Source organism: Sylvia atricapilla, chromosome 13 (genome assembly GCF_009819655.1).
Source record: "Sylvia atricapilla isolate bSylAtr1 chromosome 13, bSylAtr1.pri, whole genome shotgun sequence".
NCBI classification, from domain to species: Eukaryota; Metazoa; Chordata; class Aves; order Passeriformes; family Sylviidae; genus Sylvia; species Sylvia atricapilla.
The window spans coordinates 15,420,252-15,564,430 of NC_089152.1; the positions used below are offsets into that span (position 1 = coordinate 15,420,252).

A 144,179-nucleotide genomic window follows, 5' to 3' on the forward strand; every position below is an offset into this window, starting at 1 on the left:
TATGTGTGACCTAAGTTCAGAGAGTCAGCTGCCCTTTCTTTCAAAGCTCAGTTCTTTGCAAATGTCTGATATCTCTGCAAGTGGGAATACCATGTCAAAACAGTAGCAATGTAATCTCACAGTATCCTGAAATGTTCTTTCCTAATTTTAAAAATAAGAAAATTGAAGCACAGATTTGAGCCACTTTCTCAAAAGCATAAGGCATTAGCAGATGTGAAGGAATGAATCTGAAGTTTTTTGAGAATACAGGTTGCACTGTTTGTTACAAAAGGCATTCCCAAAGTCTTCCTATAATGAAAGATCCACCTCGTGTTTGATAACAGAAGGGCAGTCAGAGATTGTTTCCTAAACTTGCTTGAAGGATGAAAAGGGAAACGATTCCCTCCAAAGGACTATGCCTTTTCAATTGAAGTCTAGAGTTGCTTGAAACTGTAATGTGCCTCCCGCCCAGGCACTCACACTCTGAAATGGGTATGTTAACACGTCCTGTCCTGCTTCTCCTCTCCAGTTCCTAAATGCAAGGAGTGTGCATCTCTCCTGCCTGCTTTTTCTGTCTTGCCTGTGACTCAGCATTTGCCATAAAATGTTCATAGACTTGGCAGTAGTCCAGCATTTCAGAAGAGAAGCAAGAATAATGCTAGAATTAGGGTGGTATTTTCTTATTTCCATTTACCTGTGAATAATTTCTGGCTTCAAAGTAATCCACCTTAAGATTTATTGTGCTGGCTTTTCAAGGAACAACACTCATGGCATGCTTTGCTAGTTGACTGCAAGAGATTAAAGTGACATAAATATAAATATGCAGTCAATAGAAAGAGATAGAAAAGTGAGAGAAGATGAAGACTGAAATAAAAATGAGGTGAGGACAACGAGACAAGTGTTTGTAGCAGCTGACTAGAAAGGCTTGTACAGCACCAAAATACATGTGGGGCTTCCAACAGAATTTCAGAGCAAGCAAGCAAGGCAGCACCTCCCGAGATGAGCAGAAAGTGCAGTGTGTTTTCCAAGAGCAGCAGAGAAGGGAGCTAAGTGAAGCAATAGTTGAAGCAGGGAAGCACTTGTATTTAGCCAGCTACACTGCATTGCTGGCACAGCCAAGAGGATAAAGAGAAAGGGAGGAAGTATCTGAATAGATTTCTCAATGCATGCAGCAGAAGGATGGAGTCTGCATGCCTAGATATGTGAGCAGCAAGGGGGGAAGAGAGAAGCATGACTGACCACAGGCTTTGGGGCAGATTTGTGCTTTGAGCAACTCAGAGAACAAGATTATGTTAAACAAGTCATAAAAAAACCCCAAAACCCAAAAAACCCCAACAAGATAAGAAAAGAGACACGAGAAAACCTGAGGGGTGTTATAGGCAAGAGCAGGCCCTGAATGTCTACTAACAAAACCAAACCACTGAGTTTAGTAATAGCTCTACCTCACCAGAGAGGAGAACACAGCCCAAAAGTGTAATTGCTACCTCATCATAATTGTAAATAAAGGATCGACCTGTTCTACCTGGTTGGCACTGGCAGGAGTTAGATTTAATCTTTGGTTCCTGCTGGCTGAAACAAATATTCAATCAAAAAGGAGGGGTTGGCACCAGGGGCTGGACTAAGGGAGGCTCCAGGATGCTGTTGCTGCCAGGTTTCTGCTGAGCTGATGTTTCTTCTCTGCATCACTGGATTGTGCCTGGCTGAGCACAGCACAGCAGGTCTGGGCCTGCAGCACCAGGTCCTACAGGGAATACTCCAAAGGGTCCCAAACGTTCCTAGAGCCCAGGCTGGCTTGTTCAGAGCCAGCCTCCTCAAGGCATAGCAGAGGAAAGGAGTGGTATTGCCAGGTTGGTGGGTATGAGGACACCATTGAGAAACAAGGCCCAGCTGAGGAACATGAGAGCTGGTGTCATGTGTGTGGCAGCACAGAAAGAGGGATGAGATGAGCCAATGTGAGGAACAGATAAGAGGTGCAAAAAATGGGGAAGGTAAGTTAGAGAGGGGAAAGATAAGTATAGAAAAATAAGGAAGGAGTTGAGAAGTTTGATGTCATTTCCTAGAGATGGAATGCCTAAGGTGCAAAATCCTAAGAGGGTTCTAAAGAAAGGAGTAAAGTAGCTCATGTGGTAGTAATTCCAGCAGACAGAAGGTGAGGCATGTCAGTGTGGTAAACAAGGCCGTGTGTCTTTAAGAGACTAATGTTTGTGTTTTCCCATGCTCTCCTATTGTGGAATTAACTTTCTGAGTCACTTCTCTGATCCTGGAGACAAACTGAACAGACACAAAACATAACAAAACACAATAGCAACGGGAAGAGAGAAATTCCTCCCTCCCCCTTCCACCACACACGCATTTTTATGTCAGTGATCTGAATGCACTCAAAGCCTCAGAGTGGAAGAGAAGGAAGGTGGAGACTGACAGTGGGTTTTGCCACACACTCTTTGAATCAAGCTCCCCTTCTCCACCACTGCATAACCAGTTAAAACACGAAAGCCACACTTCCCCAGTCTGTTACTTTTAAATGTTATCCAGCCTCTTTGGTCGAAGTCTTAGCTTCCAGATTTTGCACAGACAGTGAACTGCAACAGGAATTTGCTAGCTTTTTTTAAACTTCAAAGCTTTGCACTTCAAAGACCCTGCATTTTTTCTCAAGCATCATGCCCCACCCTTCGCAAAAAAGATGTCAGTTTGGGACTCTCAAAATGCCACACTTGGAAGCTCAGATACGTCTAAGAATCAACATTACAACTACCATCTGCACAGAGGGGAGTAATGAGATGGGCACAGCCACAAGCGGCTGGCCCCAAACCCAGGCTGTATCACGACTTCCTGCACCAAAACACAGAATCACCACTCCTCAGAGCCGAGTTTGGGAACCAGCTCAAACCCTTTGAAATTATCCATGGACTTGCAAGGTCTTGCAGGTTCGGTTTAACTTCCAAGCCTTTTGTTGACTTTGGAAGTAGTAAAACAAATCCCAAGATTTCCCTCTCTGGGGTTGCTGTACAGACTGTGTTTGCAGCCCGCTGGGAGGAACAGGATGACTTGTCAGGAAGAAGAAAGAAGAAAGTTTTGTTCAGGAATGCCGTCCCTCCTCTGCTGCCAGCTCACAGGGCCAGCCAAGGGAGACACCCGTGCTCCAGGCACAGCAGCTTGGCAGATCCCTCAAAAGAAATGACCTACACGCACCTTCCTCCCTGCATGAGAGGAGCCGCTCTCAGGGCAGAGGGTTTGAAGGCAGCCACACACTCCCCAGCTTTTGTGACCTCCCCAGAAGCCTGGGTAGGGGATGGCTTCCCCTTAACCTGCCCTTGCAGGCAGCTGTACTGATTAACTGAGTGAGCAAATAAGAGCCAAGCCTGGAAACAGGAACCTGGTGCAGGGTGGGTCTGCACAAACAACAAGACTGAGTGAATAAATCAGGCCTGGCTGTTGGCTTCCCTGCAAGAAACCTTTCATTAAGGCTCCACTGGATATTTTTGGACCCCAGCTGTCTATTTTTAGGAGGGATAATTAATGCTGAAGGAAATAAGGGAAAAAAGAATCAAGTTTTAAGTCCAGGAAGGCAAAATTTGTTATTCTCCACAAAATCACTATGATTAAGGAGATCTAAAACGGAAGGGTTGTATTTCAGGAGTAAAAATATGCTACAAGTTGCTGTAAAAATTGCATGTTATGTTGTGTTTGCTAAGAGATGGGAAGGTTTTCAAGGAGACAGCATTTCACCACTTAACTGCTATTAAATAGGAGTAAAGGCACAGCTGAATGGCCAGCTTCAAATCACAGCTGTGCTGTGGCTGTGTTTTTGGCTGGCTCCGTGCTGTGCTTAGGCTCCCTCTTCTCTGGGTGTTGTGATCTGGCTTTGGGAGGCCCAGCCAGGACCTGAGAACATGCCCAGGCCTGTACATGAAGTAACACAGCGAAAGAAAAATCACAGCCAAGCTATGCAGCACCCTCACCAGGTCCTTCAAATAATCTGCCTGAAGTACAGGCTGACTGTTAGGCCAGAAAAGTGGCTTTATGAACTGAGATAGGAGATTCTTGGGGAAAAAAACCCCACCCTATTGGTTACAGGAGCTGAAATATGATGGACAGTGTGTGCAATTCTTTCAAAATTCTGTTTTACTAAAGTCAGTGGTTTTTATGTTCACATCCCTCAGCCAACATAGGCTTCTACCAGTGTTCTTGTTACCATAGAAGTTAAAAAGCTTTTCCTGGGTCATCTTCTGGCAGTGTGCTCACATCCCACTGCACTCCAAACAGCAGCTACTTCCCAGCAGGACATGGCTGCCTGCCTGCTCAGCCTCTTCTGCACAGCACCTTGCAACCAACACACCCAGGGATGGCATCCTTGCCCTCCTCCAAGGGAAAAATCTGGCCCTCTACTATCCAATTGCAATCTACATGCACTGTTACATACTCTGATCTTTATACTGTAGGGGTCACCTCAGTCTGGGCTGAGCCCAGCTTGTAAATTCCTGACAGAACAGGGAACGTTTGTGGGAGACACCTGACACAAGTGCAACATGTCATGCAGCAGCAGTCAGGATCTAAAGCTGTACCTTCCTTTCAGGTGCCTCTAAAGATTTGGGGAGTATCAGGCAAAAAATATCTTTTTAACTTAGAACTGCCATTTCCTTTGAGCATGACTGAGATCTAGGAAGGGTTGTTGCCAGGAAAATCCCTGGGAATTATTCAGTACTATTCCTAATTATACTTTTCCTGCCTAATAAACACTTGCCCTCATGTCTCCAGTTATACAAAACCTCTTTGCAAACATGCTGGATGAGGATCTGTTTATTTTTGAGCTCAGGGAGGTAAATGTCATTTCCCACGAATAGACAGAACAATTGAAAGAATAAGGGCATACTACAGAGTATCTTTTCTACTGAACAATATTTCTAATTTTAAAAAGGTTTGCACATATGACAGGGTAATGAGCCTTTCAGCTACTTGGTGTTACCCACATTTTAATAAGAAGCACTATACATAAATGTGATGCTGCTGCATTTATATTTTGTATTTGCTTTCAATTATTTTTGATAATAAAATATGACAGCAATATCGTCCACAAAGCTTGGAAGCCCAGATTTGTGAGATGTTTAGGCTATGAGCTAATGAGCTCCTGGCTTCTCTGATAGTTTCCTCAAAAAACAAGAGTCACTGTGAAGAACAGAAGCCAAAGGCAAAGCAGACTGGCTGCAGTACATGTTTTATCAGTTATGGAGATACACAGCCTGCCATGACTGTGCAGATCTAAGGCAGAGGCACTTCAAACCCCTCACAGGCCATCAGACAGCAATGGATTGAATTGGGAAATGAGCTTGGTGTGTTCATCCAGCACTTGGGTGACAATGACCAAACAGCAACCACTACCATCCACATCTGTGGACACCACACAGGGACACTGACAGAGCTGACATAAACATGGCTGTTTTCCTCCATGGCTACAACTCTGCTCCACAGAAAAGACCTGGATGCTGTAGCAGAAACAGTGCTGCCTATGAGCACAGCCAGGCCTAAAAACCATCTTCCTTCTTGGATGTGTCCTGCTCTCTCAATCCCACAAATTCTTTAGTTCTAATGGAAGATTTATAACACACTTGGTAACACATTTAGCCAGCCTTCTGGAAAGTGTTTGTTACTGTATTCAAACCCAGAAATTCTGGAAAATTATCAGAACAAGTAAAATGGGTCAGCTTAGATTTTTACTTACTAATTAAAATATATTAATAGCTGGGTCCTTCACTAGCCATTCCCACTTACTCCATCACCTTCCTGCTCAAAAAATCCAAGGTTTTTGCCATAATTGCAGGTGAAGTCTAGGGTCTAATGTCACATTCCAAAGAAACTTGACTATACCATGACTTACAGGCTGTTGAATGTTGTGGAAGAGGAGTGGATGCTTGCATCTGCCATCCTTTCATTCCAGTCTGTCCAACAGTTTTCAGCCTTTGCAGGCATCCTGAAGAGTTCCTGTAGAATGAAGAAAGTCAATTCAGTGTCATTCTGCACAGCACTGAGACATCTGGCATTTCTGCTCAGATGGTTCTGTGACCTTCTTGAGTGAACACAGCGAGATAACATTTTTCTGTGCAGAAAGACAGTATTTTGCAAGCACAAAATGGGGCACAACAGAGGGAGAGCAGGAATCCTTTAGGAATTTCTCCAGTTCAAGGAGCTCAGGTAACCGCCTTGGGCCTTTGCTTCATCAAACAGATTTCTCTTATGCTGCAAATAGCTAAACATTTATGCAAATACTATGGTTACAGAAATAATATTACTTTTTTTTTTTAATTTCCTTAGATTCACAGAACTTTGTGAGTTTTAACTAGCTGTTTAGTATTATCAGGTGCCAGTGTAGCCCTCTAAGTCCTCCTTGGAGAGGCATTCATCATCACTCCTAGGGGGCACATGGCTGGCCTGCCAGCCACAGCTCCTACTTTCATTTCAGGATCCTTTTGCTCCTTTAAGTTCTTCACTCAAGCTACCCTTGGCCTTTTTCCTTCCATGATTGCCCTCAAGGGGCAGCCCCTGCAATGCCCTCTCCATTTCCAGTGTATCCTTGACCTGGGTAACTGTGACACAGACACTTTTCATTGGGGCAATTCCATTGTCACCAGCTCTGATGTGCACTGGAATTAGGTAAGAGAGAATCAGCCCCTACAACGGGCAAGAGAAACAAAATCTTTCCCACAGGACTTGTACTTGCTCTTGATCTGAGGTTTATAGCAATGTCAGGCTGCTTGAACTCCTTTGGCTTTGCTTCCTCTGAGGTAACAGTATTAACAGCTTGATTTCAGCAAGGTATCCAAACTAGGTGTTTTGGGAAAGGGACTCGATTTGTTATTTAAATGCACTTTATGGCAGCAGCACACAAGGTTGTGCCGAGCCAGCTCTCCCTCCAGGTTTGCAGCAGCCACTTGTCCTTTTCCCTGCTTCTTCTCTGGGCTTCAGGGTCTGCCCAGCATCACCCTGAGAGAGCACACAGAAAGCACAAACAAGAATTCAAACAAACAGGTACTTTAGAAATAAGTTAATTTTATTGAATAGGCATTGTAGCTTCTCTCAGATTCAAATAATGGAGAAGCCAATTCACACAGATTACAGAGCTATCAGTTACTTTGAGTAATCTTTCATAAAAGAAAGAAATTAAATACAGTTCTGCTATAAAAAGTGCGACAGTTATAACTGGAAGTTTTTCAAAACAAAAGCAAGTTTTACTACCTATTGCAAAAATTGGTTTAGTGCTTTAATACTTTACAAAGTAACAATCCAACTGCTAAAAACAGCTCTTACACATCATCTTTGTCAAAGTATGGATCAGATTAAAAATGACATTAAATTCGAATGAAAACTGCATGTAGAAAAGGTTCTCAAGAACTCACATTTTTCACAACAAGAAATATTCCTTATTCTTTAATGTTAATTAATGTTCCTGTTTCTTTTGAACACTGGATTTAAACAATATGGCAGTAAGCTTAAAAATGATAAACTGTTATCTTTTGCAGACAAAGGTGACTGCAACCAATTGTGTTTTGAAATTATAAATAGGGACGGGAAATGGGAAAAGATAAATTCATTCCTTTTTGCATAAAAACGATCAAACAAGGAACCTGAAAAGTAATTTCAGCTTTAAATAAATTTCTGTAGTTTCTATTACACAGTTTATTGAAAGCCTAAATCAATATTTGCTAACAGAATATAAACTTATAGAAGGCAACAAGAAACTCAGACTCTGAAAAAGGAGAAGAGTGGTAAGACTGTGAAGAAGTTGAATTCTCAGCCAACCAAAATCAATGAGACTTATTTTATTCCTTATTAACATTTTCTTAAGCCCCAGCAAAAGCCAGCTACTTTCTTTGAAATAGACTTCAAGTACAAATACATTTATTGTACATTTCTATGGGTTAAAAATGCTGAGTTTGCCAGGTTATTAGATAGAGTCACATTACCAGTCCTCACATTTGAAACTTTATATAATTAGCTTTGGTTATAATTGAACAGAGACTCTCAGTTAATGAGTAAAAAAGCTTCTCTAAGCCAAGGGTGTGACATCTGTTACTTTAATTCTTGTTTGGGAGACAAGCCACTCTATATGCAACCTGAACTGACAAAGTCAAATCTTCTGTATTGGAAAATCTATCGCAGGCTTTAAGGACAAAGAACTTTAGAATTTGTCTAAGAAAGTCAAAGATAAAAAAGTCCAGTTAGCAATAGGAAAAAAGATGTACAAACAATTAGGGGGGGCATATTATACAATAGCAACAGTAGAGTTATGAGGAATTAACTACATACACCTTTTGTATCTAATTCTTCAGACTGTCCTTTCAAGCTTTGCCCATGTCTGAGAGGCATTGGGTTTTAACAACACAAAGTGTACCAAATGGCAGAAGTGCATGTAAACAGCAGTGATACTTTCAATGGTTCATTCAACTTTTTCCATACAAAAATGTCAGTCACAAGAACCAATGAGGAAGAACAAGGCCTCCCAAGGAGAACAAAGTCTTTCAGCCCCACAAGAGACAACTTCAAGACATTATGAAAAGTTCATAACAACATTTTTTGTCTTAAAATTCAATGCAAAGTAAAACTCGGGGTGGATTCCAAAAACAAAACAAGAGCTCTATGGAGATTTTAAAACTGCTTCCTAACTGAATCATGCTAAGCCTGCCACATTACAAATACAGGAGTTAGAGATCAAGAGCAATGGGCTTGGAAAAGACACAGAAGTGATCACTCCTCCCCAGGAAAGAGCACAAACCTAATCTCAGTCATTGGGATGGAGTTTTGTACAAAGCTGGCCTAGAACACCATGGTTGGGAACTCGCAGCTGTGTAGGTCTATGTGGCTAATTTCATCCATTATTTAGTCTAGGCCTAAATCCTGTTTGTTCTCCTTGGTTATGGGGAGTGGGCAGGGTTGGGCACCATGTGCATGCAAACTCTCTGATGGCTCAGAGAGAAAAGCATTTCTGTACTGCACACACACTGGGCATTATACAAAGACTGTATTTACAGTACTTGGAATCTTGAGCAAATAAACAATAAAACCATTGCTTCGTTTCTGTTAGTATTAAAAGTGCACACAATTTGCAAAGTTGAGAGATGAGAGCGCTTCTGTCACGCCCACATGGCTGTGTTTCAATTCATACCTGATTGCAAAGCCCATGGAAGGAGATGAGGGGCATTCTCTGAGCCTGAGATGCCACATTCTGCTGCTGCATCTCCTGCATATTTTAACCAAAAGCATGGGAAGGGGCTTTTTGTTACTCAAACCTGGAAGCAAATGGCAGCAAGGCAGTGTTCCACTTCATCTTCACTACAAAGACACTGTTCAGACACCATGGGCCAGAACAAACTGCATCTGTATTAAAGGCAAGAACCATCAACACTCTTTTGGCTACAGCAGCCATGGCTCTCAGGCTCCTGACATACTGTCTGGCTTCATCACGCAAAGGTTCTGTCCCAAGGGGTTCTAATTTTCCTCTGTGGCAAAGCAATTACATGGAATTTACCTACAAAGGTGGCCTTTACCTCTCAGCAGGGGAAGAGTAACTCTTTTCATGTTTCTATAGATTCCACATGTGAAAGAAGGAAGAACTGGATCATTAACATACAAGTTTAGTCTGTAAACTTCCCCCTCCTTCTTTCTCTAAAGAAATGATGTTTGAAAGGGGCAAAATGGAAACGAAATACACAACGCACATGGGAGTTAGGCACTGTCTAGTTCCAATATTGGATCATATTTTTGCAATCTCAGATGATTCTGCCACTAGAATTTGCCTTAAAAAGGGAAGAGAACTTCCTTTCCTCACTCCTCCCCCAATAGCAAACCTCTGCAACAAAGTAAGAGACTCCATTAGAGGCAGAGATGAATGGCAAAAACATTTCTCCGTTTTCCCAGAATACTGGAAGATCTATAAAACATACAGTCCTGACAGGAAATAGGTTTCGATACATCATAACTATTTCCCCCCCATTTTAGTATTTTGGTGCCCTGGTTACTTCACTAGCTATGACAATTTCTCTGTTTTTACTCCATCTCCTCTTTTGACTAAGGTTTCCTGACACACTAACACTCATCAACCAATCACAATCTTTTAAAGAAAATTTTCTGTTAACATGACAGGGTATTCAGGTGATATAGAGACACACAGACTACAGCAGGCTTGAGTGTTTTACAGTCATGGTTAAATGAGGAAGTAGGACAGAGGCTGCATCCAGTTAAGTGACTCTCAGTCCCCAGAGAGTCGTAATTTTAAGGCTGTTTGGAACACGGTGGCTTTTACCCACATGGCCTGTTCCACAGTGCAAATGTGCATCAGCCATTTCAATTCTCTTGGTACAGTACAGGCATTCAGGTAACGGGAGATAAACCACCAGAAAACAGCAATCGGAACAGAGGATTCACTTGAGAAGAATAACCCAGACACATAACAGGATCACAATACCCAAGGAAAAAATAAGGTCGTATTTCCCCACCCCAACAGTGGAATACAAGAGCCCCATTAAGAATGCAACAGTTAAACAATTCTATGGTGTTTTGGTACAAGGCAAGTCTCTCTACAGTCAAACAATCACTTAATGAATAAGCCCCATCTATTGCTCACACATGGAAGATCACTAAAGCTAAAATGTAAATCCCATTGACTGAAAATACGTGTAGAGTGTTAATAAGGAAAAGACCTGAATATGTGTTGGAGAAACACTCAGTTGATTTTCTGGAACCATGAGGGAGCTTTTCTTCCCACACAAACTGATGCTCAGTACACCTTAAAACCAGTCAATTGATCGGGAGAAACCCAGATGCATGATCATCAGGCATCCAGATTTGAAAATTTTGGTTGCAGTAAATACCTTAACAGTAATTCTTAAACAAACAAACTAAACCACAAAAGTTAGGGAATTTTAAAAACTACACAGACTTCTAATTTAACATATGCATTAGTTTGTGATTTTTGTTTTTGCACAGTTCATCAGTAATTGATATGTACAATACAAAGAACTATGAAGAAATAAAGTCTGAAAAATTCAATCTGCAAGAAGTTAATGCATATTTGATACATATTAAGAGGATGTATTTGCCAATTAGGGATGACATTTCTATGATCTAGAGTGATTTTTTTTCCTCCAGATGCTAAATGATTGCATGGGTTATTCAGTCTTGATTTTCATTCTGAAGGAATAATAAATAGCTGATTCTCTTAAAAAAAAAAAAAAAAAAAAAAAAGCAAAGGAATCCTGCTCCAATGGGTTCAGGGTGTATTATGAAAGTCCCAAGTCAATCAATATCTGTGCAGAAATGTTTCATTTGGTAAGGAAATTTTCCAGATGAATGTTTATTCAGAAGCTGCTTATAAAAGTGGCTATTGGTAAGGACTGGAAGAGAAGAATTAAATAGAGAGGAACAGTGTTGTACCAAAATATATAAAGAAAAATTTAAAGCTTTTCAATTTAAAAAAAAAAAATCTGTATATTCAACTCACATTAGATACAGATGTGCACAACAGACAGAGCAGTTAGAAACAAGAACATTTACAAAGCTTTCTTTTCATGGTTAATTTCTACCAGCATTTCAGAAAGTAACCTACTAAAATGATGACCCTGTTTATAATAAAGGCGCAAAATATTGCTCTGTAGCGTATTTTGAAAATAATATAAAAATAATTTCTATATTACAATTTAAACTTGGCTTGTAAAATTCCAACATAATACAGCCTTAAGTCTACAAATAGAACATACTTACAAACACCTTTGTGTTGTTTTCCTCTCATTTTTAACAATATAATATTTTAGTCATATACATTGGAAATCCATGTGCAAATTAAAATAGATATTAGTGTCTGTTATTGAAATAATTTCATTTCTATGCTATAGTTTGGTGATCCTCCACATAAGCTGCCATTCCCTAAAACAAATACTTTTCAAATACACTGACAGAGACTTAAAATACACTAAGCTGAAAAGCCATCTACAATCAGCATCAGTTATTTTGCTTCTCTGGACTTACATTTATCTGAAATCATTGTGATTTCTATCACCACATGGGTTTTCACCTGTGCAAAACACTCACAGTGTTATGAAGACCTTACTCCCTCACTAGCTTGTACTTGACTTTTGTGCCCAGTTTGCAATATTTGACATGCCAATGAAGCACTTGATTTAAGGCCCCCACTACGAATGGGATTCTGTCCACACACTGCAGGAGAGGCAAATGTAGCCCAAAGAGGCCTAAGGTTTCTCTTTACTCCTCAGGCAAACCTCTGATCCACTGTCTCCTTGGCAGAGTAACAGTAACAGCCTGTGGGGAACAGACACTGCCAAAGGCTCCATCAAAACCATTTGCTCTTTAACACTCGCTGAAGTTTCAGCAGATAAGCAGCCTCCTTGCTGTCACATTGGTGAGGGTGAGCACCAGTGCAGCTGTCTGAGATCCGGGGAGGTGGAGGGCAGTGCTGTGCCAGCTGTGTGCTGTGCAGGGTTTGAGATCCACACGCTCCTCGCCCCAGCAGACGGCCCTGCGGGAGGGGCCGGGCAGGTCCTGTGCAGCGTCCTCAGAGCTCCCCGGGCCGCTGCTCACACCTCAGCCTCACTCCACAAACACCACGGGAGGCTCCGCTTGGCCTCCTCGGACTTCCCAGGATACAAGCGACACTAAACTTTGCAAGCACAGCATCTTTCTTTTACTGATGCTCCTCATGGTACCTCTGATTTAGGAAGAAGTGACTAATTGCTAAAGAAAGCTGGGACAATATTGCCATTGCATTTATAGAACAAAAGGTTCACAAATGGTTTTAAAATCTAAAATCTGAAGTTAATTTTGAGAATCTACAAAACTTTCTTTTGAATGAGCTGCTTGTTAGCCATATGCTACAACTGACATCCATCTCTGAAAATATATTTGTAAACTCTACCAGTGGTTTATTAACTCTGTATAAACAATTTAAAATAAAACTTTAATATAAAGCATGACTGAAACCCATTATGTATCACAGGTATCCTCTGTTACAAAAAGACTTCTGCATCAGAGTTTAGAACAAAGTAAAAACAAATTGCATAATAGGTTTAAGCCTTTTTTAAATTAGAAAAGTTGCACATTCACACTTTAAAAGAATTCCAGCTTCCTCCAGCCTAAATATCTCCTGGTGATTTTGGACCCATTCTGGGAAGGTGTAGCCTACCCAGTCTTTACTCTGTACTTCTGAAATCTGGACTACAGTGACCAATGTTGAATCACTATCAAGAAGAGAGGGGGGAAAAGCACATACAAAGTCATAAATACGTGTGTGCAGTGCAGCCACTCGGGCTGACAGAAGGAATGAGCAGGGTCCCTCCAAAGCAAAGCTGATTCCTCCACATCTGGGACTCTGTGGGAACTCTACAGTGGCACAGGGCTGTGGGCTGCAAACACCTCCAATTGTCAGGAAAAATAACCCAAAAGAGCACTCAGAGGTTAGCACACAGTCCAACAGAAAAATACATAGCAAGATAATCACCTGTAGCATGTAGCTAAGGAATGACACAATGTCTTCCAGAGCTGCTGAATGCAATTCATGAGCAGTTGCGAAGTCTCCCTAAAAAAATAGGTAGAAAATTTTCTTCTATAGCTACAGTCTTCTTTAAATGGAACAACACTTCTTCAGGAGGGGGCACAGTTTCTACATGTTTGGTCTGTTTAATGACAGCTGTGGCACAGCTGCCACAAATAGCCCAGAAATAGAACATTTGAAGAGAATTCTAAAAGAAAACAGCAATTAGAAAATTATTGAAAGATATCCCAATGAAAAGATTCTAAGGAAATGGGCACAACTAAAAAGGGTTCTCTCAGTATTTCATACAACAGATATTTTAAAGTGAGACATTCTGTAGAGGTAAATATTTATGGAAACATAAGAGCGTCCTGAGGACAATAATGAACACTTGGGTTTGGTATCCCAGGCAGACAAGACTGACTAATTTTTAAAAATAATCTAATGCACAAGTACAATGTATTCAATAGTTCAGAACAGAGTAATTTACCTAAATGTTGACCAGCTGAAAATCTCTTTCTTTTATGAGAAGATCTTAAAACATACTATAGAAACAAAGCCTGTGAAAATGGGGAGCAGTAAAATCTCATGGTAATTGCTTATTTTAACATATGTACTGCTTTTTTCCTCATTCAGAAAGGATGTAACACTTAAATACATGGGCTGGTCTGGTTTGCTGCTAATGTAATATTTCTGAAATACAACTTTATACAGAAACAGAGTATCACACACTACTGCTACCCTAATGCCCTAAGAATTCTTAAATATTTCTGTTTTATCCTGCCAGTTTTCTCAGTCTCAGCAGTAAATACAATCAAGTATAATATTTAATTTCTTTTAACATGGTCTGGCTTGTATTAGCATAATTTGCAATCCCAGTTTTCTTTGACAATTAGAACTTAAATGTAATAATCACAAGAGCAAAGCAAAATAAGACACTGCTTTCCAGTGTATGCAACAGGAGACGTGGGATTGGGAAGGTGCTTACCTGAAGGACAGAAGTCACACAGATCTTTGACAAATATCAACATTTCCCTTTCATGAAGGAATGCAAGTTCAGTAAGGTTCAGTGTATGCTCAGTATACAGCAAGGAATATGAAGTACAGGTCTGGATTCATGGAACAGCTAACATGGCAAAGACCCTAACTTTTTATACAAGTGATCAAGGAACTTATTTTGAAACTTCTCATTCAGCAGAAAAACCTAAAAATATGGTCAATTTAAAATATGTGCTCAGTTCTACCAATTTGGGACACTGGAAAAAGCTCACGTGCTTCTTCTGAAAGCCAGGACACAGCAGCAGAAGTTTGTGCATCTTGTTTCACAGGGGACTTCAGGCTTGGTTTCAGGGTTAATTAGAATTCACCGTATGCAATGATGCCACCCATGTCAAGAATTAAAATTGGGCTGCAGCAGGAAAATAATCAGAAGCAAAGATTCTTTGGCAAAGAACCTTTCCTGTGTGGGCCTGTTATTCCCTAATGAGGAAGGCAGAACTCCTGTTGTGCACCTTGAGGTGGCAGAGTCAGCAGCCCTGAAGGCAGTACTTCACCTGTTATGCAAAATCAGCTCTCAAAAGGAGCCACTGTTGACAAGGGTAACAACACCAAAGAGCTCCTGGTACTGCATTCTGCCAGCTGATGGTGGAGGGGAGCAAACCCAGTCCTGTATCCCAGAAAACTTCCTCATGTCATCCATCTCCTTCAACACTATCTGCAGTGTCTGCTTTGCAGAAGGGTTTCTGTGAGCAAAGTTTTATTTTCCAAAGTATTGCAAACACTTACGTAAATATTTGGATCTCAGACTTGTGCAAATCTGTGCCGGGAGCTGCCATTCCTGCTGGAGGCATTTTACAGCCATCTGGGAGCCTCCTGGGGAGGAGATGACTCACTCCAGGAGAGGACTTGAAAAGAGGTGGAGCCAACAGCCTTCAAGAAAGGCTCAAGTAGTTACATTTGCAATAATTATCACTCAATAATGTCCAGAAGGCATAAGTAAATAATTATTAGGTTTGTGCACTAGCTAAGGGAATACATTGATACAGTACATTGCTTTTGGCAAGCAGTTTGAGTCTAAAATGATCCTTAATTTCCTAGCTGATCATAAAATTTTCCATATCTAGTAATTTTTTTATATTTTAATTTTATTGTAATATGCCTTTGCATTTTAACATCAACGAAAATACTTCTGAAATTCAGGTGTGGAAAACTATACTGTGTGGGGGGCTTGGGGACATGTCATATTGAATTTTCTTATAAAACCTGTTTAAAAACTCAGTGCAAGTAAAGGTGGCTCAAATCTACTTTTTCTTTTTAAATGAAAATTTAGAAATAATTGGTAAGAACTTAAAATCAGGACAAGCTACAGCCCTCATGAATTCAGACCTTTCACTCCCATTTTTCCAGAATCATTCAATTCCAGACTGAAATATACAAACGTTAGTAGCAATGTAATATGCTGCCATGTCAAAAATGTGCAGTATGCAAAATCACTACCCTCCTGAAAAAAAAAAAGGCTATGAAAAATTTAGGTTTTACTGAGGAAAAAATACTCTCAATAATAGCCATATCATTTCAAATGTCTGCAAGGCAGATACTACCCTACTACAACACCACATCTTCACTAGTATGACTTTCCCCTATCATCCTACTACCTGAGTGATGTCAGTGTAAATTCAGGCACCATTAGTAAATTTTTGACCAAACATATACACAGCACTGACAAAGGAGTAAACAACCCTTCAGCTTACCAGTATATGTAAAAAAGACACTGACAAAATGGAAAATAATACTTCTTTTTATGATAACTTATTCCTATTATTTCCTCATTGCCCTGGAAAAGCGAAGAGCTAGACACTATTTACTCATCAATCCTTTATTCTTTTTTTAAGGATTCCTTTTACCGCAATCCAACACTGTTTACTTTGTAAGTAAGAAAATGGTAAAACTAAGTAGTCATGGAAGAATCCTCAATGCCTGTGTCCCTTGCTGTCCCTCTCCCTGCGCTTTAACTCCTCTTTGTAGCAGTAGGAACAGTAATTTTCAGTCTCAGGACGACCATAAAAGGAACAGTTCTCCTTCTTACAGCGGTTCTGCTGGATGGAGTATATTGGGCAAACTGTGCTTCTGCCTTGGTTTTTGTCATTGTTGAGCCAGCTCTGAGGAGCGTCCTCGTCAGCGAACTCCAAGCAGTCTCTGATGTCGCCGGTGTTGAAGCCGTTCGTGTAGGTCTGGGACTTGTGTTCGGCCGGCCGAGCAAAGCTCAGCGACTCCACCGTGTTCACCGTGCGCATCCCGGGCAGGCGCGCGGGGCTGTAGCTCTGCGAGGACAGCGACCTGTTCTGCTGCGGGTACGTGGCACACGTCTTCAGGGTGCCAACCACTGGCTTGTAGGTATCGTCCTGGAAGCTCGATGGCTTGGAGTTGACGTCATGCAAATGGATGACACTCTGCCTTTGGACGGGGGGGGTATGGCTATAGTGGGCGGACACCGGGATGGGGCCGCTTTTCTTGGCACCGTTGCTGGGTGAAGAAAAGGACCCGGGAGTGGGACTAGTGCGGTCTTTAAACTTTAAAACCAGTTGAGTTGTATGGCTTTGAGGCAAGACGGGTGATGCCCTGTCCTGAGGAGATGGTTCTAATTTTTCCTTTGAAAATGCTTCTGGCTCCAGTTTCCTACCAGAGGAGCCGTTCAGCGCAGCCTTTTTCTCAGCTTCCTTCCTTTTCTGTTCCTGCTCTGCATTGAAGCGCTCCTGGGCACTGGTCAGGTAATAGCCGATCATCTCCTCGTGGAACTGATGCCTGTGACTGGTCAAGAGAAGGCCAGCAAAAATAAACTTTCTTTCACCCTGCATGGCAGCTCTCAAAATATTTAGGCTGAGTTTCACGTCTGTGCTGTACTTCCATGGGTCAGACTGCTTGTCAGAGAAAGGTTTAGTGTTCACCTTTTCAGTGGGGGAGCCGCTGGCTCTGTCAGTCGGAGATGGAGTGGTCTTTTCAGAGGGAGACGTGCTCGCAGACTGTCCAGATTCCTCTTTGCTCCCTTTGCGAGACTTGGACTTCTTCTCTTTGACTTTCTCTACAGTATCACCGTTTTTTCCATTCCCTGAATTGGCTTTGCTCATCTTCCCGTGCACCAGACCTCCAAGACCACCCATGTTCTTTTTCAGTTTAATTCCCAGGGTTTTACTGAGGCTTCCTATTTTATTGGCAACTGAATCCGTCCTGGTTTTGTCTTTATCTTTCCTTTGTTTGTCCTTTTCTTTTTCCTTCCCGTTTTTGCCATTATTGCCATTGGAATTACTACAGATGGAATCTCGGTCTGAGTCCATTGAGTCAGCCAGAGACTGCACGTCTTCTCCAGCAGAAGCTGTAGGGGATTCTGGTTGAGCCAAAGGGGCCTGCTATGGAAAAGGAATTATAATTAGATACAGCAAAATCCATTTCATACAGGAACTGGTGCAAAAATACCCACCCAAAATTCAATACACATTTTGACACTGATTTAAAATATTTATTAATTTATGCACTGACATTTTTAACTGGTTTCATCATTAAATAAGGCTTTTCTGGCTGTGCTTACTATGTATTTTGCTTGTTCCTACAGTAGCTTCTGGCTCATTTCAGGCACAGCTGTAGAATAGAGGTCAGTCACTCAGAGGCTCTGTGAAAGTCAGTGCCTGAGTCATGGAGGGAAACGAGTCCCCTCCTGCCCCAGTGAGCAAGGACAGGGAGGACCAGCAGTGCAGGCTGTCCCTCAGCCCACGGGAAAGGAGCTGGAGAGGATGTGATGGAATGGGAATCAGCTGCTGCTGAAAGCTGAGGGGGATACAACACACAAACCTGTGTGCACCAGCATTTCAAAATTGATTATGCTCAAAATCCAGCTTATTTAAATTGACTTTCTATTTATTTAGGTCTCTGGTGCATGAAAATCAAAGGTACAATGCACCAGACCTAAACATCTCATCTGAAATATCAGACATTAAACTCAAGCAAGTAGGCTGAGGAACAGAGGAACACAACTGGTCACAAGTCTGAGGTCCACTTTATATTTTAGATAACATGATAAAACACCTTCCTTAAAAATACAAAAACATGGATCCTAGGGTTCTTAAAACAGGACTCTGTTCGTGTTCTCCTGCAGAACAGCCTTGATTTCAGGCACCATGAAGCTAAAATCTGCTAGAGATAAATCTGAACCACTCCACTGACTAAAAGGACATGGGGAGGGGTAAGCTCTGTACATCTGTATACTTCTGGTAGAGAAATACCTGCCTGCCTCTGTCCCTGGCTACTTACCTGTCCTCTCTCCCAGGAAGCCCTGAGCACCCTAACACCCAGTTGGGAGCAGAGGTGTTATTCCCACGGAGCAGAGGGGAAAGTGCCACAGTGACCTTACTGTGCTCATGCAGCAAATGTGAGCAGGGGGAGGTAACCCAGCTTCCACAAGGGCTCAGCACTTAGAACTACAGGACCATTTTGACTCTCCTTTTTCTGATGTGGTAGCTACTACATTAGAAACCGTAGAAAAACGGATTTTTCCCCTCTTGCAGCTTGTTAAAATACCTTCTCCTTTTGCATTCTATTTCTCTGTTCAAACCCCATCTGTGTAGGCTGTCTAAATCACCTCCATCCTCTCCTAGCAACCTTTTGCCTCCAGCCCAAACCCTCCATCTATTCAATGCAATTTGCAGAGAAATTTGTAGCTGACTCAATGCCAGCTGGGCAGGGCTCTAAAACAGCTCTCTGGAAGAGGCAGGCTCCAGTTCAGTGCCAGTCTGTGGCCTTTTATCAGCCACTCTAAACTGGGAGCTGTTCACAGGTGCAAATGCATTCTCAGAACTGGTGACATAACAGTAGCATCACGATAGCAAGACAAAGTTCTAAGAAAACAATAGTGAGAAAAGATCTCTTTAAATTACACAAACGTCTGAAATATATGACATAAAAATTAAGCTAGAAGACACATTCCAGCAAAAAATATAAAAGCAACAGTGTTACTAGAACACATAGCGAGAAAAATCTGTAAGCCTGATTGGCATCAGTGAGCTGTGAGTGACTATCCCTGCTGCCAGGACACTGAGGTGTCTGCAGGCAGCCTATCCTGCTGTGCCTTGTGTCTCCCAGGCTGTGGGGCCAAGGGGGAGGTTTACCTTACCCGTGTCTCAGATGGGATGCGGATCCAGGTTACATTCATGTAGCTGTGCAGAAGATTAAGCTTTGCCTCAAGAGACAGAATCAAACTAAAGATAAAAGAGAAAGGGAAAAACCAGTCAAAAAGCCTGAAAGAAAAAGCAATACCTCCTAAGAGGGAGAGATGTAACAGCAGCCTGATTGTGACTGTCAGTTAAGACCCCCCCATGCCTTCTGCCATGTAAGCAGAGCACATGAACCAAGGCCTCGCTGTTAGCAGCTCTCCCAGTACTCCAACCAGGTACAGCTCAGACATTTTACTGCTTAACACCAAAGTTACAGAAAGGTCTTACTTGGCCAGCCTGGTGTTATCATTGTCATCTTTTCCCCACTCCCAGTCTTTCCCAGGATCGACCGCAAAGTGCAAAGGCAGTAACTTGTGTTCAGAGTCAGTCAGGGGGATCACCGCTGAAGCAGAGAAGAAACAAGGATTGGGGTGGGGGGAACAAAAATGACAAAAAGAAGAAAAGACTCAGCTGTGAAAAGCAGAATCACTGCTTCAAGAAGGGCAAAATTTGTGCTGCAGAATTGCCTCATCCAGAGCACCACAAATGATTTATATTGGGCTCCATTTGCCTGTTTTCATGTTTGTGCAATAAAAGAGAAGAGGAAGAGGTTAATACACTCATTGCTCCTGGAGTGAACCATAGTCACCTGTGGAGGAGGGGAGACCTCTGGAGAGAGCCACATGGCCATTTGTATTGTACAATCAACATTTCCTGGAGACAGAGCCATTAGAATAGCAGAAAGCAATAGAATGTTGCAATATTCCTGCTTATCTCTCAGATTCAGAGATTCACGTTTGTTAATTATTTTATCTTTTCAGTTTAGTACGTTTTTACTGTCAAAGAAATAAAAATATATTGATATTAGCATTAAGAAACAAAACAGGAGGCAGCTACAGTGATTTTGGATTCAAACTGAATTAACATAATTGAAGAGCAGAGATCAACATACATATGGGTTAAGAGGTCAGTTTGAGGCCTCTGAGTGAGTGCAGAGCAAAGGCCATTATTGTTCTTACAGCCCAGCACCGCTGCCCAGCAGTTTTTGCTCTTCTGCTCTTTCCCCTCTCTGCTCAGGCTCTGCCCTAATGACTCTGCCTCTTAATGACTGCTTTATACTCAGCATGCAGGGACCACACTCAGATGTCACAGAGTGTCTATCATTCATCACCAGCAGGAGACTAAGAAATATAGCAATGTCAGTTTTAATTAAAGCCACTGATTCGCTTCCATTTGATTAGGAAAACAGTAAAAGCTGCTGAGGGCCCGGGTAGGATCGTCAACATGGGGCAGGTCCCTGCTGCTCCTCGGACAGCCAATCAAGGCATTTTTTACCTTTCTGCCCTAGAACCCTTCAGGACTCGCCCTGGGTATCCATTCCGGACAATCCAAGGGCAAAGAAACCTGGCGCAGCCACCCAAACATCGCGGCACTCAGTTCCCGACACCTGACCGCACTAGGGGTTCTGTGCTGTCTGTAACCCTTTCTGAGGCCCAGCAAACGCGCTGTCAGAGCGGAGGCGCAGCATTTCGGTCACACACACTGTCCGCTCGCCCCGCCTGCCGCAGCGGCTCGGTGGCCCCGTGCCTGCGGCCGGGGCGCTCCCGGGACCGATCCCGGCTCAGATCCCGGTCCAGCCGGGGCCGATCCCGGGGCCGCTCCCGGCTCAGATCCCGGCTCAGATCCCGGTCCAGCCGGGGCCGATCCCGGCTCAGATCCCGGTCCAGCCGGGGCCGCTCCCGGCTCAGATCCCGGCTCAGATCCCGGTCCAGCCGGGGCCGATCCCGGTCCAGCCGGGGCCGATCCCGGTCCAGCCGGGGCCGATCCCGATTCAGATCCCGGTCCAGCCGGGAAAGGCCCCGAGGCCGCAGTCCCGCGGGCACCGCCCCCTGGCGGCCGCGCCGGGAAGCGCCGCGCTCTGCCCGAGCCGCAGCTCCGCGAAGGCACGGCGCCGGCTCCGCGCGGGACTGCAGCTCCTCGGGAAACACAGCGAGGGAATAACGGGGTCCGTGTCTGCAGCCCGGGATACACTGCACCGCAACGCCCTGCGGCACCGCAACATCGCAGATGTACGGCAGATGTGACAGATGAACGCACTTCTAACGCTCCCTGGTGTCATACGAGGGCCTACCCTAATGCAGTCAATGAAATTATTACAACAAAGAGGCTGGAGTAACTGAGAAAACAACTGAACGTGTTTCACAAGGAAAACCCGTATGCTGCCAATTAACTGAGTTACCGGCAGGCACTGACTGGGCTGACATCTGACCTGGCTGTGCAACACCTCAACCATTTAAAGGAAGAAGGCAACTTAGGAAAAGTAATGTTGTAAGTTTACAACACAGCAGTTCCCTTCTGGCAGCACCTGGTTTTACAGGTGCAGCCTGGTAAAGAACTGTGAATGTAGTCCTAGGACAGGTGATGATGGAAAGCTGGGAGCAAAGAACTGCCAGAGAGTTGAAGCAGTCTCTTTTTGGGATAGAGACTTAAAAAAATAAATGTGACTTTCTTCTCCATGGGCAGCTTTAAACTGACAAATTTTCACATAGTTAACATTTTTTAATAAAAATATTTAAAAGGATACTTTTAAAAGCTTGCTATTTCTACTGATACTGAAAATACCTATTAAAATTGCTTAATGATACTCAATTTTATTAAAAAACAAAGTTAAGTACAAAACAAAGTTTAGAGTTGATTGCCTATAGCATGTGACTTGTCTTAACTCCTGTACACATTCTGAGAGTCAGAAATGTGTTCACTGAGTTGAGTGCTGACTGTATCCCCATTCTAAGGTATAGTTTGAGGCTGATGTGAAGCACTGCTGCTTTCATGGAAAACAAATATGCTAAAGTGAGGGACTTGGAAAATTCTGTCTTCAGGGCAAGACATTTCCTCTATCAGGCAACTTTATTTGATAGCTGGGATTTAATGTAAGATCCCCCCAAATTCCTGACAGAAAAGTATTTTTATGTCACAACTGCAAGCAGGGTCCACCCCATTCATTTCTAAAGCAAGCCCCACAGGCTGCAGCCCCTCCCTGACACCCAGCAGGGTCTGCAGCTTTGGTCAGTGCTGGTCCCACTGGGCTGTGGCTCTCTAGCTGGAACTACACTACCCCAAGTGCAGTCTACCAGCCCTAATTCCAACAGATGGGACAAGTGACAAGCAACAGCTGCTGGTTGGCCCATGGCAGTCTGAGACACACAGTGAGGACATTCCCTAGCTGGGTGTGCTGCCTTCTGTGCTGTGAAGGAAGTCACAGCACTTCCCAGCTCTCATCCTCATGCCTCAAGTGCCACTATTCCTCTAAAAAGAACAACACTTTAACTCTTTCTGAGCATGCCAGGACAATGAAATGCTGACTCAGAGACTGACATGGTGCTGTTTAAGACCACTGCAACACCTCTCACAGTGTTACTCGGACTGAGCACGGCAGCATGGAAAGCTCCAAGGCCAAGAAGCAACCTCAGGGACAGACTAGACTCTGTTTTCCATGAAAAAGACATAAAATATCTGCATCAGCAGAGCCTGCATTAATATAAATGTATTTACCCATTTTTAATCAGACAGTGGATTTCAAAACAAGAGGGTCCCTGGTGACGATCGGAGTGCCAGGGGCTGTGTGCTGTGTGTAAAAAGAAGTGTCAAAATGTGTTTTAAATCCTCTCCAGACAAGGGGATATTAGCATGTTTTCTCTTTATATCTATTTATAGTAGTGTTTTTAATGATCTGATACAGGACTCTATGCCAAAGCAGAACTTCAGGCATTCACATCAGTATTTATTTGACCACACGTATTTCTCAAATAGAGACATACTCTGTCCTCCACTAGAGAGCTCAGCAGCTCCTTAAACGTGTGTGTATGTACCTGCAGTAGTTCAGACACCTTCAGATGCTGCTCCTCACACTTGCCTAGAGCATAAATACTACAAGTTATGAATGGTCTGGCTGTTCAGGATGCTGCTTCTAAGAAGGTGCAGCTGTAAGCTGCGTTCTGATACCTCAAAATCTGCCCATGTGAGGCTCCTGTGCCATCATTGCTAACACTTGACAACTGTGGCTCTCCCTTGCCATGTGCCAAAGCTGCTCTGCTGACAAGGTGCAAACCCCAGGCACTGCTGGAGCATCCCTGAGCCCATTCCCCTCCTGTCACAGCATGGAGGACAACAACAGAGCTGTGGTTGCTGCTGGACTGCTGCAGTCTCCAACAGCAGCTGGCTTGGCAGCTACAGCTACAGCATTCCCTCCATCCCAGAATAAATGCCAAATGTTCTCTGCTGCTCTACACAACTGAACTGTGCATTCAAGGCCTTGAAGTAAGAGAGGTACAATCAAGTCACACAAAACAAACACCACTTTGATTCACCGACCCTTGTCATTAACCTGGACGAACCTGCACATGAAAGTCAGTGTTTAAGGTTTCTGATGCTGTGCTGGATATCTGATGGGGGTTTCTCTCCCAGCACCTTTCCTGTCAGAATACAGGTGTAGAAGATCCTACAGAAAGGCAGTTGCTAACATCAAGGAGGATATTTAACATGACTGTAACATTATTGCTCTTGTAAGACCTGGGGTATTGAAGGCAGATAGATATGCCGGAGATAAATGAAGCTCCTGTCAGTCTGTTGCTATCATTCCAATAGTTAGAAAGGAAGAAATGGACTGTGCCATTGTCTTGTGGCCACTCAGACTCCTGAACATGCAGCAGTAACATTGACTGAGTATTGTTTCCTTTCTGACAGATAAATACACCTACAGGTAAAAGAAAGTACTCTGTGCACTGTATTCAATATATATGCCAGCACTGCTGTGTTTAAAGCATACCTTGCTCTCTCTGTTGGTCTTTTTGTTCCATGGAGACAAGAGCAGAGAAATGGGCCTGATCATAGGCCAGCACAAGAGGTGAGCAATGGCATCTGTTTGGGAGAACTTCAAGTGGCAAATAAATTCCTCCAAACGGGATCGGTGCAAATGCTGGAGAGAAAAAGGAGATTTTTGCAACATTGTGAAAGAACAGACAGGAGCTGTATAAACAATTGTGCTGCAATATCTTCAGAGCTCCAGGAGAGCAGCTGAAAGTAATCAATGCAGAAAACAGCCACAACAACAGGTAAAATTTCATTATAAAAAAGTCAGGAAATATATGAAGAATCATAAGGGAAACCTTCTGCTCTTACATAATTTTCCTTGCCCTAATTGTTTCTTAGTAAAACTATTATTGTCTTATAACAAAATCTTCATGACTCTCACATGTAAGCAGAGTTGTACCTTCCTGTAATGCTTCTAGGCAGAATTATTTTCTAACAATCATCAGTAAATACACTGTCAGGCCTTTGGGTAACATGCTCTGTGCCCTCCATTAACAGATTTTTATAAGAAACATTACAAACATGTTTATAGCTCACACATTTCATCCCACACATTGTATACATCTGAATGTACATACACATGTATATATGATAAAGTTAAGGAAAGACTCAAAAAAACCCTACAAGTAGGATTTAAATGGGATGCTCCATCTGGAGGGGCAAAATTTTCCTTTGCAAGATTCTACACTTGTTTATGTATACAACTATGGGAAACAGCAAGTTCAGGCAGAAAAACTCTCACGATGTTTTTGTTTCCAACCAATGATTTTTCCTTTTGCTACAAAAATATGAGGCTTTATTGCTGAAATATTTACAAGATGAGTTCCCCTCATGAACCCCTCGTTCTGGCCGTGACCAATGACTGCACTGTCTTTCAGGTGTGTTTTTCAATAACCTACAGAATAATCTACAACCATTACTTGTAGTTCATAATTTGCAATGGAAACTGAAATTATGCAGTATTTTCCTGTGGAAGTAAATTTCTGTTAACTCCATCACCTGCTTAACATCCTCCTTTAATCAGCCAAACATCCCCCTTCAATTAACACCCAATCATGAATTAGGATTCTGTTAGCTCACAGCAGAAAGTGAGATGAATTTAATGCTCTGAGTCCTGCTCAGACACTGTCCAGCTGGCTCCACATAGATCTAACATTTCTGTGCTCACAAGTGCAAAGTGAATAAAACATTCTGGAAACTTTTGAATGAAAAGCTGCAAAGGAATAATTAAAAACAAAATCCAAGATACACACATTTACAATTTAATGTTTCAAAGTCAGATTAGATTGATTTCTGTGGAGTTTAAAGGGGCACCTAAATAAAATGACAAAATTAGAGCTTTGTCCATTTAGGCCAGTCAGAAATGTACTGTGTTCTGTAATGTGGTGGTTACTTAAGTTAATAGTGAATATCTGAGATAAAGAGGTTTTCAGCAAGGCTTACATAATTATCCTGTATTTTTTTTATCTAATAGAAATGGATTGAGCATCATTCTGTGTTTTCCTTTTTTTTTCTTTCAGAAAAAGGCAGCAGCTCTACCATAAACACTGATATATTACAGCTGGGTCTTTTGCTGGTGTCAGTTTACAACTGATTCAATTTACAGAGGTGCACGGATCTCTAATAAAAGCTCTTACCTTCTCCCCCTGAGTCTCGTAACATCGTGTCTGCTACTACAACAATGGGCCTTCTCAAGATATGGGCTAAGACAAAAACATGGAATTCTTCCAAGCTCTCATACACTGGATCTTCTGCATTGTCCACTCTGGAAGACAAAGCATTAAGACACTGTGAAGCAGCTTGAACCAACCACGAGACTTTGGTGGACCAACACACCCCTGCAGCCATTTCTTCTTCACTGTCCCTTATATCCCCACTCTTCTGAAACCCGTATTTCAATCCCACAAGTAGGTAAAAAGAAATGGAAAGGAAAATGCAGTTTTGTAAATAAAATAACAGCAGTATTTAAAAAAAAAAAAAGTTGTCCAACTAGTATCACTATGCTTTAGATGAGCCCCACAACCTTCCAGGAGATGGAAGTGCCTAGCACCTTTAGAAGCCAACTTAGAAAGTCTGTTTTCTACCAAATAGGTGATTCTTTTATCTGGATTGAAAGAATAAACCTGTCCAAGTCCCCACTTCTCTAGCTGACCACTTCCAAGCCATTCTATAACTGCATAAACAGTTTAATGAACTTTTGGTCTCAGTTATCTCCTTTGTTTTCCCAGCTTAATGTCAATAATGTCAGCACCACATCTCAAAGCTTCACCTCTGCCTGGAAAACAAACTACATAGAAGAAGACTGAAGAATGGCAGGGTTGTGGGAAGCAGACAGAAGTAATGATGATAATTCACTGCTGAGTGCCACTTAAGAATATAATAAACCCAGGACCAAATAAACGTGAGACAGGCACACTCTTAAATGGAGGCAGCACCTGTCCTCTTCCTGCCAGCTGTGCAGGAACCTCCAGAACTGACTGTGGTTAATTTTCTGTGTATGTGAAGAACAATAACAGAGCAGAAGTGCCTGGACACTGCTCCAGAGTGTGTGGGACAAACACAGCAGCCTCTCAGGGGTCTGACAGCATCCAGCCCATCCCTGGAACTTCTCTTCAATATCTTTCATTCCAGCCTAGGAGCACAGCAGGGTGGGAATGATCAGCAGCAGGCTGGGGCAGGACATTCACCGGTCTAGCAGTGCATCACCTCTCCTTCCCTGGATCTCTCCCCTGCTACCCAGACTCACAGGAAATCTTTCCTGATGTTCAAACCAAATTCCTCATTTTGCAATTTCTTCCCTATTCCTTACTGAACTTTTCTCCACAGCTGGCTGTGACAGCTTTTTCAGCATCTGCAGTCCATTCTGTCACCTCAGAGTAATCTGTCAGCCAAAAGCCACTCAGGGGAATCATGTTATTGGCAAGACAATATGTCAGAAAGGTTTCCAGCTATCTTCTCACATTAATATTTCCAGCCTATCAGTCCTAATTTTTTTCTTCAAATCCTCTAATTATTCCTCATCTCCTAGTTAATGAGGTTTCTAGAACTGAAAGGCATATTCCAGATACAGCTGTATCAGAGGGATCTCTATCCCTTTCATCAGCTGATGCCATGCCTGACTGCACTAACTCCAAAATTCCACGGGGCTTTTTTCCTCTTCAATACCACATCCCTGTGTTGCTTGATTCACTATCTCTGATCATATTCACACATTTCAAACCCTTCTCTGCTATTACACATTGCACTGCTCGCTGCCACAGGATCAGAGTGGCTGAGGCCATAGGGGAGCTCTAGGGAACCCCTTATTCAGCCCCTGCTCCATCAGGGCCACCCAAAACCCTGAATTGTGTCCAGAGAGCCTTTGGGTACCTCCAAGAAGGGAGAGTTCACAGCCTCTCTGGGAAACCTTTTCAATGCTCAATTTTCTACCATTGCTGCCAGAAATTCATGTGGCCTGTTTTATATTATTTCAGTGCCACTTGCTGAGGATTCAGTGTGAATTTTCTTAAAGATTATTAAGAATGAAAAATCATCATTAGCAAGTATCCATAGCAACCTGCCATATCCTTTGATTCACTGATCATTCCCCTTTTATTCAGGGATCTTTTAAACAGGCTGGCTGCATGACCAGGAAAACTGTGGACAAAATACTTTTGTCAATAAAACACGGAAGCAAAGAAAATTTAAGAAACTGCAATTAATTCCTCTCTTCATGTAAAGCTAACTTCAAATAATGAAATCCACTTATATAAGAGCATGTAGATCTGCATTGCAGAATCTTGCTCAACCAGAGTATTCTGACTAAATAAATTATCTCAATTCTAAGAGCAAATTACTAATAAAAAGAACAACAAATTTAAAAAAATCTTATTCTGACCTACAGGACCACTGGTACCTCCAATCCAAACAAAGCAGACATCGTCTCATCACTCCAAAGAGACTCCCTCTCTTATGGAAAATCCAATTTGTACTGCAGCCAGGAATGAAAGAAATACTCTTTCAAAAAGCTGGAAGGGAAAAGTCACCTACCCTGCTGTTCCACCTGGCTGGCTGCTGCTCTCTTGCCTGTAAACTGAGCAAGATCTGTTCTTATGTCCTTGGGCTTCCTTCTAACAGCTCCCTATGGTAACCTGCCTTTCCTTCCCCACACACAGCTCCAGATTTTCAGTCCAACAGACTCTAACAGCTATTCTGAGCTTAGGGCTTGTTTTGGGATTCACACAGAGCAAGAGACCAATGCCCTCAGACAGCTGAGATGCACTGAAATGACATCACAGGGATAAAGTTCTTCAACCTGGTGATTTGGGAGAAGCAGGAGATCAGAATGATATCCGAGTTCAGGGCTCAGTTTGCCTCCATTCCATTTCTGACACCTTTCTTTTCCTGCTTAACAACCCCCAAATGAAAACCAGCACAAACCACAGCTGCAGCTGTAGGTGTAGGAACCTCTCCTTTGATTTCCTTACAGTGTTTGTCAGCAATTCAAACACAGGAAATTGCACAGGAGTGGAACATTTTCTTTCATTCTTCAAGGAAAGAAAGGTATATTGAATTGACTAAAGGAAAGGAAACGCAGTGTGAATGCATTGGGTTCCATATTTGAATCACCACAGCCATTTGGCTGTGCTTGGCTTCAGTACTTTATGTGAACTGAAAATAGGCCAGATAAAAAGAGGTATTAGCCTTTAGAAACTACAGCTAATAATCAATAAATATGTTATAATGAACCATTTCTATCTGCACCCTATAACTGCTGCATACACTGAACAGTTTAAAAGAAACTGCACTCCTGTAACAGACACTAGATCAAATAAAAATCTTTTTAAGGCAATGCCTTACTAAATGGTCTGAACTAAATTCTGTACAAGGTGAAGGTTTTGCATGGCTGCAGGAGTTGTGTATGAAGAGCTGTTTGCTGAAGCACTCTGAACACCAAACCAAGCCCAAAGCCTCACAGACCCTTGCATTTGAGAGGCACTTCCTGTTTAAATGTTCTGGGTTTCTGCCTCAAACTCAATTCCAATGACACACAGGAAGATTACAGCAGTATTCCATCCCTTCTTCCCCATTTTAAGTCCCTTGAATTTATTAATAAGATAACGCCAAGAGCACAGACACAGCTAGGAGGTGACAATAAGCACAAATACCATCCACTGCCAGGGTCTCTCTTGTATGAACTCAAACCATGACAGCACCTGGGTGTTCAACAGTGAATTACAACAGTGATATTCACTCTCCATGAGAACAGGCTCTGACTGACAATTGCACAGTGAAGGAAAGGGTTGGAATTTTGTTTTGAGCAGGATGGCAGTAGTTAGGTTCTTAACAAAAAACAAGGTACCAGACATCTTCCTTTTTCAATGCAGTTCCTTCAATTCAGTGCCCCTGCTTTTGCTTGTAAATGGAGATAAACGAAGCAATTATGTTAATCTAGAATTCACTTTTACATTTACAGGAAGATGTGCAAATCTGTTTCAAAACAAGAAATCTGTTTCATAAGTTTGCTCTGCTTTACATGCTGGAAACAAGAACTCAAGAACCAGGTTTTTCTGTGTTTCCTTTTTCTCTTTTTCCAACTTCCCAGCCTCAGCATGAGAGTGCTCACAAAGGAGAAAACTTGGGAAATTTAGTGACAATTGCTGATCTGCCTTCGGACGTAGATCACTCTGAAAAATAACTAAAAGAAGTTTGCAGATGAATGAGGCAGCAGAATTCCAGCCTTAGGTTTGTCACTGAATTCTTTTGAAGCAGACACAACTTCTGATGCTTTAGCTAATTCTGACAGCAAAGGAATACATCTCATCTACAGTTCAAAGACTGATGTGCAAGCTTGCTTAATACAGCACCTAACCAGAGGACATAATATATCCCAACTGAAAAATACTATTTTGATATTCCCTTTCCTTGTCGAGGGCCCTACTTTGAACATGGGCTCATTAAACTGAAAAAATAATTCATTCTGCCACATTCATTCTGTCTTTGGAATGAATGTAAAGAGAAATATACACTCACATCTTGAATAGGGTAAGTTTCTTGCCTGATTCATCTTCCACTATTTCAAAGGAAAAAAATAATTGTTGGCTATTTGCATTTACTTTATTTTGATTGGAAAAAGAGATAAATGCAAACCATGATGAGAAGGTTATTTATGTACTAGGACCACCCCCTGTGTAGGTACCTGGCAGCTGAAGGTTGACTGCCTGGCAAAGATAACATTTGAGGGCACCTCTGACTAGAAGGTACTGAAAATACGTGGTGCATGGAACATACAGAATGAAACAGAACAAGCTGGAGAAAATTGGGGCTGAATGACCAGATTTCATAGAAATATGTGCTGAACTGCATTAGAAAACTGAAACACATCAACAGAAAAATGTCTACAAACACAGGAAACAAACTAGAGATTAAATGGAAATAATTTTAGAGATTAAAATGGAAATATTTTTTTTTTTCACTTCAGGATAGAAGAAAATGAGACACACTGTGGCTGACAATTTTCTAAGCAAAGTCCTCCAGAATTCCTAGAATTATCTATCCTTAAAATCACCAGGTTAAAGGGAAAATAAAATACTCTTTCAGAGCCCAAAGAATATTTTCTACAAACTTTGTTACTCTCATTGTGCTGTATGCCTTATTTTGTCAGTTTGCTTATCACCACACATTTCTCCAGGGAAACTGTAGGTACAGAAAATCATGCATTAAGCAAACACTAAATATTTTTAGTGGTAAACCCTAGACACAAAAACTAAACCTTCTGCATTCTGAAGGCTGGTCAATAATCCTGTCCTTTAGGGATAATTGCACTGAAAGCAAGGGGTTTATCACAGTGGCTATTTAAAACAGATTCTATATGTGGGTCAGGGGTATTTAAATGTTGTAGATACCGTTTCATCCCAAACCTTTCCCCAAATACATTCCCAGAAAAAAGTTAAGTGATACTGCCAACATGCTTATCCCAGGAGCAAAACAATTAGGATTTATTTAACCCAGACTCTTTTGGATACAAAGTAACCTCAAGTTAGCGTGGTACCTGTACCAGAAAACATCACCCAAATGCTTAATATTAGAATGGGACATTTAGATAATTCTGCCATGCCAAAAGAGTGCAACAGTTGCAGAGGCAGTTTGGTGGTGCTATGAACACTTTCACTCAGTTGTGTTGTGTTGTTTTCCTGCTGAGAACAAAGCCTGAGAGATTTTGCCACACTCTGAACTGTAGTAATGTATCTGAATAACTTGGAATACAAAGTGCTCCAGCCGAACTACCACCTGTAGGCATTCATTATTATCAGTTCTTCTGGAATTCATCAAGGTTACTGAGACAACAACAGGGCTACAGAAATAAGAGCAGCCTGAAAACAAGAACACCAAGACAAGAATGAGATAAAGGAGGCCATGAAGGCTCAGAACTGTCAAATTCCCTAAGGGACGTGTGCCAGCCTCGTGAACAAAGCGGCACAACCAACCCAAAAATGCGTGAACACGTCAACAGCAGTCCTAGAACCCGTAACTGTGGTGTAACATACACAACAAATGGCTTCTGCTGGAATGTAAACAACAAATGGCTTCTGCTGAAGTGGTTCTGGGTGCGTGGTTCCGAGGCCCTGAGCTCTGCTCTGGACTTACCCCCCGCCGGTGCCGCCGTTCTTGCTGAAGTGCGTGCGCGGCTCGCTGGACGCCAGCTTGAGCAGCTCGTTCCACTCGCGCTCCCACTCCTCCTCCGTGTATACCAAACCTGACTATGGGGCACAAGGAGAGGCTGTCACTGCTCTGCTCACGCACCGTGCAAGCAGAGCTCTCTAGCAGGGTTTGCAACTAACTTGAGTTTCACACGCGACTCAGTTCAGTATCTTGGACCATAAATAGTTCAATATTTCTACTCAGGTGAAAGAATATTAACTTACTAAAAAGACCTAAAATACTAGCTGTAGAGTTAGCACGTTCACTTGTCTGCCTGTAGGCTTACTCCTGAAACTGACTTTTCTAGCCACTGCTTAGGCACAGACATCTTCAGGAAATAGTAACATGCTGAAGGTACAGCTTTTAATCAAAAGTCAAACCAAATTTACAGATGATTTTAGTTAGAACACTTTCACCCAATATTTGGCCACAGCTTTAAAAATCCTAATTTGAAATTCTGGGAAATCTTTCCTAAATGGGGTTCTCTCTCTTTTGTGGATTTCATTTCCACTCATCTTTAAATGCTTTTGATAGCTAAATTACACATTTAATGTTCTACGGGTTCCAAATGCATCTTAGACCTTTTGGGCACAAACCTCTGCATAGTTATACCCATAAAGCTACAAACAGATTTGCATTCTGGTATGAAAATTTCAAATACAAGTATCTCTTTCCCCGTACAAAATGGCAGCACGAGGAATTTGATAGCAATTAAAACTTTCACAGCAAACTTCAGAAGAATGCTTTTAAACCCTAATTGATATTAACAATGTCTTTGGGCCATACAGACCTCCTTATTCTGCTGAGTCTGTTGCCATCTCCATCTTCTTTTCAGTGCTTCCCTTTCAGCTCCACTTCTCATCATGGTATAGAGGGCTTTCCGTAACACAAGGTCCCGGTCGTGAAATCCCCACATCCCTGAGGCAGCACAAGATGACACCCAGTTTTAAAGAAGCTACAGTGAAATAGAAAGAGCTAATACATAATTGAAGAGTCTCCCTGGCAAATAATTCACTCACTATTTTTAAGGTTTCCAAAAGGAAGAGTCATTGTAAATAAGCCAATGAACAAGACGGAGTTCCAATACACTTTAAACTCTGATTAAGGACCAACCAAGGATTTGAGCTGGTTCAGTGTTTGCTTGCAGGCAGCTCCAGCTCTGCTGCAAGCCATGGAATATTCAGAGCACAGGTTGGTTTTAGCTGCAGTTGCCAGCAGGCACAAGGATGTTAATGAGCACTGCAGGCACCTCTCGGAATCATGGACAGTCCTGGCCCCCAAAGGCTCTGGCTCTTACACAGCAGGAAATTTCCTTTGGTTTCAATACAGGATGAAAAGACAAGTGCTCAAGATGATAAAAAGTCCAGAAATACAACCAGCCACAGCCTTTCAAGTTCATTTTAAGATAATGAAACATCTTTATATGGTTGGGAATAGTAACCTTCACCAAAAAACAGCAGAGCTGTCCCAGTCCTGTGCCTACAGACAGCCACATTTCAGTCACCACATTATCAGCTGCTGGGCTCAGGTCACAATACTCCAAATATTTGCAGTAATTAACATACAAAATAAAGTAGACAAAGATAAAAGGATCCTTGGAAACAGCAAAACCTCTTTTCTTATTACTTCTTTCAACAAGAGGATTTTCTTCAAAATACTAAAAATCCCAGTGTCTTTAAAAAGCCACTCTTTGGAGTACTTCTGGTAGAATTTTTAAGCAACTATAAAAAAAAAATCTAACTTTCCTCACAATAGGTTAGGATGTGGAAAGCAAATTAAAGGCCTTCAGCTTCACAGGCTTCTACTGATTTGCAGAAAGGCTTAAATAATCTTGATTTAATTTATCAATTGGAAATTATTTTTATTCACTCCAAATGCTGTTTCACATATGCTTAAACTCTACAAGGAACTAACAGAGAAAATAGCTTGACACTGCATTCTTGAAACAGCAGAGAACTGTCTGTAGAAAATCAAGGGAATGAATGAAATTCCTTGCACATAATGAGGACAATCCTGCAGAAGCACCTGGGATTTGCCTGTTCCAGTATTTGCCTGTTCCAGTATTTGCCTGTTCCAGTATTTGCCTGTTCCACACCTGTTAGGCCAGGAACACAAAAAATCTAAGGAAAATACAGATCACTGGTGTCTGTGATACATGGGTTTGGATACTGTTTTGGTTATACTTTTATACCCTGAGAAGCCTTTTACTTTCCTGCTTTAGGCATGCTTCAGGGAAACAACACTACAGCGAGATGTGAAGGACATACTGCTCCAGAATCAGACTTTTAATGCAAATCTTTGGATCTCGTGTGTTTCTGAGCTTAGTCTGGGGCTAGAGCAGAGCAGTAAATATTTCTGGCAGAAGGTGTCCTGCCCAGACTGTCCCTTACCCAGAGAGGCAGCATGCAGGAGGCAGTTTCCATCACCCGTTGTGGCCAGCGGCAGCAGGCGCTTGCAGCTTGTGCACACTGTGGACCACCAATTGAGGCGTCCTGCAAAGGAAACAAACACCTGTTACAGGGGAGAGGAACCTGCAACAGCAGCAGTGCCCTGTGCAGGTAAACACAGAGCAGGAGGGGTAACCATGAGCACCCTCTTGAGCAAATAACCTTGAATGGAATGGCAGAAGTCAAAACGGAAAAGATTAGAAATGAGGCAGATAAACTATTCTCTACATGGATCCAGAAAAGAAAAGAGCACCATTAATTGATTTGCATCTTCCAGTCTCATATGCTGCATCCAGGGATGGATTTCCAAGGAGTTTATCGCCTTAATACTATTATGAGCCTTGCTGTCAGTTCCTAAACATAATCGACATTTGCCTCCCACACATGCATGACAGGTTATATTAAGGTAATAAAGGAATTTTTCTTATGTCAACAGATGAAAGTAATATGTATGTGGTAATCAAGATATGTTACTATAAAGGTAAGTTTATTAAGTGAATTATTTCAGTCAGATGGATTGTTTCAACAGCTGATTCTCCTCTCATTTCCTATCGTGTAAATCATCATCAGATGTACTAAAACCAACAGCTACACTATCAGAGAATTAAAATGACACCAAAGCATAGCCTGAGGTGTTGTACAGAATGTGGCCTTTTTCTTTTGGGAATACTTAGAGAATCACTTATCCGTCATTGCTACGTGAAGCATGTTTTACAGATTATAAACCAGAGATGGGTTCTGGAAAAGCCTGGCAAAAGAACAGATATTCAACGAAGAAACAAGTCATGGAGATTATCATTGTCCAAGCCCACACTACAAGTAGGTAATTCCTGGCACACAGGTTGTCATGTGGTAGCACACTGAAGTGTTAAGTCCTGGTCAAAAGGTCATGTGAGCACTCTAATAGAAAGAAGGCAAATGGGGGTAATTGTGTAATGTCTCTGGGGATGAGGAAGAGCAGATGATTAACAGGGATGAGTAGAGCTGGTACATTTCCCAAGACTCGGCAGAGCTGGGGTAATGCACAAGTGAGTAATTGAATGAATAATGCAATAGGCAGACTTCTTCTCTCCCAGTTTCTTGACTGGGAAGCTGGGAGGAAATAGCATCTCTATATTTGTATAGACAGTCTTGCACTTAAGGTTAAACCCCAAAACAGAAGGAAGTTCAAACAAAAAATAAATGTCTCTCCATTAATAAGTTTTCATTACAAAATTATATTGACGTTTATTTGTAACTACACATTGGGGAAAAAATAGTGTAACAATGTACCCCAGATATTTTTTCTGGGTACTTAGAACTATGGAAGTAAATTGCAATTAGTCAGAATGGATTAAGAGTACCACACGGTAAAGAAGCACAGCAGATCAATAAGCACATCTGGTAATCCTCAAATGATTTTAGCAGCTGGTTTGTAAATGCACAAAGGCTTCTTGAGTTCTAAATTAAATATGCAATAAAGAAACCGAATTTAAAGCACTATTAGACAGCCTTTGGAATTAACAAGATAATTTTTAGAAACTCCTGCATCTGTGAAATAACAACTTGCCACCTGTTTTTAGCAGAATGTTTTGGTGGAACCATATTCAGCAATAAGTTACACCAAGGTGCTGCATAAAGCATAGTTAGAAGACCTAAAACCAGACAGACCTTAGGTAGGACTTAAGGAAACAATGAGTGGCATTGCTTTGCAGATTAACTAACATCTATTGGTAAGAAATGCCAAAGTCTGGTGTTTATGAATCTTCAGAGTAACAGGAGGTTTCTATAAAAGTGATCTTCCATCAAGTGAATTCCACAAAAAGCATTTGGGGGCTTGGTTAACATCACAAAGCTTATGGCAGATGGAAAAAATAGCAGATATGGGTTTATTATTGGATTATAACAAAAAAGTGGTGCATTTCAGTTTTTCAAATCTAGTGGTTATAGGGGGTCCCTTAAAGGAAAAAAACAGGAAAATGGAGCTTCAATAAAAACTGAGATTAAACATTTCCACAATTTTGGTGGATTGGTTTGGGGGACATAAAGCCCAGGCTTAACAGCGTATTACTGTTTACTTTGGCTGTAGCTGTACAAAATGCTCCTTAGGAAACAGAAACATGAGCACAGAAAGAAAAGCGTAGGAAAACAGTTCTTGGACTTTCACACAATCTACTTGTGTTATTTGTATTGAATTATATTTCAGCACTGCAATAAAACTGGGTTTTCTTTCAGTTAAAAACACTGTGTTAGGCCAGCCTTTCCTCTGCCTGTACTATTTTTTAAAACACAACACTTCAGTACAGCAGAAGTTTTCATTATGTCTCTCTTTGTGTCAACCCACACATTAACAACACACAGAGGAGCATGTGTCTATAATGAAAACCAACTTGCTGCAGCAAAATATTTAGAATTATAAAACTGCTTTCACACAGACTTCATTTAACATTATGAGTACCTTGAGCCATCCTGTGTTGAAGAACCACAGCGATTCCTGCCAGAGCTCACAGAGATCAGTCTGCCCGTTACTCACAAGCTGACCTCATTCCAATTCTGGCAACAATCAACAGCTGAGTTTACAAGATGGACAAAACCTCAAAATGTTTTTATGGATGTGATGCATTCTGTCCTTTCAGAGGAATATTTGGAAAGCAATCCAAATGCATATGGAGTAAATAATACACTGCAGCAGGGGGGAGTAAGTAAATCACCCTGCCTTTCTCTGGGCCTTTCCTTTATCACCTCACACAGCGCTTTGCAGCAAATTGGGAATTTTGTTCTGAGTTTCCATACAGATAGGATGTAACCAGGACATGCTGTCACATACAGATGTCAAGGTAGCAAGAGTTTAACATACAAAAAAAGAATATAAAAACCTTACAGGCTTTTACGGACACCCAGCTCATTAGACCACTTCAGAACCCAGTGTGACACTGCTAGTGGCAGTTCTGCTCTCCCAGTCCAGCCTTTGGGAGTAGTAAGCCATTAGTTCCTAGCAAATTTCCTCCTCCTTTTGCCTAATTAGCCTCTTTCCTATTTCCTTTCTCTTGAAATTCAGGGCACAATACCTACGCTCACTCCCCTCTTCCTTTAACAACATCCCCAACCTCAGCTACAAAAGCTACCATTCTTCATGGGATCAGGTTTGAAAAAGATTTTAGGCTCTTTGCAGGGAATGCACCTCATCTTTTAGTTATCTTTATGTCATTGACCAAACCATAGCCAAACTGTTGGTAGGAGACAATAAAATGTCTAATACTATGTGGCTTTTCTATTAATTCCCTCTCATCATTTTGTACAACAAATAAAATAAAATAAATAAAATAGGCAGGAAACTGAATATCTTTACATCTAAAACCATGACAAAAGGTTTGTTTCTATGAAGCCTTATATGATTTTCTTAAGCACACTATTTGATCTGTTTAACTTACTTAAAACACAGAAGTGTTTCCCAGGAAGTTCCAGGTTATTTGAATGAAATGCTCGCAAAGTAAACTAAGCCTATGTAGGCTACAAGGAAACCTGTGATCAAAACCCTGAGTACTTCAAATGGTAAAACCTTCTCCTTTCCAGGATGTAAGAGGCTCTGGGGATGAAGGCACTTTTCCAGTGTGTGTCAAGTTACTGCCCTAATTAATGTGCAAAAAGAATAAATGATTTATTCTAATTTTCAGAGAGATTTGAGAGAGGAATGCTAAGAGGCAGCAAATTCTGTAGTTTCTGCAGCCATTTCAAGTTCAAAGCCAGCTGGCTCTGTATGGATTAGAGGGTGTCAGCTCTAAATTCACATATTCTCTGATTTTAAGGTCAGAAAGCCTCTGTGACCCTCTAGTTCATACTAGACTCTAAAGGCTGTAATTGCACTGAAGCAGGTAGGTCAACAACGGTACTGTACCAAGGCATCTTCTGATATCCCTATGGAATTTGGAGGGTTTGGCAGAGCTGCCAGAGGGAGAATCATCCTGCTTTTTCCATGTCCTCCTTGGGTTAGCTGGTTCTTAGAGAAACTGGGTAGATTTTCTTGATAGGTGACTTGCAGTTTTCATGCTTCCTAGTTGCCTGGTAGCATTCTTACCTTATTTTACACTGCTATTTCTCCCCCAAAAAAAGGCCTTCTGAACACTGCTTGGGGTTCTTTTAGTTGTTTTAGGTTTTGTTTCTTTTTCCTTTTGTACTGTTTGAGGCTATTATCTAAGTATGTCTGCCTTTTCAATTACCAAAACCAAAAAAGAGCACATGACAACATCTCCTAAGTACTCAGTGGGACACCAGATTAGCAGAGCTCCTGCCTCAAACCCGAGCTGCACTTTATCAGTTTGGACTCACACAGGGCACCAGGGCTGGAGAATGAATCTCACATCAATCCAGAGTGTCACAAAAGCCAGCAGAGCAATCCACACACAAAAAAGCAACTGGTCTATTCTATATCTCACAAGCAACCATGAAATCTGATTTTACAACTCTATTATATCACCAGGGTTGGGGATTTCACTATACAGATGTGTTCATTTCATGGTTCATTAGCACTCCTGCTGTTTCATAAGGCATCAATACTAATTTTAAATAGATTTCTCCATATCTTTCAAAATTGGCTTAAAACTTTAAACTACTAATAGATGTGAATTAACATCAATTTTAAATATCTACACTTTTTTCCCCATGGCAATACTGGAGTATTACTTTCAAATTCTGTAGTTTCTCATTTTAAAAAAGTAATAAATACATAAAATATATATCTAAAAATTGGTTTCTCAAGCTGCAACAGAACCTGAAGATGTTTCCTTTCACAGTCACTGCAATGTAATTTCCTCATGAGGACTGGAAATACCAACCCCCTCTGACCATCCAGACTTATGTCCTTGTCTATTACATGACTTCCCCAATAGTCCTTTCCTTCCTTTCCCAATTTCTTTTTTTTGTCAACTAAATTGGACCATTTTTCTATAATGTTTTAAAAAGAACCATTTTTTGGCAAAGAACACAGCAGTTGCTTTTACTCTCTGGCTTTTATTTCCCAGGCAGGATGTGCAAGCTCCAGACATAAGCAGGATTAGAAATGCCAGCCCAAATGTTGGATTGGCCACCACTGGCACCTCTGGCGTCACGCAGCTGCTGGCAGACACCTGAGGTGTCACCCACCTGCTTGCTCCAATGCAACCATGGTGGCCTGCTCGATTAAATCGCGCTCGATGAAGCTCCTGAAGTCCTCGCTGTACACGCTCAGGTCTGGCAGCTGGAATGTGTAGATGGGCATCTCCAAAGGGAACTGCTCATTGCTGCAGTCGTTTGCTACATGTGAGCGAGCAAGGGAGACTATGGCTGAGCTGGCATGGGAAATGCCTCTGGAAAGACGCTTTTCTGTGGAGAAACCAAAGAGAAGTTACATCTGTACCACGGCATAAAAGGCTGGCTATGCCAAGGCTGGTGAATGCACATTTATTTCACTAGGAATTTATTCCACGTCTTGTTTGCTGCCTTTTTCAGGTTATTTCCCTACTGTAAAAGATTGCTTGCTCTTACTACAGATCCCTCTGGCCAGTCAAAGGAACTTGACTTTCCTTCTGGCAAAACAGACCAGCAGTAGGAGTAACAAAATACGAAAGACAAATATTCCTATAAAATTTTTTCTTGATGTATCTATCTTAGGTTTTCAAAGATTCATTGAAAGAAAAATTTATTGATAGATGATAATCAGTGGATGTTTTGAACTCCTAATTAAAGCTTACTTTAACATAACTTATCACTAATAGTGTTTTAAAGACATCTCAAACTGACCAATGGTTATTTAAAATTAACTTTCTTGCAATTTGTGAAACTTTTGTTTCTCTAATGGATCAAAGTCTTTCTAATTTTGAGGGTTAAACTGCAATCTCTAAATTATCCTAAACTGAGGTAGAGAGTAGAAGGTTTGATTTTGCATTTGTTCTCCCTGTACATCTCAGCTAGGTCCCTTAAGGAGGGGCACTGAAGTGCAGGGCTGCAGCCCCCTGTGACATCCCCTCACTCCACTCCATCACCTCTCCCAGCACAGCCCAGCCTCCCCTGCTGGCTGCAGCCTGCACTCCTTGGTACAAACCAAGGCGCTCCTTTCCCTTCTCTGCTCCTCCCTGAACACTCCTAGGTCCACTTGGCAGTCAGAGGTGCCTCTGACCAGGAGATCCTCAGCTACACACTGAGCTGGCAGCCAAACTCCTGTCAGTGCAGCTGGTCAAAGCCAGGCGTACCCCACACCACCCACTGCATCCACTAAACATCAGATGGACATCTCAGTGCAAACTGTGTCCCAAAGGACTGAAGGGACATGGTTTTATCAACTGTGCTGCTCTTCCTCCCTTTATTTGTATTCAGAGCTTTAAGGAGTCAAAAGAAGCACCACAGATCCTTTTCTTCTGATAGAAGTCAGCAATTTTAAAAAAGCTTTACTGAAACTTCTAAGTACTGATGCTATTTCCTGTGTAATGGGTGGGAAGAGCGAGCAGGAGAAGGGAAGCCCTTGTGTTCCTTTTAAAGGCTGCACAGAAAACCATCACCAGGCTACTCTTATTACCTGCCTACATGACAAGCTGTCAGACCTGCAGATGCATTTTGGTGCAAACTACAACTTCTTGAGAAATTCATAGAAAAAAATTGCAACCCAACAGTCAGAGAGAGAGAGAGAGAGATCTGAAATAAAACCCGTAAGAGGTCTGCAAACAAAAAAGCAAATTCTAATGCTTATCATCCTGCACTGGAAATTAACTGTTAGAGGTAGTTGACTAATTTTTCTTAAGGTTTCAATTTCTATTCAGCAGGGGATAGGAGGCAGTTGCTGTGGAACCAGAAAAGAACGAATTTTTAAAGCTGAAAGTTATTCATAGTCTTCATACACCCTATTCACACACTGTGAGTAAGAATGCAAAGAGCAAAATACAGATTTTTAAACCTTTTTGTTTGTTTCAATAAGCATAAAAAACTATATACAAGAGTGACACCTTCTAATTAACTCCTTTCACAAGTACCACAGGACTGCTTGGGGACAACATATTTAACTTCAATCACACATTAAAAAAACAACTTGCAGAACTGAGGAAGAACTCACAACCACTAAAACATGAAAAATAGGGTCTAGCAGCAGCTCTGAGCCCCGTGACAACGGCACGGCTGCTGGCACATGGCCTCCCACTCCCTGCAGCCAAGCACAGCTCCCAAGCAGACAGGTCAGAGACCCACCTGTCCCCAAAAACTCTTACCTTGGGCAATGTCATCCTGCCTTTGCAGGCAGGGCCTCTCAGCCTTGGTCACCTGGGGAGGCTGCTCTGGCTCCTGCTGCTTGTAAAACCTGCCCTCGTTGAACACCTGGGGCAGGTTGGCCGTGTGCACCTGCCGCAGCTGCTCATAGTCATTCAAAGCTGCTGTCAGGTCCCAGTTCTTACCTGCAAAAGAGCAAAGGAACCACCTGCTCACCTCTGTCTGGGGAGCAGCTACCCCCACCACCCAGCCTGTGGCACCCCAACACAGCAGCACTGTGGGAAGAAGTGTCAAAGCCAGTTACCATTGAGTAAAAGCCACCGTCCACTGCTCTCCTCTCATCCGCAAACCCAAAATCCATGACACTGTATCACAGGAGCTGATCAAGGCCAGGACTTCCCTTGCTCAGATTCCAGCAATTCCCTTGCTCAGAAATCAGCAATTTAGGATGAACTCTAAATTCCACTGAGAGGGAGCAATAATTTGCAATTGGGTGGTTGTATTAATAATAAACAATAATTAAGAGCAATGATGGAAAGACATGAGTGACAGTGTCATAGCCTAAAAGAGTGAGAAACTCTTATCTTTCATTTGCAGAACAGACAGAATGCAAACACAAAATAGTTTTGGTCCCTTTATCTCATACAGGAGAGAGATCTTGCTCTCTTAGAGATTTTAAAAGCCTTTTAGAAAGCAGGCAATATAGGACAGTGTTCTGTAACAAAACCTGCAGAGAGAGAGTCAGCCTGTGTGGTTCCATGTCTGTGGGAGCTGCATGTGCAACTTGTCAGCACAGAATCCTCTGAAGGATTTGCTTCCACCTTCCACTTCAGCATACTGCTCTGACCAGCAACCACAGAATGCAGGCCAGTATCCAGAGATGCACAAGTTTGTTAATACACGTAGTGAAACAGGACTTGTCCTTCTCAGAAAACCATGAAAAACCTGTTGAGATGTCTGCCTGCTATTTTCAAAACAATCCTGCTTAGTTAAGATATAGAGATGCTTACTATTCTCCAAGTACTTGTTTCTAATTGGAAAACTAAAACTACTTAATAATGAGAAAGAGAGACCCTACAAGTTATATGAGACTTTCAGAGCATTCCACAAGCACCCTTCCTAAAAATTTAAAAGTAACCTGATTCTGACTAATACATGATTTATTGCACCACAGAAGGTTATCATTTTAGGTACTTTGAGAAGCTCCCTTACCTGAGTGGCAGTTAAAGAAAACTTACTTGCTTACACCAAGGAGATAAGCTAAATATAGTACAAAGCAGTTTTAAACAGATAAAAGAAAGCCTTTTACTGTTACAGTTGTATCTGTGAAGAACAAAAACATAACTGAAGAAGGAAAAAATAGCACAAACAGCTGGTACCCACAGGGTTGAGCTAAACTCCTCAGGTTTTTAAGTACTAACAAAATTCTGAAAGGAGAATTGGTATCATTGAGCAAGAATGTTATCTAGCTCCTGAGCAGACTATAATATAAACCACCATGTGAGCCATACAGAATTGTTCTGTAATGCTGTAATTAACTATTAGAAAGTCTGTAGGACAAAATGTAAATTCAGTGAAAATTGCCAGAGATACTGGAATAAGAACTTCAGCTATTACCTGCATTTGTTCACTAAAAATCCCACATAGAATAAATGGCTGCAATCCAGTCAGGGCTCTGCTCTAACTTTACACACATCCCAACCAAGTTACACAGCCCAAACAGGCAGAGCCACGAGTGTGTTCCCAAAACCAATCAGTGTTTGGAGTAAGAACTGCTTTTCTTTGGTTCTGGTTTTAAAAGGCATTTTAAACACATTTCGAAATTCTTCTTCTCAACCACAAAAACAATAAAGTAATTTTTTTTTATAAAAGAAGGTGACAATAAGTATAATTCTAGGAAATGCAGCTTTAAACAAAACATTATTATTCTAATATTGGCAATGCTACAAACCCAGGGCTATGTGACCCCCAGGAACAACCTGGATTCATTGAGTACAGATCCCTGAGTACCAGACCCGTAGCAGTGGAACACAGACAGCATTTTTCAGGGCATTCCCTGCAGTTCCCCTGCTCAAGATTTGTTTCATATTTAATTCTGAAGCTAACAAAAATCCCAGTGCATGTGCTGTAAGTGGCTGCTGTGTGACAGGGCTTTGATGTATGTAAGAGGAAAGCAGAAAATCAGCAGACTCACAGAAATCCCGCTGGCCTCAGTTTTAAGCCAAATGCAATCATCTTATATAAAAGCTCTGTCATAAAAATTACATTGAGCCTTCAGAAAGCAGGCTCACAGTGTGTTGCATTTAAAACAGGATTGCACTTGAGTTATGCTCCATGGTACATTGTAGCAACTGAACTTCTACTATAGACTTGAAACCTTACAGAAATTGAAATTTCTATACCTAACGCAGAAATACTTTATTTTCAAATCTCTCCATATCCCTGGAGTTGTCTCCATCTCCTGAACAGAAGCACCAATTGAGCACCAAAGCCATCAACTTCAGACAACCAACACAGGAAATTATGATTGGACTCACTTTCCCTAAACTGGCTGGAGCCTCCAAGCATTGAAATGCAAGAAAAACATTCAAGCAATTTAAAGAACATTTTCAGCACCTTTCCATCTCCATGAAATAGTGTTTTTGAAAATTAGTCACCCTCACTGAGCAGCATAAGTGTTCCCAGCTACCTTCTCCCCTGGAAAGATGGGAGGTTTCCCCCTTTGCCCCTCTCCATTTGTTTTACACGTTCACAAGTAAATACAAATGACAAATATTTTTTTTCCAATTGCCCATTAAAAAAGAGGTGAATTCATCAATTGGAGAGAATTAGCAAAGAAAAATCCTAAGTGAAAGTAAAGGAAACTGGAGACAGCAAAGACAATTAGAGAAAAGAAAGAGAACAGAAGTTCTAGAACAAAACTAAGGGGTTTATGAAAGACACTGAGAGAAGAAATACAAATAGGTACAAAAACTAAATGCACTGAAAAATAAATTTTAAAAAAATGTGATGTAATTTGGAGCACAGGAACTGCAAAAGCAAGAAGCAAGCTGGGTACCAATCAGGAGGATTATTAAATTCAGAAATGTCCAGATCTGAAGAAGGGTTTCCATCAGTGTGATAGGCAGGTGAGAAAGTTTCAGCTGCAAGTCATTGAGGAAATTAGTGGGGCTTGTGGTTGTGGAGATGAATAGAACTAACACTGCCTATCTCTCAGCCTTTAAACTTGGCATACTAAAAGCTTTTGGATTTCTAAAAGTTTATCTTATTACACTACAAACCAAGTTTTGAGAAACAAAAATGCCTGAGTTATGCTGGGTTAGAAATAAAAAAATAAATTCATACAACATGGGAAACAAACACATCCTCCCACCCAAAGCCTACAGGGCAGGTCCCTCCTTCCAGCCTTCCCCTTGTCCAACAAGTGGCACTGGCCTCCTGCTTTGGGGCAGACTGCACAGAGTCCCTCTGGCCCCTAGGGCAGGGAAAGAACAACTCTCCTAAGTTCTGTTTGTATGTGTCTCCCATGTTCTTCTCTGGCATTACCCAGACCCTGCTCCTCATACATCTCTGTTCCCTGTCACATCTCTCATTGTCTTTGCCATCTCCTGCACAGGCACCCAAGAGAAAGGGTCCGTCTTTCCTACCCCCACAGAGGTTATGCCTGAAGGAAAAATAACAGGTAATTACTTTATTCTGCATAATTTCATCAATTAAATTAAGTCAAGTAAAAACTTTTTTTTTTGCAGTTTGACAGACAAAACCAACACAAGACTGTTTTTTAGATTCTCTGCTGTTTTTGTTTCACCGTTACTTATCTGATGCACCCTGTTCATGTGTTTATACGACATATGATTGTATTTTAAAAGGCATTTCAGAAGCATAACAATGTTATTTCAGTGCACACAATCACTGGCAGCTCTGTATCAATAACAATTTGCTCCAAACCAGCAATAACACACTTCCAGTGCTTCCAGTTTTGAATGGCCAGAGAACATCAGTCAGCAAAAAAGCTGGAGCAGCACAAAGCTGGTTAGAAAACACAGGTAGTGGAATCATGATTGGGGTGCTGGAAGCAAACCAACTCTCTGACTGAAGGAACACTCTTACTGAGCAGTAGCTTCCTGAACAGCCACATGTGCTACATGAGTCAGCAGGTGTGCAATTTAACAACACTCAAAGGTCTCTGCTTTGAAACCAAGTCCTTCTTGTTTGGAGGAAAAACAACAAAACACAAACCCACCATACCCCACCCCCTTCTCCCCCCAAAAAAGGTGCAGCAGATTAAGGAATGGAAAATACACTGTGGCTGAAGGCTGGTACTGATGTTTTAATGTCAGAGAGAGCAGACGCCTACATAACAGGGAAATTCAGAAATAAACACAGCTACAACTGTGAAGTTTCTGCCCTAAATAATGGTTCCTTAAATAACAACAGGAGGCATCATAAGCCTGAAGAAAAAACAAAGATTTAGATAAAACAATATATGGTCTAAGAAGCCACTTCCCAATTTTTGCCTTACCAATTCAAACTGATTAGCAGAGGGTTAATAAACGAAGTGCTAAAGAACAGCACAACTCAGATTCACTTTAGAAGCATTGATAAAATTAAAGACTCAAAGAATGGTTTAGGTTGGAAGAAATCTCAAAGATATTTCATTCCAAACCCTTGCCATGGGCAGGGAGACCTTCCACAGGACCAGGTTGCTCCAAGCCCCATCCAACCTGGCCTTGGACACTTCCAGGGATCCAGGGGCATCCACAGCTTGTCTGGACAACCTGTGTCAGGGCCTCAACACCCTCACAGGTTCAGGGAAGAATTAAATATTCTTCCCAATATTGAATCTAACCCTGTCCTCTTTCAGTTTGAAACCATTTCACCTTGTGTTATCACTCATGCTCTTGTCAGAAGCCCCTGTCCAGCTCTCTTGGTGCACTTTCTGGTGTTGGAAGGTGCTCTAAGGTCTTCCCAGAGCCTTCTCTTCCCCAACAGCTCAAGGGTGTCATAGCAAAGGTGCTCCAGCCCTGGGAGGTCCACTGGGGGAGCAAAGCTGGATGCAGCACTTCAGGTGGGGTGTCACAAGGGCTTTCTCCAGTGCTGTAACCCCAGAGCTACATGATATTATTTAGTCTTTGGGGTTTTTGCTTTGTACTGTTTTGGCTAAAACATTATAGCTTAGTGGGGTCATAACAGTTAATAAATTTGTTGTCTTTTATTTCTTAAATCAGGTATAATGAAAACCAAGAGGATTTTATCATTAATTAGTAGGAAAAGCAAAGTTGCAACTATTACACAGTTCCCCCCGTCCCCCAAGCTTTCAAATATCCACCTACTCCAATATGTTAAAAAGAACATTTGAAAGGTCACCAGAAAATCCTGATTTAATGATAAATAAAATGCTGGAAAGGATGCAATTTGAGATGGGGAGCTAGCAAAGATCTAAGTAGTAAGAACCACAATGAAAGGGACCTTGCAGCAACAACATGTATAGACAGGACTTCAGCAGAGGAAACGTTCAAAGGGACAGGAAATGCTGCCTGCAGTGAAACAGGACCAATGGACCCAGTGGAGTACAGCCACTATGGGTCAACAACAGAGTGGGCAACAAGTTAACTTCCAGTTAGAGAAGAATGATCTGAGGAAGGCACTGAGCATCAAGATGGTATTTATGAAATGCACCTGTAAGTGCAACCTGAAGGCAACACAGAAACACCTCAGGCTAATGCAAAGAAGTCTGTTTTGACAAACCAACTGCCAATAAAGCAATCCTCAAGTTCAGTTTAACTGCAGGCACTTCTTTCTGTTCATCATGAAGCGGATTAGCAAATATTTACAGGCAAAAGGTAAGAACTTCAGACCAGCTTTTTTCCTTCTGAAAAACTAATACACAAAATTAGGATAAAATTAGACCACATCCTTTAAAACAAGATTTCATTTTGGTCCATGTTCTGAAAGGAAAATAATACAGCAAGGCCATTTTATTAACACATGCCTCCTTTTCTGCTAGAATGCAAAGTCACTCCAAACTGAACAGGCAGCTGGAAATGACAGTTTTGCTCTCTGCTTAACGAGACATTGGTAGCAGCTCAGCTTCCTCTTCCCATTGCCAAACCTTCCACAAGAGAACTAAAAAAGGAACCATCTGAGGGAGAAGAGATGAGAGACTATTTTTGGGGAGTTAGTTTTGTACACTCAATCACATGACAGCACTGTAAATGTCTCTCTCCCTCTCTATAAATTACATGCTTTTCTTTGAATTCTGCTCGTGTACACTGTTCTTAGAGGAGATGTCTCTGTACTGCAGCTCAGTCTTGTTCCATGGGGTCAGTCACCCTTCCTGCTCACATTTCATGACTGAAAAGCCAATCTCCCAGTTCCTGAGTTCATGTTCAGCTATGTACCCCTCAATTAAGTGCTGTTTGAAGCTGGAAATAGACAGCAGTTATTTATATGGAATGGTGAAATACCACATCATTTATATAAATAAATGAAGCCATTGATACAAGTCAAAGGGCAACTTTTCAGTTAAATGTATTATTATTGAATCAGTTTGTATTATTATTATTATTTCACAAATCCTCCAGTACCTATGACTGCCTACCCTGTTGGCATTTTAAAGCCTTTCATCCTATGCCTTCCCCCTCTATTCCAGGGGTCACTGCCTGCACACCTGCTGCTCCTGAAAACTGAGCTGCTTTCTCCTGATTTATCAGTGATCTCTGAGTTCATCCACACCCACAGCCCTGACACTGTGAACCACATACAGTAAAACTTGTTCTAAAGATTAAACTATTTTCTTTCACGGCTTTTCTGCTGTAGGGCACATTTTAAGTAGATTATACAGAAACTCACCAGCATTACATTCTATGTGTGAGTGAATCAAGGTGCCAGCCCAGACTACCCAGGAGGAAAAGGGACGTGCCCTACTCACTCCTAGACATTGGGGAAGTTGGAGCTCACACAGCTGGAGAGAAATCAATTCTCCACCATGCAGAGCTCTCAGTTTATATTTAAGAACGTTCCCAAAGCTGAGTGAGCCAAAGGAGTCTTCCCAGTGACTGGAAAATGCCTTGAACACACAGAGGTGACATCTGGAGAGTGTTGCAGCTGATTTCCTGTTTCCCTGTGACACGAGGCTGATCCATTTCTGAATTCACTCCTGCCCAAAGCAGTGATACACATCTGCCAGCACAGGCTGCTTTTCAAACTGCTTTGCTAAGGTTGTTGTTTCTGTCACCTGGGCCACATTTATTGTCAAATTGCTCTGTCAATATTAACCACTCAAGTGAAGGGGTTTTTTTAGGCTGCTTTTAAATTAATCAGCAAAGGCTGAGAATGAAAGGCTGGAAAGGCAAACCTCTCGAAGGTTCACAAAATGTAATTTCTCCTCTCCCTCAGCTCACATACACAAGAATGCTTTCAGTTCTTGAGAGCATATAAACAAGGTAAAAACCTCAGGAAGTGGCGAACAACATCTCAGAGATAGGAAATGAAACATGAAAGACTCGGTAAGTAATCATCCAAAAATGAAAGCAAAGCTGGAAAATAACATTTCTAAGGAACATTTCTAATGCTTTAGCATGTGTGTATAATCCACTAACACAGAATAGGTACAGCTAATGATTTGTCATTGAAATTTATGAATATTAATTTATAATTAATTTGAAACAGCTGTAAGCATCTTAACAAATAGGGAAATCCGATATTAGACTTTTATACCAGACACCAGCCATGAAAATGTTATATAACTATTATTTTTTAAAATCTCTTTTCCTCTCCATTTCAAAAGTAGAATGGACACTTTCTGAAAGATACATGTCAAGCACAAGCAGCAGAATATTTTCTGAGCTAGAGAGACAAGCAGCTGCACTCAATAAAAAGCTCAGCAGAAGAAAACTGCAGGGATTTTACCAGCAGGAGAGGCAGAGTATAGAAACATCAAGTGAGCCAACATTTAGGACAGCTTCTGGCAATGCAGAAAATCTATATGTAATGTATAGATTTTTTAGCTATTTGCACAACAGTCAGTGTGTGTTTAACTCACCCACTTGCTGCCAGGACGAACAACACATATTGTGCACAACTGTGCTGTGGATGTAGCAGGACATAACCAAAGCAAAACAATCGATATGTTAAAATAATTGGATAAGGAAGCAGAAATTGGTATCCTTGCTTATCTACAGGATAGTGAAACTGAAGAAACTTCCCCCAAAGATGGACAAAAGAAATAGCATTGGCTCTGAAAAGGTGTTACTCCATAGGAGCACACTGTGAAAATTCAGTCTGAGCAAGTTATAAAAATAGAACTGTTGAGTGGGTCAGAAAGAGCAAAGGGCTAAGGGATCATAGCAGATTGACCAAAACTTGTGATTACATGGAAATGAGGGTCTACACAAGCTTTTTTTGGCTCCAAGTTCACTATGACCATCATTTTTAGGGCTATGAACAACCAAACCTTGAAAATTCTGGGAAATATTCGTGCACATCTGTTTTCAAAATCTGATTGTAACTACGGACATCATCATTCCAAGGCCAGGTACAAGGCATGGGCACCACGGGGTGGGGGGCTGTTCTTCTGAATACTGTCTGTATTATTGTTAAGAAGCTACTCCATGGGTTTCACTGCTGCTCACAGAGAACTGACACACTGGGATAGTCAAAAGGCTGTGAGGGTGGCAGTCCCTGTTGTGTGTTTTTTGAACAAATGAGAAACCACCACATCAATGACTGTCTCCCAGCAAAAGATATGACCAGTGTTAGAAACTATTACACCAAATGTAGCCACAGCCATAAGTGCTGAAATGGTTGTCTGAGCACATCTTGCTCAGAATTTGCAATAATCCCTTTTACTTTGAGAAATTCCTGTGTAGGAGGAAATGATTTGGTGCAGATACATATGTCTATTAGCCTGTCAGAATAATTAGATTGTTTATTGCTTATTTCTTTGTTAGTATGTTCGATATGAATCTATTCATCTACAGAAACGAGAAGTACAGCACAGAGAAACTCTGTTCGATGTTTATTTGAAAGTATTGCTCTTTATAGAAGGGAAAACAAGGTAACTCTTCTAAAAGACCTCTGATATGGAGGAACCCTTTGAAATTTTGGCAATGCTCTGTCAGCACAGTAACTGACAATCTGTACTGATATAGCTGAGAAAAATCTCAAGTTCTTTTTCTAAAAGACCATCAGACTAAGACAGACTCCAGGCAAGAGTGACAGGTTGATCAAATCAGTCAGACAAAACAGAGGGCCCTTAAATATAGCAAGTCTATGCTAATATTCCTTGCTAGGCATTCCAAGATTTTATTTCATGTATCAGATGACTTGGGAAATGCTGCAGAATTGTGTGCATCTCTGTGTTAATAACCTATCATGCCTTATTACTGAAAAGCCCAGAGTAAAGGAAGGACCTACCACAAAATGAAAAACTTTCAGCATACATAAAATCAAACAGCTCTTGCAAAAAGGAGATACATAAAATAAGAAATACTTTTACATCTGCTGTAGATGTTCAGTAGTTACTTTGATTTAACACAATTTCTTAGAGAACATTGAGATTAAAAAAATAAAAAATAAAAAAAAGCAAATCCCAAACCTCTCAGGCAGCAAGTCCAGCATAGAAGTTTCAAGCCCACAGAACCGACTTGCAATTTACAAATATCATCTACTCTTTTCCAACCTCTCATCTTCACAATTATTGTTAGCCCACATAAGAAAAAATGAACAAACTTAACTATTATGAAATTCTCCCAGATATCAATGGTCTCTTTCCACTTTTAAGCCTATAAACCTAAAACAACTACAAAAAAATGAATAAATAGACAGTTACTTTCCTGATACAGCTTCTTAATTCTTTTTCAACCTAGCCAGTTGGCTTCCATGCTGTAAAGTTCAGGTATGCACATTAACCACTGGAACACAAAGATACCACTGGTGTCTCTATCACTGTACTGTAAATCCTTTTCAGACTAAACACAGTGACCTGAGAAACTTTTACAATTACTTTCAGGCAGCTGAATATGAAAATCCAGCTAAAGTCTCCTCCCCTCTCTCACTGGCACATAAACATTTAGGGCTTGACTCTTAGTAACTTAACACAGCAATCTAGAACTAAGAAGTTTTAAAGTTTTTTGTTAAAAACACCTGCCTTAGTTTAATCTATGGTGAGCTTATTGCAACAGTAGACTTGGTAAGAATACTAAGAAATATCTGTTTCCGTAGCCCTGAGCTGTCTTGTTATGACTGGCTCTTGGTTTAAGCAAGCAGTGAAGACAGGAAATGGTTGTGTCCCAAAAGCTTACCTTCTAGTAAGTCTCTTGCCAGACCTGGTTCTGCCCCTGTGGACCGAACAAAGTCTGACAGGACTGCATCCATATCAAGAGTCATGTGATCATTCAGAGGTGCTGCCAGACATGCAGCAGCAGGACTCACTGGCTGGCTAAAAGGTCTCCATCTGCCAAGGAGAAAAAGAAACAGGTTTAGAATGTACTCCCAGGTGATGTAAACAACATTTTTCCTCTATTCCCTAAACAAGACTATTAAAAAAGCTAAAATATTCACATTGCAGCATATTAAAATAAACAGCATTTGTCATCCATCTCTGCCTTAGCCTAGAGCTGATGATCACTCACACTGGAAGGTTTTCTCTATCTTATTATTTCATATTTTTATTGATTTTTCTTATGTGCAGCTCATAAATAGCTTTGCAAATTAACTCCAATTCAGCTAAACACAAGATCAGTTTATTAAAAGCACAATCACCAGATCATTGTCACTGTCCATGAACTGAGGTTTAGCAAGGATTTAAATGTCTAGAGCTCTTTTGCCTTACTAATACCAACACACACACAGAGCAGGGCTTAGGATTTGTTCTTTTATTTGCCTTGCCAATACAGCTTCTGTAATTTACAGATTCTGGCTGGGATGGAGTTAATTTTCTTCTTTCCTTCTCAAGGAAACCAGTGGCTAAACCAGTGTTCATAACAGCTGATAATACAGTAAATTATGAGGTTTATTTGGTTTATTTCCTTTTATTGGTGACCAATGCTGTAGCTGCTGAACAAATTTTACTGTGTTTATGAGCAGTCTGTGGGGGACAATCTCACCAGTGTGCTCTCCTGGGGGCACCATCACCCAGGGACCTGTTAGGAAGCAGATCATGCTTTGCCCCAAGTGAAATGTGACAATGTCTGGCCTGGGAATTTATACTGCCAAATGCATGGCCAACAAAAAAATATCTGAGCTACTGCATTTTGCATCTTCCTTTCATTCCTGAAAACAGGACCCTCCTCCTCCTCCTAGGCAATGCTCTTTACAAACATAAAATAGAAATTAAAGCAGGCACCACAAGAGGAGTTCATGCTAGGCAAGCTATTAAAACAGCTGGAATTTAAAACACAGTCATCCTAAGCATATTTCCATACTTCAACCCTGCCTGCACTGCTGCTGAAACAGTGCAAAGCAAAGGAATCAGGATGAAATTAAATACACAAGGTAAGGAAAAGCATATGTTTTAGTTTCATGCTTGTTATTCACTGGTCCAAGTTTACCTTTGAGCATGAATTGGATTTTTCCTGTTGATTCCTCCTCACAGGCTCAGTTGTAACTTTACCTCGTGCCAAGGGTAAGGACTGGCATGGAGATTTTCTACTGGCAGCAGATGATGTTGGTTGGCTCTTGCTTGCACCACAGCTACAGGGAAATAAACTGTGAAAGAAATTGGAATCCAATTAATTTCACTGTCTCCTACCTGAAACAGTCCTTTCCTCCTTCATGTGTAGTTACCTTCAGGTTATGCTTACCCTGAAAAATGGAATGCCTTTGCCTTCTTAGACATTGCCTTTTTCTGCAAGTACACATCCCTGCTACATTGCAAACAGCATTCACCTTCTGCCTCATGGGGGTGGGGTCCTTCTCAGCCTTATCCATGGGGACTGGCCACTAAACCCAGCTTAGCCCAACAAACCGAAACTTTGTGGGATATAAAATCACAGACCCATAGAACTGTTACAGCTGGAAGATACTTTTAAGATCACAGAATCAATGAGGCTGGAAAAGACCTCTGAGACAATCAAATCCAACCCATGACCTGACACCACCTTTTCAACTAGACCATGGCAGTAAGTGCCATGTCCAGTCTTTCCATAAACATCTTCAGGGACAGTGACTCCACCACCTCCCCGAGCAGCTCATTCCAATTTTCATCAAGAAGCTCCTCCTGATGTCCAACCAGAACCTCCCCTGGAGCACCTCCAAGTCATGTGCTCTTATCCTGTCCTGTTGCCTGAGAGAAGAGTGACACCTGTCTCACCACAACCTCCATTCAGGCCAGAGCAGTAAGGTGTCCCTCAGCCCCTTTTTCTCCAGGCTAAACAACTCAAGCTCCCTCACAGCTCCTCATCAGAGGAGCCCTGTGGATACCAATTGCATGGTTTTCAGGACAAAGGTAGATTATGCTGTTGATAATTCCACCCATTTCATGCTCTTTTGGCCTCTACATTGTACCACCATACATTTCACATCTTTTATACTATTTATATAAATGTATCATTATATTTGGGCCACATGAGGATAGCAGGGGAGGTGATCTTTTCCTCTCTGTTCAGTCCTGGCGAGACTTGTCTGGAATATTATGTCCATTTCTGGATCCTCAACACAAGAATGACATGGACATGTTGGAGTGAGTCCAGTGAAAGGACCACAAATTGCACTGGATCACCTCTGTGCAAGGGAAACACTTCTAAAAGGTAATCCTAATGAAGATGTACTAACAGAAGGACAGCTGAAAATACTGAGGAGAGTAGTTAAAAAGGAATGCAGATTCATTTGAAAGAGAACTACCTAAACGGATTATGGGCAAATTTGACATCTAAGCTCTGTCTCAACTGAATCTGTTCCAATGCAAATGCAGGACAAAAATGCTACTTTTATTTTTAACAAACATTCATACATAGATACACTGTGCTCAACAGCAGTAATCTGTACAAAAAGACCACCAGAAGCTGAATACAACTAATTTCTTTGGTGACTACAAGAAAGAACAAAATTAATCTTAGCCAGCAGGATGGAAACATATGGATCAAAACTAAAGGAACCTGCCAGAGATGATACAAAGCATTGGTGCATTTCAGATCACCACCAGAAGTGACTCAGTAGTATAATGAGTGTTAATTTAAAATGCACCAGCTGGGCACTCAAGTACAGTCACTGTGTGGGGGCTGGAGTGCTCATAAGTTTGGGGAGCTGAAGTGCGTATCAGCTTAGAGAAGCCAATTCATGAGCTGTCTCAGAATCAGCATTACTTCAGTATTTTCAACAGTAAAAACCCACATCCTTCTCAGAGCAAAAGGCAAGTGCAATCTCTGCATTTATGATGTCACCATCACCTCAAGATTACCACACAGAATCTACACTCTGGAAGCAAAGAGTTGGCAGGATCCTCTCTGCATACGTTTGAACTAACACTGCTTTTTTCCCTATGGAAGCTGTCTGTTCATCCCTCTAGAATTTAGATTAGAAAAACAAGCAAAACAACAAGAACAAAACTCAACAGAAAAAGTCTTAAAATATTATCTTTGGCAGAAAACTACTATCAGCTGTTAAAACCCACAGAGATGGAAGTGTAAAAAGTAAGCAAAAAAGAAAATAAACAATAAATTCTAAAGGAGGCAGTGACTCAGAAGGCAGGTGGCTCTCAGACCCACTCCTCCCCAGACAGACTTTGTCTCTCCTCACCTGAGGAACCATCAGCACCACCTCTGCTCTCCATGCCTTGTCAAAGCATTAACACAACTTCCACTTTAAATACACACACGGAGCAGATCTAACACCTCCTTCACCTCACACCACCTGTCCACGAGCACCACTCCTCCCCTGGGTAACACCACAGACACACACAGACACCTGCAGTTTGCATTTCAAATGGGTCACACATGACACACAAACGTCACTTGGCACTGAATGGAAATTCAAACATCTTGGCCACCAAAACACAGCAAGACCTGGCTTTTCACTCACTTTCTGGCCAAACTTCTTCCCTAAAGTTGTTTTTTTTTTTTATCTATACAGTGCAAATACAAGAGGCAGTGGAATTGGATAATTTGTTTTATATTATAAGAAAAAGCATTTTAAAAGTATTTAAAGAGGAGATACTGATTACTTTGAAATGTTAAGATGGGCTAATAGGACTTGAAATCAATTTAGTACAATCTCAGTTACATTTGATCTTTTCTTCTCCTTTAAGTACCTCTCTGTCAAAGCTGAGCCATACTTGGAAGTAAACAGTCTTCACCTGAATCTAAATTTAGCTTCTTCAAAATCAAATAGCTTCACCCAGTTAAATGATATGAAGTTCTTTTTTCTAAAGAACTTAAAGAGATGTACAGGGCTATCTAATGAAGCAAAAGCAACCATGTTAAAACAAATCCCATCCCATGCATCCAGAACAGACACAGCCGACAAAACCAGAGGAACAGAGAGAAAACAGCAGACACTGGATGAATCCTCAAGAAGACAGAATGACTAAGCTGCAACTAAGATCTTTCACTTTCCCAGTTGTCAAAGAAAGGATGAAATAAGCACCATCAATAAGATGCACAGTCTTGGTGCTCTGGGAAACCACTGGAGAGACACCCAGTGACTGCATTAAACCAGTTCCCCCGGCTGTTTTTATGTCCCTGCAGTGTGACGGGGCTCAGGGCCTGGCTCTGAGCTGCTCTGGCAGTGCACAAAGGTGCAGTCAGCTCCTGGGTGCGATGTTCCTGCTGCTTGGGCTGCCTGTGAATGCAGAAACACCCTCTTTGTGCACTTCAAAAGTAATTCTTCCTGACAGGCCACAATTGATGGGAAATGCCATAGTTCTAAATTATTGACAATATTATGAAATTAAACCACTCTTTATTAGTTTAAACTATTAAGGTAAAATATCTATAATTAAACAATCGAGTTCAGCAGAGATTTGTTTAGGGGAAGAACAGCAGCTTTAAGGGAAGTGGTGGTTAATGCAGGCCACTTAAGAAAGTGGAGATGGTATTTTTTCTGCTAACTGGATTAAAAAGCATTAGTTGAAGAAGCCAAATCAATGGTAATTACCTAACAAAAGGTTACTGTGAACTAAACCTGATGGCAAAGTGAGGCATTTATATGCTAAAATGTGGACTCACAGAACACTGGAAAATTACAGGACAGCATTTGGAAAGGGCAATCTACCTTCTCCAGCCTAAAATATCAGAGTTTTGGAACAAAAGGAGAAGAACAAAAAAAGGCAAAAAGTAAAAGCTCAAATCAGATATTATTACTAAGGTTTTATCTACACAATGGAACTCAGGAAAATTAACCCAACTAATTTAACTGGATTTGTTTCTGTATCCAATAAATTCCTTTGGAAACACTTTCATCTGTGAATAAAATGCTGGCCTTAATTTGGTTTGGCTCATCTTGCCTTCAAAATGAGTTAAACTGAATTCACTGGAGGCCACTTCAATTATGAATGGGATAGTGCGCACAGGGACTTGGTAGGATTTAAGCTGCCCCCTTTAAATTCCTACATTTAGTTGATTTGCATCAATTTTCCCTGGTATCTTGGGTAGACAAGTCCTGAACAGATACATCAGACATAGAAGTGGAAAAAAAACAGAAAGAAAGAAGCTGTGTGAAGAATCCTTGGCTCTGTGGGAACCATCAAAGAAGAGCTGTCCAAGAGAACTGTTCAAGTACTTCAGGTTCAGTTCTAGGATAAATGCCATCAAGGTTCAGGCACCAACTGGGAAGAATTTTAAAAATGCAGCTATATTTCAATTTTCAGAAATGCTATTTAAAGTGTCTACTATATGCTTACATATTTGAATTATTTCAAGCTACAAGTATAGTGAAGGACAGAACTAAATTATCTTTAGATGAGATTTTTACAACTGTATTTTCATGGAGTTTCAGAGGGTTTTCACACCACCATTTTTCTTACTTAAGAGTGATTACATTTTCAGAAGGAGAAAATGTCACAGGTAAACAAGAAGTCCACAGAAACAGGGCTCCTGAACTGGAATAAACCAAGCAAGAGACATAGCCTTTTCAGATAAGGATCTTCTACATCCCTGTATCAGTATTTTTCCAGGATAAAACACCACCAATGCTATACCATTGTTTTTTCAAACAAGAAAACATGACATAGATAACAAGATAAAACATTTTATAGAGAATGAATGTAAGTCAATTACAATGTTTCCCTTATTTTATTCACAAGGGCCCTCTCAAAGTGTGTTAATTGTGTTCTAACAGAAAGCAGCTGTGCAAAGGATAAATGTAATGCCACTGATAAAGTCAGACTTTCTCTGAAACAAATACCTTAATATTAAAACAAATTCAAGTATTAATTATTCTTTTATCTATGAGAGTGATAAAGACATAGGCAGTACTATATTGCACTGGAAAAATGACAATTAGGCTTTCAGATGTTAATCTGAGGCCTCTTATGAAGTACAGTTTCACTAAGTAACATGCATCTCCTTTACTAGAATATCTCTCCAAAGAAGCAACATGAATAAATTAGACTTCTTCCTCATTTGAATTTTTTTCCCTATTTTTCCCCTCATTTTCCTCATTTGTCCCAATACAGCAAGATCCTCTTACACTGAAACATTGAATATATTTCTCCAAATGCCATCCTTCTCTCTAATACAGATGGTGTGGTGGCCAAAACTCTAATCTTAACACAGCTTTCTCTCCCAAAACATCTATCATGTACTCGGCCTGCATAAAATTAACTCCAGGGCAGGAACAGCACGCGTTGTGAGCAGCCGTTTCCGGGTGTCACGGGGAGTTCCATTGCCTTTCCCAGGCCGGCCTTGCCCGAGGAGCGATGCCCGTGTGCCTGCGGCGCCACACGGAGCCTGCGGCCCCACCGGCCTCAGCCCTTGCAGCTCCCTACCCCCTGCTCCTCCACCGCCACGTCTGAAATCAATCGTCATGGCAACAGGAGGCTGAGCCGTCATTTGCGCTGCACATCAGCGTCCTGATCAGCCGCTGTCACCGGGGCCTGACCCCGCTGCGCAGAGCCCGCTCCTGAGGGGACACCAGGGTGACACCGGGGACAGGGGCTCAGCCCAAACCCTGCCCCGCAGCCCGCTCCTGAGGGGACACCCGAGTGACACCGGGGACAGCCCAAACCCTGCCCCGCAGCCAGCTCCTGAGGGGACACCAGGGTGACACCGGGGACAGCCCAAACCCTGCCCCGCAGCCAGCTCCTGAGGGGACACCAGGGTGACACCGGGGACAGCCCAAACCCTGCCCCGCAGCCAGCTCCTGAGGGGACACCCGAGTGACACCGGGGACAGCCCAAACCCTGCCCCGCAGCGCGCTCCTGAGGGGACACCAGGGTGACACCGGGGACAGCCCAAACCCTGCCCCGCAGCCAGCTCCTGAGGGGACACCCGGGTGACACCGAGTGACACCGGAGACAAGGGCTCAGCCCAAGCCGTGCAGCCGCTCCCTGCTCCTGAGGTGACACCCAGGTGACACTGGAGACAGGAGTTCAGCCAAGCCCGCTCCTGAGGGGAAACCCGGGTGACACCGGAGCCGCGGGCCCAGCCCTGCCCCTGAGGGGACACCCAGGTGACACCCGGGTGACACTGGAGCCGCGGGCCCAGCCCTGCCCCTGAGGGGACAGCCGGGTGACACCGGAGCCGCGGGCCCAGCCCCGCTCCTGAGGGGACACTGGGGTGACACTGGAGCCACGGGCACAGCCCTGCCCCTGAGGGGACACCCAGGGGACACTGGGGTGACACTGGAGCCGCGGGCCCAGCCCTGCCCCTGAGGGGACACTGGGGTGACACGGGAGCCGCGAGCACAGCCCTGCCCCTGAGGGGACACCCAGGGGACACCCAGGTGACACCCGGGTGACACTGGAGCCGCGGGCACAGCCCTGCCCCTGAGGGGACACCCAGGGGACACCCAGGGGACAGCCGGGTGACACCGGAGCCGCGGGCACAGCCCTGCCCCTGAGGGGACACCCAGGGGACACCCAGGGGACAGCCGGGTGACACTGGAGCCGCGGGCCCAGCCCTGCCCCTGAGGGGACACCCAGGGGACACTCGGGTGACACCGGAGCCGCGGGCCCAGCCCTGCCCCTGAGGGGACACCCAGGGGACAGCCGGGTGACACCGCTCAGGGCCAGCAGCAGTAAACAGACACGCCGCTGATTAAAGCGACCTTTAAGCGAGCGGTTCATTTGACTTACAATAGAATTTAAGTTGGAGTTCCTTGAGGCAGGTGTTGGATGGGTGTTATGCTGCTGGTTTTTGGTGAGGAAAAGAATCCATTTTTGCCACAGTAGAAGGTATGAATAAGCAAAATTTTGTCCCCTGAGAAATCTGAAAGAAAAAAGAAAAAGCAGTAGAATATTAATCATTACACTTCTGCTATTTGAATAATAATAACTGCCAAAATAGACTTTACCTTTGACCTTAGAAGCCTAATAGATACTACTCGTAATGCAGATAAGTTACCAGATACAGTCATTTGCATTAAGAATATTACTTAGGCACAACCCAGACAATTATTAAAAAAAGAATTATGAATGTACAAAAATATCCTTATGACTCTCCTACATGAAAATGCCACCTTGCACTTGGAATTAAACAGTTCTTTGTCTAAAAATTCATCAAATACAGCTTTGAAAGTTTGCTTCTCGTAAGCTTCCAAAAACCTAAAGCAATGAACTAATGAAGAGATATTCAGAAGAAGACTCAATCAAGATAGCACTCTTTTTGATGAAAATAGATGAGCACATGAAGAAAGAAGGAACACCACTTCACAGGGTTTATTTATTTTTATAAGATACAGCAGTTCCCTTTCCATATAATCTAGTCCTATCTCCTAAGAATAAATCCTGTTGCTTGCAGATATATAATTCAATTACTATAAGCTTCACCTTATTATTCTAAAAGGCACTTTAAAAATGATTTTCTGTTTCTGGTTTTTTAATCCTTTCACAAAAGTCACACAGTTGTAACTGGGCCCAAACCCACCAAAATCTTTTTATCATGGAAAACATTCCTTCGGATATGTTTTTAAAACAGGCAAAACTATATAACAAGGTCCACAATTTTTATGAATTTGTAAGAATTAGGATAAGAAAACAGAACATAACATTATTTCTTGTTATTTCCTAAAGTACATACACAGGTAACCAATCTCAATAGATTCCTATGCAAAAGCTCCCAGTTTTCTGTGTGACAACTGAACTGTAACATGAGTTAGGTACCTAAATTAACAAGTTTTAACTTCCCCAACTCTAACTCAGGTGTATGTGAACTAACACACAGGAGTTAATAAGATTCCTACCTTTTTTTTTCCCTTCACTGTGACGTATTTTCCTGCAAGAACCATAAATCTGATCAAAGAATTATCTTCAATTCTCTGTTGGAACTCACTGATGGATGTAGCACACCACAGATACTTTCACACTGAAGCAGATTATTTCGAAGTTCGTAACAGCATAAAGACCATTATTTCATACATTGCAAAGGAAATGCAGTCAAACCACATTCGCCTGTGACCCTCTCTTTATCACCCTCAGGGAACTTAAAAAAACCCAACTGTAAAACCCTTAACTTACAGAAGCAATTTTTAATAACTCTTAACACTTTCAAGGGTACTTGGACTGCAGGGGATAGAAATAATCATCAAGTGTGAATATGCCTCCACATTTCCAGCTATACTCTATTGACAAACTGAAATATCTGCACTATGAAACTCCTGTTAGCTATCAGAAAATAACTAACTCTGATATCCAGCCCCCAAACCAAATGATGATGCTTCTGTCAAGGAGATGTAACTTTTATCGTTGCCCTGGAAATAAACAAGCAAAGTATATTCTTTTTTTTTCAACACATATTAATAAAAAACGATTGAAACATTTTTATAGTTTTGTTCAACACATCTGCTGCACAGAGTAACAAACACTTTCCAACACTCAGCCTACTTTTTCTGTTGAAAGAGGACTCAACTTATGTGCTTGCAGTAAAATTTTTTATTATATCACAATTTACCGTTTAAAGTAAAATAAAAATGATTCCATTTAGCTTGTGGTTGTAAATAAGTTATCTAAAATATTACCATAGATACTGTAATGGCCAGGGCACAAGGACATGCACATAGCTCAGCCCTTTTCAGCCTTTTTCACACTTGCATTGGCGCTTCAGCAGTTTATGATCAACCCTAAATACTGCTTACTCTGCTGTATTCCCCTGTACAGTGGGCCAAGAAACTGAAGAATGCTCCCTATATGACCCCAACTTGGTCTGTGACAAGCTACACAAAGATATAAAAGCTCAGAATGAAATTATCACGAAATTCAAAAAGGTTCAGGATGGAATTTCAGTTGCAATTCTTTCATCATTTGGAGCACAATATTGGATTTATCTCTACCTTTGCATGGTTCCTGCAACAGCTTCTGTGTAAAGTCAGCAGAGAAAATGAAATGCAGACTGGAGATGCTACATACGTATTGCAAACCAAAGAGCTCAATCTCCAACAGGTCTTTTGAAGGTAAGAGTCTGAGACAAAATCAGCTGAGGCCAGAGATCAAAGATGTTCTTTGTTAAGAATGAATATCCACAGTAACTCTCATTTTTCCCTATTTTTATCTGACATTTCAAAGTAGTCACTAACAAAGAGCTGAAGAAGCTTCCTCCACTCAGTTTCTAGAAATACCTCAATTCTCTCCCAAGATACTCCTGCACTGCTTGTTCTGAACTCAAAAGGGGTTCCATTTTCCACTTCTGCTTCTGACATAGGACTCAAATGCTTCCTACAATTTTCTCAGCAGCTTAGGATCAGCTGCACAGTGCTGAAAACCTCTGCCAATAGTCTGTTGAATGTGGATCAGCTCCTCCCCAAGGGTGAGCACATCTCAAGTGTGCGCTTGCTTCCATTACTTTTGTTACATACAAGCACACTGAAGTAACTGTAAATTCAGATATAAATCATCACCTTCTGTAACATCAGCTCTTTGTGCTTGGATTCTGTCAAGACTTGGCTTCTTCAGTGCAAGTTCTACATTCAGTACAAGGTCTTGTCCACTGCACATTGGTTCTTCACAATTTTTTATTTAGCTCAAGCAACACATGAGGGAAAAGATATCTCTAATAGTAGGGAAGCAATAATATTCAAGAAATAATAACAAGACCACCAGCAGGAAGGGATATTCATGATAAAGATGGCCACTATCAGTACTGGTCTTCTTAAAGACAAAGGGCACGTACCAAAGAAGCGATAATTCTATTCTAGCTATGGAACTGTGTCTATCTGTGCCCTGCAGACGTCTCTGTTGAAAACTGTGGGGGGAAGGATGCAAAATTTGACACATAGCATCTATCCACAGCTCAGCTACAAAAAAGCCATGACTAGCTAATGTTTCATGATCTTGCAGATCCCTGTGACAGTTGCTGTTCCCCAGAGTAAGGCAGCACCTCGATGATCTAACTTTTCAAAGACAAGTTCTTGAGCACAGTCTGAAATGCTGACACAAACTCAGTTTCTTTTTTTTTTTTTCCTGAACCTTCATCACTTGAAATCTCTTTATAATGACTGCATGAGAAACACCTATTGCTTTATCTATGCCCTAAGTCTGTAGAGTCTGTCACAAGTTACTGATGAAGGAAAGGATTTCTCCTCCTGCTAGGAAAAGGTCTTACTGTGACCAGTGTTCTTGCATGTGGATACATTTCTCCCTTTCCTGGCTTATGCCAGTTTGACAACAAAATGTGTGCAGTGGATTGAGCTGACAGGGATATGAAGGCAGAAGCTTAAAGGACATCAAAAGTGTTAGCAGTATGAGCCCTGTATAAATAGTCTTACTGTTACAAGTCTCCAAGCATCCTTTATCTCCTTGTACACAGAGATTAGAGGAAAGCTCAAATGCTTAATTGTATGTCAAGTGCACAGTCAGCGATTAAGGGTTCAGTATAGTCTTTAAAAATGGAGTCTGCAGCACATCCATGCCTTGATGGAGACAATTCAGCTGCTATTTTAAACACAAGGTTTGACTGTCTGTTGCTCTGCATGTTACATTGTTCCTCGCATCAAGGTAAAACACATAATGGTGATTTTTCCATGTTCCTCTTAAAAATACTGATCCACTCAATTGGTTCATCCCACAGCTTCAGTGACAGACTGATGAGAAAGTTCTCCCTTTTACAACTACCCTAAAAATAGCAGTAGGTAGCAGTAGGATTGAACTTCTGGAATTCAGATTATGTACAAAAAGCATGCACTTGTAAGTCCTCAGGTGCACATAAGAAAGAAAGAATAGCAAGCTACGAGCAGGAATTCGTTTAACATGCTGGAATTCAGCAGAAGCTGGAATACCAGCTCGGTGTGTGCTGAGCTAAATGAGCTCCAGCAGGGAAGAACACACACACACAATGCAGCAAAACAGAACTGGGTAATTTCTCCCCAACCCTGAGACTCCCACCCTTATTTCTGTGAAACACGATGTTCCTCAGTTACTGTATTTAGTTTAGAAAATGAAACTAAGTAGAATAGAAGACTTAATTCCTTTTCATCCTAAAAAAAGCCCCTATCATTAAATATCTCCAAGATTTTAAATCAGCTAGAGATACAAATGAGGAAATAAAAATTTGAGACATGGCATCTAGAATGATTCATTTCACAACATTTTGAAGATACATAATGTAAGTATAGCAACTGTGTGTTTCACTTAGACTACATAAGTAGCTGAAAGTCGTGCAGTAGGAAAGTCATTCAGTGAAATGAATGTGAAATTATCAAGTATTAAGAATGGTTGTTCACCAAAAAATTTTGTAAAATGCCCTAAACAGTAAGAAAATTCCCTCTTTCATTTAGTCTAATAAATTTGGTAACACAGACTTAATTTTCTCTAGACATAAATAAGCTGTAACTGCCTCTAGAGTATGATTTTTCCTGTAATTCAGGCAACATGAAAAATAATAATTAATAGGAAATACTCAGGCTAAGCAAGGAGAACTAAAAGCTGATGAATCAAAGAAAGTATTATAAGGAAACATGTAGCAGAATTGCACACACAAAAAAAGCAACAGCAACTAACAGATATTCCAAGTTTGATGTTAAAATAGACAAATTTCTGACCAAGTTCAACAGGATTAATGGATATTCAGCATCTCTAAGAAGTAGCCCATTAGTTCTAATTGCCACTGTCGTCATCATCTATTATTGCATTCTATGGAAAAGCAGGACATGGAATTAAATAGGACTGTACAAACTAGGAAACTCATAATGCCAGGAAAAACATATGGAAAAGGCTATTGATTGCAAAATAGAGCCTGGGGGTGGGGGTATAAAGCCCTTCAGTACACTGAATATTAATGTCTACAGGCAACAGCTAAAAAAAATAACAGCGCCTGCATTTTTTAAACTTACGTACCAAATTCACACATGAAAAGAGCACCTGTAAACTAAATGAGGAACAATCTCTTCTGAAACAAACAGCCCATCATGGACTCCCAGACAGGAAAAAGAGAGGAAAATACAAAAGAATTTGCAGTCTCCTTGAGCCTTAGCTGACAAACGTGATGACAACATCACTCTGAGGAATTAGGACATGTTTGTAGAGCTTACTGCAAGCTTCAGCATATAAATATCTTACAATTTAATCTGCTGCCAAGAAAAATATTTATATATTTTTTAAACATCAGAAATTGGATTCTAAAAGGATTTCAGAAATACCTGTATTTTTCCCTGTATTTTGTCATAAAAGCCTTGGAAAGGTGACAGATAAATTAAAAAATCCCTTAATCCAAAAAACTGTTCTCTTTCATACATGCAATATTTTTTTCTTTATTTTAAAGACATTGATCAAGCTCCCCTGCTTTGCTGCTGATCAGAAGCAAGATGCAGAGCTGATTGGGAGTTGTTGCTGATTATTTTTAGAAACAAATGTTTCAGCATTTTGGACAATACCCACTGTCAATTTATTAGAAATTATTCAAAAACTCATGGCAGAAAATGGCTCTGCCTGACTAGCAGGGCTGCTTATTAGCCAGAAATGCAAGGAGGAGAGAGAGAATTCTGTTACTGTGGGTTCAGAATAAAAATTTGGGGATGTGGAGCAGGAACGATTTCAATGAAGATCTTTAAGTTCATTTAGGTTTTATATGAAGCACAAATGGCTGTGTGGGATGGAGAGAGAGAGAATGATGATTTGATGCAGGTCTCACAACAACAGATCAGTAGTGTTTGGGGAGACAGATGCTCAACAGACAGACAAGACTATAAGCCACACAAAAGGAATTTTTAAAAAATCAACAAACCCCATCAAAACCAAACAAACCAAAATCCCACAAAACAACAACAAGAACAACCCCTCAAGCCCCCCAAAACAAAAAGCTCAACCAAGAAAAGAAAAAACATGAAAAAGAGTTTGCTTGATACCATGGTCCATCACCTGCAAAAACCCAACTATATAAGCTTTTCAGTTTGGTGGCTTAAAGAGTGACCAACCACAGTGCAAGAAGCAAAACTCTCATTTCCCCTGCTTAGCTTTGCAGAAACCTATTTGAAAAAAACGATGGCTCTATTTTTCATGTCAGTCACTCTGCACTCAGTCAGTCTGCCAGACAGGCACTGTGTGCTGTTGTGGTTTAACCTCAGCCAGCCCAGTCCCAAGCAGCTCCTCAGCCACTCCCCCTCCAGCAGGACCAGGGTGAGAATTGGTAAAGGTAAAAGCTGGAAAACTCCTGCGTGAGATGGAGAGAGTTTCACAGGGAGAGCAAATCAAAACAAGGAATCAATTCAGTGCTTCCCATGGTTGGGCAGGGCCCCATCACACAGAATGGTGGCGCGGGGAGACAAACAGCATCACTGCAAATGTCCCCCCCTTCCTTCTTCTTCCCCCACTTTATGCACTGGGCATGACGTCCCAGGGTCTGGAACATCCCTGTGGTCAGTGGGGGTCACCTGTCCTGGCTGTGTCTCCTCACAGCCTCCTGTGCACCCCCAGATCCCTCCCCAGCCTGGAAGCAGGAAAAGCAGGAAAGGCCTTGGCTCTCTGTGAGCCCCATTCAGCAATGACAAAATTATCCCTGATCATCAACCTGGTGCTCAGCACGAATCCAAAACACAGCCCCACACAGACAGTGTGAAGAAAATTAACTCTAGCCCAGCCAAAACCAGCAGATGTGCAATATTCACTCACTTGAGTCAGCTTTTCTCTTCTGTACAAATGTTTGGGAAAAACCTCTTGCTATTCTGTTTGCTGAACCAGTTGATTAACCAGCAGTGCTCTCCATTTCATGACAGACAGAATGAGCTCATTTCTTGGAGCTGCAGTCAGTACACTGAAAGGCAAACTATCTGTGGGGAGTTCATGATACTTGAAAATGGAAAAAGGTACAAGCTGAACTTTACTCGGTTGATAATAATTTGGTTTTTCAAGCATTAGCTTCAAAGTAGAAGTGGTATGTCAAGAAAAGAAGGTCACCACCATCAAACAATCAAATATTTAAACTTGGATCAGAACTAAACTCATGCCATAAGCATTTGTGTTTTAGTTAATATAGAAATGGGTCTCTTTATGTGCATTGTAATATATGCAACTCAAAGACTACACAGCAACTACTATTTTCTTATGTATAACATAATGTTTTCTGTGATGATGATCTCTATAGATTGGAGACTTTTAATAAAAGGAAGGAAAAAAAAAACCACCACTTCTATAAATAGATTTCATCCAAAAGAGATTTAGTTGTAAAGAACTTCTTGGGCAACTTCAAACAGTCCTGAACTGACCTGTGAATTTTCCCACAGCTAATGTGACTGAATATCCACTCCACATATGCAAATCCACATCTGCTTGATTAAATTAGACTGTCAGTCTCCTGAAGTAAAGCCACAGCCAAATGGACCGAAGTTATACAAACTATCTCCAGCAGGAGGTTAAAAATCTGGCTCTGTACCTTCTCTGTAATTCAAATGATAGAATTTAAGCTCTCAAACAGAAAGACATTCAGAGAATTCATATTATAATTGCAATTGCTACTTAGAGATAAGCAGTAAATGTTCCCATAATACTTTACCTCTGGAAAGTCAGACACTTAATAGAATGCCACTCCAGCCTGTGTCACCCTTGAAAGCTGACCTTGGAAATCTTCCTGTCCTATCAGGCCTTCTACAAACCACTACAAGAATTTACTAAGGGACAGATTTGCTCACATTGTTCTCAGTTCTTTCCATGAACTAACTCATCTGTATAGCACTGAGATGAATGCACATACACCAATGGGAGCAAAGGCTTCAGCAAGGCCCTTTTCTTTCCATGTGGAGACAAAAAGGTAAGGACTGAAGCTGTAGTGTATCAGGTTTCTTACTGGAGAAACCTGGCTGAAAAAATACCTGAACTGCTGGAACTGTATCACTTTGCCTTGCTAACACAGAACAGCAGCAATGAAGTAATGTTTGCAATGGAAAGACTGTAGACAGGTCAGCAGAGTCACAATGCATTGGCTGAGCAGGAAAAATGGACAGCATGTATTGCTCTAAATAGTGCTAATGTGCTAAGGAAGAGCAGGGAGGAAGTGAAGTCTCTTTCCTCCTCCTGCATCTGTATTTTAAACAGCCTGAAAAAAACGCTGAGACATTTTCAGCTCCCTGCTCATCGTAGGGAGAGGCGTAAAGACAAAATTTGGGGTTTAGCTTCTATTTTTTGCTCTCCCTTCTGGGCCTTGGAAACTTTCTCCTGGGCATTACTAAGCTGGCTATGATGTCAAACAGCACATTGTATATACTGTGTACTCTGAAGAGAAATAAAGAGAAACACTTAGGCCTTATACATCATTTGCAACATGCCACAGCACTTCAGTGAAGATAAAATATCCAGTATTCTTGCAGAAGGCCTTAAAAATAGAAAAACAGCCTTGTGATTGTGAAAGCTAGGAATAAAGTTAATTACAATAGTACAGAAGCTGAACCAACAAGAATAAGCATGATAAGCCACATACAGTCCTGTGATCTTCCAAATTTATAAATAGCTGCAATGTCTCTCAGAAATAGAAGGCAGATCTCAATGCTGAAGGTGGCAATCTCTTCAGTTTTATCTGGACCCATCTATCTACTTTTGGTTAATAACAACACACAAGGATCAGCATGCTTCAAGGCACACTTAATATCTATGAATCCACAGAATGAATAAGCCAGTTCCATGTGTAGAAAACTTATTCAGGAAATCCTATCAATTTTGCAGGGAATTGTTCTGCAAGCAGCAGAGAGAAGGAAGCATCATTTTCTTTGGATTTCTGTCCTTTAATACCCTAAACTTGTGCAGTCACCAGCACATCCCTGAGTTAGCCCAGACATGTGTATGCACTTCTGTCAAGCAGTGTAAAAAAGAAGTATTGTGCTAATTTCAGGGACTTTTTTTCTCCACCAGCCACACTTTCACAGAAGAGACAACTGGTTTCCTCTTGGGGAGCACCTCCTCTCAGCGCTGCTTTAATTGTCACAAGAATCAAAATTGTATCTAATTGTCTCATCATAGCACTGAGCAATCCAGCAGATGCTTTCAGAATCAATGAAATAATATTGAAATGTTTTCCTGTACATAGTAAAATCTGTGTTAACAACAACTGCTGAAAAGAGTGTAAATCTCTCTTAATCTCTGCATAAAGGGAAAGATCATTCCCTCACAAAATAAAATACCTCACCATAAAAATGTATCCAATTACTCACATAGCTTTTCAACCAAAACATTTAATAAGACATCCTTTTAATCCCTGCCTCTTTAATAAGACAAATAAGACATTTGGTAGTTTATTATACCACCAGTGCACAATTCATTTTTGTAGCACAGCAACAATAAATAACACAAATGAAACAGTCAAATCTCACAGCCTCCAGTGAAACAATATTTGGAATATAATTACATGCAGTACACATTTTGCAAAGGATGTAGACTCAGTTCCAAATTTAGCAAAATGTGACCAGGAAATAAGTGTCTGGGACTTCACCACAGTGTTTGTTTGACCTTTTTCAGTCTTGAAATTTACTGTCTGCCAAACGTGGTTTCAGCTTATGAGAGTGTTAAGGCTCCTTTAGTCCTCTGTAAAGAATTAACTGCTCCTTGAAGAGATGCTTTTACAATCTTGCTGGTCTAATTTACACTGTAACTTATTTTAGTTACTCAAAACTTTATTCTCTCTGGGTAAAGTTTCCAAAGATTTTAAACATCCATGTGAAACAAATGATGTCAGTTTTTCATGCTTTAAATATACAGAGGTAGCTCAAAAGAAATGTGAGAGGAGATGATTTACTTGGAAACAAGGTATTTCCTGTCTTCTCTATGAAGTGGCTTTCTGCTTTTAGCAATTCAAACAGTGCCAGCTCCTCCAGCCATATGCTCTCTGCCCTTACAGACATTAAAAGCACTGAGAGTTCAGGTATGGAGAGCTTTTGTCTAAATTACTGAAATCCACTCTGGCTTTGCAGGGGAGGTAATTCAAAACCACATGAATTTACTCATAAATATGGATCTGAATGAACTTAGGCTGGGCCATAATTTCGTTATGCAATGCTAAAACTCTACTACAGAACCCATGCAGCATCTAGAACAGATAGACATATTTATTTTGAATCAATCTGATTTTAAAGGTTTAACACATTAGAAATTAAAGAGTTTCTAACCACCTTATCTAAAAGAGCAGCACCTCAAGAGAGACAAAGATCATACTTTCATCATGAAGCCACTGTCTCTATTTTTGTCTGCAGACACCATGCTAATGTGCAAATCATATTCTTAACAGCAAAACCAATGGAATAGAAATTCTCATGGACTTCATGCTAAATAACTATAAAAGGAGTGTATAAATACTACCAAAGTATACTGCATCAAATACTTAAACTGTTTCCTTCTACTGCTCTATCTTGGTAATTTTCAGGGATTAGCATTCTTAGATTTAGATTTATTTCTACAGAATGACAGGATCTTGCTCTAAACTGAACCAGTTCATATTTTTAAATTAAACTTATATCCTGATGATTAGATGGTCCAGTGAAAATATTTTTTTAAAGTATGCATTTAATTATTTTCACCCAGGTCTAGAACTATCTATCTCAGAAAAATAAGTTTACCATGACAAAAAAATCTTCAAGACAAACAAAAATTTCCTGAAATTCCATGAGAAACTACCTTGGACAGTACTGGCTAAAAGAAGAAATACGCTGGGATGAAAAGCTCTGTGAAGTCTGTGCTTTAGAGACATGGATTCAGTGGCAAAAAACAGGATTTAAACATGTTTGGGGAAAGAGAATGAATCTCATTTCTCACTGTGGAATAGCACTTAGAAGTATTTTACTCTACTTCTAATACATAGCAAAAGTAATTTGATTTCATGAGAACTGAGTAAATTAGTTTATTTCACACTGACAAAATAAGTGATGAAAGCTGTAAAGGCACTTAGCAGAGGTAAAGAGCACTAACTAGAATGTTTATGCTGTCAACATCTCCATGTTTGCACTCAGTCAGAGTATGTACCTCATGCCATAACAATATTGCTGCTATTGTGTAATATAGTTGTCTGATAATAGACAGTTATTAAATAACCAATCCAACTAGAAACTAAATCTCAGAATGACAGAGCGTTGCTGTAATTACAACACAGTTCTACTTCCACCCACGTCAGGCAGAGCTGCCCAAGTATCCTAATGCAGCAGTTAGTCTTCATTAATTGTATCTTAATGAGGATTCCTAGGACAAATTACAAATTAAATATTGAAACTCAGACCATAATCAAATGGTACATCATCTTAAATCAGCCTAAAATGAACAAACTGCCAAATGATGAATTCAAGAGTAAGCTGCCTGTAGTGGCAGGTAATGCGTCCCAGTTACTGGCAAAACCAAATGCCACTGCTCTATAATAAGCCAACTTCTGTAAAAATACTACCACAGCAACAACCAAGATGGCACTTAAATAAAATGGAATAACATTTGTGTCTTATCACTCTGACTACAAGTTATAGTAACTGCATCAGAAAATTAGAAGTGATAACCACCTCCTCACTACAGGAAAGTTCTGGGACATGGCCTACATCCCAAAGAAGGCACTTTCCTACCAACTCGTAGGCAGGAGTTTGTTGTGCTTTGGGTGAGGCTGTCACCAGCCCTGCTGGGAAAAGCAGCTGCCTGATGCAGATGTGAAAAACAAACTGGAACCTGGAAATACCTTTGCAAAGAAGGAGCATCCAGGAGGCACCGGGAGGAAAGGTGAGAGATACTTGGTCTTATTTACAAACCAACCTTGCTCAAGCAGACACTGAGCTTAGCAGGACCTGAAGGCTCCCACAGTTCAAGGCAGCAACACAACAGCACCTGTGACTTGAAGGTTTAGCCATCTAAACCAGGCCAAATCGAGGGGCACACAGAGAAATTAAGTTCTGTGAAGCTGGTAAAAGGAATATCCAAGAAGGATCTATTTTCACAAAAACAATTTATAGCTTTAAAGAGACTTACACCACTTTAAAAAAAATTATGCAAGGTGGAATAATAGATAACTGAATTTCCTCCTTTCTCTTCAAGTCTGCAGGTTCCTTGTCTAGTCTAATTTTTCCCTATTCTGGACCTTGAAAACCAAAATCTAACAGAAGTATACAGAAGCATTAGACAATTCAGATGCACAAACAAGATACTTTGAATAAATCTGGGTTAGATTAGATACATAAGAGTTAATAGTATACACATGGCTAAGCAGTATTACCTGAAATCAAGGTTGGAGAAGGTAAACCACATGAGCCATGCAATGTTATGACTTCTGAGAATCAAGTATAGAATTTTTTTTCAGTTCAATTAGGCACAAAATGAGGCAAGATTAGAGTCTGACTTGTCTTATGCTGGCACTGCTTATCTCTCTTTAACTACTATCCCTAGCAAGAGAATGGAATTGGCTGGAGCCACTGCCCCAAATAAAATAATCACTTTTAAAAGATTAAAGAAGCCATTAACATGGATTGACTTTGTCCCAGCAGAACAGAGCAATGCAATCTGCTCAGTGCTGGTGATCTGGCAAGGACAAATCAAAGTGGTCTGACACCCAAGTAGAGAGACAGGGACTTGCAGATGCTGAGTGCAGTGCCCAAACTCACAAGGACTTCTGAAGTGACAATGGTTCCAAAGGAAAAATTCTCTATTCAACACATGGATACAGCTGCTTCCTCGTGATCAAAATGGATACTTATACAATTCTCAGCAAGAATCCCAAAGGTTTTACTAATACCATACTTAATCCTCAAAAGCTTAAATAAAATCCAGTATGCACAGAGGAGGGTGGAGCTTGGGAAAAAACCTGTGCATCAGCTACAGAGAGAACTGATGAGCTCAGCAATAGTTCAAGAGCCTTAAGACAGTTTGGAACATCAAGTCCCACTTCTGAAAGGAAGAGACAAAGAATCTGTGTTGAAGCAGCAAAAGAATCTATGAATCTATGTTCAAGCAGAGACCTATAGCAGTCAGAGATTTAAAAAAAACCAACCCCCCAAAAAAACCCTACACACAATCCCCACGCCCCAAAACCACCAAAAAAGCACCCCCAAAACAACACAGGAGCTGGAGAAATTCATGCTTGAAGGTAGGAAAGAAAGATTTGTGAATTCTAACTTTGCTTTTTTGGTTATCCACACAAAATCCAGTCTGTTTACACACATTTTTTATGAAGGATTGCTTGAAAGTAAACATTTTTCAGAAAATATTGCATCTGTTTGTTTAAATTAATCCTGAATTAATTAAAAATTGCCTATTTGTAGATGCCTAAGTGCTTAGGCCTAAGTGAGTGCAGTATGGGGGAACCCTCTGCCCAGAAGCTTGACCTGATTCATCCATAAAAGGTACTGAGATGATGGGAAAACTGAGATAACACAGGAGGGGGAGGCTTGGAAAACCTGGGGAAATGAAGGCAATAAAGAGGGCAAGACATGAGACAGAACTCTCATCATTAAGAGGAGAGAGAAGGGAATGCTTCTGTAGCAAACTATGTTTCATTACTCCCTATTGCTGTTGATAAAGTTCTTTGCAGTGAATTTCAAACCCAAGGTTAGGCCTCTAAATTAGAAACAAATCCATGAAATGAAGATACCAGGGTAGATACAATGTCCATGCTGCAGTGCTATGGACTGTCAGGAATTCTGCTGGGCCTCCTTCACAATCACAGTGAACAATGACAGAAAACTTCATCTGTAGTAATGGAGAATTAATTTCTACGAAGTATTTTAGAGAGTATTTAGCCACCCAAACTAAAAATACAGTTCCATGTACTTAATCTTAGTATAATGTTCAAGACAGATGCTGGTTCCAAATCAAAGTTACAGACCACAGCTTCTCATAATTTTCATGTGTACATGGTAAAGAGTAATTATTTTCAGCTCCATTCAGTTTCCTGCTTTAATTTGCTGAAGGTCCCCCCAAGCACTTTTGTGGACCTCATATGGCAGGGGAGGCAAAAGCAGTAGGGAAGAACCTCTGAATCCAGCCCTGCTGCCAGGGAAGGGTTATGTGTAACATACTTCCAGGGAAGAGAGAGTTCTGTGTGAACAGTTTGGTTTCAGCAATGTACACTGAGAAGCTCCACAGCAAAAGCAGGCGCAAAATCTCACTCACCATGATAGGTTCTTCTTGCAAAAGTCTCCCTTCTCTCCTGCATGCCCTAACTCATTTTGGTGAAGCAAATGAGGCAGCATCCACACCAGCAAACCCACCTTCTCCCTGGAGAAAGAAAGGACAAGGAAAAGGCAGCTCAGAGCAGGTGACTATCAGCTACACAGCAGCTGTTAGCAAACACTGTTCTGGTCACTGCCCTGACCAAGGGGGTCACTCTGGGGGCCTTCTGTTCAAGCCTCCCAATGGCTTACACCATGTTACTACAGAATGAACAGCTAAGAGACACAAAAGCAAAGAACTAAGCCCCAAACGGCTTCTGCAGCGACACATCAACTGCAGCATCACTTTAACATGGCAACAATATGGATGGGTTTAGGAACTTATGCGGCATCCAGGCTTTAGGAGGCACAGATAAAGGTTCATTTAATGAGTATCAATGCATCATCCATCAGCTCTGTGTAGCCACAGGCAATAGGCATGCTGGTAGCCTGTTAATAATTTTAGTTGGGTTTCTTTGGTTGGCTACACTTAATTGTTGTCGACAAGAAAACAAATTAAAATTTTTGTTTTCTTCACCACATCCTTTTGCTCAGCATTCCTAAACAACAACCTGGCAGATGCTGATTTGAGGGGTGGAGGGGATGTTTATAGCTACTCACAGGAATGAGGTAGGTAGGTCCCTTTTTCTGTTTCTAATATGTTTGCCTATTTAGGAAGGCAGGAGGCAACTGTCCAGCTGATTTACTTCTGAGTTTGAATCTCTGCAGTATCGTGTGCCTGTGAGGATGGAGAGAAGAGCAGAACAAGCTTTACTGTTTTATTCCAAAAGTGACACTAATTTACTGTTCATTTGTCATACCCACTACACACTCTCACTCTGGAATACTTTTCTGTTGCACTATTATGGAAAAAATAATTCTATGCTATCTACATTAGATGGCAGCTTCTCAGGAATCCAGCCCCCTTCCTGTTTGGCTTAGATAAACAGAGGAAATACACCTCAAAATCCAGTTTAGAGGGCTGGTTTTCTACCAGGTTGACCAGTTCTGTCAGTGGCAGAACTGAATAAAATATTCCAGTAGATTCAATATCTTTAGTCCCTTACTACTTATCAAAAAATCACATGCACATTGATGACTACTCATTTTGTTCAAAAAAAGTAATATGATTTTAAAAAACAATAATCCCAAACCAACAAGCACTGCAGCCTGATCTAAAAGAATCATCAATATTAATTAAATTAACCATGCAGTATAGATCAGAGTGATTTAATGAGCTATATCTCAAGTGTTTTGCATCCTGACTGGATACATGATCATGTTGTCATTTATATAGCTTTAAATCTGCTTTACCTGCTAAGAGAGCAAAACTGACCCACACATACTCTTCTTTTACAGCCTTTTTGGCAATACTGTGACCAAATTTTTTTATTTTTTTTACACTGACTAAATATTGCTTCTCTATTAGTCTATGCATGATTAAGCAAAGTCTTAAAACATAATCAAAAGTTTTTGGGGCTTTCATTCTTACAATTTTTAAAAACTAGGAATATGAAGTGTGAATTCACACAATTCTTTCAAGTTATATCCCTCCTAGTTACACTCTCTCTCTCATTAAAAATAAGAAGCAAATTATGTATTTATGTAAGAAAATCCACGTATTTGTCAAAGGTATTTCTTCTACCAAAAAAGACAGACTAACAAATTCTTTTCTATTTCCCTTTTCCACTCTCTTTCTGTATTTTTTTCAAGTATATGCTGTTGCACAAATTTATTTCAACATACCACCCCTTTGCTGGGCATTTTAAAGCCCTTAGACACTACCTGCTCCACAGGCTGAGTTGAGCTCACCTGGTGAACTCATGTCAGCTACCAAGGATAATAAGTTCACTGTTCTGTGGAACTGCACTGAAAAGGGAAAACAGCCAAGGTAACCTGACCAGAAAGAACTATATTCATCTATAACTCTCCATATTCATATACAGAGTATTCCAAGTGGTGGTGGTGGTCACAAAACTAACATATTGAAGATTTAGAAAATGAAGACACAACTCCACGCTGTTGGTAACTTACATGCACATTTTAACAAGTTTCTACTGAATTTCATGTGCAAAATTTTATGGACATTTTTGACTAAAGGTAACACACCTTTAATTCTCAGCATTATAGGGAACAATCCAAAACGCCAAATTTGGGCATTTAAAGAGATTGTCCAGATAGTTTTTTGCCTCTTGCCAAAGTCTTTATTTCAAACTTCTAGGCTGAAACATTACCCAAACTTCACCTTGGTTTCACTGTAGTGTTTTTATTGTTATATGCAGATTGTACTAGGACACATGATTATGCCAAAATTCTCATTTTGGTGAAAAATGGTGCTCAAGATCTGTGAGTTCATCTGATTCCTTCACACACACATTACAGCCACAAATCACTGAGAGCTAGTGGTGCATCAGTAATGCTGCTGTGCTGTCCTGTGCCCTCTCACCCTGCCCAGCTGCTGCACGCTGCCAGCACTCAGAAACAGCACACATGGAAGGTCTGCTCAGAGTGTCACTGCCACCAAAGTGCCCCTTGGTCTCTCTGAAAGCCCAGCAAAAACAGCTGTTCCAATTGCAGAAGTTAAAAGATGGCCAGAACAAATCTCTCTCTAGATAGCAAAAATCCAAAGGGAAAAATTTAATACATAAGGAGCTGCAAAGAAAAGTCTCTTGTGGTTTCTCTGCCTTCTGTTAACACCATCCCTGGATATTTGCATGCACCCACTGGGTAATAAAACAGAGGGTAGGAAAATGAGAGAAAGAATATTGGTGTCATCCTAATTGGGTTTAACTCATACGACAGCACAAACAATGAGCATGGAGATACAAAATGTGTCCTTCAATGAAGAGGCTACAGCAAAAGCCGCAGCTTCTTACAAATGTGAACTACAGAGTGAAATGAACTTGTAATTGCCAATACAAGCAATGACTTTGACCTCAGTATTCAATTCTACATTCAGCTATTTGATGATTCACCCATAGCGAAAGAAAAACAAATGGCACCAGAGTCAAACTGAAACAATCACAAGAAAATATTTCTGGAAAGAACGTGAAACATTTACAGTAAGTTCCTATAAAGGTCAATAACATTTTCAAAATTCAACCCGGGTCTTGTTTATGGCAGAACCAAAATGTGACAACCTCAGATGACTCATGAAGGTTTTGGTGACAGAAGCAGTATCACCAAGATATTGGGAAGCTTTCTGTACATTCCCTTTAGCTGCCAGAGCATGTGTCACTTTGAGGCAGCTGTCTGGTTATGTGTCAGCATCTGCAGCAACAGCCCAAAGACACAGAAAACAGCAAAAGTTTGACTGGTCAAAAGCTAGAGACACCTTTTTACAAGGGAAAACTCTCTTTTTAATTAAGACCTGGCACACTATACATAGTTCTTTATCACAAAAAGCAAAGGGACTTTTCCAGGCCCGTGCTAGAAAGACACCAAACCTCAACTCTCAAGTTCACCAATTATCTATATTGTACATTCATCCTCTGAAATAAAAAGGGTACAATCTGAACCTTGAACCAACAGAGGATGTTATCCCCCGTCTCCACCTCTCTGCCTTAGAGCACCTTCCCAGCAGAAGTGGACTGCACTGACTCAAAGGTGATGCTGAAACCCAGAAGGCCTGAACAGGTGGATTCTCTTCCCTCTCTGCTCCACTGCTCTGCTGATTGTCTGAGTGGTCTGCAAACATGATTGAGAAATAAATACAAGACCACAGAGCTTGGTTTTGTCTCCCCAATACTGTGAACACCTCCACTTTATTGAACTTATTCATCTTTAAAAAACCCTATTAAATAAGTAGTTCTTTTTTCCCCTCTAGCCACTGAAAGCACAGAATTCTCAAATGAGAATGTATGTCCTCCATTCAAGCATTCCTAGGGGCAGAAGATGTGTGACTTTTGACATGTATATTTCTGATAATTTCTAGTTAACTTATCTGCCCTAAATTTCTGAGAAAAAGCTATTTCTGAATCTTACACACATGCAACCCCCCCAGTAGGAACTGAAGGCCATCAGCAAAGCAATTTACAGGCATATGGACACTTCAGTGGTGGGCTGCAGTAGGAAAACCTACTGTGGAGAGCTGCACAAACTTGAGCAATTCAGTAGAGTGCACTGGTGCTAACAGAGCCACTCCTTCTGAAAGAACACAAAAGCAAACAACTGAAGTTACTTTCTTACACTCTGCACCAACCAGCCAGTTTGCTGACTTCACAGGAAAACACAGCCACAGCTTCACCCTTCAAGACATTTTTACACCACTTCATCAACTTCACAGGGACAGCTTCATCTTTACAAATAATAAATGCAATTTCACTTTTAAAAGAATATTTTATTAACTGCAAAACACCTCTGGATACAAAACCTGACAAGCTCCCAACCCAAACTAGACCAACAGTACATATGGATTCCTAAAGACTCACAGCACAAAGTGCAATCTCCTATTGATTTTATCTTCATCTCATGAGACCCATTTTCCTTTAAATCCTATTTCACCTAATAAAGCCATTTTCCGGTTGTCACTCTCCTGATAATGCTAAAAAAAAAAGCTTGACTTAGAGGTTAGTGAGAGCTGCCTGTAAAAACTGGGAACCTGCTACTGCTTGATTCACAGCACCATTGTTTCTCCTCAATCAGCTTCTGGGGACTGAGGGAGCAGAAGGGGGAGCAGTGGCCTGGACCCCACCATGGTACAGCTGAGCCATGGGAAGGGCACAGGGCTGCCCTCAAAGAGCCACTCAGGTCCTCCCTCTCTGCCCATCGAGGATTCTTCTTCTTCATCTAGGATTCTTGGGGTGAGATGTGGGCAGGAGGAAGAATGAGGCATCAAATACGCCAAAACAAGCACAAATCTTGTGCTTTCCTCAGTGATTGCTCCTACACAATGAAATGCCAGCAGGGCCAGCCTGACCTCTGTGCAAGGGAAGGCAATTAAGGAAAAAGAAAAATTACTAAGGGAAATTCTTCCTATGATTTAATGAGGGGAGTGTGTGTGTGTGAGAATGTATTTTGAACCACAGGCAGTAACTCTTCTATCACTCCAAATAGGTACCTATGGCCCAGACATTCCACATTTTTACAGTGGGGAATGGGAAATTTGTTTATAACAATGGCCCTTGCTTTATTAATGGCCCAGATGTCAGTGAAGGTTTTCCAAAAAACAATTACACAAAATCTCTTTTTAGAGGAAAAACCAAAAAGAATTAAAACATCTTTCTTGTTTTTCAGAGATGCTTTAAGTGGAAAACATGATGATTATATGATGAGCTGTCACTTGGCTACAACCCACTCAGTTCTATTACTGCTTGCTCCAGCTACTTTAACATTCAGTCATCTCAGTTACCTTTTATACTCCTGGCATGCAGGAATCATCAAATGCCCCTTACAACACAGGGCAATCCCTGCCCTCAGTGTCCAAGCTGATTTGATCTCTTTGTGCTTTACTGGAATTTAGGACTGCATTGTCAAAGAGAGGAGAACCCTCTCTCCATATCATTTGAATTCCTGCACCACACACATTTTTCTCTGCCCTTCCTTTTGCTCTCTAGAAGACTGAGGTTACAGAGTACAGTGCACCATTTGCATACCAAAAGCAGTAGCACTTTACATAAAAACTAAAAGCACACACTTTTTTGGTTTCAGTGACTAAGAGCTCAAGATTTCCTTCCTCTGAACCTGTAACTTCAAATTCAGGTGTAACTCAGTTCATCAGAAGTGGCTCAGACAAATATTTTAAAAATTAACAAGCTTCCCCACTACCAGTGTTACCTGATACTTTTTTGGCAGAGACATTTTCTCTCCAAACCTTCTTCTGGAGCAGTTAGAGACTTCACTGTCTTACCTGAAAGAACAAAAGAGAATCATGCAAACAAGTTAAAGACCATAAAGAAACAATTCTTATTTATCTCAAGTTATATATATAAATTGTTTGAATGCTCCATGGTGCTATCTCACTTATGGGGGGTATCAATATCTTCTTCCAGCTGGCCTCCCTGTCAGGGTCAGGTGTGTCAGGTTTTATCATTAAAAGCAGCAGGATGACTCTCTGCTCTACCTTACACCATCTAACAAAAGCACACACACACAAAATACTATTACAGGTCACTGTAGCCTCATGCTGAGGTTGCAGCCTTGCCCTAGGTTGTTGTTTAGGGATGCTGAGCATAAGGATGCCCTAAGTTTCGTCATGGAGGTGCCTTTTCTGCAGCAAAATGTCTAAGCCTGGTGTTAACAGACAAGTTGTTAGTGCAGGACAGTGAGCATACCATGAACTCTGACTTGTGACCTTCATCAAGCTCCAAGACACTCAGCCTTGATACTTTATTATTGCACCAGTTTTTCTCAGCAGGAAGCAGAATTGATTCAAGCACAAGCCATACGACCTGCTGAAGTTAACATGTCCCTAATTGTACCACCCCTGACCTTTATACCCTTGATCAGACCAACTGCTATGGACCTAAAACAACCATCCACCCCCCAGAAGGCAGGTGGGCAAATGAAGACAGTAACACAAAGATATTCACAGTTCTGTTTCTGTGAAAGCCCCTTCCTGCACCTCAATAGGGATGTGCAGCCTAGTGCCTGGCATGTCACAGACAGGTGAGACTGAAGATCCAAGCTCTGGTATCCTCCTGGGGGATCATAACTGGCTATCTCGGAGTTGCTCCCCTGCCCTTTTTACTGATAGTCACAAACAAGTGGAAAAAGGCTCCAAAACAGGTAAGAAAAGATGCAGTCATGTCCCCTCTCCCCTCTAACATGACTGTGAGATGTGACATCAATTTTAATGACTTCCTTGCCTAGGAAGGTACCTGGCCACCCACACACATAGACAGGGTGCTGAGGTGGGAACAGGGAATGAATGACTCAGAGAAATCCCAGCTGTTTACCACAGTGTCTCACTACTCCCCACACCAACAGCAGTGGGTGTTGTTCAAGCTGTCCTTGACCCTGCCAAATCCCTCTTCCACTGCTTCCCACCATTAGAAATGTTGGTGTTCCCATGCCCCACCATGCATGCATTGCTGATTTCATGAAGAAGATCTATCTGCTTTAGATGGTTTAAAAGAAGAACAGGCAATTCTCATGCTCAGGAGGATCATGCTATAGTATGAGTGTACTGGATTATACATTCCTTTGACCTGTTTGTCATTCACTATTTACCTATTTGTTTTACCTATTCACTATTACCACTATTTGTTAATCCTCAGAGATATCTGATCTGCTTCCCTGTATGTGTTCAATTAGAGTCAGATCATTTAAAGAAACTGCATTGGATCAGAAACAAGATCACTATTTAAAATCAGCCCCAGCAAATGTCCTTCCATTTTCCTTCTATTTTTTACCTAAAGCACAGAGCATAATGGCAAGCTCATTAAACATAACACAGAAGTGTTTATGAATACACTGTTTTTTGCATAGGAATCTTAATCCCCTTTCCTTTCAAAAAAATGTTTCCAAATTCTCACACACATTTCTGTACTAATGCTCTGTGCCTCACACAAAGCCAGTCCTGTCAGGACCACGTTTGAAGAGAGAAGGATCAGAATAGTGGATGCAAAAAGACATCCTTGCCATCACTCCTTAACCCTTACAGGACTACCACTCACCTGAAATGCCATGTCCTGTTCTTGTCCTTTCAGCAATAAAAGGGACAACCTCCTAGAAGTGCAAATTTGCCTTGGCTGCTGATGTCACACATCTTACAATGAATAGTTCCCTTAAATGGTTGCCAAAGCAGAGACTGAATTTGCTCATTATTCGAAGAAAACTACACCCATCTTTCTACAGGGACTCGATTTTGGGGATTCTAGATCTGTGCTGATTCTTCCAAGACCCTGGAAAGCCAACATGCTGCACCTCAGGTGTTCAGGAACCCAGGTTCCCCACCTGTCTGGTTGGAGACAAGTGTGAGAAAAGCAGCCACGTTTCAGTACATCAGCCCTGCTCTCTGGCAGTCTACACCAAACACTAATGAAAGAAAAGGATTTTCCCATAAAACTGCATGAACTGATAAGAGATAAAAGGCACACAGAACATAAGTAAGTACAGACACCTGGCAAAGAGCAATGTGATCTAAGGTACGTTGGAAAACTGCTGGCTTATAAGGTTCATAAGAATAACCACATTCAATCCAAAACTGACTGGATGCATGTGTTAGGAGTGAGCATTTCTCATAGCTCTGTTTCTCAAGAAGCACGGAGAAGAAACTTAAAATCCTCAAATCCAACAACATATACAAATCTTAAAAAAAAAAAAAAAAAAAAAAAAAATCCAAATTCAGCTGTCAAAACTGTCTTTTATGTCTAGTACCATCTTCAGTGCAATCCTGCCTTTCTGCCTGCCTGATGTATTCAGAGGTTGTTGCTGGAGTCACTTCCTCTTGTCTGTCCTATTTAACTAATGCAATTCAAGAGAATAAAACAAACTATTTCTGCAATAGCAGGAAGGCACATAGTGAACTGTGGAATACCAAATCTACGAATTCACTTTAGTCAGTGGATACAAATTTTACCCATAATACTTCTCTGTAACTGACTGACACTAAAACAGAACAAATAATTCAGTAATCACACCTGCACCCAGAACAGTCTGTCTTGTTCAGAACTGAGGTCATCCAGAGAGGGGAATTTGCAGTGCAGCTGCTGTACTTTACATAAACACAGAGCTTCCATGGAAATTTGAATGCTTGCTTCTCACTCCTCCTCTTTTTTTTCTTTTCTTTTTTTTTTTTAAATATAATTTTCCTATATCCTTTGAAAAACTGTAAATTTTGTGGGCAGATGTGAGCTTTTTCCTAATATGAGAATGAAATACATAAAAACAATTTTTCTCTTGTAAACAACAGAACTCTCTGGTGATTTGAGTATGATATTAACAGAAAGTCCTTAACTATTTTTATAGCTTAAGAAACAAAATTTTAAACTGCCTGACTCTACTTTTTCAAAAGCAGGCAAGACAGTTTTGAAGGAGAAATGCCCAACATTTTAGATTAAGGGTTCCAAGCTGATGTTTTACACTTACACGGTTATAGAGTTTCTCTGGTAAAATGACCCGGGATGCACTCACTTCTTCACAATGCTAAGTTCTGCTCCAAAAATTACCCTCCACATTTTTTTATTATGATAAATAAAATTGTTATTCTTATTTCTCATGTGCTAAATCAATATTATTTTCACAACATCCTTAGTGGTTCCCTTTTACTTAGGGCATCCCCCAGTCCACATCTTCTCAGTTCCCTGTGAAAATGACATTCTAAACATTTCTCAAACCATGCTGGTCAAGTATGAAATTCAGATGTGATGTACAGGATAACCAATTTTACACTGGGAGCTACCATTCAACAAAGACAGCAAAGAGCTCTGCAACACAACTACATGTTTACTAAACCCCAGGATAAGTTCATTACAATCTCTATGTGTCTGTGTATCATTAAGCTGCAGCAAAACACATTGAAGCTCTCATCTTGCAAATATCTCGGTAAGGGTGCAGAGCCTTATTTACCACGTTCCTGAAACGAGGTGCAAAGGCAGATGTTTCAGTGCTGGCCAGTCCAGGTGTTCTAACTGAGCCCAAGCCCCCCTCTGCAGCAAGCTGGGACTTCAATAAGCACTCTCAGTAGGATCCATTCACATTCTCATATATATATATTGGCAGAATAAGCAGGAAGTTCAATAACAAAAAAAGGAAGTATATTTGCATATTTCAATGCATTAAAATAATGCAGGACTTCCATTCTTCTCTATTCAAGTTCCTCTGTGTGTATAAAAGAAGATGAAGAAGCAAAATGTTCCATTTCAGCTACGGATTGTGTTAGAAACGGCATCAAAGGATGAAAATGTGTCTCTGCCAGTCCAGCTGAATGTCATCTAGTCAACTGTTATAAAAGGTACTTACTGAAATGAGTGGCACAATCACCATTCCTTCAATAACAAAGAATCCTCTCTGAAGCTCAAAAAAATTAGAACATGGTTGTTTTGCACTTTTACTAAGTTCTCGCATTACATCAGCGTTTGCATCAAAGCTGGTAGTGCAAAGAGGAAAGCAAAGCCCATTTTATGAACTGATGTAATCAAGCCTAGCATCTCTCTGGGGTTTTTTTGTTCCTATGGTCACAGTGACATCAGCCTACTCTGCCTATTCAGTAGTGGAGAGCAATGACAGCTCTTCACCTCTGCTCACACATTTCTCCATTCTTTTCCTCCTGCTTGTACCTCCTGACACATTAAGAGCCACTTGCATTTCAATGGGACACAAAACAACACTTGCCTCGAATCCCTCTCCTCACTCCTTTCCTCAATATTTCCAGCTGTCGAGGACAACATCAAAACTCGGCTTGAGAAAGTGGAAAGAGGACAAAGAGAAAGCTCAGACACATCTAAACACTGTAAAGGGGCCAGGAATTTCCACGTGGGTCCCACACTGTTCAGGCAATACCCCTATGCTGAGCGCAGCAGACACTTTGCCATATGCAGAACCTGCAAAGGTCCTGAAGCTTGTCTGTCTGCCCCATGGCAAGGGAGGTGTGTCACTGGCACCCACAGACAGCCACGCTGCAGTTCCAGCAACAGCTTGGTACTCACAGCATCCTCCTCTGCATGGCCCAGACGGGCTCCCAAAGGCTCCTACAAACCCCTGCAGGTCACTCCCTTGGCCCAATCTGTTTCTGCGCCTGTAAAATGGGACTAATTATACTAATCTTAAAAAGAACTTAGCATCAACTGAAGAGAAGTCGATTTACTTGCCACTGACATAATCCAGCCCTGGAATTCCCCATCTAATTAATTCTCTCATCTGAGACACAACATCTAGGCCAGAATACATTAAAGGAAATACATTTACACATGGAAAGTACTGCAAAGCTTAGTGACAAATGTGATCTGTTACTGAAGCCTACCAGCAAACATACAGTACATTTTTTAAATTTTCCTAAGAATTTTCTTGGATCTGCTCTGCTGTATTGCACACAAACATGTATCTGCAGAGTAGTTGGTACCAAAACTCATCTAAAAAGATGAAAAAATATCCACCGTCAAACAAACCAACCTATTAACCAAACAATCCCCCAATCTCCACTTCTTTCATGTTTTAAACTATTAGGAGAAACTGATAAAAAGAAAATACATCTTTTTTTTTTTTTTTTTACTTTTTTTTTTTTTTTACTTTTTCACTGAATTAGGTCTTTTGGAAGGTTTAAGGAAGATATTATGAAGCACCTAGTGCAAACTGGAAGAAATGTAGCCTTGCCATACACTGAAAAAGTTAAACATCATGTTAGAGAGTTGTGCACATAAAATTATCACACACTTTGTATGTTATCCTCCTCATATAGTCTTCAGCTGGAGTCAAAGAAATTGCATCCATATTTTCCAAGACAAAATGTAGACAATAAGAAAAATATGATACTCTGTAGATGAACTGCCTGCTTCAATCCCTAGAACTGTTTTTTATTTGCCAACTGTCCTACCCATTGTTAAACAGGAGCCCGATCCTCCCACATCTGCTGTAATTTTTGAGCAGCTTACCAAGTAACATGCAAAGAAATGAGCAAGTATTGAAATAAATAGAAGTCAAATGCATTAGAATAACAGCATTAGAAATATAAAATGTACAAGTGAATTTTTATAGACAGAAAGAAAATGTTATGCACACATTAAAATGCGTACAGATATCAGATGTTTATAGAATCTATAACCTAAATATGCAACATAAAGGTATATTACATCTACCCTACATCTGTGTTGTCCATATGCCTGTGTATTATGGATATATTTATGCAGATAGAAATATACATTTTATTTTCCCTAGATAATATAGATCTCTTCACTAACATCACTATCACAATTCTTTTTCCTATTTGGGAGAAGCTGTCAGTTTAATACAGAGAACTCGATACACATTTATCCCTAACCCTATGGTAAGCCACGCAGTCAGAGCCTAAAGGATTTATTTAATATTCTTCTTACTAGCAGCTGACAGACATCTGACAACACAGGAACGTAACATTTCATTTATTTTTCTCCACAGGCTGATTTCACAGAGCCCCAGATGTTTTACCAGAAGAAAGAGAAAGACATTCAACATTTTTATGGTGGGGGATGGGAAATTTGTTTATAACAAATGGCCTTTGCTTTAATAATTTCTATCAAAAATTAACATGCATTAATTAAAAAAAAAAACACCAAAAACTCAAGTAGTACTCCATTCTTGGCTCATAAGCTTGCTTGTCTCTTTTTCCTTTCTTTTTTAAATTACTGTGTGTGTTAAGGCACTGTGTGTGGCAGAAACCAGTATGAAATTTTCTAGAGAACATTCCATAATATCTCCCTAAACTTATCATCTCTCTGTTCTTCCCCCTCTAGGAGAAAGAAGGTAAATCACAACAGAAGACAAGTAGCTCTTCCTGCTGTCATATCCCATGCAAATCCCACACAACAAAATGAATGAGAAAAAATTATAATAATTCCTAAAATGACTGTAAGGTGATTATGTTCTGTTCCACTTCCAGGAGGATTGATTCTGTGCCTTTATTTAACCTGCAGTATCCTGAGAAATTCTCCCGAGGGTGTTCCCGACAGGACACGCACAGTGGCCGAGTGCAGGTGACCAAAGGGCCAGGCTGTGACAGCTGCCCCCTCCTCACAGCGGGTCAGGTGAACGTGTCACATGTCCCCTGGGCACCGGGACACACCTAACACTGCCAGCTGGGGTCTTCAACTCCATCCCACTCGGCTTTGTCCCTTTGCCTCTTGCATCCAAAATGCGTGTAATTACTATCAGGGGAACCAGCCATTTACAGAAGCACTGCTGAAGCACCTCAGACTGTACACATGAAGGCTGTCAAATAATTAAAGACAATATTTCAAAATACACTCACTTGCTCTAGTGTTAGCCAAAGTAAAGAGCTCGGAACTGCTGCACAAAGGTCAAAGCAGAGAATAAAATCCTCGGTAGAACTACAGATCAAAGTGATTCAAACACAGTGACAAGATGTAAGTAACACGTAATTTAAGGTAGATCAACTTTTCAGCATAACAGCTTGGCCAATAGCAGAAATCTATCAGAAACTAAACTGACTGTGATGGTTACTATTACCATTAAAGGCAAACATTGAAGCTCTTTTTGCACTTCTTTGTTAGATTGTGTTTTGTCTGAAATGCATATTGTGAGCAAGAGAGTTGGAGAATGATGAGTTATGGGCTGTTTAGAAAAAACACAAAGCGCAATATAAAACCACGACTGCCTCATAACATAGATATTGCCATAGTCCATAGGAAAAAAAACCCTTTATCCTGACTACAAGTGACTGAATACTGCTCAAGGATAAAACATTTCCAAGGTTGACCTGGCAAAGTTTCATCAACACTACCTTTCACTGAAGGAAAATAATCCTTTTATTAGTTAAAAGACTAACAGTTTATGTTGTCAGCTAGCTAATGAAGAATTACATATACAGCAACTTAAATATAATTAGTAAACCTCAGCAAAATATGCCATTCTTCCAGAAAAAAAAAAATCAAGATGTCCCATAGTGATAGATACTATGGCAGAGCATTTTTACATATGAAGAAACCAGAAATGCATCCAGTGTGCATCCAGGCCAGCGTTCAACAGAAAGATTGTCATCCTGCAGAAGTAAAAACCTGTTCAGGTCATGAACAGAACTGTGCCTGCCTAAATCTCCAACTGAGCAACTGTGTCACTGACTGGAAGGACACTGGGCAGAACAGGAGAAAACCAGCCTCAATTTTACAGTCAGAAAATACAATGGGGGCTACAGCTGGAAGGGAATTGAGCAATAGGCTGGAGATGAAACAGTGCACCTGACCATAAACAGAGTTTAAAGTACTGGAGAGTTACAGCATTATACTACATTGCAAAAAGGGAAGGCATTGCTGTTTTAAAAAAACTTCCATGGAACAAAACTGTAGAAGTGACTGGCAAAATAAGCCCTGATCCTCAACACGGTACATCTGTGATGGAAGTTAATTGGAATATTTCCCAATGAGACACAAACTGAACAGAAAAACCTACCATAAGAGGAGAGTGAGATGTCTGTGACAGAAGATGAGGAAACAGAATCTCTTTGTCATCTTCCACTCTCTTTTCAGACACTCATCTACTGAAGATGTCAAACAGATGATCTGCCAAGGCAGCAGCACAGCAGGAAAGGGATACCACATCCTCACCTTCTGCTCTGTAACTCTGCCTTACATGTGGGGCATCCTAAGGGTTGAGTTACAGTTCAAACTTTCAATGGAACAGAAAAGCTTTTAATACACTACATAAAACAATAAACTAATTAACGTTCGAGCAGATGTGAGGACACACTGTAGATCATCATTGCAACAACATTTACAAAAGTCATAAATAGCTTCAGCAAAAAGCCAGCTGAGATACACTTTGAATATAGGGTAGCCAGATTTTCCTGATGTCTGGTGCTGCTTAGGGCAAACCAAGTATTCCAGAACAAAAAAAATCTAGAACAGGGATGCCAAATTGTCCTCATGATTTGGACTGTGCATCTCAAGAATCTGTGGAGATTTTTCCAGATAAAAGAGATTTCTAGATTAACATGCACATTTTTCCATCTCTAAATCATAGCTCTGCAATTATTCATGTAACAGGGTGAAGACTGGCTTGGTCCATCTGCTGCCTACTGCACTGTGCACCCTTCCCCATTCCCATTACCTCTACTTAGGTTCTCCAGAAGCTGATGCACTGGAAATTGAATATGGGATGAAAGTTTTAATTGCATCTTCCACTGACATTTAAGATTTTTCTGTCAGAAAACAAACTGAGCTTTCAGGTCAGATGGGGCACCAAGCTCTCTGTCTCAGCCATGTGCAAATCTCACCTCCTGCACATCTGTGGTACATCTGAGCTGTCCACACATCTAGGATTTCTCTGCATCCCTAGAGGAACTGTGCCTCCAACTGAATGTCCCATGGCTTGATGGGAGTCACACAGGAATGCCTAGGCAGTCCTCCAAAGGAGGACTCACAAGGCAGCCAGGCAGGAACCAGCCTCACACAAGTTCCAGACACAAACCCACAGAAGCCCAGAGAACAAAGCACTGGAGCAGGACAGAACGTTCTTCTGTGGCAGAGGCTGAGCTTCCTAACAACTGGACATTCTGACACAGGCTTCAGGAGGGAAGAATGATCATTCTAGGGATATCAAAATCTTCAGAACACAGATGGAAATTTTCACTATATTACAATGCTAGTTTATTGGTTTTAATTTCCTTAAATTTTAGAAGCTTTTGGGTGTGTTTACTGAGAGAAGAAAATAAAACCATTTTTTCTCTATTGATTCATCCTCAAAAATAAATAATGCATGGCTGTCAATATTCTCCAGATCCTTTGGAAATTCTCACTCTAGTTACATGTTATTTTACTTGAAGCAGATATTGACCAATATTCCAAGACAGAGTAAGCTCCCTATTCAAAATTGTCCTCATCTCCCTTATAAAAACACTTCCCAACCACAGGAAGGCAATTCTTGCAGGAGAAGGGAAAAAAACCCTACCATCTTTCATAAGGGATTTGTTATCTAGATCAGCTTAAGGGTGCACATCTGTGTACCACAGACTTCTATGAATACTGTCAATGCCACAGTAAAAACAAAATTCTGCTTCTATAACTGCATGTTCCATCTGAGACATCAAGATGAAATGATAATTTCGTTCTATGACCTGCTTATAGGGACAAAACAAACATAAATAACATTAGCCAAAGACACCGAACCACTGACTCCCTTTGCTGTGACCTGAACAGAGGGATGTTATCTAAGGAATAGACATTGAAGAGATGTCTGGGGAGAAACTGGACTACACTGCAACCAGTTCTTCCCTAAAATAATTTAATGTCTCCAGAGGACCAGAAAAAAACTTTTAAACTATAACCTGAAACAAGATTTTTGCTGAATTTGTGTGAATTCTTGCGGACTTTCACCAGAGCAGCTGTCCAAGCAGGGCTTTTACAACCCACCCCGGTACCTGCACCCTCATGGTTTTATCTACATTTCCTGTCTCACTTTGCTTTCTTAACAAAGCCTTGCAAAGTATTTCCATACAAAGTAGCAGAGAATTGTCTGAAAGCTCAGTGAAGACATTTGTCCCTGAATAAATGCAGATAGCAAAGAATAATAACACAGAGCTTGGAGAAGGCCAGGATTTACTCCATCGGTAATCCTGTCCCCCATGGACTGTTCCAAATGCACAGACAATTGGAGCCAAATGGAACAGCTTGCAGGCTCAAAATCTACCTGAGCAATGCTTCTCTTGACATTGCAGAGACTTGTCAGACCCAGTCGAGGGCTGTAAGCACTCCCATCCAAAAATGCTGCAGTGCTACCTGGCTTGGACAGGCCACGTAGAGCAGGTTACTGCAAACTGCAGATAATGTGCAGTTCAGCTGGCTGACTGCAAGCACACGAGTTTCCTATGGAAGAGTCCCACTGGAGTGAGGTTTTCAGCAATGATCACTGCTGAACCCTTGAACTTGTGTAGAAAACCAGATAATTAGCATAATGTGGATACTCTCTCTCTATATATATAAAGTAATACATTCTTCACATTTTTATACTGTTTTCTCAAAATTTCAGTCTAGATTTCTTAAATTCAGTTTAAAACAATGCTCAGTAATTGCACCATATTTTAGAACGAATACAGTATCATATGAAGCAAAGGTCAAAAGATTTTTAGGTAGTTTTTAAGAAGTTCAGGAGCACTTGATGCTGTTCCACGGATCAGAAAACCACCGATATTTGCTGTTTGCTGCTCACAGTTAACTGGAATTTTCCCCTATTATTCTATCCATGCAGTGTGCCAGTGGACAGATGGCTGCAAGGTACAAAATACGTAATGGACACAGATCAGCTGCATCATAGGGAACTTGTACATTTTTCCAGTGTATCCAGGTTTATCTCAAGAATGAGTTCTTAGAAAAAGCAAGTATATTTACAAGAATGAATAAATAAAGGAAACATGTATTAGCATATTCCCATATACTTTCATAAATTAATTCTTTTCATACAGAGAAGGGGAAGGAACTTTTCTTATTTCTTGGGTTTTTTTCAATTGCAGCCATAATTGGCCACACTGAAAAAAAAAAAAAAAATAAATTTAAAAAAAATTCAAGTTGAGAAACATGCATACAGTGCTGTACAAAAATGAAGAAGAAAAGGGGTCAGCAATCACAGAACTGCACACACCAGAAGGCTGCACATTCTCCTGCAAGAGGCTTACAGTGGTCACAGGCTCATATGTCTGCCTTGAAGGGCAGTAGCTTGTGATTTACACCATGAACAAACTCATGCCATAAGGCACTTCCTCTGAAAAGGACATCCATAAGTTTCCTTCCTTGTCCAATTACGCACACAGAATGATGTGTACACTGAGAAAGCTTTTGTCTTAATTTTTCCCATTAAGTGCAATGCCACAGGAATACTAAGTTTCCAGAAAACAGCAAAAGTGTTCTTTCAGTTGTCAAGGTCTGTAATACAAAAAATTCATAAGCAGGGAACTGCAGTCAACCCACTCTGAAAACCTGGGCAAACATTGCTTTTTTAACCTGAACTAAGAATGAATCGTTATTTTGAAATTTCACTTAACATAAACCAGAACAATTAAAGTCACAGCTGTACTCATATAAAAATTAAACTGAAATATTAATTGTTTAGATGTCCAACAGCCTGGACATCTATAAAGATGTAACGAAAAGGTGTTTACTGGAAAGGTATTACCCTTTCACTGCATTTTTCTCAAAACTGCACACATTCTGTCATCTATTAGATATACAAAGATATAACTTTTTAAGGAAAATTAATAATAAAAGGCTCATCAGAGTTCTGTAATGAACAAAGGGGAGAAAATTAAACAAGACATTTTTAAAACTAAGGTTTTGACCAATTAAATTTGTTCCAAATACATCATTAAAAATGGCATTTTATCCTTATATATTTGAGAATGAAACTGAAGTCAAAGTGGTAACTTAGAGGACAATAGTCAGGGTCTCTGGCTGGCTAGCTCTTGCATAAGACAAGCTAAAGAAATTAATTCTGTCATCTTTGTATGAAGCCCGTGACACCCATTTGAATGGAGTCAAATCTGGCTGGTCAGGCACAAGAGGTGTCCCAGAGCTCAGGTGTGGGGTCAGGGCAGCCGCAAATGACACCAAGCTGGGTGGGAGTGTCACCAGAAGAACACTGAGGTGCTGCAGCAAGCTGGTCTCTTCTCTCAAGTAACAATCAACAGGACAAGGGGAAAAGGCTTCAAGTCGTGCCAGTGGAGGGGCAGGTTGGATTTGAGGAAGAATTTCCTCACTGAAAGAGTGGTTAAGCATTGGAAGAGGCTCCCCAGAGAAGTGGTGGAGTCACCATCCCTGTCCAGAAAATGAGTAGATGTGACACTTCACAATACAATTAGTGAGCGTGGTGGTGTTTGCTCAAAGGTTGGACTTGATTAACTTGGAGATCTTTTCCAACACTAATACTTCTATGATTCTAGTCATTTAAGCTACAACATTTGATTTTAGGAAGAGACCCAGCACTGATTAAAGACTTCAGCTGGTGGAAAACCCCTCAGATTCCAGATGGTTAATTAAACTTGCCACTGAAAACTTGGTCATCTGCTTCCATTCTGCTTTATCTAGCCCCATTTTCTAGGTCATGGAGCTCATTATACAATGTCTATGCTTAAAAAATACATTCCTACTATCATTATTCTTTTTATCTGTTCTGGCAATTTTAGGCAACAATTAAATCTCCTCTTACCCCTTTTCTCCCCCATAAAGTAAATAGTTAATTTTTGTTTTTGCAAAGCTTGTCCTGTAAGAAGAGACTGTAGAAATTTCAGTTCTCATCTCACATATAGGCAGATCAGTATTCCTACAGTACTGGAAACCCACTTTCAAAAAAATACATGAGCTGAGATTTACCCTTAGGCTTTAAAAAGACACTTTCACAGCTCAATAAATTCCCCCATTGGTGGTACATGCTGCCAGCAGGATTCCACACGACAGCACAGGAGGTTTGGGCACTCAGGACAGGGACCCTGGTAGTCACACCTGACAGTCACTGCCACTCCTCTGCCATCCCCAAGTGTTCCCTGGCAGTTTGCACACTGACAGCTGAGGACACCATTAAATGGAGTTACACCTTCAACTTGCCTGTTATAGCCTGTGGACTGTCAGGCATGGCAAAAGGTTTTTAGCTTAAGACATTTTCTTTGCCTGGAAGTAGTCAGTGCATCTCATAAGAAGACAAAATTCCCTTTCATTCATAAAGAAGGGCTGACTAGAAAACATCCCAGTTATAAATACAGAGCTCTCTAAACTGCAGAATGTTGCCCCTCATACTTGCGTGGGTGGGCTGTGAGCCTTCACAGATCTCTGACCTCACAGAAACCTTTACTAAAAATACCTCAACAAGTTTGTGAAGAGCCTTTCTATTTAACCCTGTACCAGGAAAACCTTTCAAAGAGAACCTGCAATACAAAAAAACCCCACATCTGGTGACATGGATGAGGAATTGATGAACCAAGTAATTTAATCTTTAAAAAACATTGTTCTATTTTGAAAAATACATTTTTTTTATCACTTCCTAGCTTCTCAGTCTTTGGATTTTCAAGCACAGTCTTCTGCTAAGGTAGCTCTTGCAGTATGGATTTTTGTATTGTTTGCTTACTGTACAAATAAATAAACTGCAGACTTTCAGAACAGTTTTTACTGTGTTGTGTGGATAACAGGCAATGCAGTTTTCAGTCAGACTGCTGGAAATATAAGGTGAATTTTCATTATCAAGTACGTTCTGAAAATACGCAATTTCTTTGTGTTATTGAAATAAAACCCAACAAAACTGCATGAAAACTCTGTATCTCAAAAAGGATTCTACCAAGTCCCTAGAAAGTTTGTCTTACGCAGAATTTTATACACACACACATATATATGTGGGTAACCCAACACTGGGATACAATTAGCAGGTTTTAATTCCAAAAAGGATTAGTATGTTCATTAGTATGGCATCCAGCAAGCAGAAATGGATCCTGGTATCGTTTTCTCTGTCTGAAGTCAAAATGGCAACAAAAACCCCCTGCTATGTTCTATCTGGTAACAGAGCTGTCCCTCAGCAGACACACATCTTCCCATCTCACAAAATCACCCGACAGATTTTGTCTACCATCTACTGCAAAGAGGAAGAGAAATGAGGATTCTTTTTACGAAACCTATTTATTTCCTGGCCACTCCTCTGAAGAACTGAAGGACTCATGAGATGAGATCTTCAGTGTCAGAGGCAAAGCTCTTTGGACAACGGCACAAGTGCTGCAATACTGATCCTGCAAAGAAAGGCTTTGGCACCCAGAGGGTGTGAGTGAGACCCCAGGCTCTGCGAGTTACTTGTCTTTCAAATATTAACAAATGACAAGAACAGAAGGAGGATTTTGCTCACTGAAGATGCTGACATTGTAGAAACACCTAATAATGAGTCCCTATCACAGCCAGTCTTGGCTATTCTTTAAAGCATCAGCCTCTTGGGAAAAAAAATAAAGGCAACAAAAAAGCCAAAACTATCCAACCCCCCCAGTACTGTCAGTACAGATACTGGCAAAATGAAAGGCACAGCAGCTTGTGCCTCTTTTGCAGGGGTCTTTTCACTCTTGTTACTCTTTGCCCCATGACTCACGGGGCAAAATAACTGCAACTTTAAGTGATACCACAGACACTGATGAGATGTTTTGCAAGCAGGCATCCTTCTAGTAAACTTTCAAAAGTTTAACAGCAGTTTTCCACTGTCTAAATAACAAAATACTTACTGTATTGTACTGTATCTGGCAGATGCAGTTGTCTCTCTAACAGTGGACAAGGCTGTCTGGGAAAGCTGTGAAGTCAACTGTCCCTAAGCCTGGAGGGAAACTTAGATTTCAGTGTAAAATTAATTTAAATGTCATAGTTCATAGGAGGGATTATTTAAATTCTTTTCCTTTAAATGGCAATAGGACCATGTGACAAATATTGCACGAATAGGAATATACTGATGCAAGGAAAAGCAGCTCTATTAAAATTTGCACCAAGTAAAGTTCTTCTCCCCAGCCTGTAGCCACTGGATGGTGGGAAAGGGATTAACAAAGAGTATTCTGGCTACTCACATACTTAATGTGTTCCTTTGGTGAAAACCTGGAAATACACAGCATTCATTTCTTTAGGCCATTACCTGAAGCCTTTTCCCCCTCAACTTCAAGAAGCAAACATGACAAAAGTTGCTGGGACTTCTGACATTCCAAAAACTAACAGCATGCTGCACTACAGCGATGTTCTTTGCCGTTTCCATTTTTCCTGCTTTCTCATTTAGAGTGAGATTAGCTGCCAAAATATGTTTCAAGCTTGAAGACAAGAAAACACCTTCTAAAATTAACAATAAAATAGCCAGAGAAATAAAGTTGTTGCCCTTGTGAACCAGTAACACGTGCAGAGGCAGGGAATATCTTGCCAAAGGTGAAAACATTACTTGAAGATAAGCTGCTAAACCAAGTTACCAATGCACAGTCCCAAAAGCTTGTTGGCCTTTGTTCCACCAACCAAATTATTGAGAAAATCCTTCTGATTTTCTCAATAATTTGGGGAGAAAAGGGGAAATTATGTCAAACTGTGAAAGTTAACAGAAATACCATTATTATTTATAGGAAGTCCTCCATCCAATTCCTAGAGAGAAAAACAAATCAAAAAAACTTCCTGAAACACAGCAGCTACTAAATCAAAGCTACTGCAGTAATGTGAGTATTTTATTAGGTAGTGAGTTGCTAAATTCCTTTTTCCTACTAAAAGATCCCATTTTAGAGTCCCCAAAGCTCATTACTTTTATTCCTTTTGTCTTATGCCCATCTTTTACTGACCACTGCTGTGGCCCAGCTTTTGGAGAGAGACAATTCTAAGTGCAGCAGTGGAAAGCTGCAGGTATTTTTCCCATTCCAGCTCCCAAAGCAAAGGAAAGCAGAGGCTGTGTCAGGAGCAGGAGTGCTGTGGGAGCAGCATCTCTCTCTGCCTCTCTTTCTGGGAGCAGCACTTTCTGGAGTGCTGCATCCAAAGTTATTTGCTCCAGAACCTGAAGAAACAGCTTAGCTCATCAATCAAAAGCACACTCTCAGACACCCACAGCAAAACCACCCCCACACACTGTAGGCAAAATGTCTATGTGTAGCAAGAAAAAGAAAATAAGGCTTTCTGACAGATGAGCAAGCTTTTTAGAAAAATAAGTCAGTTATCATTTAATTATTGCATTTGTACAGCATCTTAAACTACCTAGTTGTACGGACTGCTCTAGTACACTAGATTAAAAATACAGTAAATTCTGTCTCAAACTCCCAGCCTAAGATACTGCATTACAAAATTATTCTTGTTTGAATATGAAAATTAATTTTAAAATTGACTGCATGACATATCAAACCAGAACTTATTTTCAAAACCTATGGAAAGCTTTGAAAGCCACATAAAAGGGGATGGTAAAGTATTCAGTCATAAATTTATACTTGTTTATTTGAAATAATTGTTTCCCATCACTACAGATACATTTTACAACCATTTTTGTACAGCATCCTTTCAGAAAACTACAGTACTAGGGCTGGCATTCTGTAGCTTCTTTGATTTTCAGATTTTCTGCTTGGATATCTGAATTCAATTCTCACTTAGGCCTAACCATCACATTTCATTCTCCAATACATGGAATCTCCTACACCAAAGCTGATTGCCTTTCAGAAAGGAATCTCATCAAATTCAACATCTCTTTCTAAAGGAAAAACACACCAACGCAATTAGAAATCATTTTGTTCTTAGTATTTGAAATTCTTTTGGATTGTATAATATGGCCTATTGAAAAAGATAAACTATTCAAACTGAGTCTTAATGTATCCACCCAAAACATGGAATATCTACGAAATATATGCCATGAATCTTGTCCTGAACTATTCTCTACATAATCTATTTATTCTGTCATCTAGAACACAACCCAAACTGGATATTACATCTGCCATCTAATAGCTATAGACCATTAATAGCATTTCTGATTAGACAGAAGTACATATTCCTCAGATAAAGCTGTATCCAATCAGCCAAGTCAAGCTACTTTGGACTTTCTAAAATGAAGAAAAGTGAAATATTGGTGCCAAAAAAAAATATTCATCAGAACTATGATGAAAAAATGGTGTGAAAGGCAGCACACTGGAACCCTACTGCTTCTCTTAACTTGGAAGAAATGAAAATTATACCAGTGATTTAAGGGAAAAAGCAAGCTTTCACCCCTGATGAACTGTGAGCATATTTTTTTACTGTCTTACTTCTCTTGATCTGGGAAATGTTGTAGTGACTGTGTTCATCAGCACATGCCTGCAGGCCTCAAGTGATACCCTGGCTATGCTTCCTTACCCTTTCACTCTTCTGACACAAGACTGCTGCTTTCTTCTGGGGCCTTGCCCAGGAGAGGGCTCATCAAAGTCACACTCTTTGATCTCTATCTTGTGCCTTGATGACTACACAGAATTATTGTACAGCTGTTGATATGTATAATTAAAAGGAAAGAGAAGACTGTATTGGTAACAAATCTCAGACAACTAGCACTGCTGAGGTGGTTTATGGCTTTGGAGAGGTGAGGAATGAGAGATTTTGCTGACATTTGCACTTGGGTAGCATTGAAACATGGAACAAAAATGGTTCATGAAATGTATATTAGTTTCTCCACAGCACTGGAAAATAACACTACTCTCTTCCCCAATCACACATAAAAATAAAGAACCCTTCATGATGGCTGCTTTCTGCAGAGCTCACATAAATGGCTTCTAGCTGTCACTGTCTGGCCCAAAGCTTAATTCCACTGAGCTGCTGAGAATAAAAGAGAGTGATTAAAGGAATACAGTGTCATTTCCAATCCTGGTTTTGTGGTACACTGGAACAATATCATAGATTAGCATCCCTAATGTATTTTGGAACTCCAGTATGTGTCTGCTGCATACCCCAACTCAGAAATCTGGCTGATAGACTTTTGTCTATATAGTTGGAGACTACTGGTTCCATGTAAAGCTGCACTGATCTGATTTTAATACCTCCCAGCACAGAATGTGCTGGATCTGACTCCCAATGCTGAACTGCAGTAACGGGCTGAATATGCCATTGTGCTGAGGATATCAAAGACTGTTTTCCCTTCCGAAACACAAACATCTCTGTCAGTCTCTCCTCTATATAGATGGAGCAACTTTTTTTTTTTTAATTTGAAGATGTTTTCTTGATTATGAAATCCTAAAGATTCGCTATATATTGTAACTTTTACTTTAAATGATGGGAACACATTAGTTAACTCTTAAAAAACCATAATAAGCAACTTTTCTTTGGATAATCTACTAACTCATTTTATGATAGAACATGTAGCAGAGCTATCGAAAGAGTTCCACGGTAAGCTTCACCTAAAGCAGACAGTTGTAAATTTCTAATTATAAGTTAAAAAACTCCCTGCATTCCATATCTGATTCATATTTTGCTTATTATCATATTATTTTAATAAAAGGAACTGCAACCTACATACCTCCTGAAGCAAAATGACTGCAAAACTAATAAAGCAATTTGAGAAGGTCCCAAGAAAAAAAGAAGTGCTATTAATTTTAGTATTAGGGAGAGGTTCAGAGAGATGACACTAAAGTAAGTAGGGACAGGGTGAAGCTCTCTGGTTTCAGTCCAAATCTCTCAAACCCAATGCTCTAAATGAGAGACCAAAATTTAGAGAGACTAAATTTAGGTGTCTAAAATTAAAATGGCCTAAGGGGTCAACAGTCGGTATCTACCAGTTTATTTAAGAAACTGTACAGTTACTCAATTGTGTGAAGAAAAAAAGCCCAAATCAAATCACAAAGCTCATGCCCTAAGCTCAAAGGCCCAGGTTTAACATATGATTTGCTGTATTCTATGCACTGATTTTCCCTAAAGTTAAAACTTTCGCCTCAGACACAGAGGTCTCTCTGCTCACAGTATTCTGAATATCAAAAACCCTCTTCCCTTGCCATGGCAGTGATACAGCTGATTAACACATGTATTAAGCAGCTGTTCCCTTCAGTTTTTATGAATTTGGCAATCGCCTTCTTACGCTTCTATACACAATTTGGCAATTTTCTTCTGTACACTTCTCCCCACACCCCTTCCCTCTTTAGTGATCTATCAAGGGAAGAAGAAAGTACAATTCAGAATCTGAGTGTTAATCCTCCAAACATTTAGTAAACTACAGTTGAGAATGATTCGAAGTCGTAGAATTGTGCTGCCAGAAGAGGCAATGGCAGGTTAGCAGGAGCTGAGAAGCATTTGATTTTAAAGGGTCATTTTAAAAAAGTTTTTTACTCTCCTTTCTTCTGCAGCTTTGAGAAGTTTTTAAGAGAACCACAAAATACATGTACCCTTTGAGTGGACTATGACATCTGGCCACAGCACCTGACTCTGAACTCAGACTGAGGAGAGATGTGCTGTTAATATTCCATGTTTGCACTTCAGCACCTGATGTATCCATCAAGATGGTGATTATCATAACGTCATTTTGCAAATGCAGGAAACGTTTTAATGACAAGAGATCTTAGTCGATGAGCAAATAACCACACAGCCACTCAGCAGAAACCCAAGTGCCCTTTCAGTGCCAGGTTTGCAGCAACACACCTCACACAGTTTGTACATAACATTCACTGTCCTGTAGAAACAGAGGCTGTGACACTTCAATCATGTCTTGCACCTGGGAGGTTATTTTCATCCCAAGTCATATGTGAACTAAATAATGAGGTGGTGTCTCTGCCAATTACACTGCAAATCCTTGCTGTTAATGGCCTTTATATTTAACCACATTTGTGAGAGAAGAAAACCCCACCAAATCAAAAATACCCACCCCCAGTACAAGATTAGAACAAACTCAAATTCAAAGAAAACCCATATTGAAGAGCATCTAAAAAACACTGCATCATTCACTCTCTAAAAATCTCACTGCCTCCCAAATCATCTCCCTTGGGAAACCAGCATGGCCAGAGCTCCACTACACACCACATCCCTCTGCATTCCCTGCTGCCAGCCTAGGACTGACAGGAAGAGAAATGAAGCTGGAAAACGCTTTCCCTGACCAGCAGGAACAGAAACTGTCCTGTTCTAGAGGTACATGCACACATAAATACATGCATATACACACATATGTATAAATATTTATTCTGCCCTGACAGTGTTTAAACCCCTGAGTGGCAAACATTTTTCTCCACCACAAATACAGGGAAGGTTTACCATCTAGAATGTGGTTTATCTTTGCATAAAGGTTGATACGTTACATCCCCAAGTGTTCCTGACCCCTTTTCTCTAATTGAGTGAATTAAAAATTAATTTAAAAAATATTAAGACATCTCTTTCAATTCTGCCACAGAAGTAGAGCAAACTGCCCAAGAAGTATTTTGTAATTTCCTTCCAAGTTAAACAGCAGAAGTGCTTTTGATTAGAACTGTGGCGAGCACACCTTTTGCTACAATTCCTTTGGCTTCAGTCAGCAGCACAGCCCTTGGAGCTGGCTGAAACCTTTCCCTTATATTTGATACTCAGCAGCAGAAAGGATGCTAAAGCAACAGAAGAAACAATGAGGTTCCTCACTGTTTTCTCTTGGGAACACTGGACATGCCAATACCCCTCTGATTAAAACAGATCAGCAGAACCAGAGGGACAGAAACACTACAAGGAAAGAACAGGAGATGAGTATCTGCTCCTTGAAAGGCCCATGACATGACAAAATAAGAAGTTTCCTCATCTCCAAAGCTGTTCTTCATATTCCAAATGCTTTCTCCCCAACATATCCAGAGCACAGAAAGTGCTCTGCTGCTTCTACAATGCAATTTAAGGAAGCCCATTAACATTTCTTTCAAATTCATTAGCACCTTAGTAACTGAAAAAAAATTTTGGACAGCCAACAGTGAGATGCACAAGTGATGCTTTTAGACCTTGACTGCCCCCAAACGCTTTCTGTTTCTGATCAACTGCCTCCAGGCATGAGACAGCATCCAGCTGGACTCTTGACTCTGAGAAGTGAGGGGAAATGTGACCCTTCCCTCACATTAACCATGCCTCAGAGAAAATGGCCAGCAACACAAAAAAATGAAGAAAATATGAAGAAATAATCAAAATTTGGAATAAGAACAAAGATATTTTCTTGCTACTATTAAGTCACGTTAATTTTTTAAAATTTTACCTGTATGTTTCTACACTCACAGTCAACACTGGAGTCTTTTGCATCATTAAAGGACTACAGCACTACCTGAAATTTATCATGTCAAGTACTGCAGCATGTGAAAGTTCTCACATTATGTAGTGTCTTCACATGGAATAAACCTTGAAATTGTCATGTAAGATGCAAAATGACAGTCATATGCTGTCCCTCCTGCTCCAGCACCATGCCACATTTGGATTCCTTTTGAACCAAGTAAACTTAGAAATTCTGTGTGAAAGTATGCTGCAAAGGCAAGACACATCAGTGAAGATCAGAGACTATGACAAGGTGAATGGAGGCTTTCCTAATGGCAGCAAACAGCTTTTGGCATAAGGCATCAGTGAAAAGAACAGCTCAAGCGCAAATGCTAACAGGCAGCAGAGCAGTGGGGATGTGTGTGGGTCTGTGGGGGAGTGGAGCTGGATTCTGAACTCTCAGGCACAAGACTGGTACCTGCTCCCTGCAGCCTCTACAGGCAGCTTGTAAACTCTGGTGACACCTGGACCAAAGAGAAGGGTCACACTCTGACTCCTCCAGCTAGCACAGAGGCAAGACACGGAATTTAAAAGGCTGCTCACATTTTGTGTTTCTGCACACTGACTATTTCAACTGGGGGAAAATAGGAGTTGAAGCGTTGAAAATAAAGGTTCCCTGAGAGCACCAGCAGTCTCAGAATGGAGAAGGAAAGAAGGCAGCAAAGACCATGACTGACAACAAGAGAAAATCCTAGAGATAAGAGACGAGAGATTCAGAGAGATGAATCCCAGGAACCCTGGCCAGTGTTTTCCAAGACTGGTACCTTCAAGGAGAGGCACAGCACAAATCAATGTAACTTCCAACCTTCCCAACCTAGCAGTGCTCAACCTGCTGGGAAGGGAAGACCCACTGAATGTGGTGCTGGCAGCAGAGCAGGTGAGGGATATCCCAAATGGGACCAGTGTGATAAAAGCCTCTTGTTGGTTCTACAATAAACCCACTTCATGCTGGGTTTAGCTCTGCCTCAGCTTTGACAGCAGCAATACTCAGTTTCCTCTTCGCTCTCTTCAACAAGCTGTGGCCTACCTTAGGAATAATACTACCTGTTTATAGATGTTTAAGCATATTTGATTCACCATTTACAAAATAAAAATATAAGGAGTAAAAAAAGAAAAATGTATATACCTCTAACTTCCCCAAATCAAAGAAAAATTAATTTTATGCTAATAGTTGCCACTACCTCACGGAAAACACAGCCTAACAGATTAAAAAAACAAAACAAAAACAAAACAAAAAACAAAACAAAACAAAACAAAACAAACAAAAAAACCCCACTAATCTAAAACTGAAGTTCAGAATTAATAATAAAAAAAGCTAGGAATACACTGAAGGATGTCAAAGAATTAATTTTAATTTCAAGATTTCTATTTCATGTATCACGGAAAGAAGCAGGCAGGAGTATAAAAGCTTGAGCAAAGAAAGAGCATCTTATTCTCCTGGGAGTTCATCTTATGCCGTAACTGGTGAAAAGCCTCTTTAAAAAGGTTATAAATACCATATTAATTTCATTAGGAAAGGTCCCATGGCATATTAATTTCATTTCTGGCACTGTTATTGCATCTTTTTAGATGCATAAAATGTTAGAGGTAATTTCATTAACAGTAAAGATCTCAGAAAGGCAACTAAAATATTTTAAACAGATTGGTGACAATTCAGCTAGAAAGCATGCAAGTTTACTCTAATTCTCTTCCAATTAACACCAGCCTGACACACAAGAGCTAGCAGGCTCTGCTACTGAAGTTATGTTATCCCCAAGGCCTGTATTTGCAAAGACTGCATGAACAGCTCTCAAAAGATTAATGACCTGCTCCTTTATTTAAGGCAGGTACTCATCTTCAGTGATCACATATGAGCTCTGCAGCTAAGCATGAAATGTAACAGCTGTTTTAGCTTATTCTGCAAAGAAAGAAGACTTTTTTTCCCCAAACACTTGCTCCCCTGGGCACTGGACTATTCTGGACATATAAAACACTCCAAGTGCCAACATGTGCAATGGCAGTAGCAGCTTCTCCACCCTGACCTTGATTCTGCAGCCTGACTTTGCATACGGGCCTCCGAAGTCACCCATGGTCCAGCAAAGCCAACAGGAGCTTTTCATCATAGGACAAATTTATAAAATGCAATTAGATAGAAAGCAAGTTCTAGCAAAGAACATTTCACACTGTGATCACTGTATTTTGAATATTGTAAGTCATGACAACTCTAAAACCCCCACATACTTACTGCTTAATTGAAACACCACCTTAGCTACCATAAAAAAGGAAATCCTTTCCTTTTAGTTTTTTTTTTTAACCCAAACTCTTCATTCAACTTCACTCTTAGTCACAAGAAAGGTGATATGAAAGGGTTTCTTTCAACAACAAAGGTACCACCTCTGTGTCCACCTCTGTGCTCCTTTTTAGGGATTCACGATATTCATCTAATGAGTTAAGAGTCTATAAATCAGGAGTGGGAGTCTTTTCTGAAAGGGATGCTACAGTTCAACAAGACCTGTGGAATCTTAAGAAGAAATTCCATTGCTGAGTTCTACAGCTAGAGTGATTCCAGGAGATCGGACCATGAAACCTCATAAATGTCCCACCAGCCTCAGAAAACTAATGAGGGTTAAAACTAATGAGTCACATCCTAGACATCCCTCCATTAAAATACTAAATCCCCACAACAGATGCAAAGTCTCTGAAGAATTTACCCATTGATACATAGAAACTACATTCTGAAATAAAAAAGATAACTTTTAATGCCTAGTCCCTTTAACACTGGGGCAAATTTTGATAGGAGTAGTACACTTGCCCATTCTTTGGGCATTTCAGACGGGGTTAAGAGTTACTGAAAGTTAATATCTTAGAAACTTTGCTTCATGACTGATCATTATTCACAAAGCAGTACAAGCCCTGTGATTGAAAAGCATGGGTTCATAGGACAACACAGACTTAGAGCAGTTCTAGGGGAGCCCAGAGAGGGAAAGGCTGGAAGGCAATCCTGGAGTATCCGCCATAGCTTCCCAAAGACTACACACACCTGCATGTTCAGTTTTAAACAGGCTATGAGCTAGGGAAAGGTTTCTTTTTGCACAGTACTGAAGAAAAGACAACACACAGGAGTTTGGGACCTAGGTGCAACTCTAAAGTATTTTGCAGATATACAATCAGTGTTTTGAATTGGGGCTTTACAGCTTGGCTGTTAATGAAGTCACAACTTTTTCTGGAAGTTTAATCATCAGGACAATACTAAACTTCTTAAAAGTACTTCATATGACCTAGAAGCTTAAATGTCATTAAAAGAAGTCATGTGATCTCTTAAGGACTTGTAGTCAGCTTTTCAGCTGAGGCAAGGAGCATTGGAAACTTTTAAAACAATTTTCTCTGTATGGCTATTGATAGAAAATAATTCATTTGTATCCATCTCTGAAAAAAACCCAAACAGAATTATCTCAACTATTCACACACAAAACTTAAACATGCTATTGCAAAACACTAACCAAAGAGCTACCAAGCCACTGGATCTTAGAGCTATAGTCTGCTTTTTGCTACATTTGGTCAACTTAATTGAATCCTGAGCCGTTTGCATACAGAGAAAGATTCCAGAAGAATACACTTTGTGAATGGTTAGTAATGTATTTAAAGGAAATGTGCTTATTCTTAACCAAAATATGGTTCCTGTAAATACTGTGAGATCCTGCTGCTAACTTCTTCTGTAAATACAACAAACCCTCTTGTCTTATTTAACATGCATTATTATTCAGTGACCCAATTTTACAGTGCAAGGCTTGAAGAAGAGCTGTTAGATCCACAAATATGTGACACCACTACATTCCAGCCAAGCAAAGAGTGAGAACAGAAAAAAGCAACACAGAAGGAGAACTGCCTATTATTAGCAGTTCTCTTCACTCAGATATTTTATTAAACAGGCCTTAAGCTTTTTCTAGCCTGGCTGCTTAGGAATTTCTAAAAATTCGAATAAAAAATCCCCAACCAACCAACCAAAAAAATCCCCACACAACTTCCCTGGCAATTACTGGAGGATTAGCTAATTCCCTAGCTTGAAATAATTTTACAAGGTTTAAAGATTTCTACACCTTTTCAGGAAACATTTTTGCAATTTGACAATAACTCATGCTTCTAGAACACATCCATAAATCTTCAACTACTTTTTCCACAACCTTTTCTTTCAAAAGTAGTGAAAGCTCCTTATAACTGCATACATACAGTTTTCTACCTACAGCTACTGCATTTCATGTGCTTTGTAACTTCAGCTAGAAGATCAAACAAAGGTCACATTTTGCATAAACAGCTGTGCAGACAGGAAAGTTCCACTTTGGCGTTTCCACCTTCACAACACTTGGTGAACCCTCGCCTGCAGTGCTCATTATCTCAAATTACAAAACTACAATTAACACCGGGTTAAATTTATCACGGTCTAGCAATAAAAACAAATAAGATAACCACAAGATACTATAATTAGAGTTTGACTTACTAGACATTCTTGCATCTAGATCTTAGGATTTTACTCTACTGCATTGAATCACTTCTAAAATTAGCTGCACTTAAGACCACAACATACACGATAGCAACGAAGTTACAGGTTTCATGAAAATCTATTCTTTTTTTCTTCCTCTCCCTAAACATAATGTATTTTCCATGGCCATATCCAAGGCAGATAGGGTTTGGGGATAAAATATCACCAGAAATCACACCTGTGTGGCAAATTATTTTATATAGTTACATTTTGCCGGACTTTAAAAGTCAATATACTAACATGGCATCGTTTCAAACAGCTCAAAATACATTTTTATTCATAGATATTAGTCACGAGACATGTTTTAAAATGTTTGGGCCTTAATCTGCAGGTCTCTGACAGTAAAAGACAGTTTTACGGGTCTGAACAGAGTAATGGTAATAGTGAACCAAACCCACTTGTTGTCCATCCACTCTTACAGTATTTCAGCTCAAAATGTATTTTGCTGCCAAAATGATTCCCTCTGAGGTAACCCTCTGCCAGAGATACTCAGAACTCCACAACTCAAAGGCTATTTTCTGGCTTTATTCTGCTAGGAGAGAAGACCCATTTCAGTGGCCTGGAGGAGGATGGATTTTGTATTTTTAAAGCCCCAGACCTCTTTTTCTCCATGTTCCTAAGGACCATGGCAGCTTGACTCTCAAGAAATTTGTTACAGAATCATTTTCTCCTCCATTGATAAGTCTCAGACCCAGAGAAGAAAAATGGTGCACAGAAAACACACACACATATGTTACTATAATAACCTCTATAAGAAAATAACTGGAGTAAACCTAGTCATAGGACTATTTCTACCCAAAATGTACAGTAAAATTATGTGCTCGCCCAGTCTTTACCTCACAAAAATAAAGAAACTTTTTATGGCAGTAAACTTCATTATGAAATGCAAAGAAGGATATTTCACATGTTTCTTTCTGTAAAGACACATTTAATGACAACCAAAAGGCTTCAGAGATATCTTCTCTCATGAGTACATATCTCTCTATTTATACTGGATAGGAAAATATTTTATCTTAAATATGAGAGGCATGTGGAATGAAACCTAACAACTGAATAGCTCTTGAAGGGGCCATTTCTCATGTAAAGCATATTTTAGGAGACAAAACTGGAGGAAGGAAAATGATAACAGCTCTGTTTCTCAGATTCTAGATCAAAGAAAGTCAAGAGATTATCAGCTAGATGCAAACATGTCATCAACTCCAGATACTTAGAACTGAGCTGCTCAGGCTGAGTGAGTATTCATTTCTGGTGGTAGCAAAAGATAATGATTTATATTTCCGTGCTAATTGAGGTCTACACTTTGCAGCCTTGTGTGCCCATAATCAAGCACCTGATCTGCATTAGCACTGAGGGGGAGCAGCCAGCAATACCTCAACTGGAAGCACATGCATCAGGTTTTCCAGGGTGAGTACATAATGCTTATCTGCAGACACCAGAATATCATCCTTTTGAAGTCAGAGTGCTACCAAGCCTCATGAGCAGCACACCACAGCAGTGAGGGGCATGTGCCAGTGAGTGCCACAGGCCTGCTTCAAAGATTCCCTCATGGGTAATAAGTAATTAATAGTTTGTAGCATGTGTTTTTAACCACAAAACCAGTTCAAACAGACTTAGACCCTACCACAAAATTCGTATTAATTCTCCCGGTCACAAGTATGGAGATTCAACTTCCAACTACCAGCCACTGTTTGACATCCTCCTCTGCCAATCACTGGGATTTTCCCTCTGAAAGGTAAAGGAACTGAGAACAGCATTTGGGATGGATGAAGAGCCAGGAAATGGGTATCTCCTGTTACAAAGGAGATGTAGCCCAGAGAGAGACAACATAGCAATTATTGTTACAGTCAACACTGCTCTAGATTTATGATGCTGCTCTTTCTTCTGCACAGGCTTTTATCTGTCAATGTCAGAAGAAATTTTGAACAATGCAGAATCATAAAAATGCAAACTGTATTGCCCAGGAGACAATACAGATCTCTGCATGGAGTTCCTTCAAGAGAGCCTTCATATAACATTTTTTCACAACCTTTTGTTTCCTCTTACTATGAAAAGTCATCCTTTTAATAATCCTGATTAAATTCTGCTTTTAGCATTTACAGCCTGACTATCCACTAATGAATATCTATCTTTGTATTTCCTGCCCAAAACTGTTATACAGTCCTTACCTACTAAGCATGCTCAGGTTGGATTGCCAGAGCAGAGACAAGTGTGACTATACACAGTGAGAGAAATATGAAAGAGCAAACCAGCAAAGCACTTCTGGGTGCCTCTCAGAAAAGGAGGATTACTCATACGAGTGCAAGCAGCTTTTCCTACTTTATTAGAAACTGTCTTGACATATTGAGCAGTGAACTGAACCACAACACAAACATCTAAAAAAACCTCAATTATAAACATAAATGTGAGTTCTGTATATCTGAGGCTCATATGCATTCCTATAGAGAAGCCTGAAAGAATAGACTGTCTATTGCTAAGGAACACTTGGCTTCTACAGTTCTCGCCAGCCACTAAGACACCCCTAACTACAAGGCTCAAAAATTCATTCCTTCACACAGGTCTTCTTTCAATATAGAAGAAACGCTGCAAAAAGTCCAGTAGTAGAAAACCTGATTTTTTTTTTTCACCTGCCTCCTGAGATATCAAAACTATACAGGATAAGAAACTAATAGCTCATAGGTCCTCAAATCTCTGTGGAAAACTGTCACTAAAACCTGGAAATGCCACCCTACATAACTTAACATTGGCATGCCTTGCCATAGCTTTAATTTGAACCTTACTTTTTATGACTGTTGAAAAACCAAACACAAAACACCAACACTGATACAAATTTCAGCTGTCATGATTTTTCATTTAAATTCTGAATTTTTAGGTTAACTTCACAATCTCCAATTTTAATCCCCTTCTTGTAAATGCGTGGCACTCAAGGGTAATAAAAAAGGATACTGGCTATTTCTTACCAGCAAACAGTGTATCAACCTGATTTTATTTAACCTTATCCTTGTGGCTTCTCCATTGTATGTTACTTCTGTTAATTTGTTCTGAAGGGAAGCTTGTCTCCAGCTGTGCTTGGCAGAACACGTGAACACACCGTACTATCTGAATCTTTCCCACACGTGAACTTGATCTACAGGTTGCATATTCTGTCATTCTTTCTGCTGAAATTATGAAATTACATAAATATGCCTTTCCTTTAAACCACTTGTACTCTTCCAGAGACAAAGATGTAAAGAGTTATTTAGAGGGACATGGAGGTGATTTCATTGCTTTGCACTTAATTATAGTTTGCTAAATCAATACTTTATTTACACGAAAACAATCGTGTCTCATTACCATAATGTTATTTAGTATACCTGTATGTCCTCCTCTTCATGAGAACTGACAATGTAACAGCTCTAAGACTTAAAATAGAAGCTACTGGGATATTAAATATTCTCAGGTAAGAGACGGGCAGATGCTAAGAGATGGCAGATCTGAAACTGTACCTGATACATCCATCTGCAGTGCTTTGGTCTGGGTTCTGTTCTCAGGTATGCTATTTTGATGAGAGAAAGTGTGTTATCATCTCTGTATCTAAGTATACAGCTTGATGGTCAGTGTTTACTGCTACTGTCTGCTGCTTAGCACAGGGTGAATCTGGTAATAAACTCCAGTTCACCACTATCACGCAATTGTCCTTCACATTGATCTCAGCACTATGAGGGAAAACTAACACAGGATAAAAGCTCCTTTGCACTGCCTCAGAAAGTTTGCAGGCAATGTAAGTGTTTGCACAGAAATTTAATTGGTATATAGCTAGACAGATACATCTGGGTTCACCCCCCCTGTCATTGCTTAGCAATATCCTACAGGGTGTAAGTACCCTATAGAGTCACTAATCAGCAACAGCAAAATGACTCATTCCAACCAGAGACAGAACAACTGGTTCTTGCACTTGGTTTCTTGTTGCAATAGATCTCAAAAGAGGCCAGAAAAGCTAAGCCAGTAAAGATATTAGTGTTATATGATGTTATTTGGCATTCTCGTACTCAAGATTTGTGTAGTTCAAGACAGACAAAACCCTTTACAAAGTCAGGCTCCCAAATTAAAGCTCTTTCACTACTGTACTGTGTCTCTGTAGACACTGGCTATGGGACACAGTCACAGCCCTTCTTTGCTTGAAGAGTGCTTTTGAAGGAAATGAAACTTATTGTACTATTTAGCAAGTAAATACAATGGAAAAAAGTAAAGTGACTTAACAACGAGTACCAGCTCTGTAAGAAAGGTCTCCTACCCCAGTCTCTTTGTTCTTGGGACCAGAAGTCATTTGTGGGATGACTGGATTGTCAGTCACTCATGCATTTAATGTTTCAGCAGCACCAATACAACAACCTGAGCCCAGTCTGCTGTGCAATACAAAGGAATTCATTCAGAATGTTTTTCACTCAGGAATATAACATCAGCAGTTTCACTCCTGTTTAGGTGCTGAAACATAAAAGACAGAAAACTAGAGAAGAATTTTTCATTCAGATTTCCTAATAGGCACTGATTATTTCACCAGTTTCTATGGCACTATCACCATGGCAGCTAGCCATTTTAATCAAAGGCATTTGAAGACATTTCTGATAACATCACAGTATTACATCTCCTGGTCACACACAGCAATAACCACTTTGTACATTTCCATAGGACAGAGGCCACTAATGTCAGCAGACATCAGGATTAGAAATGTGATATTTCCAGCATCTAATTAAAGAACAAGTTCTCAGTGTTCCTTACTCTAATTCTGAAAACAATAGTGGAAATATAACCCTTATGACCAAAATGAGAATCAAAATTCTTCCACAGCTTGCTCAGTTTCTACATGGGTTTTGCCCCTTCCTTGATTAACTACTCAATGCAAATGATTACTCAGCAGATCCTAAGGGAACGTGCAAGTGAAAAAAAATCACTGAAGAGAACTGAGCATCTGCAAAATACTGACAGATAAAAATAGCTACTTTACCCTTTGTACAAAACCCCCATACTTTGTTCTGTGTACAGGCTAAATTGATGCATTGCATACAAGACTGAAATCATGAGCAGAGAGCAGCAAAACTCAGGGTTCTGACAAAGGAATTTTCAATATACAAGGGGAAGCATTCTAATTTTACTAAATACATAATGAAGCATTTGCAAATATTCTCAATCTGAAAAATGCCCTGCAAGTATTGAAAAATACTTCCAGCAGCAGCAATCCTTCACGTCATCAATAAAATACATAAGAAAATACATTTGAAAACTAACTTAGAGCAAATTCATACCTTGTCTTGAGATTTCTAGGGGTTTTTTTTACTGAAAGTGTATTTCAAAAGGCTGAAATACTCTAAATAAATGAATTTATAAACCCTTCTAATAAAAGCTAATAAGCAAGCTGAAGAAATTCTCTATTTCAAGCCTAAAGCTTTTCAAAGGGTTCGTCCAAGAGATATTAAATGCAGAAAATATCAGTAATCCACAGTAAAACACTACAGCAAAGCACTGTGACTAAAAATCACTGGTATAACAGCATCCTAAAACAGGAAACACCGACCTCAGATAGAAGAACAAGAAACTTAAGTAAACTGAGAATGAGACTTGAAATACATCATAATTAGCTTTGTCTTTTTCAACTACTTAAACTCAGAAATAATCACAGAAACAGTGATGCTAGGAGAACAATATGGAAACAGAACAGCAAGTCAAGTCTTTCATATCTCCAGTACCTCCATGCTCATCAGATTTACAATTTTTCCATCCTTGGAGAAGGACAACAACAAAAAAAGTCTAGAAAATATTTGACTGTGGAAGTGTTGTACTGTTACATTTACATGTATATACTAATTAATCTGCCCTTAAAATAAAACCAACCAATTACCACCTAGGATTTGAGACCAGTTCTGCCATCTTATTCGACTTCTCTGTTTTGTGTCATGCTTTGCCTTAGGAAAACAATAATAAAGAAACACAGGAAAATGCAATAGAATATCCGTTCAATATTTGTACCACAACCCAACTGGTAAACTACTTTTGTTTAAGTCTATACAGCTGAATTTTCAGACCATCTAAGCAGACAGGTTAATCTCCCAGTTTTTTGATTAGGGCAACCTGATTAATTTGTTTAGAAGGTCCACATACAATTTAGTACAATTTAGCTCCATGCTTTAGTCTAAATATCTATGAATACTTGTATAGTCATATTGATGATAAATGAACCAGTAGAATACAAAATCAACAACAACAACAAAGCCTTTTCTATTTTCAGTCCTCAATTTAATAACAGTTGCACCTGGTATTTTAAGCTTACCATTTGCTTAATTAAACGTTTATGTTTAATTTTTGCTTATTATGAATCCCAAGATATACTATGAAATCTGAGTCAAAAGGAGCTTCAGATTTCATTATGTTTTTGAAATGCATGAAATATTAAACAGAAGGAGACCTCATTAAAAACTCCAAGATATGAGGTGTAGATGATCTGGAAACAAACATTCTTCTAGTTCCCTTAGTCCTTTCCTTCTCTCAGGTCCGACTTTCTCTCCTGTATAACTCTATAATTATGCCTTGCCAGTGCTCTTCTCCTCCCATGAAGACTACAGAGGGTTACTGTGTCTAAAGGCAGTAACAGGCAAAATAACAGTATGTAATAGCTCAATGACATACACATTTTTTAAATTCTTGAGTTTATATTGTATATAACAAATTTAATAAAATTACTCTTTTCCCCCAGATGACACAGATAATACCAATGAACTCATACAGGACTCTAAATGATTTGAAAACACAACAGGGATTATATTCAAAACATATAGTTTTAATTTAAATTAGATGTTCCATATATAGTACTGGTTAAAAGATAGATTCCCCAATTTTTAAAATAAGTAACACAAAGGACAACTATGGCAACAATTAGCACAATGGTTGCATCGGGAACACCAGGCAGTGCTCACAGCCTGCATTTGTGCAGCTCTGTGAAATTCCTTACCTGGAGTCCCATTCACTGAACGGCCTTTTTGCTGAGTCTGCCAACATGACAATAAGAGAGATGTGCCAGGGCAGTGAAAGATGCAGAGCTAGCCTTGCTAAGGAAGGACTAAGTACCTTTCTACCTGCTCATTACACGCTTCCTTGGTCTGTAACATCCAGCCACCATCACCATTACAGGAATTTGTATTGATTAAACCAAGACTAAAATCTTCTAAAATCCATCGGTTAAAAAACCCCAAACCAACCTCTTCCAAAATCAGGTACATTATGATTAAGCAATCAGTTACTTCTGCACTATACATGCACAAAAATATGACTCTATAAGACCTGATCTCTAGCCAGCCTCATTCCCTTAACGGTTGCTATATTATACCTGAATTAAGCTGAAGATGGTTGAGTTTCCTGTAAAAACTACAGACATGAAAACGTAGTATCACCAAAGAAGCAGCCTCACAAAGGTGTCATTGCTAGCCCGTGTCATACCACGATTGCTGCTGTGTGGGCACACACAGCCCACAGAGGTTCTGTACCCACACCAATGCTACAGCTTCAGCAAAAGCACACAGCCCTGTAACAGAAGTGTTCCAGAGGCTGGTAGGCACTGAGAGCCATCTATATTCCAGATTCAAATGGGAAAAGTCCAGCTTGCCCCTGTGTGAGCAGCACAGTCATACCAGGGAAAAATCTGGCCTCCATCCATAGAAAGGAGACCATTTAGTCAATTCACACCAACAGCAGAAAACAGAGCCAGATCCAGCCTCAACAGCTAACGCACTCATATTTTAATAACAGATTGTAAATAACAACATTTTCCTATCAACAGCAGTTTCAATTCCAGAAGCTTAATACAATTTGCTTTAAATCTGTGCCATAGCAACCTTTATTAAAGTCAATGTCATCTGTAAGGACTGAGTTAAAATAAAATGTGGGCCAAATTTATCAGACATTAGTTCCATTTCATACAGAGCTCAGAACAGTGACTGTGGGTCATCCTAGATAAGGTATAAGTTGCATACGTTGCATCCAGCAACATATTTTAAACCAGGCCTTTCCAAAATACTTCCCCTGATCATCAGTTTTGAGTATTTGTCTGAGATGGTGAAGGTCAAATGAAAAGTGTAAAAGGTTTCTTTCTGCTTATGTTAAATTTATATCCATATGCTAGAAAATGCAGCACTATTCAGGCCTAGGGAAAGACGCCTGAAGAGTTTATTAAAATATGACAGTGTTCAGCTGGTCAATTTAAAGGCACACGCAAGGGACAACAGAAGAGACCGTCCCCTCTGGCTGTGGGAGCTGTGTATGCCCATGCAGCCATGAATATCACTGTGTGTGCAAGACACTGAGCAGCAACGGGGAACTTACTGTGCCAGAACTACAGCAAAAGTAGTCAACAATTTATTATTTTATTTTCAGCACTGGCTCATAGGGCACGCTGCATCTTTACATCAGATAGGTTCCGAACGAGCCTCCAGAAAGCGCTTAGAACAGACATATTCCTACAACCTCCAGGGTAAGCGTAGGGGTAGGGAGCTTTTTAAATTTAGATTATGTAAGGTCGTGTGCCTCCCTGCATTATGTTTTATATGCACATTATATCTCACTGCACTGTATCGCACCCTGTGAACTCCTAATGAGCATTATTCACACAAATCCGGGCAGATGCCCTTTCGTAGCTGTTTTAGAAGGAGAACGAACATCATATGTACATCTAATAGTTATCGAATGAGGTCAATCCCCCCAAACGTCCTGACACGGTCCAAGAAACACAGAAGGATATACCACCTGCCCGAATCGGCCTCTTGCCCAAGCAGCACCGAACCACCCGGCCGGGGAACAAGCTCCTTGTACAGGCTGAAGCCGCGAATGCAGGAGCGAAGCGAGTCTGCAATGCAGAAGCCCTTCCCGGAGCTCATCAATGAGCCGGGGGAGACGGGGCGGGGGCAGAGCCCTACCCGCATCCCCGCCACGACAACCCGAGGCGCGGGGCGGGAGGCGTTTCTGAGCGCCGGCTTTGCCCTTACGGGCTGCGGCCGAGGGCGCTGCCCTCCGGCTGTCCGCCCGCAGCTCCGCTCCGCACGGCGGGACCGTCTGCGGCCGGGGCGGCGCGGGCAAGGACACGGCGGCGGCCGGGCCCACCTGTGCCACCTGCGCCGGTGACACCGGCCCGCCCGCCGCCCGGGCGCGGGAGGAGGAGTAGCAGCTCTTACCTGCTCCCGCTGCTCCTCCCGCAAGCCCTCGCTAACCGAGCTCCATCTTCCTCCGGCCGGGAGGGGGAAGGGGGGGAAGGAGTCAACCCAGCGCTGCCGTCCCCCCCCAGCTGCCGCTTTCCGTCACCGCTGTCCCCCCGCCCGCGCTGCCCGGCGCAGCGGCCGCCTCTCGCCCGCCCTGCGGACGGCACCGGCAGACGAAAAGCGAGACCCACCTCCCGCCGCCGCCGCCTCCTTCCCATGAAGTCACCGGCCGCAGGGCCCTCCCTCCCCTGGCTGCCCGCAGCGGCCCGGGGAGCCGCGCTCCGCCCCGCTCCGCCCCCGCGGCAGCCGCGCCGAGCCCCGGCACAGCCGAGCCCCCGGCACAGCCCAGCCCCTGGCACAGCCCTGTCCCGGCACAGCCGAGCCCCCGGCACAGCCCTGCCCCGGCACAGCCGAGCCCCCGGCACGGCCCTGCCCCGGCACAGCCCTGCCCCGGGCACAGCCGAGCCCCCGGCACAGCCGAGCCCCCGGCACGGCCCTGCCCCGGCACGGCCCTGCCCCGGCACGGCCCTGCCCCCGGCACGGCCCTGCCCCGGCACGGCCCTGCCCCGGCACGGCCGAGCCCCCGGCACAGCCGAGCCCCCGGCACGGCCCTGCCCCGGCACGGCCCTGCCCCGGCACGGCCCTGCCCCGGCACGGCCGAGCCCCCGGCACAGCCCTGCCCCGGCACGGCCCTGCCCCGGCACGGCCCTGCCCCGGCACGGCCGAGCCCCCGGCACAGCCCTGCCCCGGCACGGCCCTGCCCCGGCACAGCCGAGCCCCGGCACGGCCCTGCCCCGGCACAGCCCTGCCCCGGCACGGCCCTGCCCCGGCACAGCCCTGCCCCGGCACGGCCCTGCCCCGGCACGGCCCTGCCCCCGGCACAGCCCTGCCCCGGCACGGCCCAGCCCCGGCACGGCCGAGCCCCCGGCACGGCCCTGCCCCGGCACGGCCCTGCCCCGGCACGGCCCTGCCCCGGCACGGCCCTGCCCCGGCACGGCCGAGCCCCCGGCACAGCCGAGCCCCCGCACAACCCTGCCCCGGCACAGCCCTGCCCCCGGCACAGCCGAGCCCCCGGCACGGCCCTGCCCGGGGCCGCCGCCTTCCCCCTGCCCCGACGGCCCCGGCAGAGCCTGGCCTCGGCGCTCCCGGCCGATGCCGGCGGCGAAGCTCGGCCGGGAACGGTCCCCAGCCGCCCCTGCAGCACAAGCGCTCCTCCGCCCCGCCGTGTCCCGCGGCAGGGAGAGATGGGAAGCGTTGCTTCCTTTCCGTTTCCATCCCCCTTCTGGAAATCACCATGCCCCGTTTTGCCCACTGCAAAGAGGGGTGCGTTACGATAAGTTACTGCTTTTCATGTGCCTTCTATGTCGACACGAAAGTCTACTTCAGCCTACGGTAACTTCTCAACTGACCTGATTCCGGCTATTCCAGCGGGCACACAGGTGTGTTCTCTCACTCGGTTATACCCGCCTCCCCCACACCAAAGCAGTCTTTCAATGTTACTCTTCCAATGACATTAGAGTTGAAAAGTAAGAGGATTAAGGAATACGCCCCTAGAACTAAGCACTCCATTTTTTTCACTTACTATGACAAAACCAGAAACACGCAAGACTCAGAACAAGGCAAGCTGTGTGGGAGAGAAGGAGGAAAAAAGTCACGTGTCTACCTCTTCCTGCTCAAGAAAGGCCTCCTTATCTAGAAACACCAAGAATTCTCACCTGAAATCAGTCTACTAGAGATGATGTGCAATCAGTGACAGACACAGCAACCCTAAACCGTTAAGAAACACCAGCTGTAAACAATGTAATACATTTTGTACCAACACACCTGAAGAAGTACCTTCCGTGACACATGAAGACAGTTTGCACATACTAATTTTCACACCATAAGCAAGTGGCAAGTGAGGGTTGATGGTTACGGAAGAAAACCAGATCTAGTTCTCTGATAGACCCCCAACATCAGTTTAGAATATTGTTGAGATTCCCAAGAGAATCTCATCTTACCTTTTAAAAATTATTTCCTTCTCTCACTAATGTGAAAGGCAGGAAAAAAACATTTGAAAAAGTTCCCAACAGTTGTACATATAACCTTTTGCTGTAAATACACTGAGCCATTAGCTTTTGGCAAACCATGGCGGGCAAAAACCGTAACAGTTTTGACCAATGCTGTTTTGGGCCTGCATAAAATGAACTCTCACATTCTCTATTCTCTTTAGAGAAATTCTTTATGCTCGTGACTGAAGATTACTTCAAAAACCAAAAAACCCGAGAGCAGAACAGTTCCTTGGTTTCTCCACCAGTGAAAAGTCCAGCATTCTTTAAATATGGCAAAGCAAAGTAAATTGGGAAATGTATGGATAACACAGTCAAAAAAGAACCTTAATTACAGAAAGACATACTTTTTTCTTTTCCTTCATGTGACTGTCTGTACAGATTGTTTGACAGGTGACTCCCAGCCAGTGAGAGTTCTCTCTGTAAAATAAAGAACAGTTTAGCAGGGTTTTGCTGAAAGATCTAGTCCATTTGCCTTGCAAAGGAAATTAATTAATGAATATATGACCCTCAGGTGGCTGCTGTAGAGCTCTCAGGACTGAAAAGACTGTAAAAGTAGTCAGAGAGGCTATATAGTGCCAGATATTCAAACACAGTGATCTGAAGGCTCTGGTCAGCCAGGTGGTGACACAGAGCTGGGGACTCAGATGGTCACTGCATAGGAAGTGGCCAGTTGTCTGTCAGGCAAAGCCACAGAGATGCCAGCAAAAGTCTAAATGGCTTAGCAAAGAAAAGCATGGCCAGGTTCATGCAAGAAGAGGCTATCCTTTGAGGCCTGAAAGTTCCTCATTCTTCATCTTCCTACAAGCAAAACTTTCTTTTATGCGACCATTATGGGAAGACAAACACGTTTTTAACCAAGTCCCAGGTGAAGTGTGAAAATGCAGAGGTGCTGGATTTAGGGGAAGTATACTTTGGGGCCATTATATTCTGCCTCCATGGAAGTGGTAGTATCTCCAAATGCAGCAATTTGAACAGCTTTTAGAAACAAAATTCTCTAGACCAAAGAGATGCAAAAAATACTGTAATGTGTCATCTGAACATCTTCCTCCTCTTTAAATTAGAAGACAAGAGTGCAGTAGTCCACAGAGATCAGGAACCCAGAGATCACCAAGTCATTCAGAGACCTTAAATCCAGGCTGCAAGAGAAGGGAAGCATGCATTATGACTGACACTCCCTGCAAAATCTGTTTTACCTTTTCTGTGACCAGACACAGACACAGGGGGATGAAATGAAAGTAGTATGGTGAAAACCAATGTTTGACTCTGCTCATTAGTCCTGGGAGTTGGGTGACTGTCAGCATAACATGACTGTAGAAGTAGAGAGGTTCCTGTCGTGGGGAAAATGATCTGGTATCACAGAATAGTTTGGGTTGGAAGGGACTTTAAAGGTCGTCCAGTTCCAACCCTCTGCCAAGTTGCTCCAAGCCCATCCAACCTGGCCTTGGGCACTTCCAGGGATGGGGCAGCCACAGACGCCCTGGGTAACGTGTGCCAGGGCCTGACCACCCTCATGTCTGACGGCACAAATCCAGTCCCACAGCAAACTTCCCTATTCTCACAGGAAAGAGCTGTTTTGTAGAACATTATAAAAACACAGAATTCATAACATTTAGTGGATAAAATGAGCTTAAATGAAAATCTGCTGAATCCTCAGCTTGGGGGATGAGGTTTCCTGCACAGCATTTGCTGTATATCTCCTTGACATACTTTGACATTTTCTTCATCCATCATATTTTTTTCTTTAGCCTATCCACATTTCTACACCTCACGGAATGCAGAAAGTTTTTTAGAGGACCACAGATGTGCTGAAGCTAACAAAAAACATGTAAATACATATATATGACCAAAAAAAAAGAAGTGGAATAAAGCATCTAATCAGGCTTCATTGGTCTGTTAGGTATTTCGCCTTTATAACTTTGTTTCTATTCTGTGTCTTTTGTCTTTAATATAATGAAGCGCTCATTTTAATCTCCCCCTTCAGAAAACGTGGAAACTGGGGCAAAGCCATTAAGGACAAGTTATATACCACAATTTAAACTTTATCCAACAGAAATGCAAATTGGATCCCTTTCCATTGTGACAGATACCGAATATAAATGGCAAGCACAACACAGAGTGCTTTTTTCTGCTCATACCCTTCTGCAAGATCATTAGAGACTAGATGCAAACGGACAGACAACAGTTGCATCTTGCATACTAAGATAAAGAGATTTTTATGCTTGGAGTCCAACAGAAAGTTTTTCAGAAACTCTAGCTTTGTCTAATTAAGTGAAGCCACAGTCAACTATCCCCAAGAAGAGAAACTCCTCTAGTCATCTTTCATGGTTGCTACATGATAAATAGCCCTGAGTGGTGCTTTGATGGTAGGTCTGTAGCAGATGGAAGAGTTTCTAATGAAATACCTCTTAATAAAAAGTATTACCCTATTTTAACATACAATATCTACAGAAAAGTATTTCCTTAAAGGCTTGGGAAAAACCTTCTTTAACTCGAAATATAAATTAAACCTTTAAATAAATAAAACCACAGACAAAAGGAGGCCAGTTGAAAAGGCAAGAAGGATATACTCATGTGAGGAATACCTCCAAATATTTAACTTGAACTAGAAAGGAGGGGTATAACTATTTTTATCCGGTTTTGAGTAGTTGTAGCTAGTAGTACATAAAATTAGGGTTACTATGAGTTGTTGCTTCCCCTCCTTATGTTTATAGAAATCAAATAATCAGAATTTTTGCTGCTCAATACTGCACTGTTTAAAGCACATACACTGCAGGCCAGGACAGAATAGGGCAGGGCAAGAAATCAGACTGGTTACCTCTTCTTCCTCCTGACCTGTGAGACTGGGACCAAGAAAACGTTACTTCCTAATTAATTTGATTTTTAAAGATCTTATTAAGTGTCACTGAAATCAGCAGCATTTCTTGCCAGCCAATTGCTTTCATGACTAGTTGACTCTGTAAATATCTACTCAACAAGAACACATTTTTCTGTCAGGTCAGCTGGGAAGTTTATTTCTCCCGTCATTACATCAGATTACTATTTTACAGTTAAAGACAGATTGTTATCAGCCTTCAGAGACTTTAAAAATAATACAATATGGTTCCTGACACTCACAAGCAGACTGACAAATGCCACCCACACGATTAGCAACACATTTTTTTATGCAGCATGCAAGAAGATTTGTTCTACAGATGTTTTGGAGTTAATTATGCAGTGAAACCTGGTACAGAATCACCACAGCATGACACTTCTCCACTGAAACTTGCAGCAAATCTGCAATGCCTTTGCAGTTCACTGTGGAGAAAAGTAGATCTGGAAATTGTTTGTCGCAGACAAAAGGTGACATGACATTCCAATTGAAATTTTTTTATTTCTTATTTCTAAATCAAGTTGAATGGCTGAAAGGTCAGCACTACATGCATAAGGAACACAGTAAGCATTCTTGATTTATAAATAATATGGGAAAGTTTTGCTTTGTGAGAGTGACCACACTTTTAGCTGATACTTCAGGAGCGGAGTAAACTTCTAATCCACTGGATCTCCATGAACAGAGAGGTCTTTCAGTACAGAATTTAGAACTTGTAGAAGAAGATAACTACCTATGTGCTATGACACAGCACTCAGAACAGTCAATTCTGGATATGGACAATAATCCATAATGAGGATCATCTCAGCTTTCTTTAATAGACCATTACCCTTGCATTACCATAGTACTGTGAAACAGGGAACTTGTTCATTTAAGCAGATAAATCAACAGCAGTGAAAGAACATCCCTGTGCATTTCTGACTCCTGCTGAATTGCAAGCTACTAATATATTTTTCACATCTATGCAAAGGCACAGCAACACTGTTCCAAAAATCATAGAACCAATTAGCAGACTTGTGACAATTGGTTTGAAGAGAAACAAGCTACAAATTTTAATAACTAAAAGCTTTTACAAAGTCCTAAGAATTAAAAGTGGGAGATATATTCTTCTCAGTTTGCAAGAGCCTTGGAAAGAGCAAAGAAAACACTGTCTTTCAAAGGCAGTAGCATGGTCAAATATTTTACTATGAAAGGTAAATTTTCTTCTGGATTATTGTGCTCAGCCTGAAAATGCTATCTATGAGCAGAAGCTGAAGAGACTCAGAAAGATGTAAAGAAAGAAAAGACTTTTAGGTGAAGAGACACTACAAGCTATGTAGTTAACAGGACAACAGTGGTGAGCTTCTATTATCCTCAGTGGGGAAACCCAAAGGAGCATGTTATTAAAATGAACCCCAGTGACTGACATTATAACACTTCCCCTTCCCTTTTAACACATGAACTGCCCCTGGAACTCAAATTCTCAACACATTGGAGACCCAGAGATTAAAACAAAGCTGGACAACTTGGGAATTCTCAATATTACCTAATGACATTAAGTACCCAATTCTCTCCAAAATGTGCATAGGAAGAACATTACTAAGGAATATTTTCATCTATTGGCTCATGAGATATTTTACTGCTCTATGAAAGAAAAACACTATGAACTGTTAAAATACTATTTACGGTTATTCCTGCCAGGAAAAAGTTTACTACTCCCATTGCACCAGCACACCAAAGTGCCTAATGGAACATGTTGCCTTCTCTGTGATACAGCTTAGAACAGACAAGTTTTCTTTACTAAGAAATCTTCAAAGGTTTCCATCAGCATCCAGTCATTAAAGCTAGAAATTTTAATCAATATTTAGTTGCTTTAGTTAAAGTTAATATATACTCAGTTTACACATTCAGTTCTAGCAAATGGAGCATAAATCTGAACAATTTATTACTACCTTAGGTTTTTTAAAGTTCTTAACCAACCAAACACAGTCATGCTACAATTTCTACATCATTATTTGAATTTGCAAAAAGGCCATTCTAAGCATGACTGTAAGACTAACTTAATGGTCCAAAGACTGCTTCAGACTTGAGGCAGAAATTATACATTGGTCACACTGAATTAGCAGTTGTCATAAGGATTTTGGAGACCATTTTTCCCTGCATGCACATGTAGCTCCTACTACATTAATAGGATTATCAAACACATTGAGAGGAAAGCTGGCCCATTGTGAACATTGTTGCAAAAAGATTATCTGATTTCTTATCCTAGATGGATGGAATAGAAATTTTCAACACTGATTCACTGAAGAACATGAGAGAACACACTGCTATTAAATGAAGGCGTGGCACAGATGAGAATTGAAAGCCTGCCTTTGGAAAAAAGGGGCTACAGGGAGCGATTCCATTCCCTAGGAATCCTCTGCTTCAGAGCATGGGCAGTCTGGGAATGCGGCTGTATGGACTTCATTGAGGTTTCTGCCATGGATGGGTACAGGGTTAGCCACACACACAACTTCATCTCTTCAGAGACCACTAGTGCCATCCAATACAGGAGCCATCTCGTACACGCGTCCAAATTAGAAGCCTGCACTCATTATACAGTCATAGAACCCTTAGAGGGCTCCCAAACCTAACCCCACCACTCTCCATTGTGTATTAAAGAAGGCCAGACTGCTGCTGAAAGCACTTAAGTATAAATGATTACGTTTCCACTAGCAGCAAAATACAGTGTTTTTTAATTCTGCAGGAGGAAAAAAGCACTGGCTGAGGAAGCACCAAATGAAAACCCACAGAATATCTCACATTAGAGTAATGGCACAATGGCACAGTACATACCTGTGTCAAGGCTTCCCAGGCTCACCCCTCCTGATGAATACAACTGAAAATGAAAGAACAGCTCCCTGGAAATGTTACCTGCAGGGATGTCTCATCACCAGCAAAGACTTAAAGCATTAAGAAGTGTGAAGGACAGAAAGGCAAAAGGCATGGAAATGCTTTATCCCTTCCTGGAGCATCTGGCATATATCTCATCCACATCCACGTGCAGAGGAGGAGGAGAATGTGACTGTGGGGAAGCACTGCAGCACCACGGCAGAGAGAAGAACCCAAGTACACTCTGTGTGATGCATGTAGGTCAGCGGAGCATGGGAGAGAATGGGATTTCTGGAAGAGCCTTCCAAGGAACAGCTGAGGATCAGCATAAAAACCTGTCCTATGCATGTTTGTGACAACACTAGTGACTGACAATTACTAATGTATTTGCACTCAACAGCAATGAAATATTTCAGTCCCATGTCACATGAACAGTAGTGGTTTTTACAGGAACTATAAAAACAAGATGATGGAAAAAAACCCCAATATTTTAAATATAGTGGAAAATTTGGCCACAGAGAAAAAAACCAAGTTAATTACCAACCATCCAAATCAGAAATTCATCTACTGCAGTGGCAGGTTTGCTCTTCTTTCCATCAGTTAGAGAAGGAAGTTAAGCTAAGAAGTACAAAATTAGGTGGACATAGAGCTAGTTTTGCAAATGTTATCTCAAGGTGCAAAACCATGACAGAGTGCTACACATTTCAAGACCAGCTTGTAAAGGAACGTTTCTTGCTTTACCCTGCAAAACTCAAAACCACAGAAAAGAGTAAGAGATCAGGTAAGAGATCTTGTAAAACCACTCTTCAGTGGCAACCAGTCCCTAAATCAGTCTTGATGTTCCTGCTCAGTTCTCTCCCCAATATAGAACAGAAAATAAATCATCACTCCCCTGCTCCTCTCTGACATTTAAAAAAAGAAAATTAAAAAATTGCAAACGAATGATTTAGTACTAACAGGCAGTTAATAGACCAGTACTTAGCTGCTAACACCTCCTTGATTACAAGTCCATGTTTACCCTTTGACTCAGCACAGGGCTATTACTCGCCCCTGGGGAGGAAAGGAAGGTTTTATGGACAGAAACAGCAAGCAGGAAGTTCTTTATATCAAAGGAGACAAACCTGTTTTAAAACCCCTGATGTGCATCTCAAAACGCAGAAGGGCATGATGCTTTCTAAGAGCAGTCATTACTGTGGGGTTTACTCCAGGCTGAAAATGACTCATTTATCAAGTTCTCTGATGAAGTTCAGTAACTGGACACACTGAGTCTTTATTGCTACCCCTGTATTTCTCAGTTCTTATTCCGTTCTCCTCAAGCAGGAACAGGCCATATACTGACTAAAAGCAACCAGAGAATACATTCGATGCAGCATTGGCCCCATCCCCTATGTGAGGCCAGTTTTCCACACTGTCCAATGCTACCAAATCCAGTAGGACTTAGCCCACATGTATAGTCTATGAAAAGTGGGCAGCTTCTACCAACAGAATTTACTGGAAGTATTACCTAGAAAAAAAAGTCTCAGGAAAAAAAAATCAGCTTTGGCTGAGAGTACAGAAGACCTAATTAAATAGTTGGGGCTTTTTCCTTCTCTCCACAAAAAGAGCTGAGTTAGGTCCCATCAGAGGTTTGCTGATAGAAAGGATGTTTAATATAACACCATAGAACTCATTCAGTTTGCTTTTACACATAATGCAGACATTCTTAACTAAGAGAGGGTCTGTGAATCTGAGATAAGATTTTATCCTCTGAAGAAGTGAGTTTTCAACAGTTCCCCATTTGTGCAGATTTTGAGTTGTGGGTTTTTCAATTTGAAGGGAGCACAGAGCACACTGCATGGCTGGAGTTTACCTCAGGACACTTAGCAATGACTCACCACAGTAATTTCGTGTCACTGTTGGGTGAACAAGCACTCCCTGGGCAGATGAGTGGATGCCACACGTCACTGCAGGGTTTAATGACAGGAGGAATCCCTGGGCAGATGGGTGGACACCACACAGTCACTGCAGGGTTTAATGGCAGGAGAAGCTCACATGCAGCAGTTCCAGGGTTTGCAATGTGCAGAACTTTGCCAAACACATGTTCAGGAGGCTGGATGCTTCCTGGAGACACTGCTCCCAAAGCCAGAGGCTCTACTTGCACGTGCACATTGGGTATGTGAGATACTCCCAAATGAGCCACAGCCCAGGCTCCAGCTGCAATCAGGGTGCTCAAGCAGAATGACAGTCTGGACAAGAGTATCAAGTCTTCACGTTTCACTGCTCAAATTTCTGGGAGCAGCTCAGGATGTATTCAGGGTGTTTGAGAATCAGAAAGGAAGGAAAAGGCAAAAGGACAGTTACATATCCAAATTCCTCTCCTGCTGCAGATCAGCTTAAGCTGAAAGACTACATCTGATCTTCCCACAGTTGCTACTAAAAACATTCCTGTGCCAAAACCAAAACTCATCTCTCTGCTGATGGGGGAGAAGAAAAGCAAGTAACACACAGAGGGAAAACAAATAAAAAGAAACATAATGAAAAATTAATTTTCTAAAAGATGGAATGCCCTCAGACACGAGGCAGGGCCTTTGAGACATGAGTGGCAATTGTACGTGTGACCAAGTGCAAGAGGCACATGGAGAGAGCTGACACTGACTGTGGGGAAGTCAACAGCAAAAGCCTCGTACAGCACAAGATTAAGTTCTCAAATGAAAAGGATTCTTATACATGTAAAATTCAGGGATCTTTATTTCAGAAAAGTATACTTTGCCCCTCTACAGATTTTCATGAAAATGGTCCTTGCGTAATTCGAGAAGGTTTTCTCTGAGAAACCTGATTTACACTGCTCTAATAGATGACACTTCATGGAAAGTAATTGTATATGCATTCATTTTGGTGATTTCAGTCTGTCAACATCTGTTAAGATGGACTTCCTTTAAAATAGAACTTTCTTTGGGCAAATATATTTTTGCCATCAACTAGAATTCTTTCACATAATTGCTGCCAGAACTTGCACTGGCAAGCTGGAAAATTTTATAATTAAACCAAAATATGTATACACACAGGTTGAACAGAGATAGCAGAGTGATTGCAATGTCTGTTGTGTGGTTTTGTTTGGGGTTTTTCCTCTCCTCTGTCATGGCAGGATGTTACTTTCCAACGCCTATATACAGCAATGCACAGCTGTTCTTCATGAGCCTGGATTTGACAGTTGAATATCCTCAAAATGATCTTGGGTAGCGTAAGTCTTTTTTTTTTTTTTTTCCCTCCCTACTAAATTCTACTAAATTCTATAAGCCAAAATAAAACAAGACTTAACCAGTTTGCTCTGTCAACATCTGTGGTGGACACAGTCCACAGTGCCCTATTTCATGCAGAGTGAGTGTTTGCATCACCTCCAGACTATCCTGGAACCGAGCCAAAAGTAATTTCTGTTGCTCACTCCATTATTTTCTGTAGTCTGCAATAAACTACGATAAGACTAATTTTCACCAATTTTAAATAGAGAGGAATTGCCATCAACAAACACGAAACAGTTCACATTACACATATGTTGGTTTGCCCTTGCACATATGGTGCAAGTGTATCACTGTGGTGCACACAGGTCTGGAGATGTAGGTTGGAGCTGTCCACAGGGACACAATTTATTTCCAGAGATCATTATTCTGCTACAGTTAACATACTACAGAACAGAATGAAATCAGCTTCCTGTAGAGTTTACCTTTCCTAATTTTGCCTTTTCTGTTTCTGGGACTGCTGCTGTTACTCCTCTGAGATTTCCCAGCACATTGCTCACAGCCTGAAGAGCAGAAAGCACGTGGCACAGGAAAAACAGCCAAACACACTTCACACATTATTCTAGTAGATGGGTCAGAGGCACTCTCACCTTGCTTTTAAACAAAGAAACAACACAGTGGGGCTCATAACTGGTTTTTAACCACAATGTATCTTACATACCAAGTGGGAACCCTGCCGGAAGACTGAAATCAGCCCATGAGACACACCACTACCTTCAACAAAGAGCTCTATTTCTGAACCAGCATTCTTTCTTTCTCTGCGCTCAGCTACAAAATTTAAGCCTTTCTTTTAAGGAAAAAAATTAGCCTTTAAAATATGCTCTAATTCTGACCGTTGTCTACAGAAAGTGTTCCAGTGGCCTTTAGGACTGAGAAATTTGACCCGCAGTTACAGGTTCTTCTCTTACTTTGATCCAAAGTGCCTGAAATGGCCTAATTAAACCTGTCCAGTAATGTCATAAAGGCTGCCTTGCTCTGCTGAACCTCAGTGGAAAAAAGAAAGCATGAACATCATCTTCTACAGAAGGCATCCAAGCAATCTGTTCCATACAGCTGACACACTGGACAGGAATTCTGTAGTCCATTGTTTTGATGGTGACAATTAAGTGCAAACTACTTATCATTATAAAATAAATCTCTTAACAGTACTAAGGTTAAAACATCAGAACATTTAAAAAAATTATTTTGATCAATTTTGTCTATATTTTGATGTTTATAGAAGCAGCAATGAAAATACCATTAATGTACATTTAACAGGCTTAGAATAACCATTCCCCTAAATAAGAGAAAGTTATTTGGCTTAGATGAACCATGTCTGTTGAAATGATTGTCCTCAACCCTTCCTACTCAAACAGTCCCTAGAGTTGTTTTGATTCTCCATTCTCCTGCCTCTAAATCAAATTCAAAAAAAATCACACTAAAATTAAAACCTAACTGGACATAAATATAAATAACTGCTTCAGTCATCCTTAGTCCCTTTTATTCATGTCAGCTCACAGATAATGTTCTAGAAGTGTCAGAAAAATCTAGGCTGGAAGGAAGGTAGCTAGTCCAGCTTGTTGATCAAAGTCTAATATTAAAATTACCATAACACATCATTATTTTATAGTAAAATTGCCAGGCAGCTAAAGCCTGTGCTTACACCCAGGCTTTATATTTCTTATCCAAAATCATGAAATTAGAAATTTTAGTTAGTAGTAATTCCTATGAAGTTTATAAGGTAACTTCAGGTGTGGGGAAAGGACTTAAATACTACTCCCTTCCTTCCCAATGCAAAATATTCCCCAGTGATAGCTGTGTGTTCTGACTTGTGTGGCCTCACCTCGAGTCCTGTGAGCAGCTGTGGGTACCAGAGTCTAATAAAGCTGTTTAATTAATTAAATTAAATAAATTAAAGCTGTTTGAGAGTGTCCAGAGCAGGCTACAGGGTAGTGACTCCTGTGGGTGCTTCCAGCTCTGGATATTCCATGATTATAGAAACTGACACTCACTGCCAGGAATGCTGTCATCAAGATAGACTCAAACTCAGATATTATTTACAAAAGGAGGAGTAGTTTAAGGCAGGCATCCAAGAGAATGTACTCTTTCTTAAGAGAGGCCTAAAGAATATATTCTTTGGGATGTGAAATAGAGCTGTGAGCTTTCTCTGTTCTGAAAATACATTCAGTGTTAAAACATCAAAAGCTTTTTCAAAATCACATTTTAAACTTAGTTAAAGTAGTGGGTATATCTTAATTGACTAGATTTAGTTCTCTAGAATTTAATGATACTAAGAAGACAAAATTGAAATGGCTGTAAAACACTTATCAGATAACTGTGAAGGTCAAAATTTCACTCTCGGTTTTCATGGACATTATGTAACTCATCTGAAATTCTACTCTTAAAGCAAAAAGCGTTTTATAAAATTTTCCTCCTCCTCCTCTCTAACAGTTAGAAAAAGAGCAAGGGAGAAATCAGATTTGCATGGAATTAATTCTGACTCATTAAATGAAACTTTTTAAGAGTCAGTGAAACAGTATTCACCTATTACAGCTCATCATCTCAAAAAAAATCAGCCTCCCAATTATGGCAGCTACACTGTGTCACAAAAACCCCCTCTGACTCACAGGGGTCATCACTCCTAACTCCAACTCATACATTTAGAAGCCTTGGTTCAGGGCAAAGCGTTAGGAAAAAATAGTGTTTCTTAGCAATCTGTTTCCTGCTATCCACATTACATTTCCCAATGTAACATGAATTTACCTGTCTGAATGAGGAAGACTGAACCTTTCATTAATCAAATAACCTTCCTCACAATTATCAAGCAAAACAGAATCAACAGCTAGTTTAGTACCACAGATGAATTTGGGAAGAGAAAACAGATGCACTAATTATCTCCAGCAGATCCCCTGTGAGCTTCCTATGGGCCACTTCCATTTGCTGTGTATCTCATGCCCATAAACCAGAAGCAGTGCAATGTCCCTGCAGGGAGTTTGTTATCTGCAGTAAATCATGAAGGAGTAAAATTTAGATAATAGTTCCTTTCATCACTATTCCAATCTGAAATAGATTCTAATAATGAATTAATTCCAGCAATTTATGGTATTTTTATATTTTTAGACACAACTTGCTAGTGAGGTATTCCAATTGTGGAAAGACAAACAGTTACTTCAGCAGAGCTACATTTGCACTGTGTGCAAAAAACCCCTACAGATCATGCTGGGCTGAGCATTAGGCTTTAAAAACCTTCAATTTCCTTCTTTTTAGTGTGGTAAAGGTAGAAATAGAAAAAACCCCTCATTTATCTACGTATGTATATGCAGCACACAATAAACCTACTGTTAAACCAAAGGCACTCATTTTGCAAGAACTGTATAGAAGCCAAAGTCCAGGTACAAAAAGAACAATTTCAACATTTATCCATGTGACTTAGTGATCTTAAAAATTCAATATAACACATTTATCCTATTCCTTGTTGTCAGCAAGGGTGGCCACCTCTTGGTGCTTAAACTAAAGAAAAATAGGAGAAACCATAAAACTACCTCACCAAAATGTTTTAAAAGCAGATAATTAGACCCATGTATATAACCATTAGGGAGACAAAACTCTGCCATCACCAGGCAATTCAGATCAGATTTCGAAACAGCCACTTCAAGGTAAACTTGGTTATAAGCATCACCAAGAGGAAAGATATACAATAACACAAAATCCCTTGTAGGCATTCTAGAAAAAAGACATATTCAGCTGAAGCCAAAGGAATTGAACTGCCTGGAAGTAATTTTAAATTCATCAGACTTCCTCCCATCCCTTTTCTGTTTTTATTTCTTAGCTGCAAATTAAAATAATAATAAAAAGAAAATAGAGCCTTCAGATGTATACTGGCAGCTCTGCTTTGGACAAGAAGCACTTCATGGTCTCTTCAGCCTCCTTACTGAGATATTGATACAAACAAATGGCAAATATCCAGACAGTAAATTGCTTTTATTTCGACTTACCTCATCAGCAATAGCAGACTCTCTATTCTCCCTAGAAGACAGTATTTTCCGCTGTTTATGTTGCTTTTTTCCTCCTGGAGTGGGGGCCAACCAGGCCTCTTCACCTGAGAACCCTTTGTTGGTTGGGTCTTTGCAATGACTTGAATTTGGCACTGTCAAGTTCTTTCCCTGGCTCTTCACCACTAGAAATCCAGCCCAACCTTACCAGACCTGCAGTCTGATCACAGCCTCTGATTTAGAGATTTTCTGTCACCTACAGAACAATTACAAAATCTGTTAAATCTTCAGTTCTGTGATTGAGTAATCCTGACTTTACAGGCCACCTTTAAGGTATCTAATCAATGCTTTCAAAGCAGCAATCTTCTATCTCTTTTTTCGTAAGATGTTCTAAATGGTGTGCACTGTGAGGCACCTCACAGAAATGGAGTATTTCAGCCCTAAGTGTGTCAAAGGTATTTCCCAGTGGCAATCCCAACAGGCAAATGCTTCCTCTCCCACGGGCTGCAGTGCTGGCTTTGTGCTGACTGCTACCAACCCTGTGCTTACTGAAGAGAAAGGCAATTCAGAAGGACTTCACTGAAGTGACAGAGGTAAAGCTCTAACTGGGGAGGGTCTCACTGTCTTCACCAGGACCACAATTATAACCAGGAGCACAAACATGCACTTCTGAGGGGAACAGAGGCTATTCTGTAGGGCTCTGCAATGGGAGGAAGTTATACTAGGCCATAAAGGGGAGACTTCCACCTGATTCTGCATAAGAAAACACCAAAAAGGAACAGACTTTTCCATTTGCATGTGCTTTCTCTCATTATAACGTGGGGTAAGATTCAGCCCTCAGAAGCAACACCATCCATTTGTGTTCACCAAGGACAGTTGCTCAGGCTTTGAGAATGACTTATCAGAATTACAGCTCTCTGCCAGGATTAAGGACTTCCATGAAGCAGAAGAAGGAAAGGAAGAACAGAGGGATGGAGAAAGAGAGGAGAAGGAAAGCAAGAAAGGAAGGGAGGAATGAAGGGACTTCTGTAAGCTTGGATTGCTTCAGGCACATGCTGCTCTGTAACAAGCCAGGAAAAGGCCTGTGTCATCTCTAAGAATGCTCAGCTGGAAACACTGTGAGGGAACCTATCAGCAGCAAACGCAAAGTAAACAAGCCACTGGTGTTGAAGAAAAATATTTTAAAAGGTAAATGGCTTGAGACTATGATATAGACCTTTCTGGGATACTATGCTGGCTGCTTAAGCACATTTTGCAAGAGAATAACAACTGGCAAGAAAAACTGTATTTCAAGAAAAGAAGATGGAAGAGAGAACTTCATCCAAACCATATTAGTAAAATGGTATTTTCCTTATTTCATGTGAAAAGCCTGTGTTACTTCTAAGTCAGGCTAAAATGCTACATGAACTTTAACTTGATCTGAGGCAATCTATGATAGAACTTTTACATTTTAAAATCAATTTTCCTTATTTTAAAGTAGCTTACAGTAGGAGAAAAGAAAAGCACAAGATTTAGAGTCAGCTATTTCTACATTGGGGATGGGAGGGAGGAATAAATACATTTCTCAACTTAAAAGTTTACAGGTTTTCCAGTCTTATTTCCTCCCCCTCCCCAATTTAGTTCTAATAATGTTGCTAATAAATAGATAGATGCTTATTTAAAAGCACTCTCAGATTCATGACTGCATGAATCTCAACTATAGCACAGTCTTCTTGTATAAACACCAGCACACCAGTGCTGTTTCTCCCTAAGGAACTTTTTTTTTTTTTTTTAAATTGTACTTTATTATTTAAATGAGAGGTATAGAAATGTGACATGAAATGTAGAACAGTATTGGGAAGTGGCTGGAGAACAGTTGCTTTGCTCTGTAGCTTCTAACTTCAGAATGGAAATCTGAAGCAAAGAAAGATTGACTCATAATAGCAGTTAATGAATATATAAGTAGGCTGCAATTAATTAAGCAGATATGTTGCTTTTTAAAACTTCCCTTATGTATTACAGTCTTCCTTTTTATCTCCGTTTGCTCAGTCCAACTCTTTTGACAGCTATTGACAGCAATAGCCAAAAATACCACAGGTTTTCCTACAGAAGCCCTACCAATACTGACTGCTAAATCCAGCGGTGCGTGTCAATTTGATGACTCATGCCTCTTAGTTCATTTTAATCTCCTTTCCTTTCATGTTGATGAACTGAAGTTTTACAGTTTCATTACAGCCTTCTCCCCTGCCTCTCCATACACCTAAGTAGGACAAGTAGAAAAGCCCCCACTGGCTGTCAGTGGCAGCGTTTGTGCTGTTGTGATAGCAGGCTTTAACAATTTATAGTATCTCTAAAGCTTCGACAAAAGGAACAGAGACAGGAACAACTCTCAGTAATGCCACTCTGCTTGCCACAGAGTAGTAGGATTTAAGAAGGAATTATCCTGTTTTCTCTTTCCTCTTGCTTCCTTCCCTACAAGTCTGTAAAGCGAGAAGAATGGCCACATTCCCATTTTAAGTTGTGCACGAAACAGAACTAAAATAGACATTCAAATCTAAGACTGAAGTGCTTGATATTTGTGATATTTTTACTTTCCTGCTCAAACAGAGTAACTGCACTTGTGGCTATGATTAAGGCTGTTGTGTTATATATTCAAGGTGACCATATCAGATTGTTTTTTTCATTAATCATTTAAAGGTTATACCAGTTTATCTTGCCATGTGTTTGGCAGAGACTAGAACTCTGCTTGGACAGATATTTCTTTTATACACTTCTATTAAGCATCTGCGGCTGACTTAGATTGGGTTTGGATACTTAAACACAGGGATACAAACTCCTGTGTGCAAGCAGGCCTCTGAAATACACAGTATAAAGAGGAAAGAAAAACCCCAAAAAAGTAGACCCCAAAGTTCCTAGAAATTATGGTATGTCTTTCAGGACTAGTAGTGCTAAACCAACTCCTACTCGAAGCTATAATTTAAGACGTAGTGGGATCTAAAAATTTACTCTCATGCTGACTGATGCTCTTTGACATTTGTGAACTTACACCTACAAATGGGCAAAGCTACAACTGTAACATGAACACAGTTCTCATTCATCCAAATAAACGTGAGAGGGTAAAACTGAGTCCATGACATACTGGAGTATGGCATGTGTTTTCCAAAGCTAACCAAAGCTGGTCTAGGCACTTTGACATTTATGAATTTATACTTCCCACTCTCAGTCCTTACTCAATTATCCAGATCATACAGCCACCCACAGTAAGCAAGTCATCGGAGAATGGGTGAATGTGAGAGATAAGAGCATTTCTTCACAAAAAATTGTGGAATTTGGTTTTGTAAAATATTATTTACAACACAGTTAGTGCCTGACAATCAAATTAATTCCAGTTTTGCTTTTTTACTATGCTGCAATGAAAAACAACTAAACTCTGAAAATGTCAGGTAATTGTCAAGCTATATTTAACTACCACGTTTCACTTGTAAGAAAACATCAATTTGAATAAACAGATGGTGTTGCTATGGGGTTGCCATCACAAGTAGAAGCACACATTTAACTCTGAAAATGGCAGATACAAAGGACAAGAAAATGATATTCAATGGTGGGCATTTCTGGTAGCAAAACCATGGTTACATTAAACCCTTTTTTGCTTCATTCCTGCACTCAATAACACATTCTTACTGTTAGGATCACTTGATTCCTAAGAACTAAATAAGAATTTGTAATATTAATAATATTAATCCTCAAATAATATCAGGAGTATTTGCATCACTAGCTCCATTGCTCCCTCCCCTGAAATCCCTGGGAAAGCAAACATACAATTTTGGCTACTTCCTCAAATCATTTAGGTAGCTGGGAGTCTGTTGAGAATAGATTGTCATGCTGTTTCAGGAACCAGGATGCCACTGGCCAGCTAATGGATTTAGTCAATGAACTTAAATGTTGGAACAGAGATTTTTAAAAAGCTCTCAAAATAAAGAAATGGGCAGACTATTCCAGTTCATACAAAGAAATACAAATAGAAGGCCTGTTTAGATATCTATGATACCTGACATTACTTGTATAAGGAGTTGAACTTTACTAAAACTGGGTATCATTTTAAGAAAGAAGCTCTGTTTGATTTCCAAGAATTGCTTTAAAACCATAACACCTAGAAATTTTTCCAGACTACAACAAGATTTTCATCTGTTTAAACACTCAAATAACATTAAATTAAATTATTCAAACATTCAAATAATTCAAATTCCAAATTAGGACGAAGAGGAATGAAAAGGGAAGCATGGACAATTTCATCAGCTGCTTATGTAAGTTAATCATGGCTCAAAAATGCTAAAGATAATGTTGACACTATACTTGTGGAATACTTTGAGATTACTTTGAGATTTAGAAAGTGGTTGATTGTTAAGATTTCCTCTTGACCTTGTTTATATTTCACTCAAATACACATAATAAAATAACAGGTAGAACCAGTAAGTTCAGCAATATATAGATCATTTCCACAAACTATTTCTGATATGTAGAAAGGACTGTGATTATTATTTACTTCAGAATTTCTCAGTGTACTAACACAAGCATGGACCTGCAAGAAAAGTCTTAAGCTGCCTTGAAAACATTGCCACCAACATACCACTGCACTACTGTCTAGGAAAGAATAAAATATGGCCAACAGGAAAATTCCATTACTGACACAAGGCCTCTTCATGTTTCAATGTCAGAATCTTAGTAAAATTTAAGACAATTTATAGCATTTTATGTACAATCACAAACAAGTCAACAGGAGTATGGAATTACTGAGCAAAATGAGAGCACAAAAGTAAACTGTAACAAATTAAACTGAATTTTAAAAAGACCATCAAAATATTGATGGGTACCACCTTTAAAGTGTGATACAGTAAAATCAGAATGTGAGAGGTCATGTATTACACCGGACAGAGGTAAATATGCTTTCCTTGTTAGCAACAGATATACATAGTGAAAAAACTTACCTATCTTCTTACAAGTACCACACAAATTACTATTCAAAAGCTTAAATTCTGTGTTTGTTCAGGAGCAGAAATTTCTATTCCTTAAAACCAGAAAATTTTCTTTCTGCACTTACTAAACATCCAGTATTAATGGTAAGGATGGAACATTTTTCCTTCAGTACCGAGTATCACAAGCTTGGCGACAGCCATTTCCACTCTCAAGGGTATTTCCTTTCCAGGGTATGATTGTTAGATTCATATTACGTGAGAGAGAAGGCATCATAACAAACCACTCCAACTCACAGGTAGAAAGGACCTGGCTCAGCCCTTACTCTGTCTAAGGACCCTGAATAGAACAAATCCCCCAACCAAGTTGCCCAACACAGTTTTTTTCATACCTCTTTTCATGCTGGTTTGTAGAGTTATGAGCTGCCCTGTGGCCTCCTTCTTGTGAAGTGAGATGTAATGCACTTTATTTGCATTACACCTGGCAGCAATTACACAGCTTTTATATTTAAATGATAATTAAAAGAGTGTGAGCATAAATAGCTTCATGCACGTAGCACCTTCTTGCCAGATAGAGAGTTATCTCTATGCAGAAGTACTAATACAGCATCTTTTGAAGCCATAGGTATTACAATGGAGATGAGGCAGCAAAATCACCAGTTTCAGAAAGATCATTGTGCCCAGCATGCAGATATCTTTCCAACGTTCTCCAGATCATCACCACTAACAAGAGATTAGTACCCATGACATTTTATCAAAAAAATGAAGCATGCACACAGCTTCAGTCTACCTGCAAAAAACAAAGCTATGCAGGAAATTAGAAATAATCTGTTTTGCATGCTAGATCTGCGATAATGTATTGGAAATAGCATGTTATTGTAATGGGTATTATCTACCTTAGAGCATTCAGCCAGGAGTTGTGTAGTTGTATGTGTAGTTTTTATAATTCTTACAGGAAAGAAAGAAGCAGCACCCCAGAAAAAGCAGCTTAACTTCAGACGCCAAGTTAATGAATGCATGCAAATTGAGATTCCTCCCCACTCCTCTCAGAGGCAACACTTCCTGCTCTTGCAATTTTATCATGACTCTCACTATTTTTAGTGCTTTACTTAGTCTCTGCTACTGGAATCACGTCTGAGACTCAGCATTAATTTTAAAAGAAAATATTTCCACTCCCCTGCATCCTGAGAAAAGCTTGGAAATGTGAAACGAGTGCAGCCTACAGGCTAAAAAACTCGAAAGAATAAAAGAAATTCAGGGTGGGTTTTGTTTAGTTCTTAAAAAAAGCTCACAATATGTAAGCTGATTTCCTGAGTGGCAGGAGCTAGATCATGCATTGATCTGCATGGCTGACTGTTCTTCCAGAGCAGATGTAAGGCACATCAGCAGTTTTACATGGAAAAAAATATGCAGTGCCACTGTCACTGCTCTTTCTATGCAGTGGATATTCTTACTCTTCAGAACACCAATACAGCTTCTCTTAAAAGTCATACTTTTAAAGAGAACATTTGACTTTTTGAACTAAGACGGAATATTATTTTGTGCACAAGCTATTCTTACTGTATCTTCTCTGAAAGCTAACTCTCCTGCATCTAAAAGCATTTTGCTTAAGAAGATAAACCCAAGAGTTATGTTATCTGCAAAGAAATATGTAAACACATGTTAAGGAGGAATGTAACATCAGACTTCTTAGAGAGAAGATGATGCTTTATATTCACTTTTACACAGCTATTTGCTTTTAATTATACATGCAGTTGGAATTTAAAATAGAAAGTTAATTAGATTATCTGCTTTTATCTTAGATGATTGAGAAGCTCTTTTAAAAAGGTACCACTAGATGGTGCAAGAGTTTAAATAATTCATAAATCCACAGCTAGTCCCTGCCCCAGGAACGGCAGAAGACAACTTAGCACTGCCAAGCAAACAGAGCTTCTGAGATTTGTTTTTGGCAAAATTGCTGACTTTGACCCTAGAGGCAAAGAGGCAAAGAGGCAATAACTTTGGTATTTCTTTCAAAGAGGAGGAAATATTTGGCCATCTGAGGGAAAACTGGTAATGAAATGGCTGTGACCTGCCCAAGGCTCTGGGACTTGGCACCTCCAGGAGGAGGGAAGTGACTGACCATTGCAGGTCAGGGTGGACACAATGCTGTTCTTGGCCTTGAGAAAAGGCAAATTCAGCTCTCTGCTCTGCTGGACAGACTAACTCAGCAAACCCAAAAAACAAACCTCAACCTCACTGCACCTCAGTTCTCATCTGGAAATAAGTTCATGGAGTGTTTGTTAGCACTTCCAACCTCAGAGAAACGCTGAGAGGAAAAACACATTTAAAAATAAGCCATGTTCCAAAAGGGTGAAGTATTTTAGTATATGTACACAATGCCTGTACTGATGTGAAGTATGACTGGATTTTTATTTTAGGAATTTGGTTTAAACATTTAACAAGAGTACCAGGAAACATTCATTACAAATTAAGTTAAGCTGATACATAAGGCAAAATGTCTTCTCCAGATCTAGATGCAGAGTATAGGAAGACCTGAGCTTACTTTGCTCATGACCAGAACTAGAAGCCTAAGGTATATGTTATTCTAAGGAACATTTTTTAAATTATTTTTCAGTAATGAGATTGTAACCAAAGTTTTGCATAGTATGCATTGAAGCCTATAAGAATAAGATAAGTGTTGGGTAGGTAACATTAGGAGTAAGTCATATAGACAAGGTAAATTTTCTATCAGCCAGTAGACGTCAAAGAGACGATTTAATTATTCAGGTATGTGAGATAAAACATGGAAAGCACACGCCTTCATTGCACAGGAAAGAAACCTCCACCCAGCCATGGCTACCCACCATATGAACCTAAAAACCCCCCAAAAGCAAACAAAGAAAAACCTGCTGAGTAACACACACACCTACAGGGAGATTGTGACTAATACATTAATAACTAAGACCTGAAAACCAAGATAACTGAGAAGATTCTTCTCACACTGAATATAATCATGGGATAGAATTTCCCCAGGAGATGTCAGGACTTGTGGCTTTCATTATAGGAAAGAACATTTCTTGGATATATATTATATATACATATAGCTGCCAAGCCTTTTACTATCCTAAACAAACCCCACAAAATCTGTCACCGAGTCTGTAACTCTTTGCCAAATTGGCAAAGAGAAATGGAACTGACAGTCTCGGAAAGGTATGACAGGATTTATCAGGAACCAACTGCCCAAAGGGATACCAAGTGTGCCCTTTCCCCCTTGCACTGAATGAAACAGAACTGAGTAGTAAATGTGTCAACAATATAAAAACAAACATGAACACAGCTGTTAAGAGAGAGAGTGGAAGTTCTACAATAATCCAGTAATAGCTTCATTATTCATGGAAGAAAATGAAGATCCATAATCCAGTTACAGTCAGTTTTTTCTCACACACCATATAAATTCTGTACACAACGGAATTAGGCAGCTATATAGTTACTAAATAGCTTCAACAGTGATGTAGCCTCTTTTGGGTGATACTATTCCCATGGGAAGTAGAAGAAAATCTTTTTACTTGAGGAGAAGCAGAAAGCAGAAATCAATACTGAGGGCACATCTGCACTCCAAGGCCTTTCCCAGCACAGCACGTGGTCTGTGGCACTGTGAAATGCCTGTATCACCACACCAGCAGAGCTGCTGGCCTGAACTGAGGGTAGTTCATCCTGACATGAACTATTATGTCACCTCCTGAAGTACCACAGGGAGAGCTGACCTGACCACATACTTCCATGCTGGCAAAATTATGTTTTGCCACTGGAGGGTTTGCTAAGACAGGTATTTTGCCAGGCCAAGTCTAAACTTAAATCCCCACAAATGCAACTACCCACTATGGTTACTGAAGGGCCACCTTCAGTATCTTCATCTCAGGGTATGCTTAGGGCACCTCCCTGGCTCAGCACACTTCTCTTGCTGTGAGGTGGATGAAACCATTTCAGCAACATCTGTCCTTTGTAAGGTGGTAGATACTCTTCACATCTGGATGGGAATTCTGTTCTATTCACTCACTTCTCCATTCCTAACAAAGCTCTGCCACTTGGTTGCAAATTTGGCTTTCCACCCTCTTTGTTCTCATGCTGCTGCAGACAGGGCCACTACACAGAGTAGGGGACAGGTTGAAGAGAACCAGGGAACAGGGGCCTCCAGCCCCAAAATCTGCTGTTGGGAAAGTCACCTTGGCTGCCCCGTGAGCATGACTGCTGGCAGCTCTTTTTCGTGGCCAAGCTATTAATTTCATAATCAGCCTCCAAGTGACTATGAGAATTTTAGCTTAATTTATCCACCACAGGATGATGCTTGTGGCTATTCTGACAGCAGCAGGGTACAGGTGTAACCCAGCCCTGCAACCTAAGAGAAGCTGTTTCAGGAATCATTCCATGACACACTCCAGATGTCAACCCACAAGGAATTACATATGGCATATTAAAGCAAATACAGGCCAGGCTGTGGCACTTGTGCTTTTCCTGGATCCTCCCATCCTCAGAACAAACACAAGACAGTAGGAAAAATAAATCTGTCAAATAAGCTGCTCTTGTGAAATCTGCTGGCTCCCACAAAAGCATACAAGGAAACACCAGACAAGACACAATTTCCATGGCAGTACATGCTTTGCAAAAGGCTGAAAAGAACAGTGAAAAGCCATGCAAGAAGAAGAAATGGCCCCAAACTGCATCAGGAGGTTTAAACTGTGACAACCAAAAGTGTTGTCAAGCACAAGAAGGTGGTTGTGTGACCAGCCCTGGAGATAAAAGATTAAATGTGCACAGTAAAAGCTCAGCTGTGGCACCTTAGGACATGGTTTGGCGGTGGACTGAGCAGTGCTGGGCTGACAGTTGGACCTGGTGGTCTCAGAGGTCTTTTCCAAGCTAAACAATTCCATGATTCTGCAGAAGAGGCTACACTGGGTTCTGCAGGAGGCAGAGGTTTTCAAAGCCTGTTCTGTATACCCAGTGCTCTGATTAAGTCCATAGGTCCCAGTCAGGGAAGATACTAACCGCACATTTTACAACAGATCTTATATATTTGCAGACTTGATCCCACTGGGTGCCAAAGAATATTCATGAGCCAAAATGCCAATCTAAATGAGGAAGATTATTTTTATGATTAAGGCTTAGGTACACACATTGCATCTCATACTGTAAAAGAGATTACACAGAGAAAATATTTAACTTAGGAAAAGCCCTGTGAGACACGGAAGATCAGTTCCACAAAAGGAGTATAAAAATGAAGATCAAAAAATTACATTACATTGCTTTTCGCCAAAGCAAAGTCTAGAAATGAAAATTAACCTTATTCCTAGGCTAGGACTCTGAACATCCTTGTCTTTCTGAGGCAGGAATAGTCTCTCTTCTTTTTGCTTACTTTATTTCTTTACTGTTAAACAGAGTAGTAGCACTGGAAGAATACTGAGATATATGCACAGATTCTATCCAAAGTAAACTTTTTCTCAAAGTATTAAATTCTGTGAAATGTGTAGGCTAATGGAAAGATGGCATGACCAAAATTTATGTCATTAATTAGGATAAAGCAAGGTCAGACAACATGGCTAAAAAATAGTCTGAAAAGCATTTTCTCTATTAACTGAAAAATATACAACATTTGATTGTCTAAAAGTTCAGATTTCAGCTACATACAGGCACACTTTTGTTGTACTGGTCACTGATGTGGACTTGTAACTGTTATCTAAATAGACAGCAGAAGAGGCAACTGAAAGTCTTCCCTTATCTCTCTCTCTCTCTCTCACAAACACACTTTTTGCTTTTTAATCCAAAAGTTCTTTATTTTCTAATAAAAAGCACCATAAAGTATTAAAAAGGGCATTGAAAGAACTGAAAGAATGCATAGTTTATCTGGAAAATGACTTCATTTTAGTTATTCTAATAACTTTAAAAGAATTCTTTTCCAAGTATAGGCAAAAACTGATGAGCTCCCATTAAAAGAAATTCTAGTGTATTCCTTTCTGGAGATAAGTTAAATTCTTGTGAAAGAAAGCATGAGGACTGTAGAGAAAAGAACAGCCTGTTGTCCCTGTCTCACGCCATTAAAAAAAGCTTATGTGACTCTGACTTCTAGGTCACTGAGATGATCTGATAGAGAGAAGCTGAAATCTTGGCTCTCTCCTGATGTGGCTGCTCTCATTACATCATCTGCTGGCAGTGACAAGGGAACTCTGAGCAAGCAGAGTCATCCCTCCTTTAACCACCAGGTGAGTGAGTTTATTGCACCCAGAGAGGTGCCAACCTAAAAGCCCTTTAGGAAGGAGACATTGAGTTATTCTCGCATTCCTTGCAGGCACTTGCCCAAGTATTTTAAAAACATAAAACTCATTCTGTAGTAATTTATGATTCTGCAAGGTGACAAATGCTAATTAACTTGGCTCATTTCATAAAATGAACTAGAAATGTGCAGGAGAAAAGACAGCTTATGTTGCTTGAACAACATGTATACAGCAAACAATAGTTTTTAACTTAATCCTTTTAAGTCAGATTACTTTGTGATTAGACTCAAAACCAGTGCTGCACAAGCCAAATAAAACCACACAGAATCTGTAATGTTTGAGGAGAGTTTTGACACAAAATTGTTCCTCTTTTCTGACCAGCAGTACTGGTCTTGGAAATTATTTTAGTCATGTTTTATTCATTTTTTCCCTTGACAAAAACAACTTCCTTTTCCTTTTGCTTCCAGCAGCATTAGCCTATAAATTCCTATTAAAGCTCACATTCTATATCTCAGTAGGGTAGTGATTTGACAAATAGGAATATGTGTATATGTGAAACAGTAATTTCTAGCTGAGGGAGACTCTTCAAGGATAGACAAAAGGTAACATGCACTGTGATATACATACCTTCAGTGTCGGGGCAGTGTCTAGTTCAAACATTCACTGGGAAACAGAACAGGATTTGTTACCATGGATGAAAGTTCTCCCTCACAATGCCTTTGCTGTGCCACTGCTCAGCTCCCCACTGGAAACCACCAAAAAGCTACAAAGCAACACAAGGAGTAACTAGTTCACATTTAATTAATAAGACACATACAGCTTTTTCACCATAAAAGAGTGTAATTCTGTCAACTATCACATGTGACACTGCTCAGAAGAGGCATATGTACACAATATAAAAATAATTTACTTGAAGTTCAGAATTAGTGACTGGCAGAATGTCTCACACTCATTAATTGAATCATCTGCTGGAAACAATGGAAGAATTTGAACTACAGTTGAACTCTTCACCCACAGTTAAACAACAGGGCTAGTCAGTGGAATGTAGCCAGTTCTCTGAGCAGTAAATTAACTTCACTTTAGGTAGAAACACAGGCTGACAGAGGAACAGTATTAGAGGCAGATCCTGCAATATACTGGATTTGCCATTCCCTCTCTGTCAGCTTGCAGACAGAAGGTGTTGCTGATACAGCCAGTAATTTGGCAAGGCTCTATCTACTTCAAGTGCTTGTCTAATTTAGTCCCACTCTTAGGCAACTCAGTGGTGTTGAGGGTTGCAGAGTCCAGCACTGGATTGCAATTTTTTATTCTGAAGTTGAAAAGAAAACCAAACAATGCTAAGATGGCTCTGAAATACAGAGAAATTGCTTTTTACAAGGATGACATGCTCCAAGTGTTCCTTTTGAGGCAATTTGAAAACAAAGAGTTGCTTGGGTTTGGTTGTTTTTCAGTTGTCTTTCTTCTTTTCCCGAAGACTTGTATTTCCCTTCAGCTTAACTCACCTTAAACTGAAAATGTTGGAGTGCACTTTGCAGGTATTATTTACACCTACAGCTGTAACTCTGCACTCCATCTAGAAGGCCTTTGACCTCACTGTCAGTTTTAAGCCTACACAAAGTATTAGTAATAAACAAAATTGATGGCCTGCAGATAATCCCAAATTAAGCATTAATGAAAGCTCCAAACACAGCTGGAAACCAGAATGTTGGACAAGCAATTTACACCAATCCTTTTATGGAGGAAGGAAAGAAAAATGGACTTCTACCATCATCCTAGGAAAGATAATCTTTTGTTCAGTCTTATTTAGAAAACTCTATAGACTACCAAGTATTTAGCATTTGTTCTGGGTTTTTAGCACCTTGTTTCAAACAGGACTTTTCTAACCCAGTTTTCAGCTCACCACACCGGTTATGGAGGTAACAGAGCCATGGAATGGTTTGTGTTCAAATGGACCTTCAAGATCATCCAGTTCTAACCCTGCTGCCATGGGGAGTTGGAACTAGACAATGAATACTTACCCAGCTCTCCACATGCAGCACTATTGCCTTCCTCTCATATCTCTTCTCTAATTATTGCCTCTCCTTATCCTAATTTAGGTCTAATCCTTGAATTCCAATGCTGCGTTCTTGATATATGTTTGCCTGTTCCTTCAAAAGACAAGAATCACTAATATTCAATGAAAAACCTCATGCCTCGGGCTATTAATTGATAGAACAAAGCTTTAAAAGATAATATGGAACCTTTCTGATATTTTTTCTTGCAGCGCTCATTCAGCTGTTTGCTCATGAAAACCCTGTCATCAATTCCAGTGATAAAAGCTCTTTTCAGTATATTCCCTTCTCACAAACTCAGTTTTCTGT

The 144,179-nt window shown here is 40.7% G+C and overlaps 1 protein-coding gene across 4 annotated transcripts; it reads right to left on the bottom strand.

The window, feature by feature from the left end:
* Positions 1-16,366: 16,366 nt before the first annotated feature.
* Positions 16,367-115,739, bottom strand: OTUD7A (OTU deubiquitinase 7A). Of its 4 annotated transcripts, XM_066328569.1 has the most exons (18): positions 115,586-115,738; positions 80,361-80,433; positions 75,207-75,324; positions 74,548-74,652; positions 68,402-68,524; positions 60,145-60,277; positions 53,465-53,621; positions 52,217-52,368; positions 41,915-42,097; positions 39,825-40,043; positions 34,650-34,751; positions 33,050-33,177; positions 32,206-32,318; positions 26,217-26,344; positions 24,536-24,685; positions 19,999-20,113; positions 19,671-19,755; positions 16,367-17,913 (listed from the first exon to the last, which is right to left on the bottom strand). In XM_066328569.1, exons 8-18 carry the CDS (start codon positions 52,299-52,301, stop codon positions 16,480-16,482), a joined length of 2,742 nt encoding a protein of 913 aa, XP_066184666.1. In that variant the 5' UTR covers positions 52,302-52,368; positions 53,465-53,621; positions 60,145-60,277; positions 68,402-68,524; positions 74,548-74,652; positions 75,207-75,324; positions 80,361-80,433; positions 115,586-115,738; the 3' UTR covers positions 16,367-16,479. The 4 variants fall into 4 exon arrangements, with proteins under 4 accessions (XP_066184666.1, XP_066184669.1, XP_066184665.1 ...); XM_066328572.1 differs by lacking the exon at positions 68,402-68,524 and having other exon boundaries at positions 16,367-17,910; positions 115,586-115,739; XM_066328568.1 differs by lacking the exon at positions 68,402-68,524.
* Between the last annotated feature and the right edge of the window lie 28,440 nt (positions 115,740-144,179).

Bases quoted from the DNA above. Each gene is read 5' to 3' on its own strand.
- OTUD7A (XM_066328570.1), bottom strand. From the start codon at position 52,301: ATGACTCTTGATATGGATGCAGTCCTGTCAGACTTTGTTCGGTCCACA. The intron at 26,345-32,205 runs GTAAGTCCAGAG...TTTGTCTTCCAG, and splicing joins AACGGCGGCACCGGCGGGGG to AGTGGACAATGCAGAAGATC. The intron at 24,686-26,216 runs GTAAGAGCTTTT...TTTTCTCTCCAG, and splicing joins ACGAGACTCAGGGGGAGAAG to CATTTGCACCGATCCCGTTT.